The 127,202-nt window shown below is 35.3% G+C and overlaps 1 protein-coding gene across 1 annotated transcript; it reads right to left on the bottom strand.

The window, feature by feature from the left end:
* Positions 1 to 5,619: 5,619 nt before the first annotated feature.
* On the bottom strand, positions 5,620 to 65,280 carry LOC148944446 (uncharacterized). Its single transcript, XM_089100093.1, has 5 exons — positions 65,136 to 65,280; positions 46,100 to 46,289; positions 36,022 to 36,149; positions 7,007 to 7,339; positions 5,620 to 5,847 (listed from the first exon to the last, which is right to left on the bottom strand). The coding sequence occupies exons 1-5, from the start codon at positions 65,188 to 65,190 to the stop codon at positions 5,777 to 5,779; spliced, it is 777 nt and encodes a 258-aa protein (XP_088956219.1). The 5' UTR covers positions 65,191 to 65,280; the 3' UTR covers positions 5,620 to 5,776.
* Positions 65,281 to 127,202: the final 61,922 nt, after the last annotated feature.

Below are 127,202 nucleotides of genomic sequence, written 5' to 3'. Positions count from 1 at the left end.
GTTTATCAAAATTTTACTCACCAGAAGTCGCTTAGAATATTCCATATCTATGTAAATGATTGCAAAAATATTGATACTGGTAGAATGAATGAACTATTCAAACTGTAGAAAATTCTAATCTGAAACTTGAATATATACAAAAAAATAATTGAATATATTGGCTGCTAAACAAGACGCACCGGTTTTCTGAGACGCATAGCTCTCACTCTCTTTGAAAAGGTGTAATGTCTTGTAGAAGTATTACCTATATGCATGGGGATAGTCACTCTCTTTGAAAAGGTGTAGAGCTTACTGATAGATTATAACATTGCCGTCAACAAGTTTGCTTCCCTGAAGCAACGACGTTTCCCATTAGAATAGTGGCTCTCTCTGGATACTTCAGTCGTGATGCAAACAAATTTATGATTTATTTGCTTAATTGTGTTTATGTACTTGAATTTTTGTATATCTAATTGTGTTCTAAACTTTGTTATCCAAAGAATTTTAAGTTGGCTACCACTTAATTTGGCTTGATTTCCCCCTCCCTTGGATTTTTGCTAATTCAACCCACTTGAGGCTGCCTATTGAGACATAGAATTTGCCCCTCCCCAGGTTTTTTTTCATTTCCCCCACTGCGCTTCGCGCCTTAAAACCCTGTTCTAGGCCATCACTCAATTCAATTCTTAACAAAACAAAATGACATTTCCTAATTCTAAATTTTCTTTTTTGGCTTAGACCCTTCACAGCACAATATTTGTTTTTAAGTAATTTGCTTCCCTACAAAGGAGTCTAAGAGGTCCAATATAAGGGATAATACAGTTTTTAATAATATTTCAAAAATATCCGCTACTTCGCGGCAGGAAATGCTCTTTCCAAGCCATCCACTCGCTCTGAATTAGAAACTTTCACCAATTCAAACTTTATTTCTTTTTTTTACTTTTTTTAACAGAATATAATCAGCATAGTTTTGTACTTTCCTCACAAAGTAAAAGTGAAAATTTGAAAATTTTCTTCCGTGTGGTGGAAAAAATCTTTGAAGTTTGCCCCCCCCCCCCCCCAGAATTTTTCTGAATTTACGCCACTGATTTTAACTATTGTCATTCTTTGTGCTCTATATCTCTGATCATTCCTTAGCATTACCTGCTTTTTTGGAATATTCGTTTTTTACCGGTTAATTTTGTTTTAGTAACAAAATGCTGAACGTTATTTAATTTCTGAACGTTTTTGAATTAATGCAGCTTTGATTTTGGAAAAATAATTAGAACGAAATTTGCATATTAATTTTACTTGTTTTGGCTAAATGGCTTTCTTGAAATTTTGTTCTGACGTAACTTACGAATTAACTTACGTAACGAACTTCTATATTTGTATGTTTTTATTATGTATATTAGGGCTATTGACCCCTAGTCAATACCTCGCTCTTTACACTAAATTTCGAATTTTGTTCGAATAACAAAATCCTTTATCACAAAGGCCCGTTAATTAGAATAGATAGCTCTTTTGAAAGTACAAAAAAAAACATTAACGTAAAGAGCGAGGTATTGACGAGAGGGCGAACCCCCTCATATACGTAATAATTTCTATTTTTTTGAAGTTTTAATGCTGCTCCTTACTTTCAGTTGAAAAAACTTGTTTTTTTTTATTTAATTTCTGATCGTTTTTTAAATAATGCTGGGAAATCCGGCGCCCCTTCATAGAAATGTCCCTTCCTCCAAGGAAACATCCTCCCCCGTAACGCCCTCCTCCCCCCCCCCCCGCCACAAAAATCCCTCCTGAAACGTCTGTATACTTCCCATTAACCAATACTATAAGTAAATAATGGGCAAAGCTCATACCATGCAGCCCTTTCCCTGGGAACTGTGGGGGATTAAGTTATCCTCAAATACATATTTATTAGATTTTCGACTAATCTGAACAAAACGGTTACCCCAAATTTTGATTGGGTGACTTCGGAAAAAAATGAGCGTGCGAGGGGGCCAATTTGCCCTCCAATTTATTTTGTCACTTAAAAAGGACACTAGAACTTTTAATTTCCGTTCAAATGAGCCCTCTTACGATATTTTAGGGCTACTGGATCGATACGATCACCCTTGAAAAAAAAAACACAAAAAAAACACGCATCCGTGATCTTTCTTCTGGCAAAAAATACAAAATTTCACATTTGTGCAGATAGGAGCTTGAAACTTCTTTAGTAGGGTTCTCTGATACGCTGGATCTGATGGTGTGATTTTCATTAAAGTTCTATGATTTTAAAGGTTGTTTCCCCCTTTTTTTTGAAAATAAGGCAAATTTTCGCAGGCGCTTAACTTTTGATGGGTAACGCTAAACTTAGTGAAACTTACATATTTGAAATCAGCATAACAATCTGATTCTATTGATGTATCTATTGGGATCAAAATTCCGGTTTTAGAGTTTTGGTTAGTATTGAGCCGGGTTGCTCCTTACTTACTTACTCTTTACTTACCACGAACTGTTTGATATCTCTTGATATCAAAATTTCGTTTTTTACAGTTACGGTTACTACACAACGAAAGCTGCAGTGTTCTACAAAGCTTACAGTTCGTTACCGCGACAACGAAAGCTGCAGTGTTGCTCAGCCACACAACCAAACAAAGTGCATTAGATATCGCCAATTGATGTTAAGCTATCAGTTTTCTATGCTTTTAAACGAAATGGAATTAGAAAAAAATACTAATGAAAAGGTGTCGCCTTATATTACTAAACCTAAAATGGTTGTCACAAATAAATTAATTCTATGAATTTGTTTTTTACAATTGACATTTTTTTCTGACGTTATAATAGAATTAAAGCACTCTAGACAATATAACTTAAGTAACAACCAAATACATTTTGTGGAATCTGTATTAGATTTTTTTTTAATTTACGACAGCCACACTGCAATCCTATTGACTATAATCAATTTATTTTTGATTATTTAGGATTCATTCCCTAAATAATCCAAGAACAACCGTGTGTCGGAAGTGATACATGTTTGCAAGTGCAAAAGGGAATAGGAAGTGGTGGTGGTGCAGGAGGGGCGGTACCAAGGACACCAGTTCAAATCCTCCTGTCGTACAGATTGATAATAAACATGTCAAGACTTCAACATCATACTGTCAAGACTTCAACACAGCACAACATGTCTAAAATTTCTTCAATGTTTTTTTTTTTTAGTTTTGAGTCTTTCAGGTTTTTTTTCTTTTTTAATGTCACTAAAATTGCAACACTAGCCCCACATTTGTAACCAACAAGCTCGTAAATATAAAACTAATGTGTTAAATTCTATACTGGTGACAACATTTTGGGAAGTTTAAGGGGGTGGTAACAAACCCCTCGTTTGGGGTAATTGCGATATATGAGAAATACTTGTGTTTGAGCTGGTGTTTTTTTTCCATATGGCTTTTTTCAGTTTAATATAAGAACTTGAGCCAGAGTCTCCTCTGAGTAGGTGGAGTTTTACAGTCAACTGTATGTCAGAGAAGACTATCTAAAGTAATTCTACCAAGCTTTCACTTCTTCGAACCATGTTTCAGATTCCCAATGAAAGCCTCCGTTCAAGCAGGTGCCAGTTTCAAATTAAAGGTAAACTAAAATCTAAGTGTTTAAGATGTGCGGGACTTATCTGGCTCCATCGCCAAAACATTTTCAAAGATAAACAAACTAAAAAAATTATCAATCCACAAAAATATGGCATTTTCCCACGGCACGTGAACGCGTCCATCTCCTTTTAGAAGCTATTTAATTTTGTGAGTTCTGTTGATTTTGTTATTTTATTTTCTGTTTTTTTTCCGTGGCCACCCTAATATTAATCGTTTGTCCCAACAAGACTTTGTCTCAGCATTTTGCCTACAATTAAAGCATAATCCATTACAAGTTAGATGCAAATTATGTAGCAGCTGTGGCTGCAACCTAGTACGGAGAAAATATCGACCCGACTTCCAATAGGGAGCAGCCTATAGTAATGGAAGACTTACAACAGGGATTTGACAAAAAAAAAAAAAAAATTAAGTGAGGAAGGATTCGATTTGAAGCTGATTCAGTAACGACCACTTTTATTTCGGCAAGAGTAAATTTTGTTGCGAAAACAAACTAATGAGAACTTCGAAAGAACCTGAAATCCCGCGAAAACCGTGTCGAGCCGTTACAAAAACTGCAGCATTGGATTTACCCATAGTCAGAATCACAGTATTGTAGAATTACAGTCTACATGGAAGTCACCGATGTGGCTCTTTTTTGTTTTCTTCTCCTAGGGTGATCGTACGAAACCATTAGTCAAAGAATGTTGGTAGGGGCTCATTTGAAACAAAATCACCATATCTACCTGATTTTCAAATAACAAGATAATATCAAAGCGTCTCTTCTCCCCTGTACTTATTAAGCAACGAAGTTGCTTCTATATATTGTTTGTTTTTGCTCCGGTTGGGCTGCCCCCTCCTCAATACCTATCTTCACACTAAAGGTTTTTGGTACTTTAAAAAAGTTTATTATTCTAAAGAACGGCCGTCGTGTCGTCCTAAAGAATTGGAAGTCGTTCTTCAAATTTTACATATTTGGAATCAGTATGCAAATTCTAATCCTTTGATGTACCTATTGTTATCAAAATTCTATTTTCAGTTTTGGTTATTATTGGGCCGATTCGCTCCTTACTTACAGTTCATTGCCACAAACTTTATCATCGTTGCAGCTGTAGCTACCAGCTAGTAAAAAGCGAACCGTAGTCCATAGTAACAAAACGTTAAAAAACACGTTTTGAAAAAAACTGCCTGATGAGAAAAAATTGCCATCTGATACTGATTCATGAATGGTAATTATTATTTCGGTTAATCTTAAAAGTATATAACGAAAAGAAACTCGGAGTGATTTCGAATAAAAGCCTGAAACCCCTCCAAAATGGCGTTAGACCGAAATGAAAAGTGTAACGTAGGAATCAGCATGGTCAAAAACCCTATATAGGGGAATTAGTCCCCCCACCTTGAACAACAAGGAAAATCCCTTTTTCATGGGTAGCACTGATGCGTCTCTTTTTTCTTTCTTTTTTTTACAAGGACCAGCGGGCTATCAGAAAATCATAGAAAGATGTTTAATGGCTCATTTTTAAGGAAATTGGTACATACAAACAATCGTTAGAATAAAATCATTTTTTTGCGAAAAACTGCATTTTGGTGCCATTTCTCAAGCGGTTGGGCTAGCGAGGTACCAGAACGTCTTTTACTATTCCAACTGAGAAAAATCCGTATGCTTTTTCTTGTGTTATATTAAAGAATAATAGTAAAGAGCGAACTATAGCCTATAGAGATTTAAACATTAAAATAAATCGTAACTTAGAAAAAAGCGAACACGTCCCACGTCTCCTATACCGAAAACTAAGACCTCAAAAGTTCCCTCCAACTTAAGACCAAAATCAAAAACCTCCATTTTCTCTAAAATCTTTGAAAGTTTTATTTACCGTTTCCTTTTTGACGATATCATAGGCAGTGCGATAGCGCTGCCTAAGTAAAGAACGATGTAGGCACAATGGTTTTAAAAACTACCACGGATAACATACGTGGGGTAGCTAACCTGACTTTGAGAACTCCTATTTTGCTTGCATTTTATTAACTGGCTTTATTACTGAGTCCTACAATTTCCACAAATATAATCTACCAGAACCATCAACCTTTTCTTTTAATAAAGTCTACATACACAAAATTGATAGTTTATTAATCTCGTCTAGCATAAACACTCAAAAGAAAAACATTTCTTAATAAAAGAAAGAAAAGGCTATGGTAAATACGTCCAAAGCAAAAGGCAGAACAGATTACTGGCAGTTTGGATTGAATGGAGCCTGTTTTGGGTACATTTCCGTTGTTGTGTATGGTGGAGGAGCATCTGCAAAAGAAAAAGATATTTTTAGATCATACGATATCGCAAGACGCATTTCTTGTGGAAGTGACCAATTAACAAAACCAACTATATTAACGCATCAACAATGCTATAAAGTTAAGAAATATAGCTCAATCTTTAGCAAGAGCATAAACCCAGTTGAACAAATACTTATTCTGTGCAGCAGAGAGAGGGGAGGGGGTGGCCTATCCCTTCCTACAAACAAAACTTAAGTTTTCGAGTTATTGGGCACTTCTTCAAATTCTCAAACATTTGTTTTTCGTTCTTCCCCCTCCCCTCTCCCCCCCCCCCAAAAAAAATGCAGCGTGCATGCCTGGTTCCGTGCTTATAATTTCAGTTCTACTAAAAGCAAATGACAACAAACTACGCAATGCCACTTTTTTCAGGATAGTGATAAATGTTCCATTTTCAGTTGTTACGGTCGAAATGGTTAAATTTTAATCCATAAATCATACATGTTTAAGGCAGAGAGAAACCTGAAAATTATTAGCTACCATCCATCTACTATCCACAAACATACACAGGATATTCTTAAGTCCTTTTCACTCTTTCACTCTCCTGAAAATAATATAAATCCCTTTCTTTAGTTCCCTCTCTCTTACAAACAGCAAACGTACGTATTATTACTTAACAGATTTACATCTGGATACATGAACCTAATCTTGGTATCTAACAGCAAATATTCCACTCAGACATACTGCTATGTTTAAGCCAAACACTATATATTACTAACCATCAAATATAATCAAAAATATATTATAAAAGCTGAGACTAAAATGTGGATGGTCGTGGTTGAAAATCTTTGATTGGCGGTGAGGACTACCAGTGAGAAAACCCAAGTATTATTGCAATCGGCACAATTTTTCTTCAGAGCGTTTGGATCGAATTGCAAATAAAAAAATAAAGGAACCCCACAAAGTATTTTTCCATCCTTAATTGCGAACCATATTAAGCATTTTATCAATCTCAATGTTTCTAGAAAAGATAACAAAAACATCGCTAGAATATTTCAGTGTTAACATTTTTGATCGTATTTCTTTTAGATAGTTGGTGTTTTAATACACAGTATTAACTAACCAAAATAGAAAGTTGAACTTAATTTTATAAGACAAACTTTGGAACAATGAAAGTCCAATAGACTTGCCTGGATGGATAAATGCTTGGTTTTGTCCATAGGCTCCAGATGGATACGGTGCGGCTGGTGGATACGGTGCTCCAGCTGAGGGGTAAGGTGCGTTTGTTGGGTACTGCGGGTATGGAGCACTATTGTTTGGAAACGGAGCACCATTTGTTGGGTAAGGGGTAGAACCATGATGTGGGCCACTCATTGGATATGGTGCAGCAGCTTGATACGGTGGTGCATTAGTTGGGTATTGTGAAAACTCAGGCTTGTTTGGCTGAGCAGAAGGTGGCTGAACTTGGACATACTGTGCAGCATTCTGACTTGTCGGATTTGAAGGATGAGCCGAGTAGGAAGCTGAAAAAAGAATTAACAATGACTAGAAAATCTTCCTTCTAAGGAGCGATTGTGAACAGTTAAGTTTGCCAGAGTAAGGTACACCCCACAACAAACTGTGCATGTTTTATAATTTCCTTTTATTCTCTGATTACAAAAACCGTTCATTTGCACTTTCGATATTTTGAATAGCGATTCTTTCCATTTTTGGTTAGTTTGCTTTTTCTTCCGCTCCTTACAACCACTTAATGTAAGAAATGGAGAAGTACTATCATTATTAGAGCCATTATAAGCACAATTATTATAACCCCTAGGTTGTCTTACTAACAAATACAGACAGTGGCATAATTGAGATAGAATTATCGATCTTTAAGCCAATCATGGGATTTTAAATTAAGTTTTTCTTTGTTCAAGTTCCTTTTCAGGAATCAAAAAGGGGTATCACCGTAAAAATTACCAAAATGGTCTAAAACTGAATGTGATTTTATTAAATAAACTCTGATGTTAATCAAAGTAGCAGATAAATAATGGTTGCTACAGACTGAAGCTGAAACCTAGTAGAGAGCAAAAATCAAGCAATAATAACCAAAAATCAAATACATATTTTCAAAGAAAATGTTCAGCGTGAAACAATTATATCAACTGACACTGACTCGAAAATTGTAACGACCTGAATGGTCGTTACTTCACAGGTTCAATTTCACAGCAATTTTTAATAATGAAAACAACACTTGAGAGTTTAGACAGACCCGAAAACCTTTTGAAAAAGACATCCAGTCATAAAAAAAAAAATCAAATCAAAGAAACTGTTTTCAAAGAAGATGAAAACATTGAAACATTAAAAACAAACTGAAAAACATTTAAAAACACATTTTCAAAGAAACTGGTCAGCGTGAAATAATTATCAACTGACACTGACTCGATAGTTGTAAAGAGAGCCTAAACCCCTTGAAAAAGACAGCGAGTCGAGATACAAAAAAAAACCTTGAGATCCTCATAGGCGAAGACGTTGATCGGAGGCATATAGTGCCTCATTTTCACAACCAAGGAGAATCACACTCAGCGGCGGATCCAGGGGGGGCCCGGGGCCCCCCCCCAAGATTTTCTGGCGCCCTCTCATCCATCGTGCAAACGACCCTTTTTTGTGAATGATTCAACTAAGGCCGACGCTAAAAAAAAAAAAATCGGATACGCCGTCATTTTTTACTTTCTTTTTATCACATTATCTAAAGTTCAAATCCGACACTGCACGAATCATGATTATTGGGTTTATTTTTGGGACGTGCTAAACGAGCAAAACATTTTGTGAATGCTTACGAGAAACGCATGTCTTTGGGGAGTTGCGTGGGTGGTTAGATCCAACCGGCGGGAGGCTAGGCGCGAGCGACCCTGCCACTGCCTTCGGAGTATTTTTGCTCCGTGTGTTAGACCAGTTAGACGGAAACGCATTTAAAATGGATCGGAAAAAAAATCAGGGCATGAATATAGAACAGAGAAGAAACAAAGAATGATGGCGGAAAGCCGTAAAGGATCGAGGGACATCTCTGATTATTTTGCCAAGAAATATTATATTAAAGGTAAGCTTTTAAAGATAGAACAATAAGGAAGGAGTGTCGTTTAAAGTGGGTATCAACACTTCTAATTTCTATCTTTAGCCCATTGTCGGATAGCTTTCCTGATAAGGCTCGTTCGTCAAGCTTCATAGCGTACCAGCTGCTTTTGTTGTTATATATTGCATACGGTCCCTCTTGTACAGTGTTCTTCGTATGCAATTTGTCCGAAGCGTTTGACCTGATTTTTACCAGCCCACTCGTCTCGCCTGACGGTTATGATATTGGCTTAAAGCAGTATTTTTACCGACACACTGTGTCAGCTCTGAAATTATCTTTCAAATTCTTGCAGTTAAAGCTCTCTCTTTAGCCTTGTAAACTTCGGTGATAATTGTTTCGGGTTTCAGCTCTTGAAAAATATTTGTTAGCATATGTCGGGGATCGGTTCTTGGGGTTGCAAATTAAATTAGTGATGTTTAGGGTGGTATTTTATTTTAAAGTCCGGGTTTCCTAGAAATAGTTTTGGGGTATGAAAGTTCAAGATTGTTGGGGGAGTTTAAAGTTAATGTTGCTGATTCAGTTTATTTTCAAATTTAGTTCCAATTCTGCCTTCACCATGTTGAGAGTTAAATATACTAAAACAAGCCATTATACAAAGTGTATATACGTTTACAATAAATGTCTTGTGCAAACTTTAAAAGAGAAACTTTTTTTGTTAGATGTTGAGACGACGGCAACTTCTGATGCCCACTCTGAGTCGACGGTCGGAATGCACAAAAACGCATTCAGCCAGGAGAACGAACTGTCACCAACAACTCCGTCCGCTTCACAGACGGCCTTCATAACAAACTTCGGCGAAACGACACACACTGATCAGCTGACTGAAGGATCAAGAAGCAGTACTCAAACCTTGGTGGTACATAGCCCAACACTGATTTCACAGTCCCCGCACCCGCAGCAAAATCAAAGCGCTATTTTTTCGCCTGAAACTGACTTCACGCCGTCGAATGACTTTGGTATTGTAGTAGCGCTGAAAGAGCGAAATCAGTTGTCTTCTGGCGAAATTATGTTTTTTATGAACGAAAGGTGGAAGCCGAAGAACCAATCTGATCTTCCAGTCTCGACACAAAAGAGAAAAGGTGGCGAAGTCAAGCGTCGCTTGAATACCGAACATCTTGCCCGGTATCCTTGGCTCGCAGTGAGTCGTCATCCAGACCACGAAGGCCTTTGGTGCAGTGTTTGTGTTTTGATGAGGACCAACGAAAGCGGAGGAGGATGGTCGGCTTTATCTGGAGGCGGCGGAGGGCAAAAAATGGGAAAGTTGGTCTTGAAACCGCTAAAAGACTATTCGAAACTTACCGGGAAAGATGGTGCGCTGACAAACCATGCTGAAGCACAGTTTCACAAACACTGCCAGGAAAAAGCTGCCGCGCTGCTAACAACGTTTCAGCGCGGTAGTCAAGATCAAGATATCAGGAATGCTCTGGACTGTGAAAGAGTTAAGCAAATACAGCAGAACCGTGCACTCTTGAGAAGCGTTGTTGAAACTGTCAAGCTTTGCGGGGCACAGAATATCCCCCTTCGTGGCCACCGTGATGATGGCAAACTTGATATCCAAGACTCTGATGTCATTACAGCAGTAAACGACGGGAATTTCCGCCACCTACTTCGGTATCGGATTCAGAGTGGAGACTCGCAACTTAAAAATTTACTTGAAAATGCACCGAGCAACGCCAAATATACGAGTAAACAGATCCAGAATGAACTGATTGGAACAATTGGGGAAATGATAAAAACCGAAGTAGTGAGAAAAGCAAACAAAGCAACGGTTTGGTGTCTTCTTGCAGACGAGTCAACAGACAGGCAGACCAGAGAGCTGATGGTCATTGTTTGTCGTTATGTGTGTAAAACCGAGCAGGGATACGTGATTCGAGAAGATCCTTTTGCAGTTGTCGATGCCTTTCAAACCCTGTCAAGACTCGCTGGAGATGAGGAAAGTGACGACGGTAGAAGCATCGAAGAGAAGCTAGACGGCAAGAGCCTCGGGAAGCTGCTGTTGAGTGAGGTCAGGAAGTCAAATCTGGATTTGTCAAAGTGCGTTGGTCAAGGATACGACAAAGCTGCTAGCATGGCAAGCTTGACAAATGGTGCTGCTGCTGAAGTTAAACGCCAGTGTGAACTGGCAGATTACTTCCACTGTGTGAGCCATGCCACAAATCTCTCATGTTCAAAGATAGTTTGTTCCCATTCTGCGCAATGCCCAAGACGTTGTTCGAGACACAATTTCTCACTTCAGCTCAAGTGCCAAGAGAACAAGACTTCTAAAAAAGCATCTTATCGCGGACAAAGCTAAAACAGAGATACTCGTCAGTCTTTGTACCACGAGATTTGTAGAGAGACACGAAGCAATCAGCAGGTTTTGGGACTCCCTTCCGTCGATCGTTTCTGCTCTGCAGGAGATGGAAGGATGGCACGATCGAGAGGCAAGTAGCAGAGCTTATGCATTACGATCCTGCATTGAAAAATCAGATACACTCGTAGGACTGGTTTGCCTGAATTCGTTTTCGTCGATCATGAAACCTTTGACCGAGTCACTACAACAGAAGGATGGTGACCTCGTGAGAGCCTTGTCCCTCATTAGCAGCGTGAAGGCAATGCTGGAAGATATGCGATCACATGCCGAAACCAAATTCAGACTGCTTTACGAAGATCTTCTAAAAATGGCCGAAAAGATTGATGCTACCATCAAGGTAACGCAGCCACGCATAGCTTCACGTTCTACATACCGGGCAGGGGTATCCAAGATGGATCCAGAAAGTCATTATAGGATGGCGGCATTTATTCCAGCCCTGGACACCATGCTGCTTGATTTTACGGAGCGGTTCAGCTGCCATTTTACGAATGCTGCAAAACTTTCAGCTTTGATCCCGGCTGTGGTTAATGGCAAACGCTGGGAGGACGTTCAGCCAGGGTACGAAAAGTACAAGGAGCTGCTCGTGGGTACGGAGATAGACGTTAAAACCGAGTTCGAGATTTGGAACAAGTATTGGTCTAAGGAAACCGTGCAAAAACCGAAAACAGCTATTTCAGCGCTGAACAGTTGTCAGGAAAATGTATTTCCCAACATCTTCGCATTGTTGACAATTCTCGCGACGCTTCCTGTGTCAACCTGTGAAGCAGAACGAATGTTTTCAAAGGTTGACAGGACATGTTCATCAATACGAAGCACGATGACTGAAGAGAGGTTGGAGGCTCTACTACTCATGCAGACTTACAGAGACGAACTGCCGAAAACAGACGATGCTATCGATATGTTCGCTCTCAGAAAAGCTCGCCGATTGAGTTTAGTTGTGTAGTGTGGTACTGTTTTTATTTTTTTTTGCTACGTTTTACCTTTATGAGCATATTTGGCAGTGTTTTCATATAAATAAAGAGCTATCAAATTAGTCCTGTATAATCAGTTTTTGGCGCCCTGTGTCCGGCGCGGCCCCCCCCCAAGATTTTCCTCTAGATCCGCCGGTGATCACACTATAGCATTTGTAGCATAGGGATGCATCCACTCATTTTCCCCAGAAGTAATCTTATAGAACGGATGGATGGTCATAAAGAAATGAATTAGGGTGGACTTGGAAACTATAATTTATATTTTATTGTCTTTTTTGAGTAGCAAGAGATCGAGAAAGACCCACCCACTTACTACAAATCCTGGATCTGCCACTCGATAGCATCAAAAGACACAATATCTTTAGAATTTTAGCACTGGGGCCTTGTAATTTCACAAGGCGGTTCTTCATTATTTTTGTTTTGTTTTTTTATTCATAAGTTCAAGATTGCTCTTATGGTTAATTAGGTAAAATTCAGTCCATAAATTTGCAACATATGACATAATTTTTTTTTATGTATTTGTAGTATATAAGTGAGTGTAAAGCATGTTCAATGGGTTTATTATGTTCAATGGGTTTATTAACAAATGAAAAGAATAAATCACACAAAATCAAAATACTCAGTCCATTCTTGGACGCCGAGAACCAAAATCATTACAATTTAACATAATACGCAGAATGGTCACCACTCCTAATCTTAGACACAACCATACCCCTCATTTACCAAATAACTAAAACTATTACCTTCCCGTTCCTTACCCTCAGGGGAAATATTAAAGGCATTTCCTAATATTAAAGCATTAAAATATAAAAATTGCTTCTTGAGGTTGTCCTTCATTTCCAGTAAAGCAAAAAGCGGCAATTGTGTGCTGAGAATAAAAGGTTTGGCCCTCAATAAATGGTTAACATCTGTCTTTTATATGGGAGAAATGAAAACTACAGTTATAAAAAAATGTAAAAAAAATAATAGCAGAAACTAAACATAGAAAAAATTAAAATGAGCGAAGAAAAATTTAAAGAGCAAAAACTCCAAACACAAATAGAGTAAAAACTTTGGTATATCTCTCAATTTCAAACTTTTATACGAGTAAAGTCCAGCACTTATAAAAGCACTGTTGTGATCTCCTTTCCTTCTTCATACATATTTTTTTTCTATTCCGGTCTTCATGAAGAACAGAAAATCTTAGAGAAATAAAAATGGATTGGTTTAGAAAATTACCCTTACACCTAGCGCCCTTCTTCGGGATGAAATTCTGATTCTAAAGATATGTCTATGTCTATGTCTTATCCATCTCAATTGGCAGTTAATATAAAATTTTTACCAAAAAGTGGCCATGACTTTTGGAAATAGCATAAAATAAGGAATCTAATAGAACTACTTTGATTTGTGTTACATGTCCCCTTCTGGAGAGAGTGACCAATAAATAGATAATGTTAAGGTTGCTCATATGAGAATATGTGCTTATATGAAGTGATCATTCCAAAAATTCAGCTTTAGATTAAGACACTATTAGACGTCGATTTTTACTTTTAACAGGAATAACAGACTCCTATATACCCTAGTGTCTTGTATCGATCCTGCCAGTCTTCGGTTTACAACAAGATAATCAATAAGATTAGCCGTCTTACTATCATATGAATGCCATGTTAACTTATGGGCCATCTTATGACCAAGTACTGTATTGGTTATAACTAGATTTTCCTACCTACAAAATTGCAGCAGTCTATAACCGTTACTATTTTCTTTTCTTACAACAAATTTACCTAGACTAGGATACAATATATCCCAACCGACCTGGGCTTTCGGTTCTACAGGGTATATACTACTGTGACTTATACCCTGCAGTTTTTAGTCGTAAAATGAGCAACAAGCAAACCATCAACTGAAAAAGAGACGAAGGCGTTATTTTTGTTCAGGATCTGTATCAAGAATTATTGAGATGCTCCATAATAAAGGAAATGAAGCTTTTTCGAAACTTCTCGGTATCAGCGATCAGGGCTATGTTGGGATTGCTTTAGGGGCTCATTTGAATCGCTATGTCTACTGTCTATTATAATTAAAAACAACATGATATTTAAAATATAATACAATTTCTGATGAAAAAGTTACCTGCATATACAAGATGCTATAACACATGATGTATATAATTAACGAAAAAATACGTTCTAATTGCGGTTGCAGCGGTAGCTACAACTTAGTAAAGGATGATATGCATCACTGCCGCCATAAGAAAGAAGGCCCTAGATCCAAAAACTAGAATTTTTCAGGATGCAAGAAAAACTATTCATCAAGCTGGTATCAAGACTTTTTCACTTTTAATTTACATTTACATTTACTAATGCTAAATTTAACTGTATAAAATGATTTGTTCCTTTAAAAAAGTATAAAATATTAATATTTAAAAAAAATAATGGATTTAGAGCCTTTTACCTTAGTACTGCTCGGCAATACATATCTAAAAGCCCTAATTCACATTCAATGAGTTAAGTCTCTTAATGTTCAAATTACTCAGGTTCAATGACACTCATTAATTTATTAATACCAAAAAATATTTATCAGAGGCAACGCTATAGCGTTGCCTATAGTAAAGGTTATACAGCTCAAATGTTTTATTATTATTATTTTTTTCTCCCAGAGGTACTTCACATCGAAGGGGTCCTCGCATAAACTTCGGAAGAGGCTCATTTGATTGAAAATTAGAAGTTCTAGTGGCCTTTTTAAGAGTCAAAAGTGATCAGAGGGCAACTAGCCCCCCCACGCCCTTTTTTCCCAAATGCATCCGATAAAAATTTTGAGACAGCCATTTGTTAAAAATAGATCAAAGATTATATATCAAAAACTCCGGTGTCGATACAACCCCCCAGGGCGCGGGGGTAGGCGTTGCAAATTATGCCTTGGGGGCATATATGATTCCTATGGAAGGGATGCTTCAGAGAAGTACAAACTTCAGAGAAGGATCATTTCATTGGAAATTGAAAGTTCTACTTAACTATCCCCCCCTCCACCACGCCTTTTTTCCTCAAACCCATCTGATGGAAATTTCGAGATAGTATTGATTCAGTCTTTGAACAGTTAAGATCTATCTATTCTTTTAAAAAGGATTAATCCCAGTTTTGAAGCAGTTGTTGGTAAAGGATTTTATTCTGATTTAATTAGACACTGAATTCTTTCAGTAGTTACGAAATAGTGAGAACACTTTTACGTCTTATAATCTATTAAAATATTTATTCAGTATCTGTAACCTAGTGGAATGTGTGACGTCACTGGATAAATTGAATTGACTGGAGTTTCTGTCCAATGCATTAATTGAACTTTTGGCTTTCTTAAATTGAGATAATTTCATATGATATCCAAGTGCGGTATTTAAACTATATTCCAACGCTTGTAGAATTCTATCTGTGTTACCTGTTTGTGGATATTTGCCAAGTGAAATACCAATTAAAGCAATCAGAATAGCGTTTGCCATCGAACAAACCAATGATTTCACTTTGTGGATTATATAGTATTTAAAATGCCACATGTAAGATAGTCGTCATTTGACAAATCTGTTAATTTATTCGGAGAAAAACTGGACAAAACAATTGTGTCTCAGGTGGAGTTTTCCAGCAAACTAGACTCAATTTCTGCGGAAGTTGTATCGTTAAAAAGTGATGCAACAACCCGTGATTCACGAATACTTGAACTAGAATCTACACTAGAGGAGCAGAAGCTTAAATCTGAAGCTCTTGAGAAAGGATTGCTTGCTTTTGAAGTAAAAGACCGAAAGCTTAACTTGTTGATTCACGGATTACCGGAAGAAAAATCTAATGAAACGCCTGAAGCTAATGTGAAAAACCTTTTTGTGAATACGCTAGGAATCCATGAGCCAGTAATGATAACGAAGTGCTATCGCATTACTTCTCGTTCGGCAAATATTACAGACTCCCGCCAACGCAAAAGCAAGTGAAGCCTTTGCTTGTATCGTTAGGGTCCGAAAATGAGATTCAAGCTATAATGTCAAACGTCGGTAAACTTAAGGCCAATGGTATCTTTATTTGCACACTTGCTGCCAGAACTGAATATCCGAAGAAGTGAGCTATTGGCCAAATCACGTGAGATAAAAACGAAAGGCGAAATAACGTCTTCCCGGGTTCGTCAAAAAGGCATAGACATATGGCTTGAAGTTAAAGGATCTGCTTCGTTTTCGTGGTACAGCGTCCGGATTAGTTAATGGATTGGTTGTGACATGGATTTCGATTTATTAGTATATTCCGCGAGTGAAAACAGAGATTGGAATTGATCTCGTCATGCTGTGTTTTTTGTGCCTTGTTATTATGTGTGATTATTTTCATGTTTTTCTTCTTTTCTGTCTAGCTCTAGTTGTGCAAAAAAAGTTCTCGTTCTGCTCGTTTTTTCTTTCCGCAGCAAATAAGCTTGTTGTTGCGCTGTCCAGATTGAAGACCCAAATGTCTGTATTGCTACTGTTTAATTTGGATCTAGTTAGGCGAACTTCTCACTCCTCGCATGCTGGGGATTATCTGAGGTACCACCTTTTACTCATTGGCCTATGATTTCATATTCATTTTGGTAAGTTTTATATATATGATATTATGATGATAAAAATTGTTAAATAAGAAAACATCGGACCGGCTCCATGATTTTGAGAAAAAACAACTTGACCAAAATGAATTATTTAAATCGGTAGGATCAACTGGTGATGAATCTTCTGATCTTTTTATCCAGTCTTTTCCTCGTAGTAAATATATAAATAATGACCAAATCCCTCCATTTGATCAGTTAGTATCCTCCCGAATCGCGTTTTGGAATTGTAGAGGAGTGCTTAGTAGTTTGGATTTTCTATCCACATTCCTTTATAGTAATGGTATTGGTATTCTGGGACTATGTGAGACTTTTTTTTAGTGATGGTAATAGTTCTTTGGTTGGTGTATCTGGGTACAGGATAGTTACTAGAAACAGGTCTACCCGTTCGAAAAGTGGACTTGCCGTGTTTATTGACCAGAATCTCCCTATCCGTAAAATTACAGATTTTAATGATTTGTATCAAGAGATGGAGTTTGAATTTTTAATGGTTGAGATCAAGTCTGGTAAGGCGAAGCTACTCCTATGTTTATTTTATCGACCACCGGGATCAAGTGCGTCAAATTTTATTGGTAAGTTGAATGATCTAACACAACGGATGAATTTTAAGAACCATCAAGTGGTTTTTATGGGTGATTTTAATATAGATTTGGGACTGGTGAGTTCGGAGTCCCAAGAATGAAGATCTCTACCTGTAGATTTACTAACTACTTGCTTTTCTGCCGGATTGGTTCCAACAACAAGAATACCAACACGTATTGGTGAACAGTCGGCATCAGTTATTGACAATATTTTTACGAAATTTAATCTACATTCGAGTTTTGTCGTATTAACTGATGAATCTGATCACTCTATGTTACTTGGTGAATTTTTGATAAATAGACTGAAATCTAACCCGAATATATAAGTATGAAGGACTATATTGATGATAAATCATTACAGAATTTGAGAGCTAAATTGGCTTGTAGCGACTGGACTTCAGTTTATGAAGAAGCCAACCCAAATGCAATGGTTACCCCATTTATTGAGAAATTCTCTTCTGCCCTTGACTCTGCCTGCCCCTTTCGAAAAAGCGCTCCAGGTATGCGACCCTAAAAAAGCTTTGGATCACCCAAGGCTTATTAACTATTAATGAACACAAAAATATACTATTCAAGTAATATATTGATAATCCTGATGTACTTGGTACGCAATTCAAAAATTATAAAAACACTCAGACAACCCTGCTCAGGAAAGCTAAACAGGCTTACTACCATAAGCAGTTTCAAAAAGCAGAAGGATTGCCAAAGAACACATGGGCACTGATAAATGAATGACTGAATCAACAAAAAACTAATACGTTTCCTGAGACCATAACCAAGCCTGATGGAACGTCTTCAACATCCCAACAAGAAGTAGCCAACACGTTAAATGAAATTTTTGCATGCATTGGAGAAGCAACCGTAGAGGAAGCTTATGGCCTTTGAACTGTCGTCACGGATAATTAAAAAAAAATACCTACCTCCGCCATCTTGCTCCTCTATGTTTCTGTCGCCAGTCACTGAGGACGAACTGCTGAAGATTATTCAAGCCATGAAAAACGGTCACTCCGAAGGTCCAGATGGGTCGTCAAATTACCTCTTAAAGAAGACCATCGATTGCTATGTCGGCGTTATCGCACACATCGTCAATTCTTCATTTAAAGATGGCATCTTTCCTACTGTCTTCAAGTCGGTGAAGGTTATACCCCTCCACAAAGGTAGCGACCCCAAGCTGCCTTCAAACTACCGCCCTATCTCTATTCTCTCTGCTTTTTCGAAAATTATGGAGCGTTGCATCTACAACAGACTGATCAATTACCTGACTAAGTCTAACTTCTTCAATAAGTATCAGTTTGGATTTAGGCCTGGGCAATCAACCAAACATTCTATAGTGGTTTTGCTACAGTTTTTGAATGATGCGATGGACCGTGACGTGATACCAGCTACAATATTTGTGGATGTAAAAAAAGCGTTTGACACGATTTGTCATCTGATTCTTCTGGATAAGCTTGACAACTGCGGAATAAAAGGTAATGCTCTCTTACTTATCTAGTCTTACCTCAGTGGTCGGAATCAATTTGTGGACGGAGGTGCAGTAAGATCGGTAAAAACGCCATGTTCTGAAAAGATAGGAATACCACAAGATTCAGTTCTTGGACCACTACTATTTTTAAAATACGCCAATGACCTTCTGGACACTATCACCGATGATGGACTTGCTCTACTATTCGCAGACGACACGGCTAATTCTGTCACAGATACAGATGAATCATCCGTCAGAGAAAACCTCTGTTTTGGTCTAAAGAAGCTAATGCAGTGGTTTGCTGACAACCTCATGGTGTTAAACTCTTCGAAGACCCACTTTATCATCTTCTCTCGAATTTCACATGCCGTACCGTCGATTTCTCAAATATCTGTCCGTTTTAACGGAGAACTAGTTACCATTGCCAGGAAGGAGTCTTGTAAGTATCTAGGGCTAACAGTTGATGAAAATTTATATTGGAAACTTCATCTTGATAGGCTAAGGATACAGCTAGGAAAGAATGTGGGGTTACTGCGGTATCTAAAATTCCACCTCCCTTTCCCTGCTCTTAAGTCAGTTTATTATTCTCTAATCCATTCTTATTTTAATTATTGTCCGATTGCTTATTTAAATATTTTCAAAACTCTAATTAAGCCCCTTCAACGTCTTCAAAATAATGCCCTTCGTACGTTAAAAGCACTCCTTCCTTCCCCATCTTCCATCCCCGATAAATCCCCTACTAAGAGCCTTTATATATTTTTAAGAATATTGCCAGTTGATCTAGTCCTTCCTGTACATTGTGTCTTTTTCAGACTAAAACAAATAAAAGAATTATTAGCATTCGGTTTAAATTCTAGTAACTTCTCTTTACTTTCTTCTGTCCAGAATAATTATTGTTTAAGAAGAAGTTAAGCCAAAATACCTTGCCCTAGAATTCGATCTGAAAGATCCAGATTTTCTCCTAAAAATTCAAAAATAAAGTTCTGGAATATTTATGAAAGTAATATAGATTCGCGTTTTTCTATTCCAGTTTCTAAAGCTAAATTCACACTATATCTACTAAGTAATTATAGATAATCATTTATGTATTTGAAGTCATGTAGGCCGGTGCTATTGTTGATAAAAATTTAATTATGTGGTATTATATTGATTTGAGGTGTGGGCTTTGGGTTCAGTGTGGTGTCTCATTTTTATTCCGAGTATATCTAATGTATTATTATTCCTTTTCATCATTTGTTATTATTATTATTATTTTTATTTTTTTTAGGGTGCCTGTTTTCGGGTATAACTCACTGTTTAGGCACCCTCTGTAAATATTTTCTTTTCCATTGATTCATATTGTACAAGTGTTATTTTGTCTTGTAGTGATTTAATGAGAAATTAAAAGAACTTGAACTTGAACTAGCCCCTCCCCCCTCCACCACACCTTTTTTCCTCAAACCCATCTGATACAAATTTCGAGATAGCCATTTTTTAGAAATGGTTCAAAGATCATATCACGAAAACTCCGGAGTCAACACAATCCTCCAGGGCCCGGGGGGGTAGGCGTTGTAAGTTTTGCCCTGATGGCATATAGTATTGATTCAGAGTTCAGAGAGTTAAGAGCAATTCAATCGGATAAAATTCAGGATTAAATCTGGACAGCTTGCGTAACCAATTTTCACCTGTGTGTGACTTAGTGCCAAAATTGTTATTATCTTCTTAGAAGAAAAGAAAAATACCTTATTGCTTCGTAACGATACTAGATCAAATTAAGAACTACATTTGTATGTCGATAAGATCCAAAGTGTGAAAATGGCAAACCAAACACTAGAGGCCGAGAAAATGCAAAATGCCCAGTTTTTGCGAGAGATTAATTTCAAATTGGATTTATTACCGGCGCTTTCACAGAAAGTTAATGCAATTCCTGGACATTCGGATAGCATTGCTGCCTTACAAGTACTGATAAATAACATTAACACACAGCTATTTAGCAATGCTAAGACAAATGAAGAAATTAAAAAAGAGCTGGAAAATGTGAAATCAGACCTAGTAATCACATACGAACGAGCCAACCAGCTCGAAGCAGAGCAGAAAAGAACACATTTGATTATATATAATTATACTCCGCAGAACCTTGGCGAGAATACTGTGAAGCAAGAAACAATGGATTTATTAAACCGTGCTATACCATCTCTCAAAATAAGTCGAGGTGATGTGCGTGACATTTTTAGATTGAAATCAGGGCCAGTATTAGTGAAGCTAAACTCGGTCAAAATCAGAGACTAAATCTTAAGAAATAGTTCCTTATTAAGAAGAATAGGTCTATCGGTGGTCCCAGATTACACGGCTAAACAAAGGGAGGCCCGTAAATACTTAAAGGAAATTATGAATCTTGCACAGAACGACGGCCGTGGTGCAAAGTTACGAGGTGACAAGCTGTTTATCCAAGGCCGACTATTAAGGTACGATGGAACGGCTGTGATTGAGGTTAAGAGTAACTTGATACAGTTAAAAATCATGGTCCACCTCCTAGTGCTAGGCTCCCAAATGACCCCGCTGATATCCCGATGGACCCCGCTGATATCTCCCATCGTTTTTTGAAACACGGAAGGCTCATTCTCCTATATCACCTCTCCCAGGATATTTGGTTGAACAGGTGGTGCGTAAACACGCAAGAAATAATAGATATTATGGTTTTGATTAGATCATCAGCTATTGATCGTTATGAAAGAGTTAATATTAGATCTGAAAACTTACTTTGGCTGTGTATTTGTTATAAATGTGAGAAGAAAATAATTTTGGGTGTTGAGTGTTGTCTCCACAGAATAGTTCGTATAGTCGAGAAAATACTTGAGAATAGATGATGAATTGTCGCTAATACAAGAAAGCTATAGATTTGGAGTACGTTTTGATGGGGGATTTTAAAGCTTATACCGGTGTTGAGGTTGAGATTCCAGATTCATTAATCCCAGATGTAGGAGATTTGGTCCCAATTTGTTGTAGAATACCGCAAAGTAAAGAGGATGAAAAAAGAAAAATAAATGTTTGGGGAAGAAAGCTCCTGGCGCTTTGCGGGGAACATGGTCTGATGATTGCGAATGGAAGGCTTGGAAACGATAAGGTTAGGGGCGAGTTTACTTGCCTTTCGGGCCCAACTCCAAGTGTTGTAGATTATGCACAGATTAATACGCTATCTGCACCTGAATCGATTTATATGGATGTATTAGATTTAGTTGGATCCGATCATAGAGCTATCAAGCTTGAGGTGAAGACTGGACAGTTTCAGGACGGCGGTCCCCGAGTTAGAAATTTATGTAATGTGGAGCTTAGATCAGATGGCTTAGGAAAACAAAATAGAAATTATTTAACAGATAATGCTTTAGAAGCATTTAAAAGGGAGCTTATGAAGTTGCATGTAATAAATGCAAGTTGAAAGCATTAGAAGAGGATGGAAAAGATATACATGGTATAAATACGGAGTTAAATGAAGTAATGTGCTGTTGTGCTGAGTTGTGTAACCTGACAAAAAAAGAAAGAAAAAATGAGCGATATTTTGATTTGGAATGTAAGTTAATGAAAGAAAAGCTGATATATTTATTGAGTCGTTTAAATGAACATGATATCGCTGAATATCAAAGTTTAAGATTAGCCGAATATAAAGATAAAAAAAGAAACTGGATATTGGAGATGAATTTAAGAAATAAAGATTTTAAGAAGTTTTGGGGTTATATAAGGAATGATAGTGGAAAAGGAAAAAGAAGCACCCAGGTTGCTCCAGACGCCAATTCGTGGCCTGGTTACCTAGTAACCTTGGGAGGTGATTGTGTAGAAATACAAGAGGTAGGACACACCCCAGAGATGGTTATTTATCCTATAAGGGAACATGATTACGATTTAGTAGGGGAAGTGAGTAATGATGAGATTAAGTTGGTATTCAAGAATTTAAAAGGAGGTTCGGCTGCAGGTGTTGATGGTGTACCAATAACGTTAGCTAGTTAAGAATTTTATTTCAATTTTTATGTCGATAATTGTTTTTCTTTGTAATAAGGTTTTAACTTCAAGACAATGGCCAAATGTTCGGAAGAGATCATTGCTTATGACACTTTTTAAGAGATGAAACCCCAAGGTGCACAAGAATTATCGTTTAATACCGCTTGTCCCTGCTTTAAGTAAGGTAATGGAGAAAATATTATATACCAGGCTATCTAAATGGTTAAATAAAAATAATATAATACATAAAGAAGAAGGAGGTATTAGGACAGGGTATGGGACGGTAGATACAGTATTTATTTTAAAGGCACTAATTGATAAGTATGAAAAGGGAAAAACTTGTCTTTATGTGGGATTTCTGGATCTCCATAAGGCGTTAAACAGTATCGATAGAGAGCTATTGAAGGATGCCCTGTTTAGAATTGGCCTCCGTCATTTGTTTGTGAGGTTGATAGTGAGTATGTATATTTGTGTGAGTGGAATCGTGTTAGTTGGTAACAGGTTTTCTAGGCTTTTTAATATCAAGTTGGGAGTAAAACAGGGCACCACTCTTTCTCCTAAATTGTTTAATGTTTTTATAAATGATGTTGTTGATTTTGTAGAGAATAGATGGGCTCCGAACAGTTAGTTAGTCTAGGAACACATAAACTATCACTTGTATTATTTGCAGATGATATTGCTTTGGTGGCTAGTAAACCCCAAGATCACCAGACGCTTCTGAGTCTCATAGAAGAATATTTGCAGATGAAAAAATTAAGGCTGAACGTTGAAAAGAGTGAAGTTGTTATTTAAAAAAAAAGAAAAGTAAGTGGCGAAGATAGTTATGGATTTAAATTTAATAATAAGGAAATGAATGTAAGTAAAAGAATAAAATATTTAGGATTTGTTTTAGTGGAAAATGGAAGTTTAAAGAGTCATGAAATAATTAATAGATGCAAAGTGGCCATGTCTGCAGTTTTTAGAAATCCAACGACAATGGGAATTACAAAGCTAAAAATGCATAAAAGAATATTTAATACAATAGTTTTACCAGTCACAGAATATGAAGCAGAGATTTTGGGCGGAGAAGCGGCATAGAAGTTGGAGTCCCTCCAGCTCCAGTATTATAAAAGACTGTTTGGGTTACATCAGACAACTCATTCACAGATTCTGAAAGGTGATATGGGCCTGTTATCGTTAAAACTACGTAGGTCTATTTTGATGCTTAGATTTTGGTTGAACCTCATTAGGTGTGATGAAGATAGAGTAGTAAGAGCGGCTTATTATCTGATGTTGAATTATGGTTTGAAAATGTCGTTGCCATCCCAAATTACGTCATTACTAGAAAGTGGGAATGCCTTGCTTATGGTATGATGGTCTTGGTTCCCGTGATCTACCAACAGATTTAGAAAGTCAGGTACGATTTATCTTAGAGGGTTCAGAAATTCAGTATTAGCAAGTGCTGGTTTTAAATTCTACAACATTGAAACATTATAATCAGGCTAAACGCAGCTTTGGAGAGGAAGTTTATTTCAGATTTAATTTACCGGCTATAATTTTATGTCGAAGGATTCAACTTAGCATGCATTACCTCCAATCCTGAGCAGGTAGAAGGTTTTCAACGAAAAGATAGTTGATCATGAAGATTAGTATGTGTGTACTCTTTGTAAAGATGAGGACGAAGATTTGGACCGTTTTCCAAGAAGTGCCTGGTACTCTCTGATTTAAGGGAAACATACTTACATGGAATTTTTTGCTGCTTCCTGGTATTTTACAAAGTAGTAATCGAACCACAATATTTCGTATTGGTGTGTACACATATAAAAGCTTAGAAAGAAGGAAAATTTTATACAACTAATTATTATTTATTATTAGGATTTACAATTATTTTCTATCTAAATTAACATTAGGTATTTTTTCGATATACATCCTGTTTCTGTGTACTTTGTAATTTGTTCTGTAGGCGATTTCTTTATTTTTCATAAATTTTTGTGTGAATATGGTCTTGGGCTTTTGAAATGCACGATCTATCTATCTATATGGTTCTTATGGAAGGGATGAACGTAAAAACTTCAGAGAAGGCTCATTTGGTTGGAAATTGAAAGTTCTAGTTCAGTTTTTGAAAGTCAAAAGAGATTGGAGGGCAACTAGACCCCCACGCCCCTTTTTCCCCAAATGTATCTGATAAAAATTTTGAGATAGCCAGTTTGTTAAAAATAGTTCAAAGGTCAGATAAAATTCAGGTGTCGACACAACTCCCCAGGGCCCGAGGGCAGGTGTTGTAATTTATGGCCTGGGGGCATATATAGTTCTTATGAAATGGATGCTCGTATAAATGTCAGAGAGGGCTCATTTGATTGGAAATTAAAAGTTCGAGTTCACTTTTTACGAGTCAAAAGAAATCTGAGGACAACGCTTTTTTCCCCCAAACCCATCGTATAAAAATTTTTAGATAGCCATTTTGTTATAAATAGTTCAAAGGTCAGATAAGAAAAACTCCGGTGTTGATAAAACCTCCCAAGGCCTGAGGGAAGGCATTGTGAGCTATGCCCTGGGGGCATATATGGTTCTTATGGAAGGGATGATCGTATAAACCTCAGAGGGCTGATACGAATAGAAATTGAAAGTTCTAGTTCAGTTTTTAAGAGTAAAAAGAGATCGGAGGACAACTAGCCCCTCCCCCCCGAGCCTTTTTATTCCCAAGCCAATCCAATATAAATTTTGACATAACCATTTTTTTAAATAGTTCAAAGGTCAGATAAAAAAATCTTCGTTGTTGACACAACACCCCAGGGCCCGAGGGTAGGCGTTGTAAGCTATGTCCATGGGGCATATGTGGTTCTTATGAAAGGTATCATCGTATAAACTTCAGAGAGGGCTTATTTGATTGGAAATTGAAAGTTTTAGTTCACTGTTTAAGAGTTGAAAGAGATCCAAGGGAAACGGAAACTAGCCCATCCACTGCCTTTTTTCCCCAAGCCCATCCGATAACAATTTTGAGATAGCAATTTTGTTAAGAATATTTCAAAGATCAGACAAGGAAAAGTCAGGTGTCGACACACACACCCCCCCCGCACCCCGGGGCAGGCGTTGTAAGTTATGCGCTGGGGGCATATGTAGTTCTTATGGAAGGGATGCTCGTATAAACTTTGGAGAGGGTTCATTTGATTGAAAGTTTCGTCCACTTTTTAAGAGTCAAAAGAGATCCTAGGGTAACTAGCACACCCCGCCCCTTTTTCCCCTAACCCATCTGATTAAAATTTTGAGAAAGCCATTTTCTTAAATATTTCAAACATCAGCTAACAGAAACTTCAGGGATTGACACAGCCCCCCAGATCCCGGGGCAAGTGTTTTAAGTTATTCCACGGGGGTGTATAAGGTTTTTATGCAAAGGATGGTCTTATAAACTTGAAAGGTGGCTCATTTGATTGGACATTGAAATTTCTAGTTACCTTTTTGTGATTCAAAAGTTAACGAAGGGTATTTATGCCTCCACCTCCTGACACAAACACCCTCTTTTCCTCAAATATATCAAATTAAAATGTTTAGATAGTCAGTTTGTTTGAAATAATCCAACGATAAGATTACAAAAACTTCGTTGTAAACATACCCCCCCCCCAGAGCCACGAGAAGGGTTTTAACTTATGCAACGGGGGCATATAAGCTTTTATGGAAGAGGTGCTCGTACAAACTTTGGTGGGGACTCAAATGATTAGAAAATGAAAGTTCTAATTCCCCATTTAAGAGACAAAAGTTGTCCGATGGTGACTAGTCCCCCTCCCTTTCAATCTTCTTTTCCCCAAATGCGTCAAATCAAATTTTTTATACAGGCATTTTGTTCAGCAATAGACCAAAGATAATATAAAAGAAAATCCAGGGATAAAAAAGCTCCCTCCAGAATCCGGGGACAAGTGTTGTAAAATGTGTTCTGGGAATATGTAAGGTTTTATATGGGAGGAATGGCCGTAAAAACTTCGGAGGAGGCTTATTCGATTGTAAATAAAAATCTCTAGTGCCTTTCTCAAGAGTAAAAAGTGAATGGAGGGCAACTCGCCCCCCCCCGCCCAAGGCCCTTTCCCCCAAATGTAGCCAATCAACATTTGGAGATAGCCATTAAATAGTTCAAAGGCCAAAAAACTATGCTTCTAGGGTTGACCCCCTCCCCCTGGGGAAATGGCTCTGAGTTACAGAACTTAATTATTGTTGCTTGCTACAGAGTTCTGTAAAATTAGTTTACCTTTTTTTATTATAATAACCGGGAGAACAGAATTCAAACATAAGCGAGAGTTAAATAAATGATTGCTTGTTAGACCGCGGTCGTTTTCAGGCAGTAGGTGTTATGTACTTCTATTAAATGGTGTCTTAACTACAAACAAGAGTATGGCTACTGTCCGTTTCCCTAACTGTAAAAGTATCATTCTCTTAAATAACAAATTCTCTTATTTATAATTATCATTCTCTTCCTTAAGTGGCTACAACGTTCTGCAAAAATAGTTTACCTTTTTTTATTATAATAATCGGGAGAACAGAATCCAAACACAAGTGAGAATTAAATAAAGGATTGCTTGTTAGACCGCGATCTTTTTCAGGGAGCAGGGGTTATGCACTTCTATTGAATGGTGTCTTCACTACAAACAAGAGTATGATTACTGCCCGTTTCTCTAACGGTGAAAGAATGAGGCCTATGGCGTATTTGGCGCTTTACTAAATTAAATAAAAAGAAACACGTTTTTTTTAACAGAAAGTAAGGAGCGACATTAAAACATAAAACGAACAGAAATTATTCCGTGTATAAAAAAGGATGTCTCTTCCTCAACGCCTCACTCATTAGGCTATAGTTCATTATTGTTTAAAAAAAAGTTGTGAGAAAGAGTCTAACTTGAAAGTAAAGAGCGAGGCGTTGAGGAGGGGACAGCCCCTTTCACATACAGAATAATTTCTGTTCGTTTTAAATTTTAAAGTCACTCCTTACTTTCAGTTACAAAAACCTATTTTTTTTATTCAATTTTTGAACGATTTCGAATTAATGCAGGTTTTGATTTTGGCTCACCGTACAATGAATAATTAAAACACAATTTGCATGTTCATTTTACTTTTATTTTGTTAAAAGGATGTCTCGAAAGTTGTTTAATTTTATTTACGAACGTTTTTATTAGTAATAAATATACTTAACTTACAAATTAACTTACGTAACGAACTTCTATATTCATATATTTTTAATACGTATATTAGGGGGTTCACCCCCCTAGTCAATACTTCTCTCTTTACGCTAAAGTTCAAATTTTGCTCCAATTCTTTAAAAATGACCCCTTAATCACAAAGGCCGTTAATTAGAATAAATAGCTCTTATGAAAGTACTAAAAAATCTTTGGCTTAATGAGCGAGGTATTGACTAGGGGCGAACCCAATCATGCACGTAATAGTTTCTGTTTGTTTTCAGTTTTGATGTTGCTCCTTACTTTCAGTTGAAAAACTATTTTTTATATTTAATTTCTGATCGGTTTTTTAAATAATGCTGGGAAATCCGGCGCCCTCTTCATAGCAATGTCCCTTCCCCCATGAAAACTTCCTCAATGGAATGATCCTCCCACATACCCCCCCACAACCAGAAAAAATCCCCCCTGAAAAGGTATGTATACTTCCGAATAACAAATACTATATGTAAACATTGGGTAAAGTTCATAGTTCCTAACTTTCAGCCCTCCCCCCGGGGACTTTGGGGGATTAAGTCATCCTAGAAGACATTGCTAAACAAAATGGGTATCTCAACATTTTGATCGGGTGACTTTGGGGAAAAAATGAGCGTGGGAGGGGGATTAGTTGCCCTCCATTTTTTCACTTAAAAAGGGCACTAGAACTTTTAATTTCCGTTCGAATGAGCCGTCCCATGATATTCTAGGACCACTGGGTCGATACCATCACCCCTGAAAAAAATAAAATAAAAATAAACACGCATCCGTGATCTTTCTTCTGGTAAAAAATACAAAATTCCACATTTTTGCAGGTAGGAGCTTGAAACCTCAACAGTACGGCTCTGATATCATGAAACTGATGGTGTGATTTTCATTAAAGTTCAATATCTTTTCGGGGAGGGGGGGGGTCCCTTTTTTTCAAAAATCAGGCAAATTTTGATGGGTAAGACTAAACTTGATGAAATTTATGTATTTGAAATCAGCATTAAAATATGATTCTTTTGATGTATCTATCTATTGGTTTCAAAATTCCGTTTTTTAGAGTTTCTGTTACTATTGAGCCGGGTCACTCCTTACTTACAGGTCATTACGACGAACTGTTTGAAAAGAATTATATTACAAATATTTTCTTTTGTTCTGATTAAAACATAGAAAATAAAATGAAAATTCAATGAAACCAGACAAGGATTTACAAAAAGTTCTACTGGGCCTAACGGCTTTCAATATTCCCGAAGTTTTGGGGAGTTTCCCGAAAATCTTGCAAAAACAGAGCGGCCAAAACGCTTGGACCTAGGGGCATCAAAGCTTTAACTCCGGCCTGGGCGGAAGAAAATCTTGAGCTGGTGAGCTTTCAGAAACTAACATCATTATATATTCAATTATCAGTTTGTTTTATTAGTTCTTATCAAAACTGTTAATTTATTTTGGAGCAAAAAAATATTAGAAACTAGAATTTTCTAAGCATTTGAAATTATGAAGATCAAAAACGAGCATAAATTAACTTGAAAAAAGACTTTCCGAAAAAGCGCTTTTCCAAAGAAAAGCAATGGCCATATTAAGCTTAAGATCAGAAAAAGTAGTAAACGACGGCAACTCAAACTCAAAACAACCAGAAATTACTATTAAAGAATAAATGAACCCAAATCGAACAGAAATTAGATAAGCAATCAGAGCAAAAAAACATACAACAGGTACTAATATAAATAAATAAATAAATCTCAAAACGAGTAAAGCTTAAGCTGAACATGCGAATCAAGCGTAAAACTAAAAATTAAATAAACAATCATAGCAAACAACAAACATTAGTTACTAATATAAATGAGTAAATAAATCTTAAAACGATTGAAACTTAATTGAATATGCAAATCCAGCTTGAAACGAACAAAAATTTTCACAAAGATGAGCTTGGATTTTGCCGCCTTTCACTGTAAAAGTCTAAAACCTACTGCGTCATTGGCACTTTTTAACTATAAAAGTCTAAAGCCTAATACGTCATTGGTGCTGCACTGAAAACAAATCATATTTAAAATAGTTTCTTTTCCGGTTATTGCAGCTTTGAAAATGAAAATTAAACTACAGTGAAAAAAAATCTTGAACTGATGATCTTTCAACAATTAATAGCATTAAATATCAAACGTTCAGTTCGACTTTATTTGTACTGTTCAAGACTGTTCAAGGCACATAGGCTATAGTTTTCAGTAAAGCGCCAATGACGTAGTAGGTTTTAGACTTTTACAGTGAAAGAAGGAGGCAAAACCCAAACTCTTCTTTGTAGAGATTTGTGTTCGTTTCAAGCTGAATTTGCATATCCAATTTATGTTTCAATAATTTTAGGATTTATTTACTCATTTATATTAGTAACTATTGTGTATTTGTTTGTTATGATTGTTTATTTAATTTCTGGTCGTTTTGAGTTTTAGTTATTGTAGTTTTCTATTTCTTCTGATTTTTTCCTTTACTTTTCCTTAAAAAACTTCTTTTTCGGAAAGCTTTTTTTAATTAATTTAATAAACATTGAGAAGAAAAAAAAACAAATAATTTTAATGATTGAGTAACACAGAACATATTAACAGTGAAAGAGTATTTTTTTTTTCTGTGACATAACACTTATGTCACAGGAACAATATTCTTTTAATCAAAGTAGTTGATTAAGTCCGGCTCATCTGATCCTAGGAAGTTCATTCACTACCCCGATGGTTGGATAGCGTGAACAGACAAAGTTGCTCAACAATCCTTTTTCTTTTCCACTATTGAAACCATGGACTCTATCTCTATTTCTTGGTGCCAAGAACTTCTTAAACATTTTGCTTGTAAAAAGTTCATCGTCTTCACACCAACACCTTCACATTCAGTCGAATAAAAAAGAATGCGTTATTTTTGCTAAACCCTCAAGTAAGGCACATGTTCGTCACTATTTTTCTGTTTAATTTTTAAAGTATAACCCTGCCATTCAAAAATATCTTTGGCAGCGATGAGCTTTTTGTCCAGTTCCTAGAATTGGCTCCTTTCGGCGCCCATAATTGCGCGAGTAGGTTCAATATAAATTTGTTTTAAATTTGTCAAAGAAAACTTCATCACAATAGTTTACCAAGTAAACTAGAAAACTCAAAAACGCCTAATTTTACTTTGCCTAGAACAGTTATATAGCAAAATGCAAATATGTTTGGTATCCCTAAAGCGACAAAAAAGGCATACGTAAAATTTAAGGTGTCTTCCTTTTTCCTTTCACTAATTGCTTCAAACCTCAATACACCTAATGTTTTAGGCTTATCCTGAGTGCCAAGTGCGACAGAGCTTCCACTAAATTCCACCATTCCTCTAGTAAACACGGCTTCTTTAAAGGAATCCATACGTGGTAACATGATGACTTCTTGAAGATCAGCCCAAAAATACAATTTGTCTGGAGAGTTTGTTTTTGCAAGTGTGACTTCTTTGAGATTATCTTCGTTGTGGTTTTGATGATACTCCTAAGATTTGAATTGACTCTTCTCCTTAAAAACTCCTTAAGTTCTTCATGGCCTAGTTTGTAAATTATATACTCATATCATTTACAACTTTTCTATAACAATCATAAAAACAATCAAAACTTGGATAGGAATTTAAAAAATCACTGTGCATCCTTTGAATCGTCGTGTCATTAGGATGATACCTCCTATTTGAGGCATGTTCTCTTCGTAACGTGCGACACTGGGGTTGTACCTTTCTACATGATCAATAATTATAGTTCTATCTATTTTACTTGGTTTTGGATGTCTTCCTTTTTCACCAGACGCATTGCATGTCATTCCTGTCACTGTATTTTTGTCAACATCTGCTAAGGTGGCGCAGGTGACTGTTTTTTCCTTAAAAACAATTCCTAAATTTGTGAGAAAAACCATTTACATACTCTAATTCTTTTTCCTCCTCAGTCATTAATAGTATATATAGAAGTTGTTCCTTATTTCTGACTTCTCGTCGTCTCTTAACTGGCAGCTTTACAGTACATAACATAATGAAATTCCTTCTAGTAAAACCTTTTCCCCAAAATTCAGTATTCATTTTCATGCACCGATCTTCTGAAAAGGTTAAATTACATTTACATCTTCACTTTTCATTGCAAGGTGCATGTTGAGGAAGGTTTCCTCTTAGCTTCCTAGCTCTGATAGAGTTTTTTCTTGAGGTTTTATATTTTTGTTTTTTATAATTCTTTTTGTCCTTTTCTTTGTCAAGCCTTCATCTTGTTCTTTTTGTCTTCCTTCAAAATTGAAATCGTTGTTTTGTGTTAATATATTTGAGTTTTTGGTATATTCACAATTTTCAAACTGAAAAGGCCCTAACTCCCAACAGTTTTTCTTTTAATAAATTTTCAAAGGCCCTAAGGACGAAATACTATTGGATTTGAAGGTGTTTTCACTATTTTTTTTTATACCTAGGGTCTTCTTGAATCAAAAATAGTACCTAAAGGGAGTTAGGGCCTATATAAATTATGTTGTTGCTTGCTTATTTATGGGAGTTGGGCCTTATATTTTCAAAGAGAGGCGTGCCTTCAAAACATAGATACATAATCTAAACAAAAATAAATTGAAAATTTTGGAGTTAAGGCCTTTTAAATTGTGAGGGCAGATCAGGAGCGATCTTTATGTTTGAAGCATTTTTTGGCCATAAGGTAAGTTGGTACTCATATGGTGGTAAGAAGGCTAACCTCACCGTTTATGCTATTGTAAACCAAGGACTGGAAGAATCGATACAAAATACTAAGGTATATAAGAGTGATGTTAATGATGTTAAAAGTAAAGATCACCATCTACTAGCGTCTAGGGTTAATCCAAAGCTATGTAACAAAACGAATTACGTCTGATTCTCGACTTCGAACTTATAAGATACCAAAGTTAACTTGCACCCAGTCATAATCATTACTACAGAGCAACTCGAGCTTCCATCACCATCTCGCGGAGGAGCTTCCCGTGCCACCAAGCCGTAGCAAATGTTTATAAGCGAGGTATTGTTATGTTTCACCATATCTTATTAAGAGTTTCCATCAAAGAAATGCTTACTGAAAACAACTGGTTATATAATAAACGATCCAAAAAACATGAATTGATGGAAAGTTTTACTCAGTACCTTATCGACAATAAGCGTGGGGATTCAACAAAAGCAAGCTATCCATGCAGAAAACTAGTTAAGAATTTACTGAACAGACAAAATGCTCATGAAAATGTGTGAACATTAAAAATCTTATTCCTTTAACAAGTAAGGGGTGTAATACCCTCTCCCCCAAGGAATAGTGGTAACATTATAATGATGTTTCCAAAGAAAATATTAAAAATTACAAAAAAAAATGCTTTTACTCCAATTAAACTCAAGACCGGGAGAAATAAAGTTCAAACTCAAAACGACCAGAAATTGCAATTAAAGAACAAATGATCAAACATAACGATAACAAATACTGATATTGATGAATAAATAAATATTAAAACGAGAAAAGATTAACTTGAATATTCAAGCCAAACTTAAAACGAACAAAAATTGCCACAAACAGCAGTTTGGCTACTGCCATCTACCCTCTCCCTTAACCGTTCTAAGGCTTATAGCGTCATTAGCATTTTTTGAAAATCATATGTATTTTGAACAATGTGTTTTAGTTTTTCAGAACATCGAAGACAAATAAAAAATAGACCAGTATCATAATCAAGACAATCTTCACAAAGAAGTGAGATTTAGGCGAGTCACCCACTGCTGTTGCAGTTTCTCAGAAAATCGTGACATCATAGAGGGAGTGAGTTCATCATGAGTGTATTTTTTATACAGTAATTTCGTTTGAAAACAATACCATCTCTGTATTTTTTTTCTCTGCAAAGCCTTCTCTTTTTTTTGCAATGTTACAGTTCCAGGATCACAATTCCCTTATAGATCTTTTTTTCGTTCCTTTGAAAGAAAAAATACGAACGGATCTAATAGAAGAGCTATAGGTTTAATTAGTTTTTTTCATGTTTGTTAAAACCATTATAGACAGTTGAGTTTAATGACATACATTTTTGGAAGTCAAGAATTGTTTTTATAAGATTACAGGTAGATTTACTAGCTTACAATGTTGTCTCCTAAAAACGGCAAAACCCAGTGGCTAACAGGGAACATATACAAACAATAACATAAATTTGAACCTTTATAATAACAACAACATAAATGAATTGTAAACTCATTTTTGTATATGATAAACAGTTCTATGTGACGTTGGGTAACGAAAAGATCGATCAAGCGGATAGCTTCAATTACCTTTGCAGTATTATTAGTAAAGACGGTGGGTGCAGACAAGATGTTAAAAGTGGAATAGCCAAGGTCCAAGGTGTTTTTTCACAGTTGGAAAAAGTTTGGTAGAATAGGAGGATACATCAGCGAACAAAGATTAGAATATTGGAAGCTACAGTAATGAAAATGGTCAAATATGGCTCAGAAGCATGGGTGCTCCAAAATACGCAGAAGATTTCCTAGATACATTCCAGAGAAATTGCCATAGATTGTTTTGGGTACCCGGCTTACTGAACGTATTTCAAACAGCAGGCTGTACGAAAAGTGCGGTTTAGTCCCGCTTTCTAAGGCTATAATGAGAAAAAGGCTGAAAATGGCTAGGGCACGTTCTGCGGATGAAAGATTGCCGAAAATTGTCCTTCTCGGTCAACCATCTAGGGCTAAACGGAAAGCAGTTCATCTTTGGTTGGGGTGGGAGGATATCGCAAGGCAAAATTTAAGGGAAATGGGAACTTCCTGGGAGGTTGTAAAGAGGGAAGATTTGAATAGATTGGAATGGAAGAGGATCGTGCATACCTGTGTTGGCCTCAGGTGGTTTGCTGCTGCGTTGAGCTGTTAGCAGTAATAGTGGTAGATATTCAAATCCAGATATCAAAAGCAATATTCATTTTGTAGGCTTTTTGCCCAAACACAAATTTCTATACATCCTACTACAAGCAACATGGACATGACCTTGTTAAGTTCCACTTACTACGGTATAAAAAAGACATTTCAACCTCTTTTATGGCATGCAGACATAACCAATTACTATCGCGGTTTCAACTGACTTTATTCATCATTGCTCCTCTCTCAAAAATCTTATTCCCCCTTTTCAAGTCAGTACAGTAGAAGACACCATTAAAATGTAAACTTCTATTCTGTTAAAATTGTCTTTCGCCCTTTGTAAAGCAGTTACAGCAATGCAACACGTGACAGTCATAATAGTACTCTTAGCAAGAAAAATGGTTTGAACAAAACCAAAGTAAAAAAATCAACCCAAGAAATATATATTTTCCTGAAATTCACTTAACTCTAAAGCAGAGATTTCCAACCGATTTTGGGTCATGCCCCACCTAGGCATTTCTAAAATGCTTATGTCCCCTCACGATATTTAAATTTTGTTACTCAAAATTTTACACGTATTTAAAATGAGCGAAACTTAAATCTCCAGAAACTTGATATTTTTTTCAATTCGTTCTCAAGGCATATTTTATACTATATTTCTTTATTATAGAACAAGTATAATATACTAATTATACTAAATTTTTGTCTGCATACAACACCTTTCATACAATGTATGACGCCATTGCAATAAAATCCTTTCTTAGAACTTAGATCCCCCTGTGCCTCCAGAGGTGCTTAGGGCATCCAAGAAAAGTCGCCAGTCATCTCTCATCGCTGTAGCCACCCAGACATCTTCCCATTCAGGCTGGATGGAGGCATTGAGGTTTGCGAGGTTAGCCCGGTAGCTGCGTCCTAGGGTATCTTTGGGACTTCCTCTATCGGACATCTTTTTTGCTCTTTGCCTATGAATGTCACGTTATTCACATGTCTTTTTGTTGTTTTTTCTTTTTTGCAAAATTAAGGCTCTTGAGTATGGTCAGCTGAAGGATGACCATACATACAGGGGTGGTTCCTGCACAAGACCCGCCACAAAATTACCATGACCTACTGGCGGGGCCTGTGCCCCAAATTGGGAATCACAGCTCTAAAGATATACTTAAAAGAGATTCAAACTTACTTGAATGAGTTGTTCCCCTTTGTCTTCTCCTATAAAGTATGCAGCAAGGACATAAACAACAGCAGAGGACACAACCAACAAGAACAAACACCACAATCCCGGTTATTACACCAAGTACTCTGGGAATACTGAAAGATAAACAACTTTATTGAGTAGTCAGGTGCAACATATCAAAAGTACTTGCCATTTATGCAAGAACTGATATGGCTCGTAGGATTTTTCATAGCATTGTATTCATATATTTCTAAATTCGTAATAGTAAAAACTGTAATTTCTTTATTTACTCGGAAATTTCATCAGAAAAATTACAAAAGGAAAAAATATCGTAACAAAATCATATTTCAGCGAATTAAAAATATTTCTCGAGGAAGAAAAAAATGCCTGCATACTTTCATAGGCATCATAGGAATCATAAGCAGCGCAATATGAATCAGCATGAAAAGCCAGTTCATTTGATGTGTCTGTTGTTATCAAATTTTTTTTATTTAGGGTTTTGGTCATTAGTGAGCCAAGTCGCTCCTTACTTACAGTTATAACAAACTGTTTGATTCCAATTTTGGCTATAGGTTTAGCCAAATGTAACATAGAACGTTCTTAATAAGCAGGCATTGGCATATGCAAGCAAAAGAGGACCCGATTAAATAGGAGGAATTGCTCTCAAGGTTTTATTTATGTCACTGTAGGTTAATAACATAGTAAGTTAATTCAGAATTTGTGAAGGTAATTATGCCTGTGTAGTAGGGGTAACCGGTAGATTATAGGGTAGAGAAGCCAGTCCCTGGTTATTTTTGCTTGTAGGACCGAAAGAAAAAAAACATAATATTTGAGTCCTTATTGGATGCTGATTCCCCATAATGAGGCCAGATACAGCCCTAGGCTATCTAAAAAAAAGGTTTGCTGGTTTTGGTGGGTTCACATTTGCCTATTAAAAATTGTGCCTATTTAAAAATTGGTTCAAAGTTAAAAGTTGATTCAAAGTTCAAAATAAAGCCAATTTGAAAAAGAGCAAAAAAAAAAAATCAAACTTTAAGATATAGTCTAGGGCTCTAGACTTTAGAGCCCTAGGGGGGAAGGTACAACAATAATGACAGTAACTTTTTTGGAAATGAGCATTGCACAGGGGATAAAGTGTATTTTTCTTCTTCTTTCTTTGTCAGATTTCTGACCTATACCATCAACTAACTAATAATTAAATTTGGTGGACTTATCTAATACAGCAAATATCAGTAAAAAAAAAAAAAAAAAAAAAAAAAAAAAAAAAAAAAAAAAGAAATATACCATCCAATTCCTGTTCAATGCTTTTTCTAGGTATAATAATCACTGGTATCACAATTGTTTCCGCATGCTGATACTGGTATCATGCATGCTGATACTGGCTTTTCAAGAAATTATAGGCAGAGCAATAGCGCTGCCTGAGTAAAGAACGATGTTGGCACAGTGTATTTTTGTTTCGTTTTAGACCAGGGCACTTCGTATCGAAGGAGTTGTAGTAGAAACTTCGAAACGGGCTCAATCGATAAGAAATTGGAGGGACTTGTGCTCTTTTTGATAGCCGAAAGTGATTGAAAGGCAGCTAACACCCCTCTCATGCCCACCATTTCTAAACCTTTATGCTTTCTAAAAGCTAGAATATAGTTTGTACTTTAGTGAAAAATTCTCTTAAATGTTTTCATTGTTATAACTTTACGAAAAAGAAAATTAATTAAGATTTTAAGGAATAAATATCAGCATATGTATATTAAACTGGCAATGCACATTTTTTTCAGTAAATTCATTTAAATTTTTTCAGTGAAGTACAAATTATATTCTGGCTTTTAGAAAGCACAGGGGTTTAGAACCCTAGTCATGTTAATTTCTGCTGGTTTTGAGTTTGAATCTATTATTTATCTCAATTTCTGTTCGTTTTAGGTTTCGTTTGTTTAATGATAATGCATTGTGGTTGTATGCCTGGTAGATTATTTGATTCTATTTTTGTTCATTTTTGGTTTAATGGAGTTCTTTACTTTTTTTTTGAAAAACTCATTTTGTAGAAAGTTTTTTATTAATAAAGAAAGACTTGTTGCAGATACGCGCTCACTAAAAGTATAAATCAAGGCACACAATAGTTCGTATCACGTATCTTATTTGAACAATATTATCTTACTGGATACATGTATATAAAAGACGTATCTTGTTTAAACAATTCTTAAGTTAAAAACTTTTATAGTATATATTGTTCTATTTCTTTGGTAAACGCTGTTTTTTAGAAGATCAGCTTTTCGATTGTTACTTATCTTATAAAGTTCGATTGATTGCATCTTACCCCTATTCAGACCAAAATAGTTGTTTTGTGGCACAAAATGGCAGACGTCGGTACTTCCTTGCGGTGAAATCACTTTTATTGCTTAGCAAGAGCACTAGAAATTTTAATTTATGTTTGAATTACCCCTCCATAATATTCTACGACTACAAGTCCATCACGATGACCCCTGGTGAAACAAACAAATACACTTCTCTGATCATTATTCTAGAATTTTTTCTCTAATCGTATTTTTGTTGAATTAATGGGAACCCTTCTGATCCATGCATAAATATTGAAATTCTGTTTTTAGAGTCTCGACTTCTATTGACAAAGTTTGCTCTTTGCTTACCAGTCTTTAACACGAACGGCCTAATATAAGCATATGAATACTACCTATCCGTTGGATTATACCAACGTTCAGAATATATTAGTTCACAATAATATATCTTTGTTTTAATTTACACTTGGTCAAATTGACATCTGAACGGCTCAAATAGCTTAAGAGGATTTATACTCTTTCAAGTTTTAAAGGAATATCGGCTTGTCACAAAGCCTTATACTCAACGTGCGTTTCGGCTCATGCACCTTTGATCCACACTGCGTACTTTCTTCATACGACCCTCTCTTTGGTCTGCAGCGAGAGAGCTCCCCCCTGGTCAATATTAAGCTCCGGCTCCGATCCGCTTCGTTAAAAAACTCACATCCTCGTTTCGAACTCCCTTTAGTAAACATTGCACATACTCTGCATCTGAGCCCCTTTGATCAGCAGTACGCATACTCTGCCTCTGAACCCTTTTCGTCTTCGAAGGTATGCTCTACCTATGGCCCTTTTGGTCACTAATGTGTAGACACTATCTCCAACCTCTTTTGGTATGAAGTGCGTATGATTTGTCCCTGATACCATTGACATTCCGTACATATGGCCCGTCTTTGCCATCCTTTAGACAATAGTGTGAAGGCTCCGTCTCCGGTCCCCTTTGGTCAAAAGTGCGTACAGTTCGTCTCTGACACCTTTTGGCAGACAGTGTCTAACCTCCGTCTCCGAACCTACTTTGTAAAAACTGCACATGATCTGTCTCCAACCCCCTTTGGTCTGCAATACGTGGACCCTCCCTCAAGCCCCCTTTTGGTGAGCAGTCCGCAAGCTCCGTTGGGTAACAATATGGGCATTCTGTTTCCAGCCACCTTTGGTAAATGTTATCTACAATCTGTCTATGCATCCTTCTTGGTAAATAGTGAGCATGATCTATTTCCACACTCCTTTGTCCTGAAGTTTTTTAACGAATCACTACACTACCTGATTTATGCCGAATTTTCTGCGAAATCAAGAATTTTGCTAAATTTCAGTCCATTTTGCAAACTCTCTGCCGAAATTTTCACCTTCAGCGAAAATTTTACCAAATTCCAAAAAAGTTAGGAGGGGGCGGCAAGCCCCTCTCCCCCCTCAGGACGCCCCTGTTCACACTGTCTTCAACTCCTTTTGGTCAACAGCGTGTACACGCTGTCTTTGACCTCGAATTGTCAACAGTGCAACTACAAAATCTCTGGTTTCTTTTGGTTGGGATTGGAGTCCAACTGGTCCTAAATGAAAACAAGCCAAGAGACGAGGCAGTTTTAGAAGGATTATTGCAACAAAAAAAAAAAAAAAAAAATATTTTGATGATAGAAAAGATCTGATGGTATTTCTGAAAAGTATTAATAAGTATTAGCAATCTTGTTTTCAAAAACTGAAATAAAAAAATTTCACAAAAAAGTTCTTCAAGTGATTACACAACAAATCAAATACTATCTCAACGTGGTGTATCATTATAGTCGTTTATTTCAAGAATAACAAGGAAAAACAACTCCTAGGAACATTAAATCATATGCAACCAGAAGCACTATTCACACTTTGGAATCCTATGCATAACTATGCCAAAAATATCTCCAGCTTCGCAAGCGACTGATGTATTACGTTCAAAAGTTGTCACTTAATTATTCCAAATCCAGCAGCTTTGCAGAGTGGTCTTACTGAACAGCTAAAAGAATTACCTCGAAAATACGTTTCTTATCACCACGTAAAGATCACACTCTTAAAATATAGGAACACAATAGCGCTAGTGACGTCTCGCCAGCTAAGCTTCTTGTAGATAGAAACTTTTTACGATTCATTTTAATATATACCTTTAGGAAATTGTAACCAGCAACAATCAGCCATGAAGAAATTCTTGGCATCCACCTTGGCCAGCACACAAGTAAAAAAGGAATTTAAAAGAGCATATTAAAGAGCCTCCGTTGTAGGCAGCCTGTGAACGCCAGGTCTTGTCCGAAAAGCTGACACTAATTTCGGCACCAGCAAATAGACACATTTCACATACAGTATCGCAGACCTATTGCTACATTCACAGTGACATTAAGCCATCATCTTTTTACGAGCCAGCAAAGTGAATACTCATTAAGTATTTATTAATATTTACATTCACAACAACAACGAAAAAGGGAAATGTAATGATCTTCTCTTTCCGCAGGTTCCTAGAGCTTGAGTTTACAATATAAATCTTAGACTCTTTATAAATATGCGCTGAAGTGGGCTGGCCAGCAGTTAAGCAAAACCAGGGTTGGGCCTCATTTTAGCAAAACCTTCATTTTGTATGTGTTTCATAATTACACTCACAAATTAACTTTTAACCACCAACGTGTATATCCTAACCATCCATCTTTTCCTCAGGGAAATTTTTCTTATATCCCACAGCAAGGTTTTCTACTTTTTTTTACGAGTTAGAAGGAGCCTTTCACAACTTTACTTTTATATTTTCTCATACCTTCCTATCTCATACCTCAATTCAGTGACTTAGTTTGAAATACTAATAATAATTCTTAATAGCGGATTCTAGAGTGCGTTCATATTATTAAATTTTACTAATAAGCGAGCAGAAGAGGGGAGTTTCTTGTCGCAAGGGCCGTTGTACCTGCCGGGAGTGTGACTCCCTTAAACTGCGGGGATCAGGTAGCAAGAGACTACGCTTCCCTCGCTTATTAGCTTAAATAGCTCTGTATTACGTCGTAGTTTATTGAACTGGCTCCTCCCCTCGGACTTTGATTTTGCATTACGGATTGTGACGTGGCTGTTGCGATGGGGAGTAATGAGAAATTGGTTTGGAATGCGTTACTGAATTATGCTTTCCGTGCGATAAAAGCTGGTAATCGCTCGGAGGATATAGCGAAAAAAGCAGTCGAGTTTTTCTCAGAGGAAGCAATTGCAATGGCGAAGGAGTTATTGTGGCCCCTAGCAGGAATTACCACACGTGTTACTGCGCGATCGAAGAACACCGATGATATCCTGGACATATTAAAAGTATTTCGGGTTTGTGAAGATAAAAATATCTCGTTGCCGCGGTTTGTGATTTTCGAACCTGATGAAGTTCCGATAATCCCGGGAGAAGTGACGGCTACCCTAACCCGGAAAGTAAACGAATTGTGTGCTAAGTTCGATAGTTACGTGGATTCTAATCCCTCTCCTTCTGTCTCTGCTATACCTGCGGCAGAAACCAACACGATCATGTCGAAACTGTCATATGCGGTTGTTTTGAAGAATCCCCCGAAAGATCTTTCGAACCCTAGCGCTCGGAAATCCTATTTGGACAGAGTATGTGGTGATACTAGTTCGAACATTGTGGAGCTGAAACCTAGGAAATCTGAATGGAGAGTAGTCTTGAACAATAAGAATGCTGCCGAGTCCCTGGCTGAGGCAGTGGGTAAAAGTGACTCAACTATAAGTGTTAAAGTAAAAACTCCCGCTTTCTTCGGAATAATCCGCCACGTTCCCACTGAAACTTCAGATGACGAACTGCGCTCAGTTGTACCGAACTGTGTTAAGGCCGTACAAATTGGTAGTACTCGGTCATTCAAATTACAGTTTGAAAGCAAAGCTCATCTCTTTATCGCAATGAACTCTCCGCCCATTTTTGGTTACGAGCGACTACCCATTACAGAATTTAAATTCTTACCGATGCAGTGCTACAACTGTCAGTCCTACGGACATGCAGCAAAATCTTGTGTAGATCCCCCGAAATGTTCAAAGTGCGGTGGAGATCATTCCAGCTCTCGGGACAATCCATGCCAAAATGCCCCCAAATGCGCTCTGTGTGGTTCTTCTCGACACCCGTGCTACAGCTTCCAATGTCCAGTAGCTCAGAAGCTAATTTCTAAACAATGATCGGTGATTCTATACGGGTTGTTTCATGGAACTTAAATGGTGGAGTGGTTGATAAAATGCCACTGTTAGAAGGATTGTTATGTTATAATGATGTACTCTGTGTGCAGGAACACTTCCTCTCGAATCAAGCCGTTAGTCTGCTTGAGCTAAACGATGGCGTCAAAGTATTTGCTACTCCTGCAAAGTCATCGGGCAGGGGAAGGCCGTCCGGTGGAATCGCCATTCTTGTTAGCAGCAGGTTAAATCCCATTCTGTATAAATCTTCAGACTTTTTTGTTGCTGTTAAGGTGCACAAAACTGTTATCCACTCTGTGTACATGCCAACAGACTACAGAGACAGTAAATCAGAAAAAAAATTTAGTGAAGCCTGCAGTAAGCTATCGAGTTCGGTGGGCAGCTGTTCTAGCCAGGGCCTTGTATGTATAGTCGCTGGTGACGTGAACTGTGACTTGACTGATGAGTCTAACGCTCGAGCACAGATCCTCCTATCTTCCTGTGACGGTCTTCGTCTTGCTAACAATGATCTGTGTTTTACTTATATCCATAACTCAGGCTCGACTTCATCTCTCGACTTCATGTTAAGTTCCATCCAATCTCCAGCTTCCGGCAATTCGCACGTAGATCTGAGCGTAAGCGCGTCTGATCACTTTCCAATTATAAACACTTTTCGAGTAATTCCTGCCTCTCCTAACCCCCCAACTAATGAAAAGAAGTGGAAAATCAAAACTAATTGGAGTAAAATTGACCTGGCTACTTATCATTACGTATTGGATGAGATTCTCACAAAGATTAAAGTGCCGTTCCAATTACTACAGCAGAGTGTATGTATTCAAGATGAAGAGAAACAGCTGCTACTAAACATCTACTGTAGTGAAATATCTCACGCACTGTTATCTGCCGAGGCCGCTGCGGTCCCCATTCGTAAAGTCCGAGTGGGAACGGAAATTCCAAAGTGGTCCGAAAACCCTGCTCTAAGTGAAGCATGTGGTCGTGCAAAATTTTGGCTTAGGCTCTGGAACGAGTGTGGTCGTCCGAAATCAGGTGTTGTAAATGAAGTTCGGCTGTTCAGCAAACGCAGATTTGCTAAGATTTTGTCTAAGCATAAATGTGAAGTGATCGATCAACATAGTCAATTGATAAGTAATGATCCAAATGCTGTGTGGAGATTTCTTGAACGTAAGGGTGATCAGAATAGTGTCGAACCTGTGATCTCTGAGCAAGATTGGGTGTCCCACTTTACTTCTGAGTTCTCTCCACCCGAACAAGATCTTGAAGATAAATATGAAGTCGAACTTGATAAGTTCATGGAATTGCCTAGTTCTGGTGTTGGCTACATAGTAACTGTTCCTAATCTGATTCGTGCAATTTCAAAATTAAAAAAGAAACAATCGAAAGGTGTCGACAAGTTGTGTGGGTTGCATCTTGTACATGGTACTGCTGGTCTCCTGAGTCATTTAGAGCTTCTATTCCAAATTATCTTTAATTCTGGTCTCGTTCCCGACGTTTTTGGTACTGGAGTAATTACACCTATTTTGAAAAAAGGGAAAAATCCGTTTGAATGCGTATCTTACCGCCCTATAACTGTTTCGCCGGTTTTATGTAAGCTTATGGAATTGCTAGTTATAGATCATATTGCTTTTCAATGTTCTACCCCCGATAATCAGTTCGGATTTAAAAAAGGTGTTGGTCGCGAGCATGTCCATTATATTCTTGCTAATATATTAATAGAAGCTGATGAACTGAATGAATCCCTTACTCTAGCGAGTCACGATGTTAGACGTGCTTTTGATTCTGGGATACATCCCCAGTTATTAGTGTCTGCTCATAAACGTGGTGTGGACCGATCGGTTATTTTGCCTTTTCGGGATATGTATAAGAAGCTTCGAGTCCAAGTTAAAGTCCCGTCTCCTAACGGGCCGATTGTATTACCAAAAGCTATTCCGGTTAGAAAGGGCATTAGGCAGGGTGCAATTTCGTCACCCCGGTTGTATAATAATAGTGTTCTCGAGGCCCAAAAGTTAGTGCAAATGAGCTGCATTTTCCGAGGTTTGGATGTAACATTACTTAATTACGCAGATGATATTTTTAATTTAAGTAGATGTTTGTCTCGTATTGATGAAAATTTTCAGATTCTAGATGATGCTTATAGAGAGATAGGCCTATCTTTTAATGCAAGTAAAAGCGAGATTGTTGCTTTCAATAGGAGAAATGCAGATTGTATAGATCTTGCTGTCAAATTTGGTGCTCAAGAGGTTCCACTGTCTGACTCCATAATGTACTTAGGAATGCCTATAGGTCATAACATGGCATCTACACGTGCTCGCCAAATGAGTAATTTCGCAGAAAAGGCACGTAAGGCTTACGGGGCGCTATCTTCAACTAAAGCGAAATATAATCGACAAATTCGAGCTAGGCTATATAATGCACTGGTGATCCCACACTTTCTGGCTTTATCACCGTTTTGGCATATATTTAGTGTTAGTGATAAAAGAAACCTTCGATCACTTTTTTACAAATATGCAAAATTTCTTTTAAATACCCCACCGTGGGTTAAAAATTCCAAGATGTCTGCAAGGTTCGGTATCACAGATCCGATTGCTGCTGTGACGAAACGTCGTTCTGAATTTTTGGGGTCGCTTGGGCCTAGTAGTCTGGCAATTGCAATTCGTCCTTAGTGAGTTTTTGTAATAATGTCTTTATTTATTGGCGGTGTATCGTAACGTTTGTTTTTGTTTTTGCAGTTAAGTGTTTTTTTTGTTTTTTTTTCTTCTTCTTTATACTCCATTCGTGCCATTTGTGGTTTTGTATCGAGTGGGTGAATAAAATTATCTATCTATCTATTCTTCTATTGACCCATCAAGCCCTAGCTATTTTTTTTAGGCTGATGATATTTTGAAGCTTGCATTGATACCAGCAAATATTTGAGGCAACTGTATGTAAATTGAAGCAACTTTGGTTAGTTTTGAATGGTTTTATGGTATTTACAATCAGAATGATGTTATGTATATTTCATCCTAAATACGTTTTCTTTCTTACAGAAAAGAAGAATAAAAAGATTATACACCTTTATTGAAAAAACAAAAGCTATTCAGTTTGTCTATTTGAAGTAGCAGGATTGCCTAAAAACAGTAAACCTTATTTTTCCCAAATTCTGGCTTGGCCGAATTTCTCACTGTGTGCAGAAAATCTTATACGTTGGAACTCCTCGAGATGTTGTTCTTACAACAATGTTTTATTCAGGCCAAGATATCCATATGTTTCTATATATTAGTGTGTTCTTTTCAAATTTCGCTTTAAAGGAAAGGAGCCAAGCTTGAATGGAACTATTGGAAACGTCCTCTCTCTGTGTGCGATGCATTCAATTTGAGAGCACATTAAGCTTATCAGCAAAATGTGGACTAATAGATGTAATTTCAACGACAGTACTGAACTGAATATCGTTGATCTTCCAGACCTCTGACAATGCTGGACTTCGTTAACCATGAAAAAACATAGTTTTTTTTCTACATGAAGCTACGGACCTTTTCAACTAAGTTCTTTTAACTGTTTTAAAGTCAGGATAAGGCTGTAATACTAACTCATAGGACAAAAAGAATACTTACTTCGTTTCTACATACGTTTCAAACACAAGATTGCCATCACCATATGGTGTAGAACAGCACCTTGGAGGATCATCATCATCACCACAGCAATAAATTTTCTTTTCATCATCAAAGTCACGAGGACATGAGTACGTTTCATATGTTTTTAATCCAAGGAATTTTTGTTTTCGACGACACAGTTCACCAGAAACTAAAAGAAGACAAAAGGAAAGGTAAGTTTGACTCTAAAAATTTTCATAAAAAAAGAAGTGAAATTGTGTTATGGGTAAAATGTTTTAGCAAATTATACAAGCAAAAGAAAAATAGCAGCTAGATCATTCCACATGAAATCAACCAGGCCTTTGTGCTCAGGGTCTCAGATTTTGACAAGATCTGGTAGGCTTAGTCCTTTAATGGAGATAAGAAACAATGTAATTTTTTGGACAAATTTTTTAGTTCTGGCTGAAAGGCCATTCACGCAATTCTGACTACTTATTATCAGGATAAATCAATATTACGGAAAAATAAATTCTGTTTTTTTTGGGGTTATAATACATATCTTCTTTACTTACGAATAATCTTCTTTTCATTCCAATGAAAATTATATGCGTGAGTATTATAATCATTGCCTTCCAGATTTCTTTGCATGTATATTTTGTTAGAGGATCAATCTTCATCATAACCACACTCAGACAAGAAATTATACTGAGGTTTCTAGCCTTGTTCCAAGTAGGATTGCATAGGATGTAGATTACGTATAATGTAGGATATTTATGCTTAGGAGTCTTTATCCTAGAACAAACATTATGTATTTTCAATCAATATAAGTCTGAGTTATGTGTACTTTTTACCATACACAAAATACTGCTATAGATATAATAAACGAAAACATATTACGACGGTTTGCCAAATAGGTGAGAGGGGTGGAGAGGAGGGGGGGGGGAAGCCCATGCCCTCCCCTAAAAATCTTGAGATTATTGTGATTGATTATTCCTATAGTTCATACGTTTTCAACATATTTTTATGCTTTTGACTCCAAAGAAAAACGTTTAAATTCAAGCAAGAGGGAGGGTTAAATGATACCTTGACCTCTCATGCCAAAAAATGTTGGAACATAATTCCATCGTTTTTTTTTTCTCTCTTGGCACTGTCTTCAGAGTTTGATCATCAGAATGGACCAAACTCTACTTTAGAGGAGCTCTCCTCCACCATGACCCACCTAATGAGCGAGCTCTGAAAATCACTATTCACCTTGCTTGGGCTTTCATAACAAGGCTAGGATTTACTAATAGTCCCACTAAGCCTGGGCCTAGAGGCGCACAATACCAAAGGGCGAAATAAATTATCATTGAGTGATTTTTTCTTAGCCAAAATTTGACTGCTGTGGTTTACGGCCAAAGTACCAGATGCACTCCACCGCCACGCTGCCTATTCACAGAAGAGTGATTTTAAAATGACACAGGAACACCATGGCCACTTATAAATTATCTGATGTCTCCCAAGAATGACAGCTGAGAGTATAGTATCACCTCTCTCTTTCATTACTTTTCACTAATCAGTTCTGTTCTGTTCAGTGCTTCCACTATCCCCAAAATCTCGCAAAAACGGAGAGACACAAGAAGCATTAAAGCTATAAGGCTGGCCGTGTTTATAACAAGGATCAAAATTATGAATGCACTAATATTGAAATCTGATTAAATGAGCTAAAATAAACGCTGTATAAATTGCAAATAAATGTAAGGAGAAAAATACCCTGGACAATTAGAGGTTCCAGCCACATTATTCTAGTCTAGAATAGTATTGTAGCAAAGAATTTGAACACAAAAATAAACATTTTTTTTAATCATCTATTTTATGATAGTTCCATAATACATAAAATTAGAACTTTTTTCGGGAAAAATTGCATTTATTAACAAGCCTAATCTATTTTAGCCTTCTAGAATTATCAAAGTAAAAATGCATGTGTACCATCAAAAACGGTCTTCCAGATGGTTGACTCAGTAAAATATCTTCATTTGCAATTTACGAGTTAATTTGTAAATAAACAAGGCACGTATTATTTTTTGAAGAAATGCAACTTTAGTATTTGTCTTGATGATGCAAAAGAGTGAAGATTTTCAATTTCAATGGCTGAAAAAACTAAAACCCAGAAAGATTGACAAGAGAAAATATGCTTAGCTGATCATATCCATGAAATGAACAAATCTACCAAAGTTCATCAAAATCTGCAACCATGAATGCTAAACTAACTTCTTTTTTTAGTTGAGCTTATAAGGAACGGCTCTCTATATAGATGATATTGCTATACTTCTCCCATTCTACTACAACATTTCATAGGACAAGAGTGAAACAATTTGCTTACCAAAGAATCAAATATGCTATAAAGATGGGACTCTTGAAGTGAATTTGCTTAAATAAATTAATGAGAACGTAAGATTTTCATGAGTGACTTGCAATTGACTGACTGATATTTCAAACCATAGGCTGTACAAAAAGTACGGTTCAGTCCTGCTTTCTATGGCTATAATGAGATAAAGCATTGGATGTTTGCGTGTGAAAACTTCAGTGTGAGCGAATCCATAGGGCGGGACTTTGTGTCGAACTTAATCTATGTTACGCTATTAGATCTCAACATGTAGGCACTGGTGTTTAAGTTGTATGTTTGAAAAAATAAATTGTCCAAGAATTGTCCTTTTCAGTCGACCATCAAGGACGAAACAGAAAGCAAGCCATCCTCAGTTGGGATGGGAGGATATCGTATGGAAAGATTTAAGGGGGAACAATACGGAAAACTTCCAGCTATCTGTTCCATATTAAATATTTTTAGCTTGTCTGGTGACAACAGACGCATAAAGGTATTGATTTTGGTTTCTATCTGTTCCCCTGATCTAGCAACATAATCTGTGTTTTTTTTTTTTACTGGGCTTTCTAATTTAAGCTTTTTTGTGCAGATTCTATTTCAAATTGTCTAAAAAAAAGCTACATACAAGTTTAATAATTTTAACATAGACTTGTAGAGGGTTTTGAAAGGGAACTTGACTTTTTAGTTTTTTCCCCTAGTTAAATTAAAAAATACACTTTCATCAGTTTATTTGTTTCTACTAAAAGTTATTACCATCAGTTTTATATTAGAAACTCCTGAACTGTTGCATATTTAGTTTCAAAAGGCAGGTAAAAATACCGGCCTCCAGATGATAAACAGTCAGCGTTTCAACGTGTCTTGGCTGACATGCTGAGTGAATATTTCAACATATTATGCAAATAGGAGTGTTCTGTTAAATTAGGTTGAGGTCAAAGATTTTGAAAGATGAGAAAGGCAATTGAAGAAGTACTTGGCCTAGTTAGTTCACAAAAGTTAGGAAATTCGCACATTGTTTATGTATAGTATTTGTTATTGAGAAGTATACAGACATTTTTTGGAAGGAGGGGGGTTGTACTTAGGGAGGATTTTCATAGGGAGAATCTTCCTGGGGGGGGGCGTTCCAGGGGAAATGTTACACTGGGGATCTGAAATAATTACTATACAAAATTCTTTTTAATTGTCTTCCATCCTCTCTGGAGGGATTGAGAAACTAATAAGAGATTAAAGTTTTATTCAAATGAAAGAATGCTAAGGAAAAATTTTCAGGCTGAATTGTCTGCAGTCAATTTTACAGGGAGGGGGAATTCTCAGCAAGGATGGAACTGTGTGAAGGGAATTTAACAGGGGGGGGGGGGGCATTTTATGTTGGATAAAATTTCCATGGATGATAGTTCAGTGAGGGGGAGGGGTATATTTCAAAGAGGGTGAGCCAGGTATACCAGCATTATTTGAAAAACAAACAGAAATTATTCTATAAATGAAGGGTTGCACCCTCCTCAATACCCTGCTCTTTATGCTAAAGTTTGACAGCGTGTCCCATTTTTTTAAGAGTGACTAGAGAGATATTTATTTCGAGAAATTACTATCACAAGTCCTGAAGGGCCGAATTCGAATTTCGAAGTCCATAAAAAAACAAACAAGCAAGAAAATCATAACAAAAGCACAACAACTAAAAAACTGGCAACCAATGCAAAAAAATAAAAATAAATAAATAATTAAATATCGGAATGCTATATGATTCCTTAGTTACTTATATTAAAAACTGCAAAATGGCAACTAGTTAAAAAGATAAAAAATGAAAAAATAAATAATATACACATTAACAAATGTTTAAAAAACAACATAAAAAGGGGATAGGGAACAAAAAAAAAGAGCAAAAAGAAAAACGAGCTGTTTCTTTTATTATATAAGAGAAAATATAAAATTTATTTACAAATTAACAACTATTTATTATATCAGTAAAAAAGGGATAAAAGATTTCTTACACCGCAAGGTAGTACAAAGAATGGGAGATAAGGTGGGGATAGGCTGGGACACAGTTCGTGGAGGACGATTTCTATCAGGTACATGGTATTCAGGGAAAAGGTTCGCAGTACGGGGATTCAAAAGTTCCAACTTACCAAAACGGAGGCACAAATTATTTCTTCTTCTCTCAAGGGTCTCTAGTTTTGAAATATTTAACAAATGCAGATATTGGTATATGGCCGTCTTTAACAATAATTATTAAAGCTCTCTTTTGGACATGTTCAATCTTTTGTGTTGCTTCATTTGAGAGGCAAGGGTGCAAAACAGGACAAGCATACTCTAATATGGGACGCACAAAAGAAATGTATACTTGTAGTAAATGTGATTGGGGGCAACTGAATTTATTTAAAAGTTTAAGGAGGGAAAGCGAGGAGATTGCTTGTTGTAGGATATTATTTATATAGGCATCCCATTTCAAATTGGAAGAAATTGTAACACCAAGGAGTTTAAGAGATGTGACAGAGGTTTCAGGAGGAATAGGAGCAAGAAAAGTGGGAGGGGACTCAAGGAGATTTACTAAGACTATTGCGGATTTGGAAGGATTAGGTGCCATGTCAAGAGAAAAGGCCTCACAGGCAAAATCTTGGAGTATGCCCATTGGGCTGCTTAAAATGTTTTCATGACATATCTCTAAAATTGTCAAGTCATCGACTAATTTCCACCTATTGTCATAAAGTGTTGATAGGCTCTTAATCATAAGAGAAAAAAGGAGAGGGCCTAGAATAGTCCCCTGAGGAATTAAACTACTGGAACACAGGGGCCATTTAGTTAGAATAGAAAGCTTTTTTAAAAGTGCTTTAGCGTAAAGAGCAAGGTATTGAGGAGGGGTTAGCCCTTCATATAGCCCTTCATTGAGTTCTTGTTTGGCATCTGACCTGTAAACATCCCTTTTGTTTTTAAGCCGGATTAAATTTAGAATAAGGTTCAGTGGCCGATTTCCCAGTAAGTGAATTATTTTGTTTCGCTGTATTTCCGTTTTGTGAAAAGAAAAAGGACTTGGGATGGCTTATTTATTTTGTTAATAATTGGATGTTATGCTGCTTTGGAAGTAAGAAAACGGTGGAAAAAAACGTCGCAGGCCTCCACGTTCCACTGGGCCACCCTGCAAGAGCAGTGATTATCAACGCCATCCGTGGGCCTGTCCACTATAAGATAATTCTCAGTTTGGTTTTTTCATTTTTCATTTTGGTTGTTCCTTCTCACACTAATCATGACGTCTTTCAAGCAATTCGATCTTGCACTGGCGAAATTTGCAGGCTATCCATTGTGGCCTGTATGAATTCTGAAGATTACGAAAAATGATGGAAAGCGAACTAACTATTTATCTTTTGTTACGTGGATCATAACGAGCAAATTGCTTCTGAGAATAATCTTGTATCGTACAAGGATAATATTCAAGAGGCTTCTACTAAAACTGCGAGGAATGTGAAACACGCATTTGAGAAACTTGAGCGTTTTCCCAACATTTACAGGTCTATTTCAAAAGCGTTTGTGGCACTAAAAGTACAAGATCAAGCTGCGGCGCTGCCCGGTTCACAGTCTGCTTTATTTGCACGAATTTTCGCTACAGAACAGGAGCTAGAGGAAACTACAGAATCTATAGTTACAGAGATAACTCGTCAGGTTTCTACCAAGTGTGGCTCGAATGCGAAATCTGGTCTTAAAGATACAGCTGAGACTATAATTAGCGAGTTATATAAGTATGTGTCACTAGAGTTCAACCCCATATTAGACCGTATTGAGCGTGAGTTGAAAATGTATAGAATGCAAACCCGTAATCTGGAGAATCTAATTTAAAAAATCGAAGTCAAGCTAGACGATATTTATCAAGAAAATTTGTTGGACAGTCTTTTTTTCAACGGTCTTAAGCAAAAGCCAGGAGTTGACCTTAAAACGACTATGCTCAGTGTCCTTTCGACACAGATGGGTGTTACTGGTATATCTTCTGGTGAATTATCAAGTGTTTTCCGGTTTAGAATGAATGGGCCTCATACCACCAGTGACAAAGTTGCCCCAGTTTTAGTGCGATTTGTTAGTAAAGAAGTTGCTCGAAAAGTGTTCTTACAGAAGTCTTAACTAGCTGGGTCTGGAATATTTGTGTCGGAATCCCTTACAAAGCGACATCGCGACCTGCTAAATGCCGCAAGGGATCGCTTTGGTGTTAAAAATGTATGGACCGACCGGGGCAACATACTAGTGAAGCTACCTGGTGAACCGTCTGCCCGGAAAATAAGATCCCTCGCTGAATGCGTTTGAATTCGTATTTGTGTTGTTTTCTGTCATTTTTTCTTCTCTGTACAGCTTTGTTGCCTTTTTTCTTTCTTTTTCGTGATTTTTTCATTCTTATGATTATTAGCATAAACAGTTTTTGTCTACCGGTTCTTTTCTTCTTTCTTTTCGTTTTCTTTTGAGGGATCCGCTTTGTTTCGTTTTTGGTTTTAGTCTTTCTATTATTATTTGCAAAAAAATGTCTTGGTCTCCTATTTTTTATTTCTTACTTTTTTTTCTTTTTTTTTTCATTTAGAGAGATATGTTATACGTTTATTTATTTACTTTCGTTGGTTCTTCACTTGATGATTTAATGAGCCGACCTTTTCGTCTAGAAGAGGTTTTATCGGCACCAATAACAAGAGATGTTTAACCGTGTATGAACCAAGTTAGATTTCAACCGTTAAAAAATAGTGCTTATGTCCAAAGATTGAAGTTATACCCCGGGGAAGCCGATTCGTTGCGTTTATGTGCCTGGAATTGTCACCTCACTACTAGTTATGAAGATGTGTTGCAATTTCTTTCTGATTCTCAAGGAAAAATTAGTTTTATTGGTATATCTGAAAGTTTGTTTTAGTCAGGAACACTCTTTCTCGCTGTATTCTTTTCCAGATTATAATTTGGAGGCTAAAAACTGGATGTCACTTCACAGAGGGGGACTTGAGTGTTTGATTTCAAAGTCATTGACATGCCAAGTAAGAAATAATATTGATGTTTGGATAGAGGGTAAGTTTGAAACTTTTAGTACAGATTTAAATTTGGGTAGTAGTAAATTTTTTATTAGTATTGTGTATAAGCCACCGAGCGCAAGCTGGGAAGATTTTGAGCGTGGATCTGATCAACTTACGCGTGCGGTGTCTCGGACAGGTTTAGATTTTATTTGTATGGGTGATTTTAACTTTGATCTGCTATCGCTGAATGGAGTGAATCTTGATTTTTTTAATTTGATGGTTGCTACTGATCTTTTTCCCCTAGCTAATATTCCAACACGGGTTACGAGTCATTCAGCTACTCTCATTGACAATATTTTTGTTGGTTCGAAGTATCTGGACCGTAGTTATGCTGATGTGGTTCTGTACCCTTGTTCTGACCATTTTCCAGTTCTCGGAACGGTACCTTGTGTCCGCATAAAAAGAAATGAAAGAAAAAAAGTGAAGATTCGATCGTTAAAAAAAGAGAACTTACAGAGGTTTGGTGATGAGTTAAGCAGCACTGATCTTAGCGAGATTTTGGAGATAAAAGACGACGCTTCTGGGGCATTTGATTGCATGATGGGGATCATACAGCCAATTTATGACAAGACTTGCCCAGTTAAATTTGTGAAACCACATAAGGATCAACCCAGGAAGCCTTGGATAACTACAGAAATTCTTGAAGCGTCAGATTTAAGAAATCAAGTGTATGCAGATTATTTAAATAGTAAGTGTGTCAAGAAATTGGAAGAGTTTAAAAAAATAAGCAATAAAGTCAACTCAATGAGAAGAAAAGCTAAAAAAGAATATTTTGCTAACCAACTGAGTTTAAATAAGGATAATGCAAGAGGAACTTGGAAGGTTATAAATGACCTATTGGGAAAGAGGAAAGAAGCTCCACCCAATTCGCTGCTGATTCAAGGAGAAGCAGTGAGTGATGAAACGATTATTACTAATAAATTTGCTGGGTTCTTTTCAAGTATTGATCAAAATGTGCAGGCGGAAGGGTTAGTGAATTTTAATAATGATTCCTTGGAGGACGAATTTTTGGATGAAAGAGGAATTAGAAATGAAATTGAATTTCAACCGTGTACTGGAGATGAAATTCTGAAGGTTGTGAAAACAATCAAATATAATTCAGCAGGGACAGATGGAATTAATTTGAAGGCTTTTAAATCAGTGATGTGTTATTTAATACCATGTCTCGTCCACATAATTCATCTTTCCCTGGAAACTGGGGTATTCCCCGATGCGCTTAAAAGGGCAAAAGTCATCCCTCTCCATAAAGGTGTGTCTAAACTAGATATCGAAAATTATAGACCTATATCAATCCTTCCCCTGTTTTCAAAAATATTTGAAAAAATTGTGCATAAAAGGCTATATGATTACCTTACGAAAACAGGGATGTTAAGTGAAGCCCAGTTCGGCTTTAGGAAAGGTCACTCGACGTAGGACGCCGTACATTCCCTCTGTGATACTGTGAATAAATGCTTTGAACGTGGTGAAATTCCTTTGACTGTTTTTATTGATTTTAGAAAAGCGTTTGATACAGTGTATTTTAAAATTTTACTCAAACATCTACAGTCCCTTAGAGTTCATGGTAATTATCTGAAATGATTTGATAGTTTTTAAGGGGAAGATCTATTCAAGTTGTTTTAAATGATGTATTTTATTCTCCCTATCAAGTTAAGTGTGGTGTACCTCAGGCATCTGTCTTGGGACCACTTCTGTACCTTGTGTATGTTGATTCAATGCGTTTTTACTTACCGGAGTGTTTTATCACGACTTTAGCGGATGATACTGATTTAAGTCATTTTATGTATTTACAAGTTTCAGCCTTTTGTCAGTGAATGTTAAAAAAACTAATTTTATGATTTTTAGGAGAGTTGGTAAGCCTCCGAGTGTTGATGGAGAGATATTTTTTAATGGTAAGCCTTTGTCACAGGTGCATGAGGTGCATTATTTGGGCTTCCAGCTTGATTGTAATTTGTCTTTTTCAGGTATTTACTTTTCGTGAACTGGGATGTCAGAAAACGGTGGTAAAGCTTAGCAGGCTCCATGGATCACTGGGCCAGCTTTCCATAGAGTTGATAGCCACTGCAGCCGTGGGCCTCCCCACGTAAAGATAAGTCCATTTCCTGCCCTTTTTCCTTTTTTTCCTGCCTTTTTTTTGAAGCCGTGATGCCTTTGTTCCGGGATGATAACTTTACTCTGGTAAGCTTTGCGAGAGGTCCTTTATGACGAGTCAGAATTCTACGTTCTGTTACAGATAAATCTGGTCAATTTAAGTACCAAGTATTTTGCTACGGATCGCATGAAATTGAAATGGTTTTGGAACAAAATTAAAAAAGTTTCGAATCAAACAAAACTGAAGTTATGAAAAAAGTTGGAAAGGGAGTTAAAGGCACTTTTGAGAAACTCGCTCTCAGCCCGCTTGTTTATAAAAATTTGGTTACAAGTTCAGATACTTCGGGACTTATTGAGCGAACTCTTAAAGATGTAGCAGTAACAAAAGAAAATATGAAACAGGCTATAGCGCAAAAAGTTAACGAAGCACTGAAAATTCATCCCTCGACCACACCATCCACTGCTGAAATTGAAAAGATAATTGGTGTAGTTCACGATGCGATAATACTGGAATATACTCCGAGATTTGACAGGATTGAAAAAGACCTGAAAATATGTCAAAATCAACTGGAATTACTTGAAAATCGAGTTGCTAGAGTTGAAACCAAGCTCGATGATGCTGACCAAGATTTGAGACTGGACACACTACTATTCAATGGTGTCAAGCAACCCCACGGTGTTGAAGTAAAAGATGCAACAATGATTATTATATGCAATAAGATGGCGTTGTCAGGTCTTGCTGATATTGATGTTATGTCTGTGCATAGGTTTCGGTTGAACTCTGATGATAGCCGCTCTGATAAAATTGCTCCAGTTTTAGTGAAGTTTAAAGACCGCCACACAGCTGTGAAAGTTTTTGCTTGCAAAAAAAACCGGGTGAACACGAAGATTTTTGTGGCTGAGAACCTAACAAAGAAAAAAGGAGAATTGTTGAATGCTGCAAGGGAAAAATACGGCAATAAGTTCGTGTGGTCAAACCAAGGTCGGATCTACGTCCCTCCGAAGAATGCAACTTCTGCTCGTAGACTTTGGTCTCTGAATGACATATTCGATCGTGATTGAGTGTCCTGTTTTTTTTTGTTTTTTTTGTATTTAAATTTTGAGTCTTTCTATGTGTTTATCTATTCTTATTATTATTCAATTATTCCTATTTACTTTCTTTCCAGTTTATGTATGGATTTTATCCCTAATGAAGAAAACAAGATCGTGGTTTTTTATTTTACTTTCTTATTATGGTTAGTTTACTCCCAATACCTCAGTTAGAGTTGCTTGAAAAAAATTCGCTTTCAGTTGATGATGTTTTATAACATAAGTTAAGTCTCCATGTTCAAGATAGAGTTGATTAATGCCCAAAGCCACTCCGTCCCAGCCGCTACGTTCGTTTTGAAGAGTTTGGTCAAATTAAAAAAGAGTTGTATAGTTTGTGTGTTGCTCAATGGAGTTGCCACATAACGTCGGCTTTTGAAGAAATTGTTCAGTTTTTAAGTATTATTGATAGTGTGATTGATGCTTTGGGAATTTGTGAATCATTCTTGAGTTTGAATAGTCTTCTCTCTTCCTACACTTTTCCAGGTTACCAACTGATATCAAAGTCGCGGCATTCAATGGGGCGCAGGGGACTAGCATTTTTGGTGAGAGAGGGATTGAATTTTGAGGAAAGGGAGGACCTTTATTTATGGAATGATGGTAAGATTGAAATTTTTTCTATTGAGATTGAAATAAATAATGGTAAAAAGTTAATTGTTTGCCTGGTTTATAGACCCCCTGGTGCTCATCCGGAGGAATTTTTTCAGGAGTTTGATATGTTTTTAAGCAGGGCCCAGTCTAATCGATCAGAGTGTGTTATTCTGGGTGATTTTAATTTTTATTTATTGAATTTAAATAGTGTTAATTTAGAATTTTTAAATCTTGCATTATCTCATGATTTGTACCCAGTGAATCTGATTCCTTCCCGTATCACTGCTCAGTCGGCAACATTAATTGATAACATATTTCTTTCTTCAAATCTATTGAGGCAAGCATTCTGTGATGTTCTCCTTCAACCTGCTTCTGACCACCTCCTGATTGTTTGTATGATAAATAGTATCAAAACTTCGACTAAAAACCTAAGTAAGAGAGTTTATAGAGATATGAGAAATAATAACTTGAGAAAGCTGAAAGAGCAAGTTAGTACTATAGCATGGGATGAAGTTAGCAAAGAGCAGAATGCAACTACAGCATTTGACAGGTTTATGAATATTCTCTTACCGGTATATGAGGTGTCTTGTCCTCTGAGGAAAATGAGGAAAAAGAAAAATGAGCCAAGAAAGCCATGGGTGACCACAGAATTCCTTGAAATGATGGAAATGCGAAACCAGCTTTTTGAAAAACATTTACAGAGCCCGGAAAATGCGAGTTTATTTGAAGAATTTAAGCGAGTCAGAAACTAAGTTAACCATAAGCGTCACAGTGAGAAAAAAGCATATTATGCTTCTGCCTTTGATGGTAAAAGTGGTGATGCAAAAGGAACCTGGCGACTAATAAATGAGGTTTTAAAAGGGAAGACTAATGATAATGATGGAGTAAAGAGTCTGATGGTGAATGGAAGTGAAATCACTGATGAACAGGAAATGGCTGATGAATTCGGAAAATATTTCACGAACATAGGCGCGAGTATTAAGGAAGACGTAGCTAAAAAGTCTAGAAGACATCTGGTGAAGCCCTTTATTGATAATCGAGGCGAAGGGCGCATTTTTTCGTTCGAGAAGTGCACAACAAAGGACATCGAGAGCACAGTGAAAGGACTGAAGTCCAACTCGGCCGGAATAGATGGACTTAATCTTAGAGCTGTAAATGCTATCCTAGTATATATATTACCTTGTCTAACTGACTTAATAAATCTATCACTCCAAACTGGTGAATTCCCTACTGGTCTTAAACTAGCAAAGGTAATACCATTGTATAAAGGGGGGAAGAAACAAGAACTATCGAATTGGCGACCGATTTCGTTATTACCTATTTTTTCTAAAATCTATGAAAAGATAGTTCACAGGAGACTTTATGAATATTTGGATAAACTAGGAATATTGTGTGACAGCCAATTTGGATTCCGCAGTAAACATTCTACTAGCCATGCTGTTCATCATCTTCTGGATGTAATCAATGGAGCTCTAATAAAAGGTCTTATTCCTTTAACAATCTTTGTTGACTTCAAAAAAGCCTTTGACACTGCGGATTTTGAGTTGCTGCTGTGTCGCCTATCTAGTCTGGGGATAAAAGATGTTTGCTTGGATTGGTTTAAATCATACTTGTATGGAAGGTCAACTAAAGTAATGATAAATGACATCGTTAGCGGAGTCTATCCTGTAAAATGTGGAGTTCCTCAGGGCTCAGTCCTTGGTCCATTACTCTTTCTCGTATACATAGATACTCTGAGGTTCTACATGCCTGAAGCAACTGTTACAGAATTTGCAGATGATACTGCTTTGACGATTTCTGCACAGTCACTGGAAGAACTAGTGGATAAAGCAAACCGAATGCTGGAAAACTTTTTGGTGTTTACCTCCTTGAGTTACCTTGCTGTTAACACTTCTAAGACAAATTATATGATTTTTATTAAGGTAGGAAAAATTGTAAATAGTGCTTCCGTAGTATTTGAAAATTTGTCGCTTTCACAAGTTTTTGAAAATAAATATTTAGGATTTTATGTTGATAATAATTTTAGTTGGAAGAAACACATAAATATGCTTTCTTCTAAACTTGCACGAGGTCTTGGAGTGATGCAGTGTTTGAAACACATGTTACCCTTAAGTGTTTTAAGAAATATATATCATACTGTTTTTCATCCTTTTATTGTTTATGGTTGCTGTATTTATGCATCTAATTTTACTTCAAATATTAAAAGACTGCAGATTCTTCAGAATAAGGCACTTCGAGTACTGGGTGAGTTTGTTCAGTATGAGCATACGCGTGAATCTTTTATTAGTTTTAGAATTTTAAATATTCATAAGATCAGGGACCATCAGGCGGGAGTGTTTACTTACCAGGTGCTTAATAGATTATCTCCAGAATATTTTAGAGATTTTTTGAAGTTTGATTCAGGCTATCATCAGCATATGACTAGAGGTTATAGAAGTTTAGACTCAGAAGTAAGGAGTAAGAGTCGATCTACTTTTTTAATTATAAATTATGCTGTCAATTTGTGGAATGGTTTCCCGGAGAGCATTAGGGAGTCAGAAAACCAGTTTCAGTTCATAATTAGATTAAAAAAGTTTTTGTTGGGTGGGAATAATTTTTTTTTTTTTTTATTTATTTATTTAAAAAAATTGTTAAATTGTAATTAAGTTGTAAAACAAAAAGTTAAAAAAAAGTTAAATTGAGTTAATTTGTATTGAATGGAATGAAAAGAGTAGACAGAGTGAGTGAGTTTTGGTTTATGATAAAAGATTGTGTGATGCTGCTCAAGTCACAAGAGTGGCTTAATAAAACGTCATACGTTCTTACCATTTCTACATTTGTTGATAATGTTATTCAAAAAAAGTGTTGTAAGTGCCAGTTAAGTATGATATATTATTAGTTGAAAATAAAGTCAAAGTCAAGTCTTGGAAGCACCATAGTGATCTTGTTGCAGCTAAAGTTGCTACAGGTCTCGGAATTTTGCATTGTTTGAAGCATTTTTTACCATTATTGGTTCTTTTATTATTGTATCATAGCATTGTTGCGCCTTATATTTCTTATGGTTGTGTCATTTGGTCTAGCAATTTTTATGCAAATTTCAAAAGAGTGCAGATTTTACAAAATAAAACAGTACGTCTTCTTGGGAATTATATAGAAAATGTGAATGATACCGCATCATGTTTTAAAAAATTAAGAGTGCTTAACATTGGTCAGATTTGCGATTACCAAGCTGCTATTTTTGCCTATAGATGTTGGAATGATGTATGTCCTCCAGTTTTTACAAATTTTTTTCGCGTAAATAGTTCACTCCACAGGTATGCGACTAGAGAGGCGGAAAATTTTACGGTTCAGTATTGAGACACCAAACGTGCAGGTTTCGGAATTCGGTATTTGGCTCCGGCTATTTGGAATGATATCCCAGTTGGCGTTCGGGAAGCTGAACACATTGGGTTGTTTAAAGTAAAAATAAAAAAACATTTATTGGGGGAGGGGAGGTAATTTATTATTATTGTCATTATTAATGTCTTAGTTTTTTTTGTTTTTTTTCATAGTTTTTGGTATTATTGTTTAATTGAGAGTGTTCAGGTCTTTTTTTTTTCTAAATGAAATTTGTAAAAGGTTTAAAATTAGAGGATTGCAGCCGTCTTTCATCAGGCTTTTTGAGCCTTCCCCGGGCGGTTGCTTGTATATAGTTTATTTTGTAATTAGTAGTAAATAAAGCAAGTCAAGTCAAATATACAGAATAAATCTGCCAAAATTAATATGCAAATTTAATTTTAATTTTTCATGTATGGTGAGGCACATTCGAACCTGCATTAGTTGAAAATGTTCAGAAATTAAATTTAACAAAAAATTAACTGAAATTAAGGAGTGACATTAAAACTTAAGATGAACAGTAATGATTCCATATATGAATAAGGCTATCCTCTTCTCAACACCTTACTCTTTATGGTAATTAAAGTCACAACTCTACTTTTTAAAACAATAAAAACTTCAGCATAAAGAGCAAGGTGTTGAGGAGGGGACAGTCCCTTTCATATATAGAATAATTTCTGTTTGTTTTAATTTTTAATGGTGCTCCTTACTCTCATTTAAAAAACTTGTTTTGTTATTTAAAAAAATACTAATTTCTTTTTATTAGGCTTACTTTCTCTTTGCTGACTCAATTTTACATGTGGAGATGTTAAGATGAATTATCTTTTGGGAAATTTTTACCTGGTTGGAGTTGTCCAGAGTATCATTCCATAGGAGGAGGGATTTTTCAGAGAAGAAATTTGCCATGGGAGATATTTCTATGGGATAAATTCTCCTGGTATTATTTAAAAACAATCAGAAATTAAATAAACAAAAAAAAATTCAACTGAAAGTAAATGCTTATCTCTAACCTGTCTGGTTTTAATGCTCACCTAGGAAGGTAAATACGTGTTTTTGTTAATTAAGGTTTAATATTGAGTTGGGCAGATATCATATTATTTTAACAAAAATTTTACAATATTCAACTAGGTGTCTAGAGAATTCTTCTAGAAATTCATTTATGATGTCAAACCAGGAAAACAAATACTTAATGATGATGCTTCAATGCTTTCTAACCATGCATATTCTGAGTTTTGAAATATTTATGATAATAGGACATACATATATAATTTTGTAATTATTGTGATTTTCCTTGAAAAAAAAAATTAGGGGTTGGATAATCATGAAAGGTCCCTTAGAGGGTAAACTTGTTCTCTAAGTTGGCAATATCAAATTTCATTAACACATTATACTATCATGATAGTCTCATAAGATTACACATAGTTAAGGATAGTAGTATCCTCCTATGGCTACTTTTTTTCCTTAGGGACCTAATTTTGTGAATCAAAGAGAACTATACATTTACCTGGTTGAATATCTGGCAGAAAGGCTAAGAGGCCTTATTATCCATCAATTTGGATCCTGCTGTGACCCTGATGCAAGAACAAAGGTATACCACAGGGCTTAAAAAAATTTGATATCTTATTGCATTTTGTATTGAATACCCTTCCAAATGTAGAAACTGTTATCACAAATGACCTCATTATTGCCCCCTGATGGTTCTGGATACAGCCCGAGGCTATAACCAGAAGTTTACTAGATTGTTTTTTTTATTGGTTTTGCCTGGCATTATGAAGCAACTGTTGGTGAGAAATAAGCACAAAAGATTGGAGTGGAAAGGCTGGTATGTAATTCCAATGACAGTGATTTTGTATTTGGAGATAAAACTGAATATAGTCATTTCTTTTTTTCCCTGACTGATTTCTGCCTTACAACACAATTTAGGCCTACTAATTTAAGCTTACTTTTGTAAATTTGTGAAGTAAGACAGAAATCAGATAGGAAATAACAACTGTACTATCCAGTGCTTTTTTCCTAAAATAATAATTACTGCTGTCAAAATTGCATACTAGCTTTTTAATGGAGCCAGATAAAACCAGGCCCTAGTCTAGTGTATACAGGGTAAGAGCACCAATTTCTGGCTGGCACTTTAATAACAAATTTATTCTTTTCAAAAACTAAAATTAACACTAATCAGTTGTTTCTTGTCCCAGAAAAATGTTCTTTTCTTTTGATTACTCTTTTCTTCTGGATTCAACACTGTTATTATTATGCATCAAATTTCTTTCATTTGTCAACAACAGACTTCTAAGAAGTCTACTATATAATACCCTAAATTTCAAAAACACTAAGATCACTATTTCCACAAAATTCTTAACTTACAATCCATAAATAGACTCTTGTACCTGACCTGGAGGCAGCAATGTCAAGTGTTTTTCCTTTGAAATTCACAGCTTAATGGTCAGTCAAAGATAGCCCTCTGACTTAATTAGAGATTACCCAAAAACCTAGGCTAGCCTAACAATTTTACTCACTTTATAGGCTTTATTAAGCACTGTGAGCATACTATTGATGAGAAGAAATAAGTAAAAAACAGTACAAACGTGCAAAAATCAATTAGATTTTGCATATACTCTAGGGCTTTATCCAGACCAATTAAGGGGAGGGTCTGTAACTGTCACAACTATACCTATTATTTTTGGAGAAAGTGGAATGAGAAATTGAATAGCACAATTACTTTGTCATTATACTCTTCAGCTCATAAATTTTGCCCAAAGATTATCATATTATGTAACTTATTGGATAGGACTTGTATTCCCATTACATTAAGCTTATCTTGGTTCTGGTGAAAAAGAAACATACTGTTAACTATTAAGTATAACTATTACTCATTCATTACTTTACTATTAAGTTACAGATCTAGTCAAATATTTGGGCTTAACACTAGGCATGGTTGCATATCAATTTGGTAATATTTTAGATCAGCAGCTCTACAGAAGGAAACATCTTAATAAAATGGAAGCAGTACCACTAGATTTTTTTTATGTTCTTTTAAAATACCATATTCATATCATTGACGATGTACCAAACCCCCTTCCCCCTAATAATCTTAGTAATAGTCCTAAATAATAGCCTATTTCTTAATTGTTTACCATCTTCTGATGTGTCATGTCTTCTATGATAAAATTGGTTTTTGCATTTTTTACTTGTGAAAACCACTCTGTCTATGTGCTTTCAATAGAAATGATGGACAAAATATAATGGTAAAATTCCAGGTTGGGGGCTTTTTGCTAACTTGGGAAGTACTTAAGTTAGGCAACTGAAACCTTCAGGTTGAATCAAGAGCCTAAGAAATACCTTTATCTTTACTTCTTTCATTGTTGTACAATTTTTGGTAAAATTTCAGGTGGCACAATAATTTAGCTAGGATGATAGTGAAAATATCATTTGATGCCTTTTCTTATGCTCTTTTATAATACAATAGTCGCTTCTGTTGCGAATTGCATCTTGAGCCCCCAAAGGGGCCCCAAAGGAATATCATTTGTGTAACCATACAAAGAATTTATCAGCAGTAGTTAAGTTATTGTAAACTTGTTAAAAACATATCACTAGTTTATAACAAAGTTGTTCACAAGTAGTATATTCCAAGAATACTTACTTGTAACAATTCAAACCTTATTTATTGGGCAACACAAATATAAACCATTTTCCTAATGTTTCAAGTTTTTCAAATGCCATTGACAAAAATAGTGCTGAACTTTGCAATTTGAAACTTTGCCATTGACAATTCAGGGTATATATTTGCACTTTAGTGGGGTGGGTAAATTTCATGGTAACTTTGTAGTGGACGACATAATTTAGCTAGGATGAACGTGAAAACATCATTTGATGCTTTCTTATGCTCTTTCATAATACAAAAAAAAACCTTTTGGGCCCTTTTAAGGGCTCAAGATGCAATTTACAACAGAAGCAATTATTAAATTATGAAAGAGCATAAGAAAAGGCATCAAATGATGTGTTTACTTTCATCCTAGGCCTAGCTAAAGTATTGTGCCACCTGTAAACTTACCCAATTTTTTTACCAAATTTTCTGAAAAATAAAAATGGACTTGGCCACATTTTTACATTTTCAAATATTCTATAAATTTAACTTAACACCATCAGTGTCATCTAAATATTTCTCACAAAAACATGTAAATAGACAAATAGTGACAAATTTTACAAGGTTTCACTTTTATAGCACACAGATGTTTAAAGGTCATCAAAGGTCAGGACCCTCTAGAGGAGAAGGAGTGGAGGTAGGTACTTCAAAATACCTTCCCGGGACATACTTTAGCCTCTAGATCTATCCCTGAAAATTTCATTTTCCTAACCAAACTCCTTTCCAAGATAGCCAGAAGTAGCTAAAGTAGAATTTTACCAATTTGGTAGATATTGACCACATTTTATGCTGGAAATTTATTTATAATGGGCTACCCACCAAGTAGGCCTAGCCTACCTTCCAACCTCCTAGGCTAAGGGAGAGCACAATGGAACATGTTGCCACGCTTATCAATAATTTTATTCAGCTTACCAGTTAATAAGTTTAGAGCCAAAAGCAATATAAGGGCTAAAAGCCCTTTCCCCATCTTTTTCTGCTTCAATCTATTCTTTGGAGTCAATAAACTCTGAGTGATATTCCTCAGTATCTTCTAGCAATTTTTTCTCCCTTTTCTTTATGATATATAGATGGCATAAAACTAGAGTTTTTAGTGGGAAAAGGTTTTTTTGTATATATAGGATAGAGAATGAAGACCTGTTGTCTCAGAACATATCTTGTCATATCCGGAGATAGACCTTTTCATAGCTCCAACAATTTTTTTCAATGTTTCAATCAACTTAAATTTTTCCGAAATTCTTTAGCCACGAATGTAATTCATGGTGCTCGCGACTTTGGTCATTGAAACCGAAAAAATATATTGTCTCCTTAAGAAGTTAAAGAATTTCCAAGGCGTTTTACTTAATTAAATGGCTGCAATTTTTCCTTCATTTTTTGTATATATAGGACAGAGAAGGAAGGTAAAGTGGAGTTTCCGTCTTAAAATCCGTGAAAAACAACTGATATTGACTATAGCCCTATTATTAAGACATTTCCAAAAGACTGTTTACTAAGGTGGCAAAAGTATGGGTATCAGTAGTTGTGCCATCGAAAACTTTTCAGCAATACGAAACCTGTTTTTTAATTTTTGTGCCAAACACTTATGCCGGTCTGTTATCCGCAGACTAGCAATTTGACGGCTAATATACCACCTACTTTCTAGTAAGCTGAGCTAGAAATTGCTTCCATGCTATAGAATCAGCCTACAAATTGAAACGAAGAAGATGTAATCCCAACTTGAGCGCAGCTAGGATAGTGAGATTTTAATGGGAGATTCAAAAGACTTTTCTTCTAGAAACTTAAATGTTGATCTTTGGGACCTTTCATTTGGATCCGTGATAGGTTTTATCGTTCGAATTACAAGCCAATCTGCAATATGATTTACAGTCCCGCATAGAGTTTAACTTCTTTAATAGACACCAGATAATACTTAAAGCCTCTTTTTAACTAAGTGAGTATTTAAACAGCTTACAAAAATGATAAAATCAATGGCGAGTTATCCGGCATCAACACTGCATTCTGTCTTTAGTAGATTATTATTAGCAGGTGACACTGAATCTCATCACAAACCAAATAAAATATCTTGAACTCTTCCCCTAAGTTATCCCTAAAACTTCTGTTGACTCTTTCGAAAGAAGGTTCAAAACTCACGTAAAACCTAAATAAAAAGGCTAGGGGTAAGTTAAATATTTTATTGTACGTGCCGCCACAGGTTAAGGAATAAAAAACAAAACAAAAACAAACCTAATGCTGATCTAGAAAACAAGACTTTAAAGTGCGAGATTTTAAAAATGTAATTTCAATGGCAACCCCTTTGTGGTTGTTCTAAAACCATTCCTTGGTTTCCCATGGAGCACAATTTGAGAGGAAAGAAGAAAGAGGACAAAACTTTATTTTCTCTGCTGAATTTGATCGGTTGAATTATATTGGTGAACAGGGATTACCTTATGTCACTTTAGAATAATTCAAATTCTTGTATGTAGTGTAGTGAAAAAAGCAACTTTAAATTCAGCTATAGAGCCTTTTTTACTTTATTTTTCTAAGACGCTTTCTTAATGCCTCATCATTCTTAGAAATTTAATATTCTGTACGCTAATATTACATACGCTAGGTATTTTCGTTTTTGACAATACATTATCAATTATTAAGAATTGCCATATTTTAATTGTTGGCACATCACTAACCTTAGTAAGAGATCAGAAGTGCCCAAAGCCTTCTTCTTCTATTTAACAGCAGGCGGGCTTTTCAGTATAACTATTTAGCCCTTTTCCTTTTGCTTCACTCTGTGGGCTACAGAGCTACTGGCTTGATTGCCTCATATTTATTAGATATATTCAGATATCTTTCAGCAGATCTTTCGACTCTAGGAGTTCCAATATAAGAGGATAGATGTCGATTTCTATGCTCTGTGTGCAGGTATAGTTGGCTAGACTCTTGGCTGATAGTGGGATTTTGTGGTGTTTGAAGTATTTTAACAGTTTACAAAACAAGGTATGTTGTGCAGACGTCAGCATATTACATTCAAATAAGCAATGGTCAATTGTTTCATTATTCATATTACAATGCCTGCAAAGAGGGGACAGGGGAATTGAACCACTTGAATTAGAAAGCTTATATGAGAATGCAAGGAAATTTAGTCCATTTGTTCCAGAACGAATTTTATGATAAATTTTAGAAAGATACTTATTGGGAAAGGGGGAAAAGATAAGATTAATCTTATTAAAATTAATATCTGATAGCCTCCAGCGGTAAATATCTCTAATTGGGATTGGTCTCCCACTTGGCTGGTCAATATTTATAGCATTTTTTGCTATTTCATCAACCTGATGATTACCACTTATGCCAGAGTGGCTAGGAATGTACTAAAAGTAAGTTTTTATGCCACTTGAAGCAAGATTATCAATAATACTGAGACAATGATAAGTGTCAATGTCCAAATTATATTGAGGAGCTGAGGCCAGCAACTCCAGGCTTGATAAAGAGTCGGAATAGATGATAATATTATTCGAATTTTCAATCAAAGGTTGGTTTTGCTTAAGGTGTTCTAATGCCATGATTATGGCATTTAACTCAGCAGACATTATAGATAAATTATTAAATAATCTCTCTTCCATTGCAATTTTCAGGTGAGGAAGGAAAACACCACTTGCAACCTTCTCATCCATTTTTGACCCATCAACAAATATTTGGAAGTGATTTTTATAGGTAATTGTATTAAGTTCTGCAAATTTCTTCTGGACAAAAGCAATGGGGGTTAAATCTTTATTCCATTTTGAAAATTCAGTATTTATTATGGGAAATGACCAATTCCATGGAGGGGATTGGGGGAAAGTAGGTGCAATAGACTTTGCTGGTACAGGGAACTTCTTTTGAATATTGGCATACTCATCTGCAATACCTCTATACATGGCTGGATTTCTTAACCAATTATGTAATGTGTGTGAGCTATTTGATTCAATTTTTGTAAGATGTTTTATCAAGAGAAAGCTACGTCTCTCCCTTATTGTTGTTAATCCACTCTCCATAAGCAGAGACTTGGTGCTTGTGGGTTTCCTAAGACCAAATATGAGACGTATTATATCATTTTGTGTTGTTTCAATTTTTTTGCATCTGGGTCTTTGCACATGCACTATAGACAATGAGCCTATAGTCAATATGGGGTCTTATATGTGATTTATAAAACTGGAGTAAGGTTTTCTCCTTACAACCCCAGGGTGTGGAAAGAAGTCTTTTTAGTATATTTGCTTTTCTATAACATTTTTTTATTGTGTTTGAAATGTGGAGGTGGAAATTAAAATTTTGGTCAAGCATGAGACCTAGGTAATTAAAATTATTATCTTCTGGAATAGTTGTTTTATTTAGAGATAGTTTTGCATTAACATGGTTTCGCTTCCTGTGAAATTGGATTATTTTTGACTTGGTGGGTGCAATGGGTAAATCTGAATTTTGAGAGAATTTTTAAAACTGGAAAAGTGACTTTTGCAGATTTGACTGTGCTATCTGAAAGGTGTTGCCAGATGACCATAGCACCAGATCATCAACATATTGTAGATTCGTGTGGGGTAGGTTCATGTCCCAGAGATATAGGGCAAATAGGAGGCAACTGAGGACTGCTCCCTGAGGTAGGCCTTTGGATATTGTCTTTTGGGGTGAAGAGGCTGAACCAACACAAACAATGAAACTTCGCACTTCTATGAAGGATTTAATAAAGGATACTAGCTTAGGAGGTACTCCAAGGTTTGCAAGTTTATTTAAAAGGACTTGGTGGTTCACATTGTCATAAGCTCCTTCAAAATCTAGGAAAGCTGCCACTAGGATATTATTTTTTTAGACAGATTCATTTATTGCATTTGTTAGCAAAATGAAAGCATCTGTTGAGGAGTGGTATTTCCTGAATCCAGTTTGAGTTTGTGGGATCATGTTATTTTTCTCAACAAACCAGAGGAGTCTGTGATAAATCATTTTCTCCATTATTTTCCCCATCACAGGTGTAATCATTATGGGCCTATAAGACTCAGGGATATCTTTTGGTTTATTTTTCTTTATTATTGTTAGGATGGAAGAACATTTACATATATTTGGGAACCTAGAAGATTACCAAGCGTGATTATAACAATTTAGCAGATCTTGTTTGTATGAATGTGTGAGATTATTTATCCATGTAGGGTGTATATTGTCATAGGTACTGCTAGTTTTGGACCTAATATGATATATTGCATTATTCAATTCCTGGATTGAAAATGGATTAGTTATGTACTCGGATCCTGGGCGTGGTTGGTAACTAGGGTTCATACGAATTGTGGACAGTTTGCTTTGATTATTTGATGCTAGCTTATTAACAAAAAGAGTTGCAAATAGATTAGCCTTTTCATTATCATTGTCATAACGGGTATTATTATGTATAAGCTCATGCAGGAGTGGGTTGGGAGAAGTCTTTTTCCCACATATGTGGCTTATGACTTTATGTATAATTGGCTCATTTGTTTCTCTGGAGAGATTATTTGCAAAATTATTCCAGTATTTATATTTAGCATCTATTATAGTCCTTTTTAGATTAGATTCAGCTTGTAATTTTTTTAAATATGCAGTAGGTGTTGGTTTTTTTATGAATTCTGTCCTAGCTGCCTTTTTTATCCTCCATTTATTTAGGCACTCATTTGTCCACCATGTTTTAGGAATTTGTTTAGGGAATGTTTTCTTAGGTGTTGTCCTGGGGATAGCATGATTAGCTGTATTTATTAGTAAAGATGTCAACGCTTCAGCATGTGTGTCAACTGTTGTGTTAGAAATGCATGAACTTTGGGTGAAACTTGTAATTTCATCATTTAGCTTATTTTGGAAAATAGACCAATTTGCTTTAGTGTTGATATATTTGGATGTATGAGATAAAGTTTCAGCAGGTTCATTTAGGGAGCAAACTATAGCAAAGTGGTCTGTACATAGAGTATCAATTTTATTTTTGTAAATTTTGTTCAAAAAATTTAAAGACACAATTTGTAGGTCAATTGTGGAGAAATTGCCACTTTTGGGGTTGAAATAAGTATTCAGGTTTGGAGGGGTAGCAACAACTAATTCATTATTATTTGAAGTCATATGCTCAATAAATTTACCAGCTTTATTGCTGGTTTATTCCCCCACAAAAGGCTGTGGGCATTGAAATCACCACAAATAATGATATTTTTTAACATATTAGAATTATTTATATAATTGAAGAAATCCTTGGCATCTGTAGTTTGGCCATTAGGGTTATAAAAGCTTATTATGTAGGTTTTTAAATTATTCAGCCAAACACTTATACCAATTACATCAACATCATTTTCAAAATCTGGAAAATTGATGCCAAAAAATTTTATATTATTATTAACTAATAAAGCTACACCTCCTCCTTTTCTCTCTGAAGATCTATCCTTTCTCAGGATAGTATATCCCAGAGACTTAATTTGTTGATTTTGGGTTAAATGAGTTTCCTGGAGGCAAGCAATATTAATTGAATTATTATTCATAAATGATATTAGTTCATTTAGCTTATTTTCTGCGAGTGATCTTTCATTCCATTGGAGTATTGATAAATGTTGTGTTGTTGATTTATTCTTCATATGACTGTGTATCAATGTTCAGCTTTGTTAAGAGTAAAGCAAGATCTTTTTTTGCTTGAATGAGCATATCATCTGGGATGTAGATTTTTGCCAATTCTGCAATAATTTTTGTTTTCTGTAGTTGATGTATGTTCATGGCCTGAACTGCATTACAGTTTAGAATGAATATGCATATATTTGGGGTTTGCATTTTTGGTAGTGCATCCTGTTTGTTGGTTAAGGGATTGATTCCTGGTAGTGTTTCTTGTTTGTTTCTTCTTGGGAGGGAGGGCCAGGCTGGCCTCATCTCACCGGAACCGGAGGATTGTGAGCTTGATGATTCCTTCTGATCGGGTTTTGAGCTAGGGGGCTTAAAAGATGGTGTTTTATATGAGGTGCTTGATGAATTGGGGGCATTTGACTTGGGGGTTTTGGTTGGTTTCATTACAGGCTTTGTTTGGTATTGTTGGGCAGCATTTGCTTCCATTGCAGCAAAGGGGTATGGGATGGCTTTCTCTGTTGATATTTGGAGTGTTAGAGCTCTTTTCTTGTATGCAGGGCATAATGATTTATTTGTAGATTCATGTGGGCCTTTGCAATTGATGCATGTAGGCTGGGTGTTGGTGCAAGTTGTCAGCTCTTTAGGATGAAAAGATTTACAATTACTACACTCTTGGAGAATTTCCTTGCATTTGTTTGTTGTGTGTCCCAGTTTGAAACACTTCTGACACTGAATAGGCTTAGGTTTGTATTCCTTGTGTGGTTTGATTTGCCCAAATAAGAATAATTTTTCTGGGATATTAATTTTATCCTTCAGTGTGAATAAGAAGGATCTACTAGTTTTTAGGCCATTAGAGTTGGGTTTTCCAAGTTGGGTAACATCCTCAACTGGGATTGTGTTTCCAGCCCTATCTGAAAGGCCTTCTTTTAACTCCTGAGTAGATATCTCTGGGGGAACATTATACACTACTATTTTGTTGGTGATTGTTTTGGGTTCCAATTAGATGCAATATTTGGGTTATTCAGAAGAGATTTAAGGTTAATTATTGTATCTGCTGATTTCTGATCTTCTACAGCTATTAGCAGAGATCCATCACGGCTATTATTAAGAGAGAACATTGATTTTATCAATTTAAAAATTGCAACTCGTATTGCAGTGATCATTTTTATTTCAAAGGGGGTAGTGGGAGTAATTTTAAGGTAAATTCCTAAGTTTTTGGAGGGAGGATCTTGGGCAGGGAGAGGGGAAATGCTTTTAATTGGGGAGATTTTTTTCCTTTTTTAGAACTTCTAGAGAGGACCTCTTGAAACCCATTATCATCATTTATGGTTACATTAGCCCCTACACTTATCATTGTCCTATTCTCTAAATTGGAGCTATCATTAGAACTTTGAGATAGCGTGTTTGACTAGCCGGGATGGATATCTTTCACTATGAGACTTTCACTGGAATTCGATTTGGGATCTGGGGGGATTTTTTTTTTTGGAGGACTTCTAATCATTGCCCATTGGAAAAAGCTTTAGAGACAAGCCGTAGAGACAAGCTATATATTTTTGGTGTGTCTTCATTGACAGCACTGATCATTTTTACTCATGTTTTCTTATCATTATAAGTGGTAGATATTTTTCAATGGATTACTCCTGTTCAGAAAGTATTACATTGCTTTATTCTTGTTTTCGACATTTTCACTTGCTAGTCTTAACAAAGCTTACCCATGGTTAACCTAAGGACACTGTGTGTATTTTGTATTTGCTTTGGCTTGACCTTTACCAGCGGTAAGGTGCCATTAAAGTGTATTTTTGTTGCGGCATCGATAAAAAACCCAGTAATTTCTGTTCTAGAAATTCCTTTTGCTAAATTGATTGCAACTATTATGATATCTCTTATTTTTGTTTTACTCTATTCTATCTCATTTGACTTTTTTTCTTATATTGAATCATCAAAATTATCATAAAAAGAAAAAACTGAGGGCAAAATTACAAGTTAGAGACTTTTTGTTAACTTTGAAAGTTGTTTAGCCTGCTAGGTGAATGAAATTGTCAAGGACTTGTCTAGTGACTGCAAGGGTTAGAAAGGTATTTTCAAATGTCTTGCCCCATCTATCTTTCACTTGCTCGATCATTGAATTCTAGCAAGCTTAGAAGTGTTAATGCTAGAGAAACAGGGCGTTCGGAAATAGATCTACACCCCAGATAAGGGCTTATTAAACTGTCTAAGAACCTACATATAATTTTTTTTCCTTGCTCGTAATGCTTGAAAGATTCTTCTTCTTCTTATTAGAATCTAGAATTGCTTTTTTAATTTTGAAACAAAACTTGAATTCGGACTAGAACTTGGCTTATTTCATTAGTATTACTTTGTCAAGGGATGAAGTTAAAAAAAAGATGACTTAAGCCAAAATTGAAGCAATTGCTATAGAATCTTTAAACCCTTACAGGAAGTGAAGTTATAGAGGTGAAGCTCTGACGCACCTGCCGGTGTCCTAATTTAGTTTGCAGATCCATTTCTGAAAGTTTCGTTCACCAAGCTGCTCAACTATTCAAATCAGTGGAAAGTCATTAAACTAAGATTGTATTGCAAGAGCAATATATTTGATTTTCCCTGTTTCTTGCTGTTGTTTTTTTCCCTCTATGGTCGATTTCAGTTCATTGTGTGAGACTTGTATAGATTTAACTTCTGCAGTTTCTATGGAAAGTGTGGGCTTCTGACCGGATTGATGGATATGATATTACATTTTTAAAGCGGCGAGTAATTCTTGCGTGAGGCTAAAAAAGATTGTTTTGCTTATCATTGAGACAACAGTGTGAGCTGAAATAAAGTTTTATAGTCTCTGTTAGAGAAGATCATCTGAAATTGCCCTGCTAAGTTTTTTTTTCTTTGAGAGGTGTTTCTATTTTGAATGGAAAGGTATGTTAAACCAAGCAAGCGAGCAGCAGCCAGTTTCATACGGGTGCTAGATCAAATTGTAAAAGAGATTAAGATATACAGAAGATCCCTGGCCCAATGTCTTAAATATTTTCTTAGAAAAATACACCGAAAATCTAAAACTCCAAAAAATGCTTCCCACGGTTCCAAAAGGGTTGCCGTCTTGTTTTACAAGCAATTTCTATTTTTGAATTTGTTGAGTTTGCCATTTATTTTTTAGGGTAGGGACTGAGGCAGAGGAAAGGGATAAAATATTTTTCCTAAAGTTATAATAACTCCTTGATTGCTGAAGAAATTACTCCTTTCATAGCAGTTAGAAAGAAGTTTTCCATCTGAAAATAAGGAGCAGCATTAAAAATAAAAAAACCCTTTCTCGTTACGAATATGAAATATCTGAATTTAAGCTGATTGGCTTAAATTTTTTGACGAAAGTACCCTGAGCCGATGGCACATAAAAATTACAATATTAATGCTGATTTTGTTTCTTTGTTGACTTCTAATCTACTTGAAGCTTATGAGGCAAGTAATTTGACCCAAAGGGACAGAGTAGACGGATTTATATACATCCACCACCTTTAAGTTCGATCTACCTTCCACAGTAATTTGTCCATAAATTCACTTGAAATTTGGACGGAAGGTACCTACAGCCAAGCAGTCATGATGCAAGATACTTTAGACTGCTGGGTTTAACAACCCTGGGGAAAACAGTTGTTATATTTTTCATTGTTCGGCAATTTCTCATCCCATCAGAAATAGTGACTTGCAAGCAATAATGATAAACCTTGTTCTTCTCCAGGGACAAGTGGCTACATGCTTGCGTCAATTGGTTTATCTTCAATATTGATTGGGAGCCGTGAATTAATGAATAAAACTCATTTGAAGAAATAGCACGTTTGGGACCGTCTTTAAGTGACATGTGCTTTTTTAAGTGCTTTTTTCGTTTTTTTAAGGGTTTCACAACTACGACATTCAATCGATGGTAAAGAAACAAAACTAAAGTGTTGGCCACGCAACATTTTTGTTGTTAACCACAACAAAGTATACTGTGACAGTTAACGATGCTCTAGAAATGTAAATATAGTTTTATCAAAATTTAAATTGATGCAATAATAAAGAAGTTTCTGAAATAATGTACGATCCAAACCAAACCTTTTTAGTGGTGCATGACAGCAAAGCGTTAACAAAAATTTCCAAAACTATCTAAAGCCAACATTCTTTTGGGATTGAATCCATTAGAAAAAAACGAAAACATAGAGGAAAATAACCTAAATTTCATGAAAATAACCTAAATTTTCTTTTTGAAGTATTTAATATTGCCAAGATACCTGAACATCAGTATAAGAACAATGTTTAAACTTTAGATTCTAATTGCAGAAATACGTAATATTCGCGTTCCATACGGTGTGTGTTTCTGGTAAAGGTCATGCCACACATAAAGCAAAGATTACTTTTGGCTGAAGATGTGATTCAAATAAATTTTAGGGGCTTGATTGACTAAAAACTACCACAAAAAATTGAATTGAATTGTGTTATTCCTCATCTAGGTAAAACCTGTAAATTTATGTGATAATTCCTTCGTTTTTATTTGGGATCACAGGCAAGTAAGCATCACTTTATATCTAAGAAGAGCGGACGGTGGGTAAAGTTGTCGAGTTTCTCCGCTTATCGAAAAGAAGAATTGTAAGAACAGTATGAATAAAATGAAGGAACTTGCATAAGAATCTGGACGTTGGGGAGGGAGGAAAAGCTACATACTTTAAGACACCCACCCTACCCTGATCACAGGCCAATAAAGTCAATAGACTATTTAGTAAATTTTTACCAAAAAAGAAATTTTTGGCCTAAAGGCTGTATAAGAAACCATGACTACACTACTACACACTTGTTTTTTGAATCGTCTGTAGGTATTCTTCAATCTTAAACAGCATAATTGTGACATTAATACTGACGAAAAGGCAGTAGGTGAATTATATGTATATATGAATATATATATATATATATATATATATATATATATATATATATATATATATATATATATATATATATATATATATATATATATATATATATATATATATATATATATATATATATATATATATATATATATATATATATATATATATATATAGATAGATAGATAGATATTTATTACAAAAAAAAGCCTCTTTGGATCATGGCGAAAACAAACACAGTTGCATACATAGTCAAATCACATGATAATATCATATATAAAAATAACTAAACATATCCCATAGCGAATAAAATTAAAATAACATAACAATTCTAGTACAAAAGCACACAAAATGCTATAAAACTAACTCACATAATTACACACAATGTCACACACATAATAATAATAATAATAATAATAATAATAATAATAATAATAATCCTGTATTCAAAAGCCTTTATACAGGGCCATATACACTATCCATCAAATATAACAGGAAAACAAAAGTAAAACTCCCTTCAGCATTTTTTTTCCAAACCATAACAAATCTTCTTCACAATAGTTCCTTTCTTATCTTTAGTGCTTGATCAACAAATCTACATAATCAACACAAGAGGCTAGGTACTGTCTGAGACAACATGCCCCGAAGTGAAAAATTACTTTTCCCCAAAATACCCTCCCTCAAATCAGTAAGCCCCTGGCACCGGCACAGAAAATGGTTCAGAATTTCCTCTTCAATATTACAAATAGGACACGTGTACCTAGACGCCGGTACCCCCTTACCTCTCTCAAATACTTTACTCCTCCATCTTAAAGGCAAACAGTTGGCCCGCAGCTGCAACCAATATGACAAATACTTACTTGGCAAATTAAATTTGAAGTAAATATCCTGGCCAAACACCTTTTTAACATCTTTATAAACGCTTAATGTCTCGGATCTATCAATTTCATTCCCCCATGTCTGTATCTCCTGATCTTCTAATCTTTGTTTAACTATTCCTATTATATCCATCTGACTAATGGCGGGACCTCTACCATCATTCCATATATATGGTAATCCTAATCTGTCTAATAAGGATTTAACCCTAAACGGCGTAACCCTTTAACCCTTACGCCCTGAAGCAAGTAGCTCTTCATAGGCCTCTCTAATAAGTTTACCTCGTGGGACCTGCACTATCTTCATCCAAAATCTAACTACCTGAACCAGCCTATGTTTACGGAGGGAAAAAAGCCCTAGCTCCCCTTTCAAAAACTAGGTATGCGTAGTCCTATGGAGGCCGAAAAGCCTTTTGTAATAAGTTACCTGAAGGGTCTCCAGCTGTTCTGCCGTTTCCATCCCCCATAATTCCCCACCATAATGTATAACTGGCATAATCTTCGTTAAAAATATTCTCTTGTGCTTTGCCAGACTTTTAATACCCATAACTGTACCATTCCTAAAAACCGTCGATATAGCCGCTTTCCCCCTTATTACTGACTCTTTAATGTGGGCACACCAACTACCATTATTTTGAAATACAAAACCTAAATATTTTGAATTTTCAACTATCTTTATTGTCTCCATTAAACATAAACTTACCATTACATTCTTCATTCTTTCTTTTACCAAAAATAACTATTTCTGTCTTCTTAACATTAAGTTGGAGCTTCTTTAGATCTAAGTAATCAGCAACAAGATCTAACAAAATCTGTAATTCATGGGCAAAACTGAAAATAATTTTGAACCAAGAACCACTGTCGGGGCCCACCTTCTTTCCAAAAACTGAACTAAATCATTTATAAAAATACAAAACAAAGGGGGGAAAGAGCACTACCTTGTTTTACCCCTTTACGGTTTCTATATACTCTAGAAAAACCCTGATCTATTACCTTTACTACCGCCATAGTTCCGCAATACATGCTAATAACTAACCTCACAAAAATACTAGGCAAACCTATACTTCTCAGAATATCTACCAAAAGCACCCTCTCAACATTATCAAAAGCTTTTTTTAGGTCTAAAAAAGCTGCATATAGACGACTAGTCCCTCTTTCATACTTATCGACTAAAGCTCTAAGTACAAATGCCCTATCTGCTGTACTATAATCTTTCCTAAATCCTCCTTGCTCCTCATTTATAATCTTATTTTTATCTAACCACCTATCTAGCCTCCTATCTAAAATTTTTTCTAACACTTTACTAAAAACTGGTGCTGTTAATTATATATGTATGTCCTATTATCATAAATATTTCAAAACTCAGAATATGCATGGTTAGAAAGCATTGAAGCATCATCATTAAGTATTTGTTTTCCTGGTTTGACATCATAAATGAATTTCTAGAAGAATTCTCTAGACACCTAGTTGAATATTGTAAAATTTTTGTTAAAATAATATGATATCTGCCCAACTCAATATTAAACCTTAATTACCAAAAACACGTATTTACCTTCCTAGGTGAGCATTAAAACCAGACAGGTTAGAGATAAGCATTTACTTTCAGTTGAATTTTTTTTCGTTTATTTAATTTCTGATTGTTTTTAAATAATACCAGGAGAATTTATCCCATGGAAATATCTCCCATGGCAAATTTCTTCTCTGAAAAATCCCTCCTCCTATGGAATGATACTCTGGACAACTCCAACCAGGTAAAAATTTCCCAAAAGATAATTCATCTTAACATCTCCACATGTAAAATTGAGTCAGCAAAGAGAAAGTAAGCCTAATAAAAAGAAATTAGTATTTTTTTTAAATAACAAAACAAGTTTTTTAAATGAGAGTAAGTAGCACCATTAAAAATTAAAACAAACAGAAATTATTCTATATATGAAAGGGACTTTCCCCTCCTCAACACCTTGCTCTTTATAATGAAGTTTTTATTGTTTTAAAAAGTAAAGTTGTGACTTTAATTACCATAAAGAGTAAGGTGTTGAGAAGAGGATAGCCTTATTCATATATGGAATCATTACTGTTCACTTTAAGTTTTAATGTCACTCCTTAATTTCAGTTAATTTTTTGTTAAATTTAATTTCTGAACGTTTTTCAACTAATGCAGGTTCGAATGTGCCTCACCATACATGAAAAATAAAAATTAAATTTGCATATTAATTTTGGCAGATTTATTCCGTATATTTGACTTGAATTGCTTTATTTACTACTAATTACAAAATAAACTATATACAAGCAACCGCCCGGGGAAGGCTCAAAAAGCCTGATGAAAGACGGCTGCAATCCTCTAATTCTCAACCTTTTAAAAATTTAATTAAAAAAAATACCTTGACACTCTCAATTAACCATTAATATCAAAAGCTATGAAAAAAAAATAAGAAATTAATAATGAAAATAATAATAAATTACCACCCCTCAACAAATAAATGCTTTTTTATTTTTAATTTAAACGACTCCATTTACTATTTTTTTTGCGAACTATTTACGCGAAAAAAAATTTGTAAAAACTGGAGGACATACATCATTCCAACATCTATAGGCAAAAATAGCAGCTTGGTAATCGCGAATCTGACCAATGTTAAGCACTCTTAATTTTAAGTTGTGGTGAAAAGGATGGGTACTTAGACTTGTAAAAAGGTTTTATGAGGGACATTAAGAAAGGAACTGGTTCTGAAATACCTTTTGAAAAGTATTGCTCGATGTTGGGGCATTCAAAAAGCTGTAAAGTAAAGTTGTGGGTGAAAAGGATGGGTACTTCAACTTGTAAAATGGGTTTAGGAAGGACATTAAGAAAATAACTTGTTCTGAAATGCCTTTTGAAAAGTATTTCTGGGTGTTGGAGCATACAAGAAGCAGTATAGTAAATTTGTGGGTGAAAAAGATGGGTACTTCAACTTGTAAAATAGGTTTAGGATGGATACTATGAAAAGAACTTGTTCTGAAATGCCTTTTGAAAAGTATTGCTTGGTGTTGGGGCATTCAAAAGCTGTAAAGTAAAGTTGTGGGTGAAATGGATGGGTTCTTCAATTTGTAAAATAGGTATAGGAGCTACATTAAAAAAAGAACTTATTGTGAAATGCCATTTGAAAAGTATTGCTTGGTGTTGCGGCACTAAAAAGCTGTAAAGTAAATTTCTGGGTGAAAAGGATAGGTACTTCAACTTGTAAAAATGGGTTTAGGATGGACATTTTGAAAAGAACTTGTTCTGAAATACCCTTTGAAAAGTATTGCTTGGTGTAGGAGCATTCAAAAAGGCAGTATAGTAAAGTTGTGGGTGAAAAGGATGGGTACTTCAACTTGTAAAATGGGTTTAGGAAGGACATTAAGAAAAGAAATTGTTCTGAAATGCCTTTTGAAAAGTATTGCTTGATCTTGGGGTGTGCAAAAATTCGTAAAGTAAATTTGTGGGTGAAAAGGATGGGTACTTCAACTTGTAAAATGGGTTTAGGAAGGACATTAAGAAAATAACTTGTTCTGAAAAAATATAATAACGCCTTAAAAAAGTATTAAAAAATGGGGAGGTTACTCTTTGGGGGCCCAGGGGGGTTTTTGGGAGTCGGGGGGACCCTTGGGGGCCAGGTGGTCCTTGGGGAGCCCGGGGGCCCTTGGGGGGCGGGAGGGTTTCTTCGGGTTGGGGGTAAGGGTAGCGGAGCCTTTTGGGATTGGGGTAGGGACCTCACGACACTTTTCAAATCGAACTTGTGTATTATAACGACCGCAGAGTTTCACCCTCAAATCCTCTTCTAAAATCATCTTTTAAAATGTCTCTAACTGTTTCACCCAAATAATTCCCTAAAATGTCTAAAACGGTTTCGCCCAAATAACCCCTAAACGTAATTTCTGCGTGTTCCTTTTGTTTTGACATCCCTGCGCTGTCACATTTGAAATTCCTATGAAACCCTTTCCCGTGTTAATCTCTTCATCTCTAAGATCAAAACATTCTCCCGGAGATAATTCCCCTTTTATGATAAATCAATCAACCTTGACATCATCCGTCAGACATTAATAAACTTCGTCCGGAAACAATTCTCCTGGACGAAGTCCAAAGACATTCATAAACCTTGACATCATCTGTCAGACATTAATAAGCTTCGCTCGGAAACAATTCTCGTGGACGAACACGAATTTCTCGGAAACGTGTTCTCCCTGGGGAATCCATGCCCATATATGGTGCCCCGTCAGACTGACAGCACAGGTGTTCTCCCTAGGGACTCCATGCCCATATATGGTGTAGGGTCACGAGTCGATAGGGCCTTTCTACTCCTAAATTCATCACATAAAAATTTTGAGATAAATATTTTGTTAAAAATAGTTCAAAGCTCAGATAACAAAACTCCGGTGTCGACAAAGCCCCCCAGGGCCCGAGGGAAGGCTTCGTAAGATATGCCCTGGGGGTATATATGGTTGTTATGGTAGGGATGCTCGTATAAACTTCATAGAGGGCCCATTTGATTGGAAATTGAAAGTTGTAATTCACTTTTTGAGAGTAAACAGGGATCGGAGGGCACCTAGCTTCCCCCCAAACTCAATTTTTTTCTCCCAGGCGCACTTCACATAGAAGGGGTCGTCGTATTAACTTGAAAGGGGCTCATTTCAAAGGGGGCAAACTTTTTTCACTTTGATATTGTTTCTTTGATACCACTTTTGATGCTTTGATGAAGATTTGATTTTTTTTAAAGTTTTGATTTTGAAATAAGGAATTTATAAAAACTTGAAACTTTTTGCAATAAAAAACGAACAAAATTAATTAAAAAAAACTTTCCGAAAATAAGTTTTTCAAAGAAAAGTAAAGGCCATTTTAAAGGCCTGCAATCCTCTAATTCTCAACCTTTTACAAATTTCATTTAGAAAAAAAAGACCTTAACACTCACTCAATTAAACAATAATACCAAAAACTATGGAAAAAAAAGAAAAAAAAAAAGAAAAAAAAAAAAAAACAAAGACATTAATAATGACAATATTAATAAATTACCTTCCCTCTACCAATAAATGCTTTTTTATTTTTACTTTACACGACTCCATTTACTATTTTTTTCGCGAACTATTTACGCGAAAATTTTTTTGTAAAAACTGGAGGACATACATCCGTGGGCGCCCATAGGGGGGGGCAGGGGGGCTCTTGCCCACCCCTGGCTGAATGATGCTGCCTTATTTTTATATTTTTGTTCTGATACTTCTATTACATAGCATTAAAAATAGCAATTAGACGAAGTTTGCCCCCCCCCTGGAATTCAGCTTATGGGCGTCCATGCATACATCATTCCAACATCTATAGGCAAAAATAGCAGCTTGGTAATCGCGAATCTGACCAATGTTAAGCACTCTTAATTTTTTAAAACATGACGCAGTATCATTCACATTTTCTATATAATTCCCAAGAAGACGTACTGTTTTATTTTGTAAAATCTGCACTCATTTTGAAATTTGCATAAAAATTGCTAGACCAAATGACACAACTATAAAAAATATAAGGCGCAACAATATTATGATACAATAATAAAAGAACCGATAATGGTAAAAAATGCTTCAAACGACGCAAAATTCCCAGACCTCTAGCAACTTTAGCTGCAACAAGATCACTATGGTGCTTCCAAGACTTGACTTGACTTTGACTTTATTTTCAACTAATAATATATCATACTTAACTGGCACTTACAACACTTTTTTTGAATAACATTATCAACAAAGATAGAAATGGTAAGAACGTATGACGTTTTATTAAGCCACTATTGTGACTTGAGCAGCGTCACACAATCTTTTATCATAAACCAAAACTCATTCACTCTTTCTACTCTTTTCATACCATTCAATACAAATTAACTCAATTTAACTTTTTTTTAACTTTTTGTTTTACAACTTAATTACAATTTAACAATTTTTTTAAATAAATAAATAAAAAAAAATTAATTCCCACCCAACAAAAACTTTTTTAATCTAATTTTAAACTGAAACTGGTTTTCTGACTCCCTAATGCTCTCCGGGAGACCATTCCACAAATTAACAGCATAATTTCTATTTGAACTATGGGACAAGTAGTAGTGGAGATCTTATTGGGAATGTGTGCCTACGTTGTCATGACAATGAGGAGTTAAATTCCTTTAGAGTAGTCAAGAATTTTCATCGTTCAAAAGCTGGATATGTGAAAGTATCATTTCCAGAGAAGTTAGTGCTCAAAGAGAATGCCAACTTAAAAATAATAGTTGATGAAGATGGGCAACTTCTAGCTAATGGTTCTGGTAACATGTTAGCCGTTGATAGATCTTATTGTCATCTTTCCAGTGTTAGCATTCAAATGAAATCAGTAAGGAAAAGAAGGGCCTACTCCTGCACCAACATTATAAATCATATCTTGTCAACGTGCAAAAACTGTTGCCTCTGTAAAAATAACGTGATAATAGACAGTGAAATTGCTGGTAAAATAAAAAGAGCATTGACAGACAATATTACTAATGAATATAATGACAAATTGATTGGAAAATGAAGAACAAGTGAGCATTATTACTAGTATTGATCATATAGTCAATGAATCAAATAATACCTAGGATGAAACGTGTATTGAATCAGTAGGTGACATTCCCAGTGGAAATTGTATATGACTTAAAATGGATGAATGATTATTCTAGTGGTTATGAACTAAGAGAAGCAAGTAACTATAGTATCAAGAGAGAGAGAACTCGATAAATTATTTTATGGAACAGATTCAGAATGTTCAATGTTGTTCAATGATGTTAATAATGTAAAATAATGTCTGTAAAATATTTTTATGTTGTTACTACATGTTGTTACTTCAATAAAAATATTTTATGCATAACTTTGTTATATTTCTATTATCTTAGGAAACGTTAGCATGTTAAGCGCTTAGAATGTTTATTAAAAAGTTGGAGATTTTTTATTTTCTTTGAAAAAAAATTAGAATTGAACTATAGCTTTTTTCTTTTCTCTAAGAAAATTTAGAAGAGAACTTTAAATTTCTTTGTGTCTTTGTGAAATTAAGAACTGAAGTGAAAGATTTTTATTTTTATCTGGAGAAATTAGAATTGAACTTGAAGTTCTTTAATAAAATTCAGACTTGAGTTAACTTTTCATGATCAACATGTAAAATTTTTATTTTTTCTTGAAAAATAGAATTGATCTGTAACTTATTTCTTTTCACAGGGATAGTTAGGAAAAGAACTTGAACTTTTTTTCACATCAATGAGAAAATTAGCTCCTTATCTTCATAGTGAAATATTCTCGATCAATGTGTAACTTTTTCTATCTTCTACAAAAAATTTGGAGGAGAATTTTAATTTTATGTCTTTGGGGGAAACATCTGAACTGAAGTGGAACCTTTTTTTATTATTAGGAAAAATAGAATTGATCAATAACTAATTTCTTTTTCATTGAGAAAATTCAGAATAGAGCTTGAACTTTTATTCTCTTCATTGAGAAAATTTAAAACTAAAGTAGAACTTTTTATCTTCCGGGAAAATATTCACAACTATGGTATAGCTTTTTCTATCTTCTACGGAAAAATTTCAAATATAACTTTAAATTCCCTTGTGTCTTTGTGAAATTAAGAACTGAAGTGGAATATTTTTATTTTCTTTGGAGAAAATAGAATTGAACTGCAAGTTCTTTAATAAAATTCAGAAGATAACTTGAACTTTCTATCTTCTATGAAAAATTTGGAACAGTATTTTAAATTTTTTCATCTCTTTGAGAAAAATCTGAACTGAAGTGGAATCTTGCATGATGACTAGAACTTGAACTTTTCTTCACTTCGTTGAGAAAATTTAAAATTGAAGTAGAAATTTTTATGTTCCGGGAAAATATTCACAACTATGGTATAGCTTTTTCTATCTTCTACGGAAAATTTTCAAATAGAACTTTAAATTTCCTTGTGTCTTTGTGAAATTAAAAAGTGAAGTAGAAGATTTTTGTTTTCTTTGGAGAAATTAGAATTGAACTGTAAGTTCTTTAAAAAAAATTCAGAAGATAACTTGAACTTTCTATCTTCTATGAAAAATTTGGAACAGTATTTTAATTTTTTTCATCTCTTTGAGAAAAATCTGAACTGAAGTGGAAACTTGCATGATATTGTGGCGTGCAAAAAAAATTGTAAAGTAAAGTTGTGGTGAAAAGGATGGGTACCTCAACTTGTAAAATGGGTTTAGGAGGGACATTAAGAAAAGAACCTGTTCTGAAATGCCTTTTGAAAAGTACTGTTTGGTGTTGGGGCATTCAAAAAGCTGTGAAGTATAGTTCTGGCTGAAAAAGATGTGTAATTCAAATTGTAAAATAGGTTTAAGAGGGACATTAAGAAAAAAAAGTTGTAAAGTAAAGTTTTGTCAAATATGATGGGTACTTCAAGTTTTAAAATGGTTTTAGGAGGGAGATTAAGAAATGAACAGGTTCTGAAATGCCTTTTGAAAGTATTGTTGGTGTTAGAGCATTGAAAAAGCTGCAAAGTAAAGTTTTTGGTGAAAAGGATGGGTACTTCAACTTGTAACATGGGTTTATGAGGGACATTAAAGTAAGACCTTACTCTGAAATGCATTTTAACAAGTAGTACTTGGTGTTTTGGCATTCAAGAGCATTTAAGCAAGGTTTTGGTTGAAAAGAACGATTGCTTCAGATATTAATAAGGGTTTAAGATTATCATTAAGAAAGGAAGTGTATCTGAAACGTCATTTGGAAATTATTGCATGTTGTTGGAGCCCTCAAAAAATTATTATAGTAAAGTGGTGGTGAAAAGGATGAGTACTTCAATTTGTAAAATGTGTTGAGGATGGATATTATGAAAAGAACTTGTTCTGAAATGCCTTTTTAAAAGTATTACTAGGTGTTGTGGCATTTAAAAGCTGTAAAGTAAAGCTGTGGGTGAAAAAGATGGGTACTTCAAATTGCAAAATGGGTTTAGAAGGGATATTAAGAAAATAACTTGCTCTGAAATGCCATTTGAAAAGTATTGCTTGGTGTTGTGGCATTCAATAGCTGTAAAGTATAGTTGCGGGTGAAAAGGATGGGAACTTCAACTTGTAAAATGGGTTTAGGAAGGACATTAAGAAAAAAACTTGTTCTGAAATGCCATTTGAGAAGTATTACTTGGTGTTGGAGCATTCAAAAAAGCAGTATAGTAAAGTTGTGGTGAAAAGGATGAGTACTTCAACTTGTAAAGTGGGTTTAGGAGGGTTATTAAGAAAAGAACTTGTTCTGAAATGCCTTTGAAAAGTATTGCTTGGTGTTGGAGCATTCAAAAGCTGTAAAGTAAAGTTGTGGGTTAAAAGGATGGGTACTCCAACTTGTAAAATGGGCTTAGGAGTTATATTAAGAGAGAAATGTGTTGTGTAATACCATTTAAAAAGTATTACTTTGTGTTGGAGCATTCAAAAAGCTGTAAAGTATAGTTCTGGGTGAAAGGGATGGGTACTTCAACTTGTAAAATGGGTTTAGGAGGGATATTAAGAAAAGAACTTGTTCTGAAATGCCCTTTGAAAAGTATTACTTGGTGTTGGAGCATTCAAAAAGCTTTAAAGTAAAGTTGTGGGTTAAAAGGATGAGTACTTCAACTTGTAAAATCGGTTTAGGACGGTCACTAAGAAAAGAAATTGTTCTGAAATGCCTTTGAAAAGTATTGCTTGGTGTTGGGCATTCAAAAAGCTGTAAAGTAAAGTTGTGGGTGAAAAGGATGGGTACTTCAACTTGTAAAAATGGGTTTAGGATGGACATTATGAAAAGAACTTGTTCTGAAATGCATTTGAAAAGTATTGCTTAGTGTTGGCGCATTCAAAAGGCTTTAAAGTAAAGTTGTGTGTGAAAATGATGGGTACTTCAATTTGTGAAATGGGTTTAGGAGGGATATTATGAAAAGAACTTTTTCTGAAATGCCTTTTGAAAAGTATTGCTTGGTGTTGGGGCATTCAAAAATCTGTAAAGTAAAGCTGGGGTGAAAAGGATGGGAACTTCAACTTGTTAAATGGGTTTAGGAAGGAAATTAAGAAAATAACTTGTTCTGAAATGCCATTTGAAAAGTATTACTTGGTGTTGGAGCATTCAAAAAGGCAGTATAGTAAAGTTGTGGGTGAAAAGGATGGGTACTTCAACTTGTAAAATGGGTTTATTTGGGACATTAAGAAAGGAACTGGTTCTGAAATGCCTTTTGAAAAGTATTGCTCGGTGTTGGGGCATTCAAAAAGCTGAAAAGAAATGCTGAACATTAAGAAAAGAAATTGTTCTGAAATGCCTTTTGAAAAGTATTGCTTGGTGTTGGAGCATTCAAAAAGCCGTAAGGTAAAGTTGTGGTGAAAAGGATGGGTACTTCAACTTGTAAAACGGTTTTATTTGGGACATTAAGAAAGGAACTGGTTCTGAAATGCCTTTTGAAAAGTATTGCTCGGTTTTGGGGCATTCAAAAAGCTGTAAAATAAAGTTGTGGGTGAAAAGGATGGTAAATTCAACTTGTAAAATAGGTTTAGGAAGGACATTAAGAATATAACTTGTTCTGAAATGCCATTTGAAAAGTATTGCTCGGTGTTGGAGCATTCAGAAAGGCAGTATAGTAAAGTTGTGGGTAAAAAGGATGGGTACTTCAACTTGTAAAATGGGTTTAGGAAGGACATTAAGAAAAGAAATTGTTCTGAAATGCCATTTGAAAAGTATTGCTTGGTGTTAGAGCATTCAAAAAAGCTTTAAAGTAAAGATGTGTGTAAAAAGGATGGGTACTTCAATTTGTAAAATGGGTTTAGGAGAGACATTAAGAAAAGAACTTGTTGTGAAATGCACTTGTAAAATGTGTTTAGGAAGGACATTAAGAAAATAAATTGTTCTGAAATGTCTTTTGAAAAGTATTTCTGGGTGTTGGAGCATTCAAGAAAGCAGTATAGTAAATCTGTGGGTGAAAAAGACGGTTGCTTCAACCTGTAAAATGGGTTTAGGAGGGACATTATGAAAAGAACTTGTTCTGAAATGCCCTTTGAAAAGTATTGCTTGGTCTTGGAGAATTCAAAAAGGCAGTATAGTAATGTTGTGGGTGAAATGGATGGGTTCTTCAATTTGTAAAATAGTTTTAGGATGGACATTAAAAAAAGAACTTATTGTGAAATGCCATTTGAAAAGTATTGCTTGGTGTTGGAGCACTCAAAAAGCTGTAAAGTAAATTTGTGGGTGAAAAGGATAGGCACTTCAACTTGTAAAAATGGGTTTAGGATGGACATTATGAAAAGAACTTGTTCTAAAATGCCCTTTGAAAAGTATTGCTTGGTGTTGGAGCATTCAAAAAGGCAGTATAGTAAAGTTGTGGGTGAAAAGGATGGGTACCTCAACTTGTAAAATGGGTTTAGGAAGGACATTAAGAAAAGAAATTGTTCTGAAATGCCTTTTGAAAAGTATTGCTTGATCTTGGGGTGTGCAAAAATTCGTAAAGTAAATTTGTGGGTGAAAAGGATGGGTACTTCAACTTGTAAAATGGGTTTAGGAAGGAGATTAAGAAAATAACTTGTTCTGAAAAAATATAATAAAGCCTTAAAAAAGTATTAAAAATGGGGAGGTTACTCTTTGGGGTGACGGTGGACCTTTGGGAGTCGGGGGGTTGTGTAGGCTTCCTGTGGACCTTTGGAGACCAGTGACTGTTTGGGGGTTGGAGTTAAGGAGGTGTGTACCCGTTCGGTGTACGGTAGGGACCTCAAGTTACATTTCAAATCGAACTTTTGTATTAGAACGACAATATAGTTTCCCCTTCAAATCCTCTTCTAAAATCATCTTTTAAAATGTCTCTAACTGTTTCGCCCAAATAATTCCCTAAAATGTCTAAAACGGTTTCGCCCAAATAACCCCTAAACGTAATTTCTTCGTGTTCCTTTTGTTTTGACATCCCTGCGCTGTCACATTTGAAATTCCTATGAAACCTTTTCCCGTGTTAATATCTTCATCTCTAAGATCAAAACATTCGCCCGGAGATAATTCCCCTTTCGTGACAAATCAATCAACCTTGACATCATCCGTCAGACATTAATAAACTTCGTCCGGAAACAATTCTCCTGGACGAACTCCAAAGACATTAATAAACCTTGACATCATCTGTCAGACATTAATAAACTTCGCTCGGAAACAATTCTCCTGGACGAACACGAATTTCTCGGAAACGTTTTCTCCCTGGGGATTCCATGCCCATATATGGTGCCCCTTCGGACTGACAGCACAGGTGTTCTCCCTAGGGACTCCATGCCCATATATGGTGTAGGGTCACGAGTCGATAGGGCTTTTCTACTCCTAAATGCATCACATAAAAATTTTGAGATAAACATTTTGTTAAAAATAGTTCAAAGCTCAGATAACAAAACTCCGGTGTCGACAAAGCCCCCCAGGGCCCGAGGGAAGGCTTCGTAAGATATGCCCTGGGGGTATATATGGTTGTTATGGTAGGGATGCTCGTATAAACTTCATAGAGGGCTCATTTGATTGGAAATTGAAAGTTGTAATTCACTTTTTAAGAGTAAAAAGGGATCGGAGGGCACCTAGCTTCCCCCCAAACTCATTTTTTTTCTCCCAGGCGCACTTCACATAGAAGGGGTCGTCGTATTAACTTGAAAGGGGCTCATTTCAAAGGGGGCAAACTTTTTTCACTTTGATATTGTTACTTTGATACCAGTTTTGATGCTTTGATGAAGATTTGATTTTTTTTTAAGTTCTGATTTTGAAATGAAGAATTTTTAAAAACTTGAAACTTTTTGCAATAAAAAACGAACAAAATTAATTAAAAAAAACTTTCCGAAAATAAGTTTTTCAAAGAAAAGTAACGGCCATTTTAAAGGCCTGCAATCCTCTAATTCTCAACCTTTTACAAATTTAATTTAGAAAAAAACACCTCAACACTCTCTCAATTAAACAATAATACCAAAAACTATGGAAAAAAAACAAAAACAACTAAGACATTAATAATGACAATAATAATAAATTACCTCCCCACTCCAAATAATTGCTTTTATATTTTTACTTTAAACGACTCCATTTACTATTTTTTTTGCGAACTATTTACGCGAAAAAAATTTGTAAAAACTGGAGGACATACATCATTCCAACATCTATAGGCAAAAATAGCAGCTTGGTAATCGCGAATCTGACCAATGTTAAGCACTCTTAATTTTTTAAAACATGACGCAGTATCATTCACATTTTCTATATAATTCCCAAGAAGACTTACTTTTTTATTTTGTAAAATCTGCACTCTTTTTAAATTTGCATAAAAATTGCTAGACCAAATGACACAACTATAAGGAATATAAGGCGCAACAATGTTATGATACAATAATAAAAGAACCAATAATGGTAAAAAATGCTTCAAACAATGTAAAATTCCGAGACCTCTAGCAACTTTAGCTGCAACAAGATCACTATGGTGCTTCCAAGACTTGACTTGACTTTGACTTTATTTTCAACTAATAATATATCATACTTAACTGGCACTTACAACACTTTTTTTGAATAACATTATCAACAAACGTAGAAATGGTAAGAACGTATGACGTTTTATTAAGCCACTATTGTGACTTGAGCAGCGTCACACAATCTTTTATCATAAACCAAAACTCATTCACTCTTTCTACTCTTTTCATACCATTCAATACAAATTAACTCAATTTAACTTTTTTTTAACTTTTTGTTTTGCAACTTAATTACAATTTAACAATTTTTTTAAATAAATAAATTAAAAAAACTTAATTCCCACCCAACAAAAACTTTTTTAATCTAATTTTAAACTGAAACTGGTTTTCTGACTCCCTAATGCTCTCCGGGAGACCATTCCACAAATTAACAGCATAATTTCTATTTGAACTATGGGACAAGTAGTAGTGGAGATCTTATTGGGAATGTGTGCCTACGTTGTGATGACAATGAGGAATTAAATTCCTTTAGAATAGTCCAGAATTTTCATCGTTCAAGAGGTGGATATGTGAAAATATCATTTCCAGAGAAATTAATACTGAAAGAGAAAGCCAACATAAAAATAATAATTGATGAAGATGGGCAGCCTCTAACTAATGGTTCTGGTAACATGTTAGCCGTTGATAGATCTTATTGTCATCTTTCCAGTGTTAGAATTCGAATGAAATCAGTAAGGAAAAGAAGGGCCTACTGCTGCACCAACATTATAAATCATATCTTGTCAACGTGCCAAAACTGTTGCCTCTGTAAAAATAATGTGATAATAGACAGTGAAATTGCTGGTAAAATAAAAAGAGCATTGGCAGACAATATTACTGATGAATATAATGACAAATTGATTGGAAAATGAAGCACAAGTGAGCATTATTACTACTATTGATCATATAGTCAATGAATCAAATAGTACCTAGGATGAAACGTGTATTGAATCAGTAGGTGACATTCCCAGTGGAAATTGTATATGACTTAAAATGGATGAATGGTTATTCTAGTGGTTATGAACTAAGAGAAGCGAGTAACTCTAGTATCAAGAGAGAGAGAGAACTCGATAAATTATTTTATGGAACAGATTCAGAATGTTCAATGTTGTTCAATGATGTTAATAATGTAAAATAATGTATGTAAAATATTTTTATGTTGTTAGTACATGTTGTTACTTCAATGAAAATAGTCTAGGCATAACTTTGTTATATTTCTATTATCTTACGAAATTTTAGCATGTTCCGCGCTTAGGACGTTTATTTAAATGTCAGAGATTTTTTATTTTCTTTGAAAAAAAATTAGAATTGAACTATAACTTTTTTCTTTTCTCTAAGAAAATTCAGAAGAGAACTTTAAATTTCTTTGTGTCTTTGTGAAATTAAGAACTGAAGTGGAAGATTTTTATTTTTATCTGGAGAAATTAGAATTGAACTGTAAGTTCTTTAATAAAATTCAGACTTGAGTTAACTTTTCATGATCAACGTGTAAAATTTTTATTTTTTCTTGAAAAATAGAATTGATCTGTAACTTATTTCTCTTCATATGGATAGTTAGGAAAATAACTTGAACTTTTCTTCACATCAATGAGAAAATTAGCTCCTTATCTTCATAGTGAAATATTCATGATCAATCTATAACTTTTTCTATCTTCTACAAAAAATTTGGAGGAGAATTTTAAATTTATGTCTTTGGGGGAAACATCTGAACTGAAGTGGAACCTTTTTTTATTATTAGGAAAAATAGAATTGATCAATAACTAATTTCTTTTTCATTGAGAAAATTCAGAAGAGAGCTTGAGCTTTTCTTCACTTCATTGAGAAAATTTAAAATTAAAGTAGAACTTTTCATCTTCCGGGAAAATATTCACGATTAAGGAATAGCTTTTTCTATCTTCTACGGAAAAATTTCAAATATAACTTTAAATTCCCTTGTGTCTTTGTGAAATTAAGAACTGAAGTGGAAGATTTTTATTTTCTTTGGAGAAAATAGAATTGAACTGCAAGTTCTTTAATAAAATTCAGAAGATAACTTGAACTTTCTATCTTCTATGAAAAATTTGGAACAGTATTTTAAATTTTTTCATCTCTTTGAGAAAAATCTGAACTGAAGTGGAATCTTGCATGATGATTAGAATTTGATCTTTTCTTAACTTCGTTGAGAAAGTTTAAAATTTAAGTAGAAATTTTTATCTTCCGGGAAAATATTCACGACTATGGTATAGCTTTTTCTATCTTCTACGGAAAATTTTCAAATAGAACTTTAAATTTCCTTGTGTCTTTGTGAAATTAAAAACTGAAGTGGAAGATTTTTATTTTCTTTGGAGAAATTAGAATTGAACTGTAAGTTCTTTAAAAAAATTCAGAAGATAACTTGAACTTTCTATCTTCTATGAAAAATTTGGAACAGTATTTTAAATTTTTTCATCTCATTGACAACAATCTGAACTGAAGTGGAAACTTGCATGATATTGTGGTGTGCAAAAAAATTGTAAAGTAAAGTTGTGGTGAAAAGGATGGGTACCTCAACTTGTAAAATGGGTTTAGGAGGGACATTAAGAAAAGAACCTGTTCTGAAATGCCTTTTGAAAAGTACTGCTTGGTGTTGGGGTATTCAAAAAGCTGTGAATGATAATTCTGGCTGACAAAGATGGGTACTTCAAATTGTAAAATGGGTTTAGGAGGGACAATAAGAAAAAAAAGTTGTAAAGTAAAGTTGTGTCGAATAGGATTGGTACTTCAACTTGTAAAATGGTTTTAGGAGGGACGTTAAGAAAGGAACTGGTTCTGAAATGCCTTTTGAAAAGTATTGCTTGGTGTTGGAGCATTCAAAAAGCTGTAAAGTAAAGTTGTGGGTGAAAAGGATGGGTACTTCAACTTTTAAAATGGGTTTATAAGAGACATTAAAAAAAGACCTTGCTCTGGAATGCCTTTTGAAAAGTAGTACTTCGTGTTGTGTCATCCATGAGCTTTAAAGTAAGGTTGCGGGTGAAAAGGATGAGTAATTCAATTAGTAAAATGGGTTTAAGAAGGACATTAAGAAAATAACTTGTTCTCAAATGCCATTTGAGAAGTATTGCTTGGTGTTGGAGCATTCAAAAAAGCAGTATAGTAAAGTGGTGGTGAAAAGGATGAGTACTTCAATTTGTAAAATGGGTTTAGGAGGGATATTATGAAAAGAACTTGTTCTGAAATGCCTTTTGAAAAGTACTGCTTGGTGTTGGGGCATTCAAAAGCTGTATAGTAAAGTTGTGGGTGAAAAAGATGGGTACTTAAAATTGTAAAATGGGTTTAGGAGGGATATTAAGAAAATAAATTGTTCTGAAATGCCATTTGAAAAGTATTGCTTGGTTTTGTGGCATTCAATAGCTGTAAAGTATAGTTGCGGGGGAAAAGCATGGGAACTTCAACTTGTAAAATGGGTTTAGGAAGGACATTAAGAAAATAACTTATTCTGAAATGCCATTTGAGAAGTATTGCTTGGTGTTGGAGCATTCAAAAAAGCAGTATAGTAAAGTTGTGGTGAAAAGGATGAGTACTTCAACTTGTAAAGTGGGTTTAGGAGGGGCATTACGAAAAGAACTTGTTCTGAAATGCCTTTGAAAAGTATTGCTTGGTGTTGAAGCATTCAAAAGCTGTAAAGTAAAGTTGTGGGTTAAAAGGATGAGTACTTCAACTTGTAAAATGGGCTTAGGAGTGATATTAAGAAATGAACTTGTTGTGAAATAACTTTTGAAAAGTATTGCTTGGTGTTGGTGCATTCAAAAAGCTGTAAAGTAAAGTTCTGGGTGTAAAGTATGTGTACTTCATCTTGTAAAATGGGTTTAGGAGTGGAATTAAGAAAAGAACATCTTCTGAAATGCCCTTTGAAAAGTATAGCTTGGTGTGGGAGCATTCAAAAAGCTTTAAAGTAAAGTTGTGGGTTAAAAGGATGAGTACTTCAACTTGTAAAATGGGTTTAGGACGGTCATTCAGAAAAGAACCTGTTCTGCAATACATTTGAAAAGTATTTCTTGGTGTTCGGCATTAAAAAAGCTGTAAAGTAAAGTTGTTGGTGAAAAGGATAGGTACTTCAACTTGTAAAAATGGGTTTAGGATGGACATTATGAAAAGAACTTGTTCTAAAATGCATTTGAAAAGTATTGCTTAGTGTTGGCGCATTCAAAAGGCTTTAAAGTAAAGTTGTGTGTGAAGAGGATGGGTACTTCAATTTGTAAAATGGGTTTAGGAGGGATATTATGAAAAGAACTTTTTCTGAAATGCCTTTTGAAAAGTATTGCTTGGTGTTGGGGCATTCAAAAATCTGTAAGGTAAAGCTGGGGTGAAAATGATGGGAACTTGTTAAATGGGTTTAGAAAGGACATTAAGAAAATAGCATGTTCTGAAATGTCATTTGAAAAGTATTACTTGGTGTTGGAGCATTCAAAAAGGCAGTATATTAAAGTTGTTAGTAAAAAGTTTAGGAGCTTAATATTGTAAATTTGGTTTAGGAGGGATATTAAGAAAATAAAGTGTTCTTAAATGCCTTTTGAAAAGTATTGCTTGGTGTTGGAGCATTCAAAAAGCCGTAAGGTAAAGTTGTGGTGAAAAGGATGGATACTTCAACTTGTGAAAAGGTTTTATGAGGGACATTAAGAAAGGAACTGGTTCTGAAATACCTTTTGAAAAGTATTGCTCGGTTTTGGGGCATTCAAAAAGCTGTAAAGTAAAGTTGTGGGTGAAAAGGATGGGAACTTAAACTTGTAAAATAGGTTTAGGAAGGACATTAAGATTATAACTTGTTCTGAAATGCCATTTGAAAAGTATTGCTCGGTGTTGGAGCATTCAAAAAGGCAGTATAGTAAAGTTGAGGGTGAAAAGGATGGGTACTTCAACTTGTAAAATGGGTTTAGGAAGGACATTAAGGAAGAAATTGTTCTGAAATGCCTTTTGAAAAGTATTGCTTGGTGTTAGAGCATTCAAAAAAGCTTTAAAGTAAAGATGTGTGTAAAAAGGATGGGTACTTCAATTTGTAAAATGGGTTTAGGAGAGACATTAAGAAAATAACTTGTTGTGAAATGCATTAAAAAGTATTGCTTGGTGTTGTTGAATTAAAGGAGCTGTAAAGTAAAAGTTGTGGGTGAAAAGGAAGGGTACTTCAGCTTGTAAAATGGGCTTTGGAAGTACACTGAGAAAATAACTTGTTCTGAAATATTTTTTGAAAAGTATTACTGTGTGTTGCAGCATACAAGAAGCAGTATAGTAAATTTGTGGGTGAAAAGGATGGGTACTTCAACCTGTAAAATAGGTTTAGGATGGAAATTATGAAAAGAACTTGTTCTGAAATGCCCTTTGAAAAGTATTGCTTGGTGTTGGAGCATTCAAAAGATGTAAAGTAAAGTTGTGGGTGAAATGGATGGGTTGTTCAATTTGTAAAATAGGTTTAGGAGGTACATTAAAAAAATAACTTGTTCTGAAATGCCATTTGAGAAGTATTGCTTGGTGTTGGAGCATTCAAAAAAGCAGTATAGTAAAGTTATGGTGAAAAGGATGTGTACTTAAATTTTCAAAATGGGTTTAGGAGGGATATTATGAAAAGAACTTGTTCTGAAATGCCTTTTGAAAAGTATTACTTGGTATTGGGGCATTCAAAAGCTGTAAAGTAAAGTTGTGGGTGAAAAGGATGGGTACTTCAACTTTTAAACTGGGTTTAGGAGGGACATTAAGAAAATAACTTGTTCTGAAATGCCATTTGAAAAGTATTTCTTGGTGTTGTGGCATTCAATAGCTGTAAAGTATAGTTGCGGGTGAAAAGGATGGGAACTTCAACTTGTAAAATGGGTTTAGGAAGGACATTAAGAAAATAACTTAATCTGAAATGCCATTTGAGAAGTATTCCTTCGTGTTGGAGCATTCAAAAAAGCAGTATAGTAAAGTTGCGGTGAAAAGGATGAGTAGTTCAACTTGTAAAGTGGGTTTAGGAGGGATATTAAGAAAAGAACTTGTTCTGAAATGCCTTTGAAAAGAATTGCTTGGTCTAGAAGCATTCAAAAGCTGTAAAGTAAAGCTATGGGTTAAAAGGATGGGAACTTAAACTTGTAAAATGGGCTTAGGAATTTTATTTAGAAAGGAATTTGTTCTGAAATACCTTTTGAAAAGTATTGCTTGGTGTTGGGGCATTCAAAAAGCTGTAAAGTAAAGTTGTGGGTGTAAAGGATGGGTGCTTCATCTTGTAAAATGTGTTTAGGAGCGAAATTAAGAAAAGAACATGTTCTGAAATGCCCTTTGAAAAGTATAGCTTGGTGTTGGAGCATTCAAAAAGCTGTAAAGTAAAGCTGTGGGTTAAAAGGATGAGTACTTCAACTTGTAAAATGGGTTGAGGACGGTCATTAAGAAAAGAACCTGTTCTGCAAGACCTTTGAAAAGTATTGCTTGGTGTTCGACATTAAAAAAGCTGTAAAGTAAAGTTGTGGGTGAAAAGGATGGGTACTTCAACTTGTAAAATGCGTTTAGGATGGACATTATGAAAAGAACTTGTTCTGAGATGCATTTGAAAAGTATTGCTTGGTGTTGGCGCATTCAAAAGGCTTTAAAGTAAAGTTATGTGTGAAAAGGATGGGTACTTCAATTTGTAAAATGGGTTTAGGAGGGATATTATGAAAAGAACTTGTTCTGAAATGCCTTTTGAAAAGTATTGCTTGGTGTTGGGGCATTCAAAAATCTGTAAAGTAAAGCTGGGGTGAAAAGGATGGGAACTTGTTAAATGGGTTTAGGAAGGAAATTAAGAAAATAGCTTGTTCTGAAATGCCATTTGAAAAGTATTGCTTGGTGTTGGAGCATTCAAAAAGGCAGTATAGTAAAGTTGTGAGTGAAAAGGATGGGTACTTCAACTTGTAAAATGGGTTTAGGAGGGACATTAAGAAAAGATATTGTTCTGAAATGCCTTTTGAAAAGTATTGCTTGGTGTTGGAGCATTCAAAAAGCCGTAAGTTAAAGTTGTGGTGAAAAGGATGGGTACTTCAACTTGTAAAAAGGTTTTATGAGGGACATTAAGAAAGGAACTGGTTCTGAAATACCTTTTGAAAAGTATTTCTCGGTTTTGGGGCATTCAAAAAGCTGTAAAGTAAAGTTGTGGGTGAAAAGGATGGGAACTTCAACTTGTAAAATAGGTTTAGGAAGGACATTAAGAATATAACTTGTTCTGAAATGCCATTTGAAAAGTATTGCTCGGTGTTGGAGCATTCAGAAAGGCAGTATAGTAAAGTTGAGGGTGAAAAGGATGGGTACTTCTACTTGTAAAATGGGTTTAGGAAGGACATTAAGGAAAGAAATTGTTCTGAAATGCCTTTTGAAAAGTATTGCTTGGTGTTAGAGCATTCAAAAAAGCTTTAAAGTAAAGATGTGTGTAAAAAGGATGGGTACTTCAATTTGTAAAATGGGTTTAGGAAGGACATTAAGAAAATAACTTTTTGCGAAATGCCCTAAAATGTATTGATGGTTGTCGGGATATCAAAAAAACTGTAAAGTAAAGTTGCGACTGTAAAGGATGGAAACTTCAACTTGTCTAACAGGCTTAGGAGGGATACTATGAAAATAACTTGCTCTGAAATGCCATTTGAAAAGTATTGCTGGGTGTTGGAGCATACAAGAAGCAGTATAGTAAATTTGTGGGTGAAAAGGATGGGTACTTCAACCTGTAAAATAGGTTTAGGATGGACATTATGAAAAGAACTTGTTCTGAAATGCCCTTTGAAAAGTATTGCTTGGTGTTGGAGCATTCAAAAGCTGTAAAGTAAAGTTGTGGGTGAAATAGATGGGTTCTTCAATTTGTAAAGTAGGTTTAGGAGGTATATTAAAAAAAGAACTTATTTTAAAATGCCATTTGAAAAGTATTGCTTGGTGTTGGGGCACTCAAAAAGCTGTAAAGTAAATTTGTGGGTGAAAAGGATAGGTACTTCAACTTGTAAAAATGGGTTTAGGATGGACATTATGAAAAGAACTTGTTCTAAAATGCCCTTTGAAAAGTATTGCTTGGTGTTGGAGCATTCAAAAAGGCAGTATAGTAAAGTTGTGGGTGAAAAGGATGGGTACCTCAAGTTGGAAAATGGGTTTAGAAAGGACACTAAGAAACGAACTTGTTCTGATAGGCCCTTTTAAAAGTATTGCTAGATCTTGGGGTGTGCAGAAAGTCGTAAAGTAAAGTTGTGGGGGAAAAGGATAGGTACTTCAAGTTGAAAAATAAGTTTAGGAAGGACATTAAGAAAAGAACTTGTTCTGAAAAGATATAATAAAGCCTTAAAAAAGTATTAAAAAATGGGGAGGTTACTCTTTGGGGGCCCGGGGGGGGCTTTTGGGGGTCCGGGGAATCCTTGGGGTCCAGGTGGTCCTTTGGGAGCCCGGGGGACGTTCGGGGGCCGGGGGGTGCCTGGGGGTGGGCGGTAGGGGTAGCGGAGCCCTTTGGCGTTGGGGTAGAGGACCTCACGACACTGTTCAAATGGAACTTGTGTATTATAACGACCATAGAATTTCACCCTCAAATCCTCTTCTAAAATCATCTTTTAAAATGTCTTTAACTGTTTCGCCCAAATAATTCCCTAAAATGTCTAAAATGGTTTCGCCCAAATAACCCCTAAACGTAATTTCTTCGTGTTCCTTTTGTTTTGACATCCCTGCGCTGTCACATTTGAAATTCCTATGAAACCCTTTCCCGTGTTAATATCTTCATCTCTAAGATCAAAACATTCGCCCGGAGATAATTCCCCTTTTATGATAAATCAATCAACCTTGACATCATCCGTCAGACATTAATAAACTTCTTCCGGAAACAATTCTCCTGGACGAACTCCAAAGACATTAATAAACCTTGACATCATCTGTCAGACATTAATAAACTTCGCCCGGAAACAATTCTCCTGGACGAACATGAATTTCTCGGAAACGTTTTCTCCCTGGGGATTCCATGCCCATATATGGTGCCCCGTCGGACTGACAGCACAGGTGTTCTCCCTAGGGACTCCATGCCCATATATGGTGTAGGGTCACGAGTCGATAGGGCTTTTCTACTCCTAAATGCATCAGAAAAAAATTTCGAGATAAACATTTTGTTAAAAATAGTTCAAAGCTCAGATAACAAAACTCCGGTGTCGACAAAGTCCCCCAGGGCCCGAGGGAAGGCTTCGTAAGATATGCCCTGGGGGGTATATATGGTTGTTATAGTAGAGATGCTCGTATAAACTTCATAGAGGGCTCATTTGATTGGAAATTGAAAGTTGTAATTCACTTTTTAAGAGTAAAAAGGGATCGGAGGGCACCTAGCTTCCCCCCAAACTCCATTTTTTTCTCCCAGGCGCACTTCACATAGAAGGGGTCGTCGTATTAACTTGAAAGGGGCTCATTTCAAAGGGGGCAAACTTTTTTCACTTTGATATTGTTACTTTGATACCACTTTTGATGCTTTGATGAAGATTTGATTTTTTTTTAAGTTTTGATTTTGAAATGAAGAATTTATAAAAACTTGAAACTTTTTGCAATAAAAAACGAACAAAATTAATTTAAAAAAAAACTTTCATAAAATAAGTTTTTCAAAGAAAAGTAAAGGCCATTTTAAAGTTAAGCTCAGCAGATACATATACCTGTTAAAATTCAAACTCAAAACGACCAGAAATTACTATTATAGAATAACTGAAACCCAAAACGAACAGAAGTTAAATAAACAATAATAGGAAAAACATACAACAAGTAATAATATAAATGAATAAATTGATCTTAAAGCGAGTAATGCTTAGATTGAATATGAAAATCAAACTTAAAACGAAAAAAAAAATATTTTGCTATTGAAGTATAAATGAAACTTAAAACGAATAGAAATTAAATCAACAATCATTGCAAACAAACATACAATAGATATCAATGTAAATGAATAAATAAATCTTAAAACGAGTGAAACTTCAATTGAATATACTGATCAAGCTTGAAATGAACAAAAATCAATACAAACAAGAGTTTGGGTATCGCCTCCTTCTCTCACTGTAAAAGTCTAAAACCTACTGCGTCATTGGCGCTTTACTGAAAAACTATATGTGTCTTGAACAGTCTTGGAAAGTATAAACGACATCAAATTAAATATTTGATTTATAGTGATATTAGTTGTTGAAGGATCCATCAGTTCAAGAATTTATTTCACTCTAATTTTGTTTTTATTTTCAATGCTGTAAGAACTTGAAAATAAAATATTTGTGATATAATTCGTTTTCAGTGAGGCGCCAATGACGCAGTAGGCTTTTGGTTATTATTTACAGTTAAGGAAAGGGGCAGTATCCAAACTCTTGTTTGTAGTGAAACTATATTCGTCTTGAACAACTTAAGAAAGAACTAATAAGTTAAACTGAATATTTGATGTATAATGATATTAGTTGCTGAAAGCTCATCAGTTCAAAATTTTACTATAATTTTAATGTTTATATTCAATATTAAGTACAAAATAAAATATTTGTAATAAAATTGGTTTTCAGTAAAGTGCCAGTGACGCAGTAGGTTTTAAAATTTTACAGTGAGGGAAGGAGGCGATACCCAAACTCTTGTTTGTACTGATTTTTGTTCGTTTTAAGCTTGATTTGCATATTAAATTTAAGTTTCACTCGTTTTAAGATTTATTTATCCATTTACATTAATATCTATTGTATGTTTTTTTGCATTAATTGTTTATTTAATTTCTGTTCGTTTTAAATTTCACTTATAATTCAATAGCAAAATTTTCATATTCAATCTAAACATTACTCGCTTTAAGATCTATTTATTGATTTATATTATTATTTGTTGTATGTTTTTTCCTATGATTGTTTATTTAATTTCTGTTCGTTTTGGGTTTGATTTATTCATTAATAAATATAGTAATCTCTGGTCGTTTTAGGTGTGTATTTTAACAGGTGTTTGTATCTGCTAGTAGAGTTGATCTTTTGAATTAGAGGCCTTTACGTTCCTTCCGGTTTTTCTGGTAGGTAATTCTATTCTACAGGGGCATTACACCCTTTCAAAGAGATTTACGCAATTTCTAGTTCAAGGTATATACATGTTTTTTTTTACCATCTTTTGAATTCGCGGCCTTTACATTCCTTCCGGTTTTTCTGGTAGGTAATTCTATTCTACAGGGGCATTACACCCTTTCAAAGAGATTTATGCAATTTCTAGTTCAAGGTATATACATGTTTTTTTTTACCATCTATTGAATTTGAGGACGCCCCCGTACCAAACAGGTTTTTCTGGTAGTCCTATTCTACAGGTCATTACATCTTTACCAAGAGGAATACAGTTGCACGGGGGTTTCGGTTATACAGGGGTTCAGTTACAAGGGGGATTCAGTTGCACGGGGGTTGAGTTAAATGGGAATTGAGTTCCACGAGAGTAGTGCTTTGTCGTGGTTTAGCCGTGAGGTCCCTTACCACAACCTCAAAGGGCTCCGATCCCCCCACCCCAACCCCGAAGGAACCCCCGGTCCTCAAAGGTTCTCTAGGCTCCCAAAGGGGCCGTGGTTTACCTTGTAACTTTTACATTCTCTTGATTTTCAAAGTTCCATTTGAAGGACTCTGTTGTTTTAAGCCAGTGTGATTTTTTCTTTACATGGTGTTCGTTCAAAAAAGCGAGAATTTCTGTTAAATAAATAATTCTTATATTTTTTCCGTTCAATTGAAGGCGAGGATTTCTGTTAAATAAATAATTGTTATACCTTTTAAAATGACTTCACGAGGTTTGAGGGGGCGCTGTTGTTTTAAGCCGTTTGATTTTTTCTTTACATGGTGTTCGTTCAAAAAGCGAGGATATTCCGTGTGATTTTTTTGGGAAGTTTAATGAATTTATTAGTTACCGAGAGTTCAACGACTCCTCCCCTTAATGACTTCCAGGGGTTTTATGACTCCTCCTCACAATGAATTCAGATGGTTTTAGGACTCATCCACCTAGTCAAAACTCCATTCAACCTTGAGCGAAGATATAAAAGTTTGATGAAGTATTTTTCTGCTTAACAACTACATTAATAACTTCCAAGATGATAGGACTTATTTTTTTATTTAATTGGGAATTAAAAGTCAAAGTCTAACATAAAGAACAAGGTATTTCGGAGGGGGTAGCTAACTTCATATACGGGATAATTTCAATTCATCTTAGTTTTTAACGATGCTCCTTATTTCTAGTTTAAAATGATTATTTTTTAATTTAATTGGGAATGAAAAGTCAAAGTCTAACATAAAGAACAAGGTATTTCGGAGGGGGTAGCTAACTTCATCTACGGGATAATTTCCATTCGTCTTAGTTTTTAACGATGCTCCTTATTTCTAGTTGAAAATGCTTATTTTTTTATTTAATTGGGAATGAAAAGTCAAAGTACCAGAATGGTTGAAATCCACTAGCTCAGTATTGGGGTCTTAGCTGTTAAATAAATAATTGTTATACCTTTTAAAATGACTTCACGGGGTTTGAGGGGGCTCTGTTGTTTTAAGCTATTTGATTTTTTCTTTACATGGTGTTAGTTCAAAAAGCGAGGAAATTCTGCGTGTTCTTTTTGGGGAGTTTAATGAATTTATTAGTTACCGAGAGTTCAATGACTCCCCCCCCCTCAATTAATTCCAGGAGATTTATGACTCCTGCTCACAATAAATTCAGATGGTTTTAGGGCTCATCCCCCTAGCCATAATTCGATTCAACCTTGAGCAAAGATATAAAAGTTTGATGAAGTATTTTTCTGCTTAACAACTACAATAATAACTTCCAAGATGATAGGACTTATTTTTTAATTAAATTGGGCATGAAAAGTCAAAGTCTAACATAAAGAACAAGGTATTTCGGAGGGGGTAGCTAACTTCATATACGGGATAATTTCCATTCGTCTTAGTTTTTAACGATGCTCCTTATTTCTAGTTGAAAATGCTTATTTTTTAATTTAATTGGGGATGAAAAGTCAAAGTCTAACATAAAGAACAAGGTATTTTGGAGGGGGTAGCTAACTTCATATACGGGATAATTTCCATTCGTCTTAGTTTTTAACGATGCTCCTTATTTGTAGTTGAAAATGCTTGTTTTTTAATTTAGTTGGGCATGAAAAGTCAAAGTCTAACATAAAGAACAAGGTATTTCGGAGGGGGTAGCTAACTTCATATACGGGATAATTTCCATTCGTCTTAGTTTTTAACGATGCTCCTTATTTCTAGTTGAAAATGCTTATTTTTTTAATTTAATTGGGAATGAAAAGTCAAAGTGCCAGAATGGTTGAAATCCACTAGCTCAGTATTGGGGTCTTAGTCCACCAGCGGTAAGGGACCTCACGGCTAAACCACAACAAAGCACTACTCTCGTGGAACTCAATTCCCATTTAACTCAACCCCCGTGCAACTGAATCCCCCTTGTAACTGAACCCCTGTATAACCGAAACCCCCGTGCAACTGTATTCCTCTCGGAAAAGATGTAATGACCTGTAGAATAGGACTACCAGAAAAACCTGTTTGGTACGGGGGCGTCGTCAAATTCAATAGATGGTAAAAAAAAACATGTATATACCTTGAACTAGAAATTGCGTAAATCTGTTTGAAAGGGTGTAATGCCCCTGTAGAATAGAATTACTTACCAGAAAAACCGGAAGGAACATAAAGTCCTCGAATTCAATAGATGGTAAAAAAAAACATGTATATACCTTGAACTAGAAAGTGCTTAAATCTCTTTGAAAGGGTGTAATGCCCGTGTAGAATAGAATTACCTACCAGAAATACCAGAAGGAACGTAAAGGCCGTGAATTCAAAAGATCAACTCTACTTCTGCTGAGCTTAACTTTAAAATAGCCTTTACTTTTCTTTGAAACACCTTTTTTTCAGAATTTTTTTTTATTTAATTACAATGAATAACCGAGTCAAACTCAAAACGCGGAGAAATTAGCATGAGTAGGGCTGAAAACCTCTATGCCTTCCCAAGGCCAGAACATAATTTGCACTTTGCTGAAAAAATAGTTTTTACTTTTGTAACTTTAATAAATCAAATAATATTAACATTTTGATTACTAAATATCAGTATTGTATATTAAACTGACAATGCACATTCATTTGTATTTTCCAGTAATGTGCAAATTATGTTCTTGCCTTGGGAAGGCATAAGGGTTTTGAGCCCTACTCGTGTTAATTTCTGCTCGTTTTGAGTTTGACTCGGTTATTTATTGTAATTTCTGTTCGTTTTGGGTTTCATTTATTTATCGATGCTGGTTTGTGGAAGTTTCACGCTCGGAAGATTATTTGACTTTATTTTTGTTCATTTTTGGTTTAATGGAGTTCTTTACTTTTCTTTGAAAAACTTATTTGCGTAAAAAGTTTTTTTTTAATTAATTTCTGGTCGTTTTATATGGACATAGTCTATTCAGGGAAAAAGAAAATAATTCTTTAAATCTTTTCTTTTTTTTAAGACTTTATTGTTTGGCCTGCTAATTGTATGCTGGACAAAAATTTTCAGCAATTTTGAACAACATACACCCTTTTAAAAATCTGGACACAGATAGTAGTGTTTAATTTAGTTTCATTCCTCCTCTAGTTGACCTGGAATAGAAAACTTGATACCATTCACAAAAAAATCCGTTTGCTTTCATCGATAGCTTGGATACACTTACGTTATTTTAATTTGGTTAAATTTTAAGAGCAGAAGTAGCCCCAAAATTTTGAACATAATGCTCTCAGTCGTTCTTGGGATACTGCTGATATGCCTTATTGGGAATTAGCATTAACAGAGTGCATTTTGATTTAATTTTAAAGCAACATTTAGTTTTTAGACATAATGGACAAATGGGAGGGTGGGCGAGAAAGGGGGATTAGTAGCCCTCCAATCACTTTCAATTATGAAAAAGGGCATTAGCTCTTTCTATTTTCAATCGAATGAACCCTTTTCGAAGTTCTTACGGCAACTCCTTCTATACGAAGTGCCTTGGTAAAAAAAATAATAATAATACATTGTACCCACATCGCTCTTTACTATAAAAAGGTCAAGCCTTCCGATCATTTTCGACTATTAAAAAGGGCATTAGCCCTTTCAATTTCTAATCGAATGAGCCCTTTTTGATTTTCTACGACAACGCTTTATATAAACACCTTATATGTCCCCAGGACATAAATCACAACCCTTTCCCTAAGGGCTCTGAGGGGATTGTCATCCTCAAAGACCTAATTTCAAGACCTTTCAACTACGTTGAAGAAAATGGCTATCTCAAAATTTTTACTGGATGTGTGTTTGGGAAATGGTGGGCGTGAGAGGGGCGTTAGTTGCTCTCCGATCACTTTCAACTATTAAAAAAGGCACTAGCCCTTTCAATTTCCAATCGAATGAGCCCTTTTGAAGTTTTTCCGACAACACTTTCTATAAAAACCTTATATGCCCCCAAGGCATAAATCACAACCCTTGCCCTGAGGGCCTGGGGAGGCTGTCATCCTCAAAGACTAAATCTCCAAAACTTTCAACGTTAAAGAAAATTGCTATCTCAAAACTTTGATTGGATGTTTTTGGGGAAATGGTGGGCCTGAGAGAGGGGCTAGTTGCCCTCCAATCACTTCCGACTATTGAAAAGGGCACTAGCCCTTTCAATTTCCAATCGAATGAGCCCTTTTTGAAGTTTCTACGACAACGTTTTCTACAAATCCTTATTTGCCCTATCCTTATCTACAAATCCTTTGATTGGATGTGTTTGGAGAAATGGTGGGTGTGAGAGGGGGGTTACTTGTCATCCAATCACTTTCGACTATTAAAAAGGGCACTAGCTGTTTCAATTTAAAATCAAATGATTCCTTTTTGAAGTTTCTACGACAACGCTTTCTATAAAAAAAACCTTATATGCCCCCAGGGCATAACTTACAACCCTGGCCCTGAGGGCTTTGGGGGGAGTCTCATCCTCAAAAACATAATTTCCAGTTTTTTAACTACGTCAAACAAAATGGTTATCTCGAAATTTTGATTGGATGTGTTTGGGGAAATGTTGGGCGTGGAAGGGGTGTTAGTTGCCTTCCAATCACTTTCGACTATTAAAAAGGGCACAAGCCACTCCCATTTCTAATCGAATGAGCCTTTTTCGTCGTTTCTACTACAACTCCTTCGATACGAAGTGCCCTGGTCTAAGACCATGAAAAAAAAAAAAATACATTGTGCCAACATTGTTCTTTGCTTAGGCAGCGCTATTGCACTTCCTATGATTTTTTCGTTTGTCTGTTCTATCGTTTGTCTACTCAATAACTTCAATAACGGGATCAAAATTGGCCCAAAATATTGTCAAGATCTTGGACCTGGATACACCTCTTGCCCAAGGTCGTATTCACGGGAGGGGTTAGAGGGTTAGACCCCTCCTTCCCAGAATTGTATGGCCAAGTCTTAAAAACGTAACAAATGCATAAAAACGCATTTTTGATGAGTATTCCCTTTGTTCCCTTCTACATGTTTTCCCTTTCTTTATTCAACTAGTACTATGGGTAAGAGCCTTTCCTGGTTTTGATGGTTTTACAAACAACAAATCTGACAGAGACCCTTTCTCATCTGTCTTCGTGTACGCAGTCCGTGAGAACCACCTGTCGTAATCGGATACACATCTGTGTCTTCAGAACGGTTACAATTACACACTAAGTCTTGCTACTCATTTTGACTCAAGGAATGGGTTCTATGAAATATCACTGGGGTAGTTTACTGAGTTATCTTCCATTTTTCTTTCATGTGACTTTTTGGATAAAAGTGGTTTACAACAGGCAGTGAATTTAAAAATTTTACGAAAGTTTCCATCATGGTTATTAGCCGTGCGGCAATGGGGTATCTGCTGACCCACTGTTTTTGTTAGGTTCAATATGACCTTAACCTTGTCGGTTTACAATTATTCCCTTTACTTGATCCTTTTTCAAGGGGTCGGTGCGTTCAATAACATTTATTCAATACCAAGCCTGTGTTTTTTGTAAATAGTCACGTAAATCTCATGTGACGGATCAGGGACGCTTTAAAAATGTTCGCTTAGCTTCCCCCAGTTCTCAACTCTTCGGCTCGTCATCGTTTTCCAATAATGTAGTTCAATTTTTGCCTTTCGCATCTTTTACCTTTCCGCGCTTTTGTACAGTAGCAAACAGCATGCACTGAAAACACCAGAGACAGTCCCTCATTATTAAACAGTTCGTGGTAACGAACTGTAAGGAGCGACCCGGCTCAATGGTAACCGAAACTCTGGAAAACGGTATTTTGATACCAATAGATACATCAAAAGAATCAAATTTTAATGCTGATTTCAAATATATATATTCCATCAAGTTTAGTTCCACCCATAAAAAGTTACGCGCCTGAGAAATATTTGGCTGATTTTCGAAAAAAGGGGGAAAGACCCCTAAAAGCTATAAAACCTTAATGAAAATCACACCATCATATTCAGCGTATCAGAGAACCCTACTGTAGCGTTTCAAGCTCCTATCTACAAAAATGTGGAATTTTGCATTTTTTGACAGATGAAAGATCACGGATGCGTGTTAATTTTTTTATTTCTTTTTTTTTCTTTTTTCCAGGGGTGAACGTACCGACCCAATGGTCCTAGAACATCGTGGGAGGGCTCATTGGAATGGAAATTAAAATTTCTTGTACCCTTTTTAAGTGGCCAAAAAAATGGAGGGCAACTCCCACGCTCAATTTTCCCAAAGTCACCCGATCAAAATTTTGAAATAGCCATTTTGTTCAACATTTTCGAAAATATTTTAAGTATGTCTTTAAGGATGACTCAATCCCCCGAAGTCCCAGGGGGAGGGCTTAAAGTTATGAACTTTAACCAATTTTAACATATAGTATTGTTTATTGGGAAGTATATAGACGTTTTCAGGGGGGATTTTTTCTGGTAGTGGGGACGGGGGTCGGGGGTTACGTGGAAGGATCTTTTCATGAAGGAAGTTTTCATGGGGGAAGGGACATTTTTATGAAAGGGACGCCGGATTTCCCAGCATTATTTAAAAAAAAATCAGAAATTAAATATAAAAAGAAACAAGTTTTTCAACTGCAACAGAAGCTACATCAAAACTTAAAACGAACATAAAATATTACATATATTATTGGGTTCACCCCCTAGTCAATACCTCGCTCTTTAAGCCAAAGATTTTTTAGTATTTTCATAAGAGTTATTTATTCTAATTCACGGCCTTTGTGATTAAGCGGTCATTTTTAAAGAATTGGAACAAAATTTGAAATTTAGCTTAAAGAGCAAGGTACTGACTAGGAGGCGAACCCTCTAATATACGTATTAAAAATATATTAATATAGAAGTTCGTTACGTAAGTTGATTCGTAAGTTACGTATATTTATTACTAATAAAAACGTTCGTAAATAAAATTAAACAAGTTTCGAGAAAGCCATTTAACCAAATAAAAGTAAATTAATATGCAAATTATGTTTTAATTATTCATGTACGATGAGCCAAGATCAAAACCTGCATTAATTAAAAAACGTTCAAAAATTAAATAAAAAAAACAAGTTTTTTTAACTGAAAGTAAGGAACGACGTTAAAACTTAAAACGAACAGAAATTATTCCGTATATGAATAGGGCTGTCCCCTCCACAACGCCTCTCTCTTTACGCTAAAGTTTTTTTGTTGTTTAAGAAAAGAGTTCTGAGAAAGTCGAACTTTAGCGTAAAGAGCGAAGCGTTGCGGAGGGGACAGCCCCTTTCATATACGGAATAATTTCTGTTCATTTTAAGTTTTAACGTCGTTCCTTAATTTCAGTTAAAAAACTTTTTTTTTTTATTTAATCTCATTTAAAAAAGACAATATAAACGGCCAAAAGTGTGATATTGTCTAATCATCTATAGACGGGCGATTTAGCTATGAATCACGCATATGCCTAGGAAAAGGACCAGTGCCTTCCTTTTGATCCATTAAATAAAAAAAAACAAGTTTTATTTAGCTGAAAGTAAGGAATGACATTAAAACTTAAAACGAACGCTAAAGTTCGACTTTCTTAGAACTCTTTTCTTAAAAAACAAAAAAACTTTAGCGTAAAGAGAGAGTAGATGAACAGGGATGTATAATAAAATAAGAAAAGTAATAGAGAAAATTTTTAGCACTCCTGATTAAGCTTATATAAAGTATAAAATAATACAATGTCAAAAAAAATTACGTAGGACCAATAGTAAATAAATCGCGAATATTTCAAAAACCCAAGGGCAAGCAAGTCCTAATGACGGGCCGTCATTAAATAATGGGAAGGGTAATATGTACCGTGAGTAATATGTGATATATTTAAAAAACAAAAAAATAAAATTCTTTCTTTCTAAAGATAATTCCGACATAAAAAGATAATTCCTGTTCATCTAAAGTTCATCTACTGGACTGAAATTATCTATGGTTCTAGCTTAGCTACTATACTAAAGATTTTTTTTCTACATCTAACACTGATGACTTTTACATTTCCAACAAGGTTGAGGCTATACTACTTTTACTATGAGGTTTTTTTTTGAAAATTCACCTTTTACAAGTTTTTATCCTTTGCTAACTATAGGATAATTATGCTTCCTGTCTACGCTAAATTAAATGAATACTACGACAATGCTACACATAACTCTATCTGAACATATAACACTTAATATAAGAACGATTTAAAACACACAATATTATGTTTACCACGTTCACTGGTAAACATTAGAACACTTTCACTGGGAATGTTTTCTATGTAATATTACTGATAGGATATTCGAATTTTTAAGTTATCGAAGTTATTAAAATGTAACATATGCAAATTCACACCTATTTCATCACCATTCATGTCTTTTAGCGTACTCACTCCTTCTGTTATAAATTATGGTCGTTCACTCCTTTCGTGTTGGCAAAAATTTTAAAACACTTACAATATAGTTTCTTCACGGAACAGTTCGAGCATGGTTATGTTCATCTTGGACGAAACGCTTTCTCTAATTGTCAAACGGGAAATGATACTCCTAGGGCATAGCTTACAACCCTTGCCCTGAGGGCTCTGGGAGGTTATCATCCTCAAAAACCTGATTTTCAGAATTTTTAACTAAGTCGAAAAAAATGGCTATCTTAAAATTTTGATTGCGTTTGTTTGGGGAAATGGTGGGCGTGAGAGGTGGGTTAGTTGCCCTCCAATCACTTTCAACTATTAAAAGGTGCACTAGCCCTTTTAGTTTCCAATCGAATGAGCCATTTTTGAAGGTTCTACGACAACACTTTCTATAAAAAGCTTATATGCCCCCAGGGCATAACTTACAGCCCTTGCCCTGAGGGCTATAGGGAGGTTGTCATCTTCAAAGACCTTATATCCGAAGTTTTCAAACACTTTGAGATAAGATAAGATAATATTATTTTCCAAAGGCTATCACAAGCTCTAATAGAGCCGAATTTGCTTCATATGTCAAAAAGAAATAGACACTTTGAACAAAATTTCTATCTCAAAATTCTGATTAGATGTGGTTGGGGAAAATGGTGGGCGTGAGGGGGGGGAGGGGTAGGTGCTCTCCAATTACTTTCGACTATTAAAAAGGGCACTAGCCCTTAGAATTTCCAATCGAATGAGCCCTTTGTGAAGTTTCTACGACAACCCGTTCCATACGAACTGTATATGTCACCAGGGTATAACTTACAACCCTTGCCCTAAGGGATGTAGGGGGGAGGGGTGAGAGTGCTCCTCAAAGACATAATTTCCAGATCTTTCAACTACGTTTAACAAATTGGATATCTCAAAGTTTTGATTGGATTTGTTTGAGGAAATTGTGGGCGTAGAAAGGGTGTTAGTTGCCTTCCAATCACTTTCGGCTATTAAAAAGGGCACTAGTCCTTCCAATTTACAAATAAATGAGCCCTTTTTCAAGTTTCTACGACAACTCCTTCGATACGAAGTGCTCTGGTCTGATAGAAAAAAATAAAAAAAAATAATACATTATGCCAACACTTCCCACCTAAACCCCAAAAAACTAAGTTTTAAAATTTTAGATGTTATGACGTGTCGATTTTATGACTGTTGACGTTCTGACGGTTAGTGGTTCTGACGGATTTTCGTTATGATTTTTTTTAGATGTAATGATGTTTCGATGTTATGACTGTTAACGTTCTGACAGTTAGTTGTTCTGACGGATTTTCGTTATGAAAATTGTTTTGATGTTATGACGTGTCGATGCTCTGACTGTCGACTTACTGACGGGTAGCGATTGTGACGGTCGATGAAACGACGTGTCGATGTTATAACTGACGATGTTCTGACGGGTAGCGATTGTGACTGTCGATGTCCTGACGTGTCGATGTTACGATGGATTTAATGTCGATGTTATGACGGATTTTGTCGATGTCCTGACAGTAGTTGTTCTGACGTGTCGAATATCCTGGCGCCTTCCCTAATTGTGTGTTTAAAATCCTAATTGAGTCTAATTAGGTATTTTGCATTAAAAAAAAAACTGCATCGACCAGGAATCGAACCCAGGCCCCTGACCGGGGAGGCCAGTGTCTTACCACTAAACCTTCAGCGCTTATAAAATGGAAAATTATATATAAGACTTCATGTACACATGTCCTGGATTTTGGTATTTTTATTGCATTTTAGAACCATGGGGAGAGGGAGGGGGTTTGTAACTGTAACAAAAATTGGTAAAGGTCCAGATTAGGGGATATTGAAAAGGAGACATGTTAAAAAAAACAATTCTTACTTCAGAATAGGCAGAAGAATTTTAGCTAACACATTTTGACCGCAGCTTCACTTTACCCCTCCCCCCAATGTGCAAATATATAGTCTAAATTATATATTCCCGATACATTCCACCACCTGTCACTCTTGTTCTTCCGGTTATTGTTTCCTCACAATTGATTGTTGATTTAATTTACAGGACCACGGGATGGACGGAGAGAAACGTACCGTGAGTAAAATGCCACACATTTAAAATACAAAAATAAAGTTCCTTCTTTCTAAAGATAATTCCGACTTCCTCCAATTAAGTTTAAATCTAGTTTCAAAAAAAGAAAAGTCCTTAATGAGCAAAGAGAAAAATTGCAGTTTAGCCTCAGACAAAGAACGGCGCTATCCAGCTTTGGATTTCGCTAAGATAGTGGGAAATAAAAAAGATGCTACACACACAATATTTCTCAGGAAGTTTAAATTATAAGAGCCGTATGAATGTTTGAATCAACAGAAATATTTAAAACAATTTATTGGACGAAGGGTTCGCATCCTTGGGCCACTTGAGCCAATTGTGAGCCAGTTCTTAGAGCGCACGACAAAAAAACTACGTTTGATGGTGGGGTAAAAGTGCTTTTTGGAAGTATTCGTAAAGGAGATTCAGGATCATTTAGAGCAGAATTATATTGGCATTCAGGCATTGCGATTCTAATTATTATGCAGCCATTGTAGAGACTTGGTTATTATTTGCCGTCAATTGAAGCGAGCATTGCTGTACACCTAAATATGTAAGTCATAATAAAACTATTATCTTTCTATTTGCGTTTATTATATTTTATATTTCTGTATCTAGTCGAACCACAGGTAGCTAGTTTGCATACTTCCAAGATGACGGTCCCTAGGAATCTGATCTCCATATAATATAACAGGTAATTTAGTTCAAGATAACCCAAGGAAAAGAGATTACATTCATTTATTAATTTAATTTTCTCGCTTTTGGCGAGAGGCGCTTCCGGTACACCGCTTTTAGTAGAAAGGCCCTATCGACTTGTGACAGTACAACATTCGGTTATCAAAAGAACGTATCTCGTGACGGGTCACCATATATGGGCATAGAGTCTCAAGAGAGAACACCTGTGCGGTCAGTCCCGATCCCACACCATATATGAGCATGAAATTCTCAGGGAGAACAATTTTCCGAGAAATGCTGGTGATCGTCCAGGAGAATTGTTTCCGGGTGAAGTTTATTAATATCTTTGGTGTTCGTCCAGGAGAATTGTTTCCGGGCGAAGTTTATTAATGTCTTTGGTGTTCGTCCAGGAGAATTTTTTCCGGGTGAAGTTGATTAATGTCTTTGGTGTTCGTCCAGGAGAATTGTTTCCGGGCGAAGTTTATTAATGTCTGACAGATGATGTCAAGGTTGATTGATTTGTTGGTGTTCATCCAGGACAATTGTTTCCGGGCGAATGTTTTGATCTTAGAGATGAAGAGATTAACGCGGGAAAGGGTTTCCTAGGAATTTCAAATGTGACAGCGCAGGGATGTCAAAAAAAAGGAACACGCAGAAATTATTTGCGTTTAGAGATTATTTGGGCGAAACCGTTTTAGACATTTTAGGGAATTATTTGGGCGAAACAGTTAGAGACATTTTAAAAGATGATTTTAGAAGAGGATTTGAGGGTGAAACTCTGTGGTCGTTATAATACACAAGTTGTATTTGAACAGTGTTGTGAGGTCCTCTACCCCAACCCCAAAGGGCCCCCGACCCCACTACCCCAACCCCAAAGGGCCCCCGACCCCACTACCCCAACCCCGAAGGAAGCCCCCGGCCCCCAAAGGTCCCCCGGGCTCCCAAAGGACCACCCGGTCCCCAAGGGTCCCCCGGACCCCCAAAAGCCCCTCGGGCCACCAAAGTGCACCCCTCCCCACTTTTTTAATATTTTTTAATTTGCGCAGTTTGAGACACAAAAGGGCCCCACCCCCAAACTTTTGACTCCCCCTCCAAGCATTAGTGTTTTGTGATGGTTTACCATGTCACAGTTACATTCTCTTGATATTTCAATGTTCATTTTGGATTTCTTTCGTTGAAATACAAGAGTTGGAATATTTCAGTAGTGTTTTGTCATGGTTTACCTTTGTCACAGTTACATTCTCTTAATTTTTCAAAGTTCATTTGAATTCCTTTCGTTGAAATGCATGAGTTGGAATATTTCAGTAAGGTTTTGTTGTGGTTTACCTTGTCACAGTTACATTTTCTTGATTTTTCAAAGTTCATTTTGAATTTCTTTCGTTGAAATGCAAGAGTTGGAATATTTCAGTAGTGTTTTGTTGTGGTTTACCTTGTCACAGTTACATTCTTTTGATTTTTCTAAGTTCATTTTGATTTTTTTCATTGAAATGCATGATTTGAAATATTTCAGTAGTGTTTCGTCGTGGTTTACCTTGTCACAGTTACATTCTCTTGATTTTTCAAAGTTCATTTTGAATTTCTTTCATTGAAATGCTAGAGTTGGATTATTTAAGTAGTGTTTTGTCGTGGTTTACCTTGTCACAGTTACATTCTCTTGATTCTTCAAAGTTCATTTTGGATTTCACTCGTTGAAATGCAAGAGTTGAAATATTTCAGCAGTGTTTTGTCATGGCTTACCTTGTCACAGGTACATTTTCTTGATTTTTCAAAGTTCATTTTGAATTTCTTTCGTTGAAATGCAAGAGTTGGAATATTTCAGTAGTGTTTTGTTGTGGTTTACCTTGTCACAATTACATTCTCTTGATTTTTCAAAGTTCATTTTGGTTTTCTTTCATTGAAATGCAAGAGTTGGATTATTTCAGTAGTGTTTTAACGTGGTTTACCTTGTCACAGTTACATTCTCTTGATTTTTCAAAGTTCATTTTGGATTTCTTTCGTTGAAATGCAAGAGTTGGAATATTTCAGTAGTGTTTTGTCATGGTTTACCTTTGTCACAGTTACATTCTCTTAATTTTTCAAAGTTCATTTTGAATTTCTTTCGTTGAAATGCAAGAGTTGGAATATATCAGTTGTGTTTTGTTGTGGTTTACCTTGTCACAGTTATATTCTCTTGATTTTTCAAAGTTCGTTTTGATTTTTTTTATTGAAATGCATGATTTGGAATATTTCAGTAGTGTTTTGTCGTGGTTTACCTTGTCAAAGTTACATTCTCTTGATTTTTCAAAGTTCATTTTGAATTTCTTTCATTGAAATGTAAGAGTTGGATTATTTCAGTAGTTTTTTGTCGTGGTTTACCTTGTCACAGTTACATTCTCTTGATTTTTCAAAGTTACTTTTGAATTTCTTTCGTTGAAATGCAAGAGTTGGAATATTTCAGTAGTGTTTTATCATGGTTTACCTTGCCGCAGTTACATTCTCTTAATTTTTCAAAGTTCATTTTGAATTTCTTTCGTTAAAAAACAAGAGTTGGAATATTTCAGTAGTGTTTTGTCGTGGTTTACCATGTCACAGTTACAATCTATCGATTTTTCAAAGTTCTTTTGAATTTCTTTCATTGAAACGCAAGAGTTAGATTATTTCAGTAGTGTTTTGTCATGATTTACCATTTCACAGTTACATTCTCTTGTTTTTTTAAAGTTCATTTTCGATTTCTTTCGTTGAAATGCAAGAGTTGGAATATTTCAGTAGTGTTTTGTCATGGTTTACCTTGTCACAGTTACATTCTCTTAATTTTTCAAAGTTCATTTTGAATTTCTTTCGTTGAAATGCATGAGATGGATTATTTCAGTAGTGTTTTGTCATGGTTTACCTTGTCGCACTTACAATCTCTCCATTTTTCAAAGTTCATTGTGGATTTTATTCATTGAAATGTGTTTTGTTGTGGTTTACCTTGTCACAGTTACATTATCCTGACTTTTCAAAGTTTATTTTGATTTTTTTTCATTGAAATGCATGAGTGTCAATATTTCAGTAGAGTTTTGTCGTGGTTTACCATATCTCAGTTACATTCTCTTGATTTTTCAAAGTTCATTTTGGTTTTCTTTCGTTGAAATGTAAGAGTTGGATTATTTCAGTAGTGTTTCGTCGTGGTTTACCATGTCGCTGTTACATTCTCTTATTTTTCAAAGTTAATTTTGAATTTCTTTCATTGAAATTCCAGAGTTGGATTATTTCAGTAGTGTTTTGTCGTGATTTACCATTTCACAGTTACATTCTCTTGATTTTTCAAAGTTTATTTTTGATTTCTTTCGTTTAGATGCAAGAGTTGGAATATTTCAGTAGTGTTTTGTCATGATTTACCTTGTCACAGTTACATTCTTTTAATTTTACAAAGTTAATTTTGAATTTCTATCGTTGAAATGCAAGAGTTGGAATATTTCAGTAGTGTTTTTTTGTGGCTTACCTTGTCACAGTTATATTCTCTTGATTTTTCAAAGTTTATTATGGATTTTATTCATTGAAATGTGTTTTGTTGTGGTTTACCTTGTCACAGTTACATTCTCCTGACTTTTCAAAGTTTATTTTGATTTTTTTTCATTGAAATGCATGAGTTTGAATATTTCAGTAGAGTTTTGTCGTGGTTTACCATCTCTCAGTTACATTCTCTTGATTTTTCAGAGTTCATTTTGGATTTCTTTCGTTGAAATGTAAGAGGTGGATTATTTCAGTAGTGTTTTGTCGTGATTTACCATGTCACAGTTACATTCTCTTATTTTTCAAAGTTAATTTTGAATTTCTTTCATTGAAATGCAAGAGTTGGATTATTTCAGTAGTGTTTCGTCGTGGTTTACCATTTCACAGTTACATTCTTTTATTTTTCAAAGTTAATTTTGAATTTCTTTCGTTGAAATGAGAGAGTTGGATTATTTCAGTAGTGTTTTGTCGTGATTTACCATTTCACAGTTACATTCTCTTGATTTTTCAAAGTTCATTTTTTATTTCTTTCGTTAAAATGCAAGAGTTGGACTATTTCAATAGTGTTTTGTCATGATTTACCTTGTCACAGTTACATTCTTTTAATTTTTCAAAGTTAATTTTGAATTTCTATCATTGAAATGCAAGAGTTGGAATATTTCAGTAGTGTTTTTTTGTGGCTTACCTTGTCACAGTTACATTTTCTTGATTTTTCAAAGTTCATTTTGAATTTCTTTCATTGAAATGCAAGAGTTGGAATATTTCAGTAGTGTTTTGTCGTGGTTTACCTTGTCACAGTTACATTCTCTTGATTTTTCAAAGTTCATTTTGAAATTATTTCATTGAAATGCAAGAGTTGGAATATTTCAGTAGTGTTTTGTCATGCTTTACCATGTCGCAGTTACATTCTCTTGATTTTTCAAAGTTCATTTTGGATTGTTTTCGTGAAAAGCAAGAGTTGAAATACTTCAGCAATGTTTTATCCTGGTTTACCCTGTCACGCTTTCATTCTCTTCATTTTTCAAAGTTCTTTTGAATTTTTTTCATTGACATGCAAGAGTTGGAATATTTCAGTAGTGTTTTGTCGTGGTTTATCTGGTCACACTTACATTCTCTCGATTTTTTAAAGTTCATTTTTAATTTCTATAGCTGAAATGCAAGAGCTGGAATACTTCAGTAAGGTTTTGTTGTGGATTACCTTATCACAGTTACATTTTCTTTATTTTTGAAAGTTAATTTTGAATTTCTTTCATTGAAATGCAAGAGTTGGATTATTTCAATAGTGTTTTGTCATGGTTTACATTGTCACAGTTACATTCTCTTGATTTTCAAAGTTCATTGTGAATTTCTTTCATTGAAATGCAAGAGTTTGAATATTTTAGTAGTGTTTTGTCATGGCTTACCATGTCACAGTTACATTCTCTTGTTTTTTCAAAGTTCATTTTGAATTTCTTTCGTTGAAATGCATGAGTTGGAATATTTCAGTAGTGTTTTGTCATGGCTTACCTTGTCACTGTTACATTCTCTTGATTTTTCAAAGTTCATTTTGGATTTCTTTCTTTGAAATGAAAGAGTTGGAATATTTCAGTAGTGTTTTGTCATGGTTTACCATGTCACAGTTACAATCTCCTGTTTTCTCAAAGTTCGTTTTGAATTTCTTTCGTTGAAATGCATGAGTTGGATTATTTAAGTAGTGTTTTGTCATGGCTTACCTTGTCGCTGTTACATTCTCTTGATTTTTCAAAGTTCATTTTGTATTTCTTTCATTGCAGTGCAAGAGTTGGAATATTTCAGTAGTGTTTTATCATGGTTTACCATGTCATAGTTACAATCTCTTGTTTTTTCAAAGTTCATTTTGAATTTCTTTCGTTGAAATGCATGAGTTGGAATATTTCAGTAGTGTCTTGTCGTGGTTTACCTTGTCACATTCACTTGATTTTTCAAAGTTCATTTTGGATTTCTTTCGTTGAAATGCAAGAGTTGGAATATTTCAGTAGTGTTTTGTCATGGTTTACCTTGTCATAGCTATATTCTCTTGATTTTTCAAAGTTTATTTTGGATTTCTCTCGTGAAATGCAAGAGTTGGAATATTTCAGTAGTGTTTTGTCGTGGTTTACCTTGTCACAGTTACATTCTCTTGATTTTTCAAAGTTCATTTTGGATTTCTTTCGTGAAATGCAAGAGTTGGAATATATCAGTAGTGTTTTATCGTGGTTTACCTTGTCACAGTTACATTCTCTTGCTTTTTCAAAGTTCCTTTGGAATCTCTTTCGTTGAAGTGTAAGAGTCAGGTTAGGTTAGGTTTTTTGAAGAAGTGCAAAATGTTCAAGCTCTCTTCTGAATTTTCTTAGAGAAAAGAAAAAAGCTATAGTCCAATTCTAATTTTTTCCCAAGATAAAAAATCTCTGACCTTTTAATAAACATTCTAAGCGTCTGACATGCTAGCATATCCTAAAATAATGGAAATATAACAAAGTTATGTATAATATATTTTTAATGAAATAACAACATGTAGCATATTAACACAAAAATATGTTTCAGATATTATTATACATTATTAACATCATTGAACAACGTTCGACATTTTGAATCTGTTCTATAAAATACTTTATCATGTTCTCTTTTGATACTAGAGTTACTCGCTTCTCTTATCTCATAATCAGTAGAATAATCATTCATCCATTTTGTTTCATATACAATTTTTTACATGGGGTGTCACCTTCTGGCTCAATCTGCATTTCTTCTTTAGTATTATTTGATTCATTGACTATATGATCTATAGTACTAATAATGCTCACTTATGCTTCATTTTCCATCAAATTATCTTTATAATCATTGATGATATTGTATGCCAATGCCCTGTTTATTTTGTCAGCGATTTCATTGTCTATTCTCACACTGTGTTTACATAGGTAACAGTTCTGACAGGTAGCCCTGATATGATTTATTACACTAGTGCACCAGTAGGCCTTTCTTTTCCTCTTTGCTTTCATTTGAATAGTAATACTAGAACGATGGGAATAGGATCTATCAATAGGTAACGTGTTACCAGAACCAATAGCAAGAAGATGACCATCTTCATCAACTATTATTTTTAAGTTGGCATTTTGCTTTAGCACTATTATCTCTGGTGCTCTCACTCTCGCATATCCTCCTTGAGCAATATTGAATGGTTTTGATAGTCCAAAGAAATTTAGCTTTTCTCTATCATGACAACGCACTCATAAATTTCCAATAATATCTACATTAATGATTGTCTCATAGGTTGAATAACGATCTATGTTGGCATTAAAAACGACAATTATTTTTTTGTGTGTACATACTTTCACTGAATAATTCAGTTTCCTTTTTTTTCTAAGTATGATACAAGATGTTAATCCTGCCAAAGTGTGAAAATTACTGATTTAATAAATACATTTAACTAGGTAGTGTCGATAACATGTCATAGAGCATCACTGAGACAGCCGCATAGTGTCTATGACCAACCAAAGAGTATAATTGATACAGCTATGTGAATAAATGTTAATAAATAAATAGAAGCATTTCTCAATGTTTAAGTTAGGTTGGATTAGGTTAGCGAATCATGAGCCCCCCCCCGGGCCCCCCAAGGGCCCAGGCCCCAAAGAGCGCCCTCCCTCTCATCCCCCTCCCTTTCCCACTACATAGAAATACAAAAAACCATAGGTTAGATTAGGTTAGGTTAGTTTAGGATAGATTAGATTAGGTTAGGTTAAGTGGCGCGCGCCACTTAACTTAACCTAACCTAATCTAAAGGGGCCCGGGGATCCCTTGGGGGGCCTGGGAGGGCCTTTGGGGGGGGGGCTCATGATACGCTAATCTAATCCAACCTAACTCAAACATGGAGAAATGCTTCTATTTATTTATTAATATTTATTCATATGGCTATATCAATTATACTCTATGGTTTGTCAGAGACACTATGCGGCCGTCTCAGTGATGCTCTATGGCGGGTTATCGACACTACCTAGTTAAATGTAGGTATTAAATCAGTAATTTTCACACTTTGGCAGGATAAACATCTTGTATCATACTTAGAAAAAAAGTGAAAATGAATTATTCAGCGAAATTGTGTACACACGATAAAATCATCGTCGTTTTGAATGCCGACATAGATCGTTATTTAAACTATGAGACAAGCATTAATGGAGATCTTATTGGAAATGTTTGTGTGCGTTGTCATGATAGTGAAAAGCTAAATTTCTTTGGTTTATCGAAACCATTCAACATTGCTCAAGGAGGATATGCGAGAGTGAGAGCACCAGAGATGATAGTGCTAAAGGAAAATGCCAACTTAAAAATAATAGTTGATGAAGATGGTCATCTTCTTGCTAATGGTTCTGGTAACACGTTACCTATTGATAGATCCTATTCCCATCGTTCTGGTATTACTATTCAAATGAAAGCAAAGAGGAAAAGAAAGGCCTACTGGTGCACTAGTGTAATAAATCATATCATGCCTACCTGTCAGAACTGTTACCTGTGTAAACACAGCGTGAGAATAGACAGTGAAATCGCTGGAAAAATAAAAAGGGCATTGGCATACAAAATCATCAATGATTATAAAGATAAATTGATGGAAAATGAAGCATAAGTGAGCATTATTACTACTATAGATCATATAGTCAATGAATCAAATAATACTAAAGAAGAAATGCAGATTGAGCCAGTAGGTGACTCCCCATGTAAAAAATTGTATATGACACAAAATGGATGAATGATTATTCTACTGGTTATGAACTAAGAGAAGCGAGTAACTCTAGTATCAAAAGAGAACATGATAAATTATTTTATGGAACAGATTCAAAATGTCCCACGTTGTTCAATGATGTTGATAATGTATAATAATATCTGAAACATACTTTTGTGTTAATATCCTACATGATGTTATTTCATTAAAAATATATTATACATTACTTTGTTATATTTCCATTATTTTAGGATATGTTAGCATGTCAGACGCTTAGAATGTTTATTAAAAGGTTGGAGATTTTTTCTCTTTAGAAAAAATTAGAATTGGACTATAGCTTTTTTCTTTTCTTTAAGAAAATTCAGAAGAGAACATTTTGCACTTCTTCAAAAAACCTAACTTAACCTGATTCTTACACTTCAACGAAAGAAATTCAAAAGGAACTTTGAAAAAGCAAGAGAATGAAACTGTGACAAGGTAAACAACGATGAAACACTACTGATATATTCCAACTCTTGCATTTCACGAAAGAAATCAAAAATGAACTTAGAAAAATCAAGAGAATGTAAGTTTGACAAGGTAAACCACGACAAAACACTACTGATATTATCCAACTCTTGCTTTTCACGAAAGAAATCCAAAATGAACTTTGAAAAATCAAGAGAATGTAACTGTGACAAGGTAAACCACAACAAAACACTACTGGAATATTCCAACTCTTGCATTTCACGAAAGAAATCCAAAATGAACTTTGAAAATTCAAGTGAATATAACTGTGACAAGGTAAACCACGACACGATAATACTGAAATATTCCAACTCATGCATTTCAACGAAAGAAACTCAAAATGAGCTTTGAAAAAACAAGAGAATGTAACTGTGACATGGTAAACCATGACAAAACACTACTGAAATATTCTAACTCTTGTATTTCAAAGAAAGAAATCCAAAATGAACTTTGAAAAATCAAGAGAATGTCAATGTGACAAGGTAAACCATGACAAAACACTACTGAAATATTCCAACTCATGCATTTCAACGAAAGAAATTCAAAATGAACTTTGAAAAAACGAGAGAATGAAAGTGTGACAAGGTAAACCGCAACAAAACACTACTGAAATATTCCAACTCTTGCATTTCAATGAAATAAATTCAAAATGAACTTTGAAAAATCAAGAGAATAAGATCAAGAGAATGTAACTGTGACAGGGTAAACCACGACAGAACACTACTGAAATATTCCAACTCTTGCATTTCAAAGAAAGAAATTCAAAATGAACTTTGAAAAATCAAGAAAATGTGAGTGTGACAAGGTAAACCACAACAAAACACTACTGAAATATTCCAACTCTTGCATTTCAACGAAAGAAATTCAAAATGAACTTTGAAAAATCAAGAAAATGTAAGTGCGACAAGGTAAACTACAACAAAACCCTACTGAAATATTCCAACTCTTGCATTTCAATGAAAGAAATCCACAATGAACGTTGAAAATCAAGAGAATGTAACTGCGACAAGGTAAACCATGACAAAACACTACTGAAATAATCGAAATTCTGTGGTCGTTATAATACACAAGTTCCATTTGAACAGTGTCTTGAGGTCCCCTACCCCAACCCCAAAGGGCTTCGATCCCCCTACCGCAACCCCGAAGGAAGCCCCCGATCCCCAAGGGTCCCCCGGACCCCCAAAAGCCCCCCCGGGCCCCCAAAGAGTCCCTCCCCATTTTTTAATACTTTTTTAAGGCTTTATTATATCTTTTCAGAACAAGTTATTTTCTTAATGTCCTTCCTAAACCCATTTTACAAGTTGAAGTACCCATCCTTTTCACCCACAAATTTACTTTACGTATTTTTGCACACCCCAAGATCAAGCAATACTTTTCAAAAGGCATTTCAGAACAATTTCTTTTCTTAAAGTCCATCCTAAACCCATTTAACAAGTTGAAGTACCCATCCTTTTCACCCACAACTTTACTATACTGCTTCTTGTATGCTCCAACACCCATCAATACTTTTCAAAATGCATTTCAGAACAAGTTCTTTTCTTAATGTCCTTCCTAAACCCATTTTACAAGTTGAAGTACCCATCCTTTTCACCCACAACATTACTTTACAGCTTTTTGAATGCCCCAACACCAAGCAATACTTTTCAAGGCATTTCACAACAAGTTCTTTTCTTAATGTCTTTCCTAAACCCATTTTACAAATTGAAGTACCCATCCTTTTTACACACATCTTTACTTTACAGGTTTTTTGAATGCTCTAACACCAAGCAATACTTTTCAAAAGGCATTTCAGAACAATTTCTTTTCTTAATGTCCCTCCTAAACCCATTTTAAAGGTTGAAGTACCCATCCTTTTCACCCACAGCTTTACTATACTGCATTTTTGAATACTCCAACACCAATCAATACTTTTCAAATGGCATTTCAGAACAAGTTATATTCTTAATGTCCTTCATAAACCCATTTTACAAGTTGAAGTTCCCATCCTTTTCACCCACAACTTTACTTTACGGCTTTTTGAATGCCCCAACACCAAGCAATACTATTCAAAAGGCATTTCAGAAACAAGTTCCTTTCTTAATGTCCCTCATAAAACCTTTTTACAAGTTGAAGTACCCATCCTTTTCACCACAACTTTACCTTACGGCTTTTTGAATGCTCCAACACCAAGCAATACTTTTCAAAAGGCATTTTAGAACAATTTCTTTTCTTAATGTCCCTCCTAAACCCATTTTACAAGTTGAATTACCCATCCTTTTCACCCACAACTTTACTATACTGCCTTTTTGAATGCTCCAACACCAAGCAATACTTTTCAAATGACATTTCAGAACAAATTATTTTCTTAATGTCCTTCTAAAACCCATTTTACAAGTTGAAGTTCCCATCTTTTTCACCCCAGCTTTACTTTACAGCTTTTTGAATGCCCCAACACCAAGCAATACTTTTCAAAAGGCATTTCAGAACAAGTTCTTTTCATAATATCCCTCCTAAACCCATTTTACAAATTGAAATACCCATTCTTCTTCACACACAAATCTACTTTACAGCCTTTTGAATGCGCCAACACCAAGCAATACTTTTCAAATGACATTTCAGAACAAGTTATTTTCTTAGTGACCGTCCTAAACCCATTTTACAAGTTGAAGTACTCATCCTTTTAACCCACAACTTTAGTTTACAGCTTTTTGAATGCTCCAACACCAAGCAATACTTTTAAAAGGGCATTTCAGAACATGTTCTTTTCTTAATATCCCTCCTAAATCCATTTTACAAGTTGAAGTACCCATCCTTTACACCCAGAACTTTACTTTACAGCTTTTTGAATGCCCCAACACCAAGCAATACTTTTCAAAAGGCATTTCACAACAAGTTCATTTCTTAATATAACTCCTAAGCCCATTTTACAAGTTGGAGTACTCATCCTTTTAACCCACAACTTTACTTTACAGCTTTTGAATGCTCCTACACCAAGCAATACTTTTCAAAGGCATTTCAGAACAAGTTCTTTTCGTAATTTCCCTCCTAAACCCACTTTACAAGTTGAACTACTCATCATTTTCACCGTAACTTTACTATACTGCTTTTTTGAATGCTCCAACACCAAGCAATACTTCTCAAATGGCATTTCAGAATAAGTTATTTTCTTAATGTCCTTCCTAAACCCATTTTACAAGTTGAAGTTCCCATCCTTTCCCCCGCAACTATACTTTACAGCTCTTGAATGCCACAACACCAAGCAATACTTTTCAAATGGCATTTCAGAACAAGTTATTTTCTTAATGTCCCTCCTAAACCCATTTTACAAGTTGAAGTACCCATCCTTTTCACCCACAACTTTACTTTACAGCTTTTGAATGCCCCAACACCAAGTAATACTTTTCAAAAGGCATTTCAGAACAAGTTCTTTTCATAATATTCCTCCTAAACCCATTTTACAAATTGAAGTACTCATCCTTTTCACCACAACTTCACAATCCTGCTGTTTTGAAGGCTCCAACACAAAGAAAAGCTTCTCAAATGGCGTTTCATAACAACTTAGTCTCTTAATTTCCTTCCTAAACCCATTTTAAAAGTTGAACTTCTCATCCTTTTCACCCGCAACTATACTTTAAAGCTCTTGAATGCCACAAAACCAAGCACTACTTTTCAAAAGACATTTCAGAACAAGGTGTTTTCTTAATGTCCCTCCTAAACCAATTTTAAAAGTTTAAGTACCCATCCTTTTCACCAAAAACTTTAGTTTACAGCTTTTTGGATGCCCTAACACCAACAATAATTTTCAAAAGGCATTTCAGAACCAGTTCCTTTTTTAACGTCCCTCCTAAAACCATTTTAAAAGTTGAAGTACCCATCATTTTCACCACAACTTTACTTTAATACTTTTTTTTCTTAATGTCCCTCCTAAACCAATTTTACAATTTGAAGTATCCGTCTTTGTCACCCAGAATTGTAATTTACAGCTTTTTTAATACCACAACACCAAGTAGTACTTTTAAAAAGGCATTTCAGAACAAGTTATTTTCTTAATGTCCCTCCTAAACCCAATTTACAAGTTGAGGTACCCATCCTTTTCACCACAACTTTACTTTACAATTTTTCTGCACACCACAATATCATGCAAGTTTCCACTTCAGTTCAGTTTGTTCTCAAAGAGATGAAAAAATTTAAAATACTGTTCCAAATTTTTCATAGAAGATAGAAAGTTCAAGTTATCTTCTGAATTTTATTACAGAAATTACAGTTCAATTCTAATTTCTCCAAAGTAAATAAAAATCTTCCACTTCAGTTCTTAATTTCACAAAGACACAAGGAAATTTAAAGTTCTATTTAAAAATTTTCCGTAGAAGCTAGAAAAAGCTATTCCATAGTTGTGAATATTTTCCTGGAAGATAAAAATTTCTACTTCAATTTTAAATTTTCTCAACGAAGTGAAGAAAAGTTCAAGTTCTAGTCATCATGCAAGATTCCACTTCAGGTCAGATTTTGCTCAAAGAGATGACAAAATTTAAAATACTGTTCCAAATTTTTTCATAGAAGATAGAAAGTTCAAGTTATCTTCTGAATTTTATTAAAGAACATACAGTTCAATTCTAATTTCTACAAAGAAAATAAAAATCTTCCACTTCAGTTCTTAATTTCAAGAAAGTCACAAGGAAATTTAAAGTTCTATTTGAAATTTTTCCGTAGAAGATAGAAAAAGCTATACCATAATTGTGAATATTTTCCCAAAAGATAAAAAGTTTTGCTTTAATTTTAAATTTTCTCAATGAAGTGAAGATAAGTTCAAGCTCTCATCTGAATTTTATCAATGGAAAAGAAATTAGTTATTGATCAATTCTATTTTTCCTAATAATAAAAAAAGGTTCCACTTCAGTTCAGATGTTTCCCCCAAAGACATAAAATTAAAATTCTCCTCCAAATTTTTTGTAGAAGATAGAAAAAGTTACACATTGATCGTGAATATTTCACTATGAAGATAAGGAGCTAATTTTCTCATTGATGTGAAGAAAATTTCAGGTTCTTTTCCTAAATATCCCTATGAAAAGAAATAAGTTACACATCCGTTCTGTTTTTCAAGAAAATATAAAAAATTTCGACTTCAGTTCAGATTTTTCTCAAAGAGATGGAACAATTTAAAATTACTGTTCTAAATTTTTCATAGAAGATAGAAAAAGCTATACGTTGATCATGAAAAGTTAACTCAAGTCTGAATTTTATTAAAGAACTTACAGTTCAATTCTAATTTCTCCAGAGAAAAATAAAAATCTTCCACTTCAGTTCTAGCTTACGTACGCGCGCGTACGTAGGCTAACCTAACCTAACCTAACTTAACCTAACATAACTTAATCTAGCCTAACCTAACCTAACTTAAGCATGGAGAGATGTTTACTAGCTAACCTAACCTAACCTAACTTAGCTAAGCTAACCTAACTTACTTAAACTGACTTAACCTAACCTAATCTAACCTAACTTAATCTAGTCTAACCTAACCTAACCATACTCGCCGGAAAATCCCCCCAGGTCGACTTTGTATTTCTCTCTCACTATGCATGCTTGCGGGTGTAGCAAACATACTCTATGGTTGCTCTTACATTGGAAGCGGCTTTCCCATTGGTACTCCATGGTAGGTTATCGAGACTATCTAGTTTATTGCGTGCGTTAAATCAGTAATTTTTTACCATTGGAGGGATATACACCTACACCATATTTTAAAAAAAAAGACGTGAAAATGATTTATTCGAAGAAAGTGTGGGTAAATGATAAATTCATTGTTGCCTTGAATGCTGACAAAGAGATATATTTGAACTATGGGACAAGTAGTAGTGGAGATCTTATTGGGAATGTGTGCCTACGTTGTCATGACAGTGAGGAGTTAAATTCCTTTGGAGTAGTCAAGAATTTTCATCGTTCAAAGGGTGGATATGTGAAAGTATCATTTCCAGAGAAGTTAGTGCTCAAAGAGAATGCCAACTTAAAAATAATAGTTGATGAAGATGGGA

This window comes from Artemia sp. Qi Xiang Cuo, chromosome 14 (assembly GCF_049724085.1).
Source record: "Artemia sp. Qi Xiang Cuo chromosome 14, ASM4972408v1, whole genome shotgun sequence".
Lineage (NCBI taxonomy): Eukaryota > Metazoa > Arthropoda > Branchiopoda > Anostraca > Artemiidae > Artemia > Artemia sp. Qi Xiang Cuo.
The sequence above is the reverse complement of the archived record's forward strand: the minus strand, read 5'-3'. Positions and strand labels throughout refer to the sequence as shown.

Excerpts from the sequence above, each read along its gene's own strand:
- LOC148944446 (XM_089100093.1), bottom strand. The coding sequence starts at position 65,190 with ATGGGGAAAGGGCTTTTAGCCCTTATATTGCTTTTGGCTCTAAACTTA. Across the intron at positions 46,290-65,135 it reads GGCTCTAAACTTATTAACTG|TTTCTGGTGAACTGTGTCGT; the intron begins GTAAGCTGAATA and ends GTCTTCTTTTAG. Across the intron at positions 36,150-46,099 it reads GAAACGTATGTAGAAACGAA|TATTCCCAGAGTACTTGGTG; the intron begins GTAAGTATTCTT and ends TTTATCTTTCAG.